At 38.7% G+C, this 144179-nt stretch overlaps 1 protein-coding gene and 1 long non-coding RNA gene across 5 annotated transcripts; one reads left to right on the plus strand and one right to left on the minus strand.

The window, feature by feature from the left end:
- Nucleotides 1-11476: 11476 nt before the first annotated feature.
- PLPPR5 (phospholipid phosphatase related 5) lies at nucleotides 11477-117560 on the minus strand. 4 transcript variants are annotated; one of them, XM_014851522.3, is made up of 6 exons: nucleotides 117186-117560; nucleotides 79133-79265; nucleotides 75714-75964; nucleotides 40521-40697; nucleotides 32166-32285; nucleotides 11477-12226 (listed from the first exon to the last, which is right to left on the minus strand). In XM_014851522.3, exons 1-6 carry the CDS (start codon nucleotides 117420-117422, stop codon nucleotides 12194-12196), a joined length of 951 nt encoding a protein of 316 aa, XP_014707008.1. In that variant the 5' UTR covers nucleotides 117423-117560; the 3' UTR covers nucleotides 11477-12193. The 4 variants fall into 4 exon arrangements, with proteins under 4 accessions (XP_014707008.1, XP_014707007.1, XP_070343001.1 ...); XM_014851521.3 differs by having other exon boundaries at nucleotides 32151-32285; XM_070486900.1 differs by lacking the exon at nucleotides 40521-40697.
- On the plus strand, nucleotides 68460-75690 carry LOC123277689 (uncharacterized). The gene is made up of 3 exons (XR_006514845.2): nucleotides 68460-68634; nucleotides 71006-71178; nucleotides 71574-75690. It is a non-coding gene; the product is annotated as an uncharacterized lncRNA (long non-coding RNA).
- Nucleotides 117561-144179: the final 26619 nt, after the last annotated feature.

The following is a 144179-nucleotide window of genomic DNA, read 5'->3' on the forward strand; positions in this document are numbered from 1 at the left end:
AGTCATCCTTTTACAGGGGAAATAGGACTAAAAGTTGAGTTTCTTTACTGTCAAGTTTCATTCTTCCCACTGCTTACCCCAGGGTTTCTCAGCCTGGGTTCTGATGACATTTTGGGCCAAATAATTGTTGTGGGAGCCGTCTTGTAGCTGTCCTGTACATTGCAGGATGTTTAGCTGCATTCCTGGCCTCCACCCACAGGATGCCAGCAGCACACTCCCATTGCCCAAGTGGTGACAATGTCTAGACATTGCCAAATGTCCCCTGGGGGACAAAAGTGACTCCCTGCTAGAGAACTTCTGGCCTTAGTCTATAGTCTGCTTTTAAGCAATGAAGGTACAGTTTCCCCCCAAATTCTGCAATTAAGATATCAAATGTCAAAGATTTAAAATCTACATTTTATTGTAATGTATTAGAAATAAGTTCTGGCTGATTATGACATTCACTAAATTTCAGGATTTATTTGAGATATAGGACATTATCTGCAATAGTAATTTAATGCAGAAATCACAAAAAAATGCTATTTTGAGGATTATAAATTAGGTTAGGATAAAGTTCAATCAGATTACAGCACGTAGATATTGGGATTTCAGTCAAGATCAAATCCATTGAGTGGGGAGGCATTGTTCTCTGTGGCCCTTTTAATTATAATTTTGAATCCATTATATGAACACAGTGTGGAAGTACTTGTTAAACATTTGATAATGATAACGAAATGACTGAAATATACTTTTTAATTACTACAAATTTACACATTCTGCATCTTACTTTTCCATGTTCTTTTTAATCTTATGCATTTACATATATGATTTTTACATCCCAGTAATTATAGAGTATAATTTACATTCTTTTCAAACAAAGTTATGAACATTTTTCCGGTTGCTACATAATGTGCATAATTATCATTTTAATGACTACATAATATTCTATATAATTGGTAAGCCCTAATCCATTTAACCATCCCCCTATTGCTATATATTCCGGTCGTTTTTTATATCCCAAATAAAGCTGCAACAATCATCTTTGTGATTATTAAATTATATTACTTTTGGAGACAGATTCATAGGAATGAAATTACTGAGTCAGGGTTATGAGCATTTTAGTAGATCATGAAATGTATTGCCAAACTGCTTTCCAGAGGGATTTACACTGCCAGCAGAAATATATGCTTGTATCAGTTATATTACGTCCTTGCCAGAATTGGGCATTTTAATCTTTTTTCTATGTTTTATAATTTAATAGTCACAAAATTCACTTTGAGTCTTCTGTTGTTGATGCTAATGATCTAGGGTGTTGGGGGAAACAAAAGAAATATTTATTGGGTGCCTACACTTGCTATGCACCATGCTAGGAAATTTGTACTCATTGCCTGCATACTGGCCCTACCTCCACCTTCCCACTCTGGTGTCTCTCACTATCCTTGCCCTGCTTCACTTTTCTCATAACACTTATAAGATTTTGAAATTATATTACACATTGTTGTTGTTGTTGTTAATGTCCTAGAGCCAATTCCGACTCCTAGCAACCATGTGTACAGCAGACTGGAAACCTGCCTGGTCTTTTTGTGCCATTCTCTCACCTTCCTGCACTATATCAGCTCGCTGCTATTCATAAGGTTTTCATGGCCAATATTTTCAAGAATGGGTGGCCAGGTCTTTTTTCCTAGTCTGTCTTAGTCTGAAAGACTCTGCTGAAACCTGTCCACCATGGATGTTCTTGCTGGCATTTGAAATACCAGTGGCATAGATTTTAGCATCGTAGCAACACACAGCCACCGCAGGATGACAACTGACAGATAAGCCGTGTGGTTCCCTGACTGGGAAACGAACCCTTGTCGTGGCAGTAAGAGAGCAGAATCTTAACCACTAGACCACCAGGGCTGACACTACACATTTATGTTCTTCTTTATTTTACTAACTTGTCCAATAAAATGAAAACTTGCTAAAGGCAGGGGCTTTGTCTTGTGTGCTGCTCTCTAAGCTAGGACTTAGCACACAGTAGAGCCTGGATAAACATTGTTGAATGAAAATATGAAGGATTTAATTAATTAATCTCAATGTATGAGTATATCAATTCTGATGGATGTCCACTGGGACTGTTCACAGATATTTGATGCTCTCTCTTCCTTTCTGGGTACCTCCCACTCCGTCGCATTCAAGCGTGGTTGATTTGCTTTGGTCAATGAAAACTGAGCAGAAGTGATGTGTGTCTATTTGGGGTAGACTATTTAAGAGCCAGGCACACTCGCCACTGGTCTCTTTCCCCTCTGCCAGAGTTAATGCCTATGTTTCAAATAGCATCTCCTCTGCCAGCCTGCATCTAAATTTAGGATGGCTGTCAAATAGATCAGAGCCTCCAAATGCCCCTTGGTGCATACGTTATGTGAACCAGAAATGAACAATAATTACTGTGGGCTGATTTTGAAGGTTGACTGTTACTGATGTAAAATCTACTGTAACCTGACTGATAACAGGATTAGTTAGTTTGAATAGCGTGGGCTAAATCAAAGAGCTGCCAGTGGAGAAGCCAAGATTCAAACCTGGTTCTGTCTGTGGCTTTTCCACTATTCCAGAGTACCAGAGGCAGTAAATAGGTGTATTAGTTTGTTTGGGCTGTGTACTACAAATGAGGTGGTATAAATAAGACAAGTTTCTTGTTTCACAGTTCTAAGGGACTAGAGATCTGAAATCAAGGTGTCAGCAGTGTTGGTTCCTCCTGAAGGCAGTGAGGGAGAATTTGTTCCATGCCTCTCACCCAGCTTCTGTTAGTTTGCTGGCAATTTTTGGAGTTCCCTGGCATGTAAAAATATCACTCTATCTCTGTCTTCCTTTTCACACAGTGTTCTCCCTGTGTGTGTTTGTGTGTGTCCGAATTTCCCCTTTTTATAAGGACACCAATCATATTGGATTCTCTATTCCAGTATCACCTTATTTTAACTAATTATGTATTCAGCTACTCTATTTCCAAATAAGGTCACATTCTGAGATACTTGGAGTTAGGACTTCAACATGTTAATTTTAGGAGAACACAATACAATCCATAACAATAGGAATAGAAGTGCTTGCTTAGTCTATTACCCCAAATGAAATTTTATGTATATAGACATATATATATATATGTATAAATTTGCATATATACATATACATATATAAATTTGTATATATACATAAATTTAAAAATAAATACCAAGAGTTTATCTCAGGGTATGAATAGTGTATAACAGCTCTGTAACTACATCTACATTAACCCGGGTAGAAGAGAACTCAGGTTACTATTGTTTCTGTTATTATAATGTTCCTGGAAATCTATTGAATTAGAAAGAGCTAATAATAATGAAAAAAATGAGGGTTGAAAAATAGCAATGTTATCTTTTAAAAATATATATTGTTAAAGTGAACAGTGTTAGAGTCTCAATTGATGGTGGCCCAGCTGGTATGTCCATATGTCTTTAGCATTTCAAGATTAGGACCAAGTATTCAGAATAAATATAAAGGCATCTGAAATGGTATGGATATGATCCCAGATGCTGTCACCATATGTCTTAAGAATTTCACATTTAAAAAATTCCAGGTCTCTATCATTTGGCTTATCTGGTATAATATACAAGTTGATGTCCCTTAACACAAAGCACTGAATCACAAAAAAAGCAAGCTAGCTAAGAGAGCCTGAAATTTTCATAGCATTGAATTTCATTGCAATTTAGGATCTCAAAGGTTTAAATTTCATTTATGGTAAAACTGTGTTAACAGTGAACCATATGCTAAAAGCATTCTCTAAGAGAGCAAACATAATTATTTGACATCTATTTGAGTTCTTCCAGATTATGCCTTAAGATAACATCCAGAAATCTCATGTTTTGACTCACTACTAAAAGTGAGAAAAAAAAATACCCTACTTCAAGATATATTTACTCACAACAAATGTACAATCATGGCCCCTTTCGTGATGATTAGATGACTTTAATTTGAGCCATGGAGGGCCGTCTGATATCAGTAGCACAGCCAGTAAGTCAGAGTAACAGCAGTGAAAACTCTACCACAAAGCCCACGTGTTTTGTTTCATTAGAGAGGAGTTGAGTCCACTTCAGGCTAATTGACTTCATTTTACATACAATAACACCATGGTTATCCATGTTCCATTGGCATCCTTTAGTTCTTCTGTAGGACAGAATGATAGGACATGAAATTTTAGGGCAGTATATGGCTGTTATGGACTGAATTGTATTTCCCTAAAATGCAGATGTTGAAGCCCTAACCTGCGATGTGACTGTTTTGGAGAGAAGGCCTTTTGGGAGATAAGGTTAAATGAGATCATAAGAGTGGACCCTACTCCAATAGAACTGGTGTCTTTGTGAGAAGAGGCAGACACCAGAGCTCTCTCTTTCCCTGCGTGTGCCCGAAGAAGCGTTCATGTGAAGACTTGGGTGTGCAACCCAAGGAGAGAGGCTGCACCAGACACTGGTCCTTCTGGCACCTTGATCTTGAACTTCCAGGCTCCAGAACTGTGAGGAAATAAATTTCTATGGTTTAAGCCCCCCAACCTGAGTATTCTGTTATGGTAAACTGAGGTGACAACACAATGCAGACTGGAAGCAGGCGAGAAGATTTCAAGACAGGAAATAGAATTAACAGCAGAGGGCAGAGAAAGCCATACGAAGGTAAATAGTGAAAAACAAATCAGTCATAGCTTCTACAATTCTTTACATCAAGGGAACACACTCCCCTATATAGTTTTTCATAACTCCCAAGACCTTTACTTTATTAGAGCACCAAAAAATGATTCATGTTCAAAAGACTGAGTGGGTTAAATTAGGTATATTTATGTACTAAGCCAGAATGTGTGCAATATAATTTAGAAAGATTACCTAAACTATCAAACACAAGTTGCTTGGGATTATTACTTTTCCCGATCTCCCTTCTACTCCTTCTAACGAGTAGTCTGAATAGCTGAGATAGCCCTCTGATACAATTATGTGTCTATCTGTTGATAAGACCAGTATTTTTTAATTTGGCCATAGAAAAAAATCAAGTGACTGAGGAATCACAATAAAGAGATCTAATAATGAAAAATTATGAGATTCTAAAGTTCTTATGTTATGTATCAATATGAAGTATAGATAACATTTCTTTTTAAAAAACTTTTATATATTCTATATATTAGGAATTTTATATATATGTAAGTATGTCTACTCTTTCTATGTGTTTATATATATGTCTCTAGACAGGTCTCTATACAGCTCTCTCTCTATACATAGACAAACCTATAAATATACATATGCATATACATATAGACAGACAGTCTTTATACAGTAGTCTGGGACCATAAAAATAACCACGCAACTCAATCCATGCAGAGATCTTAACAAGCAATGGGAAAAATTTAGATTAGTCTGTTACCTTTAAATTTTTCTGTCAAAACATTAGAAACTCTCTTACTGCCAATTTTACATGTATAGGGAAATTTAAAAAATAGCAAAACTAATATTTACTCAGTACACTATAATTTAAAACATTAGAAACATTGAGAATTAATATTTTATTTCTTCGTAAAGAATTTATCAACAGCAGCTTGAACGTGCTTGCTGCCTTTTTCCTGTCATATAACTTGTGACATGGAGTTGAGTGATTTTTATTTTTTTAAAGGTTGGCACCTAAGCTAACATCTGTTGCCAATCTTCCCTTTTTTTTTCTTTTTCTTCCCGAAGACCCCCGGTACATAGTCGTATATTCTAGTTGCATGTCTTTCTAATTGTGCTATGTGGGATGCAGCCTCAGCATGGCTTGACGAGCGGTGCTAGGTCCACGCCAAGGATCCAAACCCATGAACCCCTGGGCCACGAGGGTGGAGCACACAAACTTAACCATTCAACCATGGTCCCAAGTGAGTATTTTCTTCTATGCCTTGGCTAATTGTCATCTTCGTTTCTAAGTTTGGATCAGCTTATTTTACTTTTGCACTTTCAAAGTTGTGAAATATCTCCAAGAGTTCCTTTAATGTGAAGTTTTTTGTCTGAATCACTTCTTCTGGGACATCGTCATCTTTTCCATCACAACCTCTTTACTCATTTTCGTCCATCAGCTCACCTTCACTAAATTATTCTGGTTGCGTTTCTCGAGTCTCTCAGATGGTGATGACAGTGTCAACATTCTCCTGGTCAGCTAAGTTTTCTATAACTCCACTTATGTTTGATTTGAATTTCATTTTCAGTATTATCACCTTTTCTTCTTTGCTGCACTTCCATCTTCATTGGTCAGTTTCCTCTTTCAATTATACATTTTTATAAAATGTCACAGGGGTTCATCACTGGGAGATGAGGAGTCAACACAATTGCATGCTTTGCTGTCTGTGCATGAACAGATTAACAAATGTGCGGTGACCACTGGGAGACCCTAAAAAAGTGACACGATTGGTCACTAATTATAATGCACATGTGCGTGTTATTCACATAGTGATTTGTGAACTGAAGAGCCAGCAGCTACATTTGTACTTTATGCAATAACTCACAGTTATTATACCACGGTAACTAAAATTGATCCCTGTTGTTGTGGGAGTGGTGTTATTTAACTAAACCAAGTATCTTAGTCAGTTTGGGCTGCTATAATAGAATACCATAGAGTAGGTGGCTTAGACACCAAATATTTATTTCTCACAGGTCCAGAGGCTGCAAAGTCCAAGATCAAACCGCTGGTAGTATGGTGTCTGATGAGAACTGTCTTCCTGGTTTGCAGACACCCATCTTCTCTTGTATCCTCACATGGTGGAGCGCAGAGAGAGAGGAAGCAAGAGCTCTTGTGTCTCTTCTTATAAGGGCACTAACATCATGAGGACTCCACCCTTGTAATCTAGTTACCTCCAAAGTCCCCACCCCCAAATACCATCACATTGGGGTTCAGGCTTCAACATATGAATTTTTGGGAGACACAAATATTCGGTCCATAGCACCTTGGTAACTGGAATTTGTGAAAATCAGAATTGCACAAACACACACACACACACACACACACACACACACACGATGTATCATAACCTGGTCTTATAACTTAGTTATTCTTTTTTTTTCAGGTTTTATTCTCTTGCTTCAATTTCTTTCCTATTCTTTCTGCTCAGGTGTTTTTTCTATTTCACTCCCTCTCTCTCTCTCTTAACTTATAAATTTATGTCCTCTTCCTTAATTTTTTCCTATAGGAGAAGACCTAGGAAGTCTTTCTGGAAAAGCCTAGAAAACTTCAGCAAGCTCCCCATTGCTCTCAGTTAAGTACTGGATAGATAATTCTGTAGCCAATTTATCACACAGGCATTTTGGGGGCATAGTTGGTGATTGGTGGGGTGGCCATCCTTGCTCAGCTACAATGAGCTTGCTTTCTATTTGTGGGTTTCTCATACTTATCAGAATAAATCCATACTCAACAAGTTGAGGAACTCGATACAGGGGGCACTGCTTGACCATTTTTAAGGTTTATCTGCAGGAAGAGTTTATGATAGATTGAATGCACAAAGGGCCTTTGTTTTCCATGCATCTTTGTGTCCACCCCTTTGCAATGTGACTTTGCAGCTCCCTCCTCACTCCTTGACTCTGGGCTGGCCTTGAAACTTGCCTTGGACAGTTGAATGAGATGAAAGTGACAATGTGCCAGTGCCTTGCATGCTTCTGCTCTGTCTTGGCCCCTATGTGAAGGAACTTGGCTACCCTGATGGAGATTGAGAGACTGTGTAGAGAAAAGTTCAGTTGACCCAAGTGAAGCTATCTTAGATCAACCTACAGTAAGATGACCCCGCATATGTGAGACTGTCCAGCCAAGATCAGCAAATCATCTCACCTGATCATGGATGCATGGATGAGCCTAGCTCAGACTAGAAAAATGGCTCAGCTGATCCACAGACTTGTAAGAGATAGTAAATGCTTATCATTATTGAATTTAGGGCATTTTAAGTTCAGTAATAGTCAAATTATATGATACTGTTTATGGAGGCAATGCTTTTTTATTAACCTTAGCTGTTGCTGTAATCTATAAAAATGTCCTTTGCTTAGTCCTGAGAGTAGGTAGCTGGTAAACTCCAAGCCAATTCTCCCACTTTAAACAGACCTCTTGGGGCACCGTCAGTGTCAGCGCTGCTGAACTATCCAATCTGGAAGGGTAGGGACCATGTCTGTCTCTCTCATCGCTGCTAATCAGCACATTGCAAAGTATCTGCTGTACAGAATCATGCAATAAATGTTTGCTGAATGAATGAAAGCTGAAAGGCCTTCTTGAGCAGGAGCAATACCTTTTGGGAAACCTGACTAATACTCAAAATGTCTTAATATTTTGGAAAAGTTTTCCTTTTTGTTTTTTAATATCAACCTAAAAATACACCCTTTTTCCCTCCTGAAAAGAAAAAAAAATTTCCTTTTCTACAAGTGATAGTGTTTCAGTGCAAAATGAAAATGGAAATTCTTTAATAAATGCAATAATATGAAGATAGGCTAGATGATGGTGTCCATCAGGATCACCCCTGTTAAGAATGGTATCTTTGAGACATGAACTTTGAGTTTCATCTGCTTGCTGGAGGTGGTTGTGTGTCCACTCATCTATATTTTCTCATCTGGAGGTCCTTTTGAGCAAGGCCACAGATTTGAGCATGGGAGTCTGAATTTAGAATTCAGATCTTATAACCCATCCATGGCTCACAAAGCCTGGGGTGGGTGAGGAAAACAGATTTATTTTTTTATTAAATCTTGACAATGTCCTGAGGTCTATCAGATTAAGAACCAGCTATCATCTGAAGTGAAGGGGACAAGAAAGAATAATTTGAATATTTTCTTCTTCTTAGAAGAGAATCATTCACTTGAAATCTGGAAAAATTTCCTTAATTGATATTTTTAAAGAATCATAGCTCACAAATTTCATTAGAAAGCCCATGCCTGGCAAATTGAGAGAACATCAACATTTGCAAGGAGTAAATCGAACCATTTGGTATATGTCCAGGACAGTTTTGTAAAGTATGCAATTAAAATTTGATAACCCGTGCCCTAGAGGTGGGAATGAGATCGTTTACATCTATTTTTCAGTACCTTGCTTGTACATCAGACATAGATTATGTAGTAGATTGTACACCCGCTCAGTATCCCAGATAGTTTCTAGGGGTTGTGATTTGCAAGTAAGGAGGTTGATAAAATCCCAGGATGGCCCATGTAATGCAGAGCATCACTTAATTGCCCAAAGAACTGGTCTAATCTGAGCCATCATGATTCATTTCTAAACAGTCTCCAGTCATTCTGACAATCTGACTTCCATCACCTTAACAGCATTCTTATTCCTTTATCCCCAAGAAAGGACTAATACTGGGAAAAAAATAAAAAATGAAACCTAATTTTTTAAATTAAAGTTTTAAAATTTTATTTGAAAAATACAATACACAGCAGAGAATTATTTCCTCCCCTACTGCTCTTTCACAAAGGAAACTGTATGGTCGATGTAACTGAGATATTTGGCTAGGATACATCCTGAGAAAAGAGAGGCCCAGCTAAAAGCGGAATCGACAAAGTCTGTCAAAGAAGGTTCACCTCTCTTTTAACATAAAAGAGCCTTTTAAATAATCTTAGGAATCAGATAAAACATGTGCAGAATTTCTGCCATGCAAACAGAGACGACTGAAATTTTCAGGCTGACCAATTTATACTGATCTGGGCCCCAAGTAAGTAGAATAAAAAGATGTCTTTATCAGAAAGATGTGTTTGCTTGCTTTTACTAGACTATATATGTAAATATTTACAAATTAACATTTTCTTAAATGTATGTTTTGTTATTCTCAGTAACAGCATCATGGTTAAGGGCTTTTTGCTGGCTTTTTGCCTTATACATGTGTATCTTTTTGTTCTTTTGAAATTCCTTCATGGCATGATCATTCATTGCACAATCTCAGGCCCATGATGTTTAAATATTAGAGATGACCTTACTCTGATCCTGGGTTAAATGTGGATTTTTGAGGAATTGATAACTCCTGCATTCAGACCAGGTTTAGCAAGGTACAAAGAAACATTTACATGACCATATATAGCTAAGGCTTCCAACAGGAAGAATATTCCAACTGGCTCCTTGGAAAATTGATGCTAGAACTGATAGAACTGATCTAACTCTGGAAGTTTTACTGGTAATCTTTCCTCTTAAGACATTAGGATCATCCTTTTCACTTCCATTCCCAGTAAGTGATTGCCCATTACTCTTATTGCCTAAAAAGTCTTTAAGGAGGATCAAAGCATTCCAAGCTTTTTCATGTTCTAAATTTCCACCAGCATTGAATTTGCAATAGTAGTCTGACATTTGTAGAAATATGGATTTTCTGGTTTTGGCCCTCCTAGACGTGTTTTTACTCACCTGTTGGAAAAGAGCAAATGACATCTATTTGGGATTAATGGCCAATTCTTGGTTATATTTATTTGTTGATTTCCATTGAAACTACAGAGAAAATTAAAAGTTCATTTTTTAGTACTGTCAAGGTTAGGAAGATTCATTTCAGTCAAGTAACTTCTACTCATATAAGACAAAGCTACTCAGGGTAGCCTTAAAGATTGCAAAGTTACGGTTGAGGAGTACAAATAATGGTTTTCTTATGGTCCAGTTCATCTTCCTTATATTATTATGAATCTCATTCTTAATTCCACTTGCTCAGTGCAAGGTATGTCCCTTGCGGGCTCTCCTGAGGCGGGATGGTGTAGGGGGCTAGGGCATGGGGGTAAGAGTGGGAGGAGAGTCATCAGATTTAGGTTTTGATTTCACAAAAGACCACACATCTAGACTCTTGACACTATTTTAAAATATGATTATAAATAGGTTACTATACAGTCGTATATTTGAAAAGTGTTCATTCTTAAAAGATAAACATTTAAAATACAGCATAGCTTTTGTAATTCTATTTTGGCATCTCTTCATTTTTTTAAAAGATAGGTAGTTGCCCAGGACTCCACTGACCTCGGAAAGGCCTTGATGCATCCAACATGGTATGGCAGCTGTGGCATATTTCAAAGGAAGTTTGGGGTCAGAAAACCTGAATTTAAGTTTAACTGCCTCTTACTAGTTGTGTGGAATTGGGCACGTTACTGACCCTGACTTGGCTTCATTTTTCTCATCTATAAAACTAAAGTCATACTCTTCATGTTTACTCTGGGTTATTGTGAGGATTAAATGAAACAATAAATCAAAATATACTTTGTAAACTATAAAGTGCTACACAAATGCAAAGTGAAATATGTTAACCATATTTCTAGCATTTATATAATTTAAATTATCTGTCAGGTGTTCTTTCCTATTTAAATTATGTGGAATCCTGACTAGTAAAAAGCCTAAGAATGGAGCCTTTGACCACTCTTAAGACACTGTTATCAATGGAAAATTGCACAATAAATAGGTGTCACTGCTGGATTTAGTCACTTAAACTATCCTAAACACGGCCTGCACCCAAAAATTACAAGTCAACAATTAAACCACAATTGTCAGGAACAAAAGTCCAAATAAATAATTTTTAATTATGATACATTACTTATTACAGTAAAAATTGGCATTTTCCCCTTCAAAAGCAGAAGCACCAGTCTTAGAATGTATAGTATGAATGGTATTTTAAGTGAAATATAGCATAATATTATGTGCAAACATTATTTTAGTATAGAACATACTTTCTAAAAGTAAAGTAATTTCACACACTGAAATCTGTTAGAATGGAAATAATGTCATGCTGAATAATAAAATAAAAACCCCCATGACTTTCAAAGTCCACTTCAAATGAAATATGGTATACTGCTGATTAGATATATGAAAAGTTAAAAAGCTTAACTGGCTCCAAATGGAGGGATATCTTGTACAAATAGGACTCGTGTAGAGGTTTCTTTTCACACGGTCTCAGTGATTCTCTGAGAAACTAAAGCGAATGTTTTATTTAAGAATTAATTTGTTCATTCGGTCATCACATTTTTATTGAACACCTACTTTGTGCGAAGCTTTGTTGTAGGTGCTGGGGATACAGAGAAGAAAGACACAGTCCTGCCCTTGAGGAGCTCACAGTCTAGTGGGGGAAACAGAGAAGTTGACACTGATTTTAAAATTATAAAAATTATTAGACAACTTTATAAACTTCTTCTGTAATCAAACAAACTTTGGGTGTTATGAATGGATGGTGAAAAGGGATGATGTCCAATGCAGAGAAAAACCATCTGCTTCAATATCATGTGACTTCTGCGAAGGCGGTGATGTGGTTCTGCAAGAAGAAAAAGGAATTACAAAGTCAGAGTCTTGGGAAAATTGGCTTCGCAAAATATTTAGTGCTTTTACGAATAATCATCAGCCTAATATACAACTGTAGTCTGTATATGTTTAAGTTGCAAAAACATTGAGTGTTATTAAAATAAGTTCTATGTATTATTAATAAATTCAGCTGCTAATCATATATTTTATTCAACATTCTTAATTAACCAAATAGATGAAAATGTTATAGGTACGTGCCTTATTCAAAATTAACACTGAGATTTGGAGAGATAAAAATCGCAATGTCCGACACGTTAATATTCTGTTCAGTGTTAATGGAATTTTAATGCTGCATGTTAGAGTTTCAGATTAATTGCTCCCCGTGAGACAGATGGCATAGAATGAGGTGGTGAAATACTCAGACTGAAGTGGCATTTGCTAGTTGACAAAGATCTACTTAAACACTTCATTTTTGATGCATGAATCCAGACTACAGACTACAATCTTTGTATTTCCCTCGACCACAGAATTCTTTACAGAGCCTTTTTACTTTATTCTTTGTTAAGTGACAGAATCGTATATAAAGAAACCCTGTGGAATGGCCAATATTTAAATGGATTCAGACATGCAACAGGCATGGCCGTTGAAATACTGCAGTGGAAAATCGATGTGACATAATTAATCATGCCACATATAGGGTTACGTCAAGATCTAACATAAATGACAGCCTCCCAACAATAACAGCAGCATTACAAAGGGTTTTACCATCATATGACCTGTTTTGAATGTTTTTCATGGTAGTTTTTGTATGACTTTTTATAAGTTAAAGAGATAATAAATAGAATTTCATGTAATGAATGCATGCCGTGAGATTTCTTCTACGTACATATAGCTTTTTTCAAATTAAAGTGTTTTAACTAGTTAAAACATTTTTAAAATGTGTGTGAAGAAATTAAAATTCACTTTCACTGAATTTAGGCATATTAACTACAACTAGAAGGATATCATTGACTACTGCTCAGGGCATTATTTTCTAGATTTGACCCACTTAAACCTAGAGAAAAACAATATCCATAAGAATCAGTAGTGAGCAGAGCATACTGACTTTTTCACTAACTCCTGATAAGGCCTTAGAAACTTTAATTTTCCATTAAGAAAATGCTGGAGAGTTCAGCAGCCCGTCTCTGTCTTCTTGAGTTTTCCTTACAAAAGCACAAGCATGACTTTAGGACAAAAAAGACTTGTCAGAGTTATATAATGCACTAGGACTGAATAAAAGCCATAAGTGCTGTGGAAACAGTACATCATAGTTTTATTTCTAGTGGCCCCATGGGGACTTGAAATCTGTGAACTGAGAAAATACAATTTGATATACAGTGTTGCAGTACAAAATTGACAGGAGTGTCACACCTCTGGACAGGACCTAGCACATAGTAATTGCTGGAGAGATGTTGAGATATAAATTGAAGATTAATCGGTGGCAACTGGTGGGTAGGAAAAGTGTGAAGTGACAGTAGAAAGAAAGGAAAGGAAATAAAAAAGAAGAGAAAATGGATGGTGTTCTGAAGGCCATCGGCCTAGGTGTCAGTGTTCCCTTGACCTAGATAATGAAGTGTCCACAAGGCTCATTAAATTTGCTGAAGATGATCCTAGGAGACATCCATTGAAGGGGACAACCATCACCATGGAAGGTAGAATGGAAATATTAAAAGATCTTAATAAAGCAGAGAAAGTGTCAGAAACAAATCACTGATAATCAATGCAAGGCAGAACAGAAACAAAGGAAAAACCATATGACAAGTGCAAGCTGGAGAGAGTGACAAAGAATATGCAATGACCTTAGGGCGACCACATAAATTATCATCTAAACCTGGACATATTGAGGGGGAAAAAGGAATGCTAGTAATACAGGGGCAACAGGCTGAAATTAGGCCTGTCACAAACAGAGATGTAAGGTCACTTTAGAAATAAGGCATTGAATGTGTAACTGTAAGTGTCCTGTTGAGGTCTAGGAAATCCTGGATTCAGTCTTGGCGTTTAAAAATCACATTTTGGTGGCTCCTAGATCTTTCTTTCACTGCCCACAAATTCCAGATGATATTACCATTTTCCTTACGTGAGGTCATTACCAACTTAAACTACAAGGGTAACAGTTTGTTTCCAGACTGATGACAGTTTTAGATCCCATGATTCTGGGGAAACTCCTGCTTTTTTTCTGATTAGCACCCTTTCAGTGTCACATCACACTTCAGTTTTAACCTCTGAGATGACTTTTCCTATCTGACTGGAATTAGAAGGATCCTGCTCGGGGCTTATCATTGAAAGGTGGTGGTTAGCAGAGAGATAAACTGATGAAAATAAAACATTGAAGTGACTGTGTATGGCGAAGAGAAAATTAAGGGGAAATTTAATAATGGGTTCTAAGTACATGAAAGGAGTATATAGACAGGGGAGACGTTCATTAATTTCACTGTCTAAGAGCAAATGAGCCCACACCAGAGAATGAAGGAGACAGATTATTTATCTCAGTAGGATTTAAAAAATAAGATTAGTTCTCTTCTAGCATAGGGACAGTTTTCCCTGAAGGAATCTAGAGAAAGGACAAGCTAATTACTTAAAGTCCTTACCGTCTATAAGCCTCTATGATTCTATATTATAAAAATTACATTAGCATTGAAATATACAAATGACGTAATTCCTACGCAGGAAGTTACAATAGTGTTCACTTCCCCATCAGCATTTTTCTCAGTAATATAAAAAACCAGAATTACATTTAATATTTTCAGATCACCTGTCTGGAGGAATGGACTCCCTATGAAAAACTAGGTGACAAGGTGATTCTCCTTTTAATCTGGCTGAATTCTTAAGCTGCAATACTAAATCATATTAATAGATGACAGTACAAACACACAGGAGGCAAACCAAAAACTCATGCACAAAAGTTTAATTCAGAGTCAGGAGAAGAGAGTGGTCATGTAATTTATCAGCGCAGTTACTGGTGCCTTCCACAATTAGACATACAGAGGCTGATAGTGGAGATGACAGAGCTTAAGGCCAAATAGTTGAAGATGAGAATCTGCTCCATCTGTCGGAAAGTGTCCATCAAGTCCACAGCAAATCAGTGAGCAAAATACTGAATCTAGTCCTTGAGTGCAGAGGTCCCATGGAAAAAGAAACGCTTGTTTCTCAAAAATAGTTTTGGATTCTTAAATCGGGTAAATTCTAAAGTCTATCTAACATGTCAATTTTTGAAACTCTAAGTTCTACATGAAAATCTCTATTTTACTATTTATTCTAGACATCCGTTTATAGAAATAATATTCTGTAATTTAGAAAAAGTTATTTACAACAAAACTGTCATTTATTTATGACATGAAAATTTGGTGATGACTTACCACCTGACAAGATATGCCACTCACCATTTCCCTTCGCAAAAATAGGGGAAAAGTCAGAAAGAGTACTTCAGATGGGAAAACCAAAAAAGCCAATATCATTAAGGGCTATTTGGCTAAGGAATGCTAAATTCCTATGAATGAACAAAAAATTAGTGAAAAAAGTAATATATTTTAAAGATTAAAAAATAATAATAACAACAATCTAGTACCCAGATTTTTTAACGCAATAGAAACCCGCACAGAAGGACACATTTTCTGTATTTGCCTTAGCTTTGCAGCCCAACTCCAACACCAGTGCGCTCTGGCGCACATACGTTTATTGCCTTAATTGAAGGTGTTCACAGTGGCTTATTCCCACCATCCAGCTGAAGAGCCTTGCAAGACAGTCTTTAAAGGACCCTCCCTGTGAATTTTCTTCTTGACCATTCTCAATAGGTTGGATTCGAGACACCTACAAAATATGTTTTATATATTATTTAAATGTTTATTTAAATAATTGACATTTCCTTGGACAAAGTACTAGTTTACTTAAAGTTCTATGTTGTTTTATTGTTAGAGTAAATTTAGAGGTTAAATATTGTTCCAGTTTCTATCTTTCAAGATGATTATAAACAGCTTTTGTGTTTTAATAGGAGGTTGTCAGCTATCAGCTTAGGTTTTAAACCTAAACACAAAATGAAATCCATGCATACAATATTTTTAATTCAATGATTTATGTCTTTGATGTGACGTGATTGATGTGAACTCATTTGGTGGCAAAAACCAAGCCCGAATTGCTGTGAGACAATTTATAGTCTATGTTGTGCTGCAGAAATATCCATCTTTGATTACAAAGTGCTGCCCAAGGTCTTGCTTGTGTAACAGAAGGCACAGTATTTTTCCCTAAAATGTAAAATATTTTGAATCCTGAAAAATACCTAGCACTAAGGATTTAGGATAAGGAATCATGACCCTATAATAATCAACAATTCTCATGCTGTATAGAAGCATATTATATCATATAATATTCCCCATATTATATCAGGGGAAGGTAGATGGATGTCATACTCCCAAATATTGGTCGCCTTTACTTTTCTATTTCCTTCCTTCCTTCCTTCACTGTCCTTTGAGGAGGGCAAAGTGGGCAGGAGAAGGGAGGAGGGGGCAAAGCCGTAATCCACGGAGTGTGTGCTCTCAGATGCTACTTTGTCATGTTAAGTTCTCCTTCTGGTAGGTTGTGAAGTTAGTATTTTCATAACGAGAAATAACGTTAGGTCTGTCTCAGAAGAAATTATTAGAGAACTTCAAACTTGAGGCTGTGAAACTGACTGTAAATTCATGTTGAGCAATTTCTTGTTTTAAGAAGTTGGGTATATGAAGACGTAAAAGCTAAAAGGTAATAGAATCAGAGTTCTCTTGAGAATGAGACTGTTTTGGAACCATTTCTTTCTTTACAGTGGTTCTCTTTCAGTTCAGAGTTTTATATTAGCTCAGAGTTTTGTTTCTATTCAGGAATTTCTTTTTTGTACTATTTGGAGAAAGGGGCTAAAAGCTACTTTCTGAAAGAATGTCTCTCCGTAGAGAAAGGAGAAATCTCTAGGCAGCTTTCCCTGATAAGCTAATTAAGCCAGAGGCAGTCCCAGCTTTTACTGGAGCATTAGCTATAGATCTTATGAGGTATTTCCAAGTCCTCAGGAGCCAAAGAAGCTTAAGGCTTTCCACACTGAATCTTTAGGAGCATGGGTTCTCAGCCTTGGGTGCATGTTGGAATCACCTGAGAGCTTTAAAAAAATACTGACACAACCCTAGAGACTTAGATTTAATTGGTCTGAGGCTTGACCTGCTCAGTGGGATTTTTAAAGGCTCTCCAGATGAGTCTAATGTGCAGCCAATATTGAAAATGACTGTTTCAGAAGCTCTGCAGGCCCAGCTGGATCTAGGTCAACTGGCTCCTTATCCAAGCACCTGAGGGGCCTGAGACAATACAGATCCCCAGGCCGAAGCCCAGGGAGTACTGGATCAGAATCTCTGGGCATGCATCCCCCAAATGTCCCCTTTTTGCGAGTGCTGCAAGCAATAAATTCACTTTTACACCAGTCCGAGAACCACTGTCTAAAGGTGTAGAAAAGTCATTGGCTAGCAATGTAAGCCTTGCCAGGTATATAAAATCAATTCCTTCTTTAAAATGCTATCATTTCTCTGATATTTCTTTCAAAAAGCCACTGCCTTAAAAAAAGCAGTAATCTTAAATAATTCTCAAAATAAATCTTTGTGTTCGAAAACGTCTGGAAACAACTGCACATTGTATTTCTAGCTTAGAGCTTCAAAGTGCACAAAAGTGTTGAGAAGATCTGTAGCAAAGACTCGTGTCTCACTTTAACTCAGTGTTTCCAAGCATTTGACACGAAACTGCATGTAAGTCTATTAATACTAGTGTGTGCACGGTGCTCGGTGGATGTGCATAACCACGTACTCTAGCCGAAGTGTCTTCACCTCCCTAACTCTAATGACCCGTCCACCACACTTTTAGCTCATATTCACAACAATATTCTCAACCGTCAACCGTAGTAGAAGTATAAAATCCCAATTAACCTCCTCCCCTACCTCCTTCATGCAACAAAGTTTCTTTGGCCACTTTGGAAATTTCCCGACCGCTCATTTGTCCATCTGTTCCAGTCCATCTTGCTCCTTCCCACTTCTATTTCTTTTACGCTTGTTCTGGACCCCACCTGAACACCCTTTAACGACATTTTCAAGTCTCTTGCCCCTGTGCTCCTACCTCACCTGCCAATCAAAATCTTTGTGCAAACTGGTTCCTCTGTCTGGAACATCCTTCTGTCTCCTCCTCACTTGGCTAACAGTCCTTCACATCTCCCCTCAGAGGATGTTGAAAGCATTGCTAAGTTTGAATAGATCCCCCTTTACATGGGGAGACCTCATCATCGCCCTGCTCTGTATTTGCTTATAAAATTATCTCCCCGCTAGACTGTACGCTCATGAGTCCCGGGAAACGTACCATAGTGTTTCTTATTTCATATTGTTACAGGTTTCATATATTACAAATCTAATTACAAACAAAATTTTACTATACATAACAAATGACGATAAGAAAGGTAACTCATCCATAAATTATACCCATGCCTTGTTTTATACTAGTATTTTAATCTATCTTGGCTTCTTATTTCATTTCTCTTTAACTTTTTAAAATGTGTTAAATTTGCTAACTCAGCGACCCAATGCTACTTGACAGAGAAGAATCAGAGGATGTGGGTAATAGATCAAGTGCATGATAAATTCTTGTATAACCAGGAACTGACAAAGCTCCTCATTTAAAAACTTGCCTATTTTCACAAAGAGGTACCAGTCAGTAAAAATCTGGAAAAGCCACATCAAGATTAATGTCAGAACTATTCAAAAGCATAAGGGCAGTTAGCCATGACCCAGATACTTTGGAAAATTTTTGTAAAGGTAAATATACATTTATCATAGAACCCAGAAATCCCATTCCTAGGTATTTAGCCAAGAGATAAAAAATATCTATTCACACAAAAACCTGTACATGAATTTTTATATCAGCTCTAGTCATAATTGTGAAAAATTGGAAACAACCCAAATGTCCTTCAGTTGGTGAATGGATTTAAAAAAATAGCATATCCATACAACAGAATACTACTCAGCAATAAAAAAAACCCCTACTGATGTGTATAATGACATGATTGAATCTCAAATGCATTATTCTAAGTGAACGAAGTCAGACTCAAAAGGCTACATACTACATGAATTCATTTATACAGCATCCTGGGAAAGATAAAACTATAGGAATGGAAAACAGATTAGTGGTTGCCAGGGGTTGGGGGTTGAAGGAGGGGTTGACCACAAAGGAGAAGGAGGAAACTTTTTAGGGCCACAGAAATGTTTTATAATTAGATTTTGGTGATGATTACATGATGGTATGCACTTGTCAAAACTCACAGAACAGTTAAAAAAAGAATTTTAAAGAATGTAAATTGTGCCTTTAATAAACCCCAATTAAAAAGAAAATTAGGACCATTAACTGTGACATAAAACTGCTAAAAAAAAATGGAATTTTAAAGGATGTAAATTACACCTTTAATAAACCCCAATTAAAAAACATTAGGACCATTAACCACAAGATAAATTAAGTCTAAAGGCCACATAGTGTATAGATACTGGTTTGTCAATTGTTGAATTATTGTTTCAATATTTGATTGTTTCAGTCACAAAAGAAGACCATAAAATAAATGTATAGGAAGATATTCAGAAGATGCAAATTAAAATAAGGAACTTCATTTATTTTTGACCTACAGGATTGGTACAGATTGTTAGGGACAATATTCTCCATTGTTGGAAAGGACATAAAGATACGAATGAAACCAAAAGCCTCAAGAGTACTCATCCTCTTTTTTCAGCATTTCCACTTCTATGAATATACCTTAAATCAATTATTCATGGAACTTACAAAGATATCTATTTTAGAGATGTTTACCCTAGTATTGTTTATAATTGCGGGAAACTGAAAGTGCAAGCAATCCTCTATGCCTAACAAAAGTAATGGTTAATTTATATAGATTAGAACTTTCTCAATATCATTGTATAATATTGTATAGCACAGTGATTATGAGTTTGAGCTCTGAGGTGATAAGTACGGAACAGATTTGGAAAATGGAAAATATGGTTCTGTATTCTTGTTTCAGAACACAGGCCAGTTGTGGGACTTGGGCAAGTCACTTAACCACTCTCTGTCTCTTTCTCTGTAAAGTAGAAATAGTCAGACACACTCAAATGATTTCTATAAGAACTAAAGTGATATTTTATGTTTGAAATTCTTGCATAATTTGAGATACACATTAAGCTCATTGAAGATTAGCTTTTACTGTTATGCTTGATTTATTGATCTGTAACTCTATCCATAATACACTGGTAAGTGAGCAAAAGCAGGCACAAAAATGACCATCCAGGAAGATCCTGTACTGTACACAAACCCCTACCTACACTCATGGGGCCTTCAACGCTATTTTAAGAAAAGATTTCCAGTGATTATTGTGGGGGGATATGGATCTTCTATTTGTTTTTGCTTTGCTTACTTGAATTTTCAAATTTTAAAAAATATACATGAATTACTTGTTACTTCTTTAATGAACAATAAACAAAAAAAATCTGTCATTGTTTCATAAGATTGTGAATGGGTTCATGTTTATTTTACTAATTTTAATCAAATAAAATTTTACATTTTCTATACAAAAAACATTCATTGTGTGGTGGTACTCCTGATTGATTTTGAAGGCCTCAATAGTGTCTCTAGGATGGTCCACCATGCGAGAACAAATCTGAGAGAAGAGGCGGATGAATGGGTGTGAGCACTTTCTCGTGTATAACTAATTATGTGTGCACTTGGAATGATTTTCTAATCCATCATTGTTTTAGTCTTTCCTAAACTAATGACTGTAGGAATCATATAATTTAAAGATGCAGTCATCAACTCTATATTTATTCACACAAATGAGATGAAAAAGCTTGTTTATATTCAAAAGTAATTTACTGAAAAGATGCTTTTATACAAGGCCTGTTAGATAACTGAAAAAAAAATCTGGCTTTTATTCTTTGTGTAGTATATTATGATTTACAAATAGTGTGGCAAATAAATACTGAATATATGGGAGCACAAATAGGAAAAATGACATATGGCAAAGTAATAACAGAATGTGCTGGTTTTTCTAACCTAAAATGCTGATGCCTGTTGGAATTTTTAAGCTTCCATTTTCAATTGACTTTTTTAAAGTGAAATTAAATTTAACAAATGAGAACAGAGTATAGCATGTAATCAATGACTTCCTTCAAATATTTTTCATAAGTGTTCAAAGCTTAGCTTGAGGACAAATGCCTAAGATATGAATATATTTAGTTCCACTAATTACTCCAATATCTGATCACTAATAAAGTTGTTTTGACAAGGCCCTATATAACATTTATATTACAGTTCAGCAGCTCTGTAAAACAAAGATTTGCATTATAGAAAAGCAACTGAATCTTAAATAGATTGCCATAATTATTCGCACACATCATTCTGAAACCTCAAAGGAATTTATCACAGAGAGCACAGTAACGTATAATCAAATTTGTCTTGGCAAGGAACCACAGGATTGTTTTGCTGTTGCTATGACACTAATGTATGCAACATTTTAGACTATAATATTTTCTGCCACATGTGCTATGTATGACATAGACTATCTGAATAAACTTTCAAATCCGTGAAATACATCTGTAGGGATATGCTAGTTTGAGATAAAAGGAAAATCCTATTAAGGGAATCATTGTTGCAGGAGAGAACTAACTTGTGTTAACCACCTACTGTGTGCCAAGAAGCTTATTTGTGATCTGTTAATTTCAACAATTAACCTACAAGGGAACCATACTGTATCAATTTTTCAGGTATTATATCAATTTTTCCTCAGTAAGGAGGAGTCATTTGTCTAATCCCACTTAGTTATTCTGTAGCCAAACCGGGCTTCAAATCCCGGATTTCCAGCTGCAAAAGCCTCGCTCTCCATCCATCTCCCACCCTAACTCTGCCTCAGTTTCAGTTCAGGTTTCTCCTTGACCCCTGTGATTCTATAATCTTCAAAACAGTCCCTGTAAAGGTCAATGCATATGCTTCTCTGGGTCATTGTGAGTTCCCTTATAATTTTCCTATCCATATAATTTTCCTTTGCAGTTGCCATGGGAATTAAACATAGAAATTTCCACCTGTAATAGTACACACTTATTATGACATTTCTAGGTTTTTGGAACTGTCATCATTGCTTACCACTTTCATTCAAGTGACATTTCTGTCAACCACGGTGTGCTGTTACACCTTGAGCTTCTTGGGTAGTACAGGTTGGTGAAAAGCCCCTTACTGCAAGTACAAAACTGTAATCCTGTAAATTATTCCTATCATCACCTTCCCTTTTTGTTGGCAAGGGAGAATTCCCTTTGCTTCAATTGATTAGATCACATAAAGTTAAGGAAAAATAATGCCTAGGTTTATAAGGAAAAAAATTTTCTCCAAAAGCATTTTTTATACCTGGCTGTATCACTAAGTTTTAGCAATCAAAGTTATCCCAAATTAGCCATAAGTGGCCATAGTGGCCTGTTCTAACTGCCTTAATAAAACTGTGTAGATATTAATTCCTTTTAGATCTACTGGAAATATCCCATTTTCTATTAAATCCCATCCATCTTTGTATTTATTTTTAAATATTTTTGTTTCCTTGCCAGATAAGGTGACCCTTTCCTTTGATTTTCTGTACGATGTCAGTTAAAATTGACAATGCATATGCATGAAATATTTGCATGTATTTACTTATGCAAATCTGAATGTCAGCTTTCTGCCTTAGAGTGAGAATAAGCAGGGGGCAAGAGAGAAGGAAAGGACAAAAGTACTCAGTGCTTTGCTGTTGTGATGAATGCAGCTTGACCCAAGAGAATCCTTGGAAGGAATGTCAACGTACTCCTTATCCATTATTATGCACAAGAGAAATCTCTAAAGAGAGGATAGGAAAATGCCAGACATGAAAGGTCAGCACGTTTCTTGGGCTGGGGGTGATAGTTTTCTTAGCGACACTCTGGCTAGCAGTTAGCCCTTTTCTACTGTAAATCATTGAGACAGTTAGATAACACAAGCTATAGACTGAATGCTTGTCCCCCTAAAATTAGCGTTGAAATCTAATCCCCAATGGGATGGTATTTGGAGGTGAGGCCTCTGGGAGATGATTAGGTCATTAGGATGAAACTCTTATGAATGGAATTAGTGCCCATATAAAAGAGAGCACAGAGAGCTCCCTCACCCCTTCCACCATCTGAAGACACAGAAAGTGGGCCCTCAGCAGACACTCACTGAGCCAGTGCCTCGATCTTGGACTTCATAGCCTCCGGAATTGTGAAAAACAAATTTCTGTTATTTGTGAGACACCCAGTCTGTAGTACTTTGTTATAGCAGACCAAACAGACTAAGACTCCTCTGATCAGAATCAGCACCTGACTAAATACAGACTTTGCCAAATGATGCCTAGTCAGTCAAAATGGCATGAAGTGGCGGTACTGAGATCTTGTCCACATCATCTTTATCATTTATCTGGATTTTTAGAATAGCCTCCCAGATTGGTTTTGTTTTGTTTTGTTCTGCTTCAGTGTTGCTCTCCTTCAATTTATTCTCCATTCTAAACATGCTATTTCCTTCCTTAAACTCCTTAATGGCTCCCCATGGCTTATAGGGTAAGAACCAACTTCCTACGTGTTTCATGAAAGACCCTTCATGAATTTTCATCAAAAGACTTTGAAAAGATAAACAAAATTGAAAAAACCAAGAAAAAAAGGGAAAGGGCTCAAATACATAAAATCAGAGGTGAAAGAGAAGTTACAACGAGTTATACAAAATGCAATGGATCCTAAGAGACTACTATGAGAAATTATATGCCAACAGCAACTTTATGTCGTAAAGAAATAGAAAATATGAACAGATCGATTACCAGCAAGGAGATTGAATCAGAAATCCAAAACCTCCCAACAAACAAAAGTCCAGAACTAGGCGGCTTCCACGGTGAATTCTACCAAACATTCAAAGAAGAATAAATACCAATTCTCCTCAAACTCCTCCAAAAAACAGAAGAGGAGGGAACATTTCCAAACTCATTTTACTAGGCCAGCATTACCCTGATACCAAAACAAGACAAGAACACCACAAGAAAAGAAAATTACAGGCCAATATCTCTCATGAACATAGATGCAAAATCCACAACAAAATATTAGCAAACCGAATTAAACAATACATTAAAAAAATCATACACCATGATCAAGTGGGATTTGATTTAAGGGATGCAAGCATGGTTCAACATATGCAAATTAATCAATGTGATACACCACATTAACACAATGAACACAAGTCATATTATTATCTCAATAGATGCAGAGAAAGCATTTGACAAAATACAACAAAAATTTATGACAAAAACTCTCCAGAAAGTAGAACATACCTCAACATAATAAAGGCCATATATGACAAGCCCACAGCTAACATTATACACAATGATGAAAGATGAAAGCTTTTCCTCTAAGATCAGGAGCAAAACAAGGATGCCCACTCTCCCCACTTTTATTCAACGTAGTATTGGAAGTCCTAGCCAGAGCCATTAAGCAAGAAAACGAAATGAAAGGCTTCCAAATTGGAAAGGAAGAAGTAAAACTGTCACTATTTGCAGATGACATGATATTATATATAAAAAAACCCAAAGACCTCACCAAAAACTGTTAGAACAAATAAGTTCAATAGAGTTGCAGGATACAAAATCAATATACAAAAATCTGTTGCATTTCTACACAGTAATAATGAACTATCAGAAAGAAAAATTAAGAAAACAATCCCATTTACAGTTGTATCAAAAGAATAAAATATTTGGGATGAAATTCAATCAAGGAGGCGAAAGACCTGTACACTGAAAACTATGAGACATTGATGAAAGAAACTGAAAAAGACAGAAATAAATGGAATAATATTCTGTGCTCATGGATTGGAACAATTAATATTGCTAAAATGTCCACAATACTCAAAGCAGTCCAATGCAAATCTTACCAAAATTCCAATGGTATTTTTCACAGAAATAGAACAAACAATCTTAAAATTTGTATGGAACCACAAAAGACCACTATATGTACTATATTATAACCTCAAAAGCTTAGTGTCTTCCAACAACAAATATGTTTGTCTCCCTCATACTACATGTTGGTGTTGGGTTCTATGGATCTGCTCCAGGGTTCAGGCTGGGTGCTTGACTGCTTCCCACGTCTTCCCATTCTGGGGCCCAGGCTGAGGGAGCAGCCCCTATCTGGAACATGGCCTTCTCCTGGAAAAAGCCCAGGAGCAATAAGATTGGCAACAACTCTAAGATTTTCTGATTTATGGGGTATAAATAGTGTTCATTCACACGTTATTGACCAAGTCCAAAATAACTGAATCAGGAAAGCTACTCTGCCTAAGAAAGGGGGTAGTTAATAATTGGGAACAATAATACCATCTACTGCAGTATTTATAGGACTCTTTTTCAGTACTGAAGTTCAAAAATTTCATTGAGAATTATCTAGGTTCAGTATATATTTTAATTTTACTTTGTATCTGCTTAACCCTTCTAGCTTAAAGGTACTTATGTGAAGGAGAAGCCTCCTTGAAGTATAACTCAGTATTCCTATAGTTCCATTTGTCTCCTCTTCAGGATCTACAGTGCTTCGTACGTTAGATTTCTGGTTATGTCCTCCGTATCTATTATCTTTTCTCAGATCAATTTTATTCTCTTGTTCTTTTGCTACATATGCTGAAACGTGTCCATAATATAACTGATTTGACTTTCTCCAGTGTAGGTTTTGTTCTTTACAGTTTCTAGCATTGGTTTTAATCCTACCATGACATTACTTGTTTTCTTACATTAGTTTCCAATTTGTGCCATTGTGCCAGCTATCTTTCATCGCTCATTTCACATATTTTCTTTAATTTCCCTGACAGTGTAAAGGAGATTCTATCTACACTAAATTAATTAAATTTCCTGAAGTTAATCGTTTTTTCCAAAAACATATTCTAACTCTTGAAACATGCTTATCTCTCTCATCTGTGTCATAACATCAATTTAAAAGATTTACGTAATTGTCCTGATCATTTACACTTGAGTCAGAATATATTTAGCTCAGTTTACTCTCCTAAAATGAGTGGGAAAAGATCATCAAAGATTCCTTAATTGTTTCCATGAATCAGGGAATCCTCCACTTAGATCTTGAGATGAAAAGCTGGAGGATGTAGTTGTATAACATCACTCTGATGATTTACCAGCCTGAGTAGAGTAGGAGAAGAAGCTGAGGCCATGGGGACTTCTAGGTAGATCACTTTGCTTCTATACAGTTGCATTCTTCTGGTTGTTGAAAGGCCAGAAGGACTGCTATTCTGTTCAGCCTTATGTCTGCTCCAGGTAGATGGTGCAGTCCTTGGAGGCAGCTTTTTCTTTTGAATGAAGGTAACTCTCCATCCCACTTTATGGTACCCATTTAGCTGAGGGAAGGGTTCTTTCATCTGGCATGAACTCATACTAATAAGAAACCTGATCAGAATAAAGCTTCTTGCCTAAAGGTTTTCTTTTGGTGTGTACTTGCCTATTTGCTAATCCTGTTTCAAAATGGTGTTGGTCCATGGTGCTGAACTTTATTCTAAATAGAATAGACTCCTCATTCTCTTAGAGCTTACTCCTATCTCTTATCCCCACTCTTTGAAATTTCAGAGTATTACTGGGATCCTATAGGATTTTTGTCACTTCTACAACACTGAACTTCTTTATTGGCAAAGAAAAAATTTAACTTTCCTTTGGTGACATCCTTCATACTGGATCTGTTTATACTATATGCAATAGAAATGCCTATAATTTTACCTATCTAGTTTTTACTCTTGGTGACACAGCTATTAAGATATTAATTCCTACTTTTGCTAATAGAGGAAACTAAAGGTAATTAATATGTAAACATTTCATCTCCACTTCCTAGGAGGAGAGTCAGACTTTTGTATCTTGGACTCCCAAAAGTAATAAATAATGTCTTCATGTTTTTGGAGACATCTTGAAGCACCACTGAAGCTTTTGTTTGGGATGCATGGGCCCTTGAAGGCAGGAGCCAGAAAAAGATTAGTTTGAAAGAAAAGCGTGGTATGACCTATGAAGAGAGTTGACTCCCTGGGGTCTTGGGTGGGTGGGAACTTTGTGGATCCTCTAAGTGAGAGGCATCTGCACACAGCTCTTGTGCAGGGTTCCAGGGCTGATAGGACCTGAAACGGGGATGGCTGCAGGTGTGCCAAGGGAAGTAGGACCCTGGGCATGAAGGCATGAAGGTGTGGGAACTATAACCAAGGTCTCCATTGCCAGTTTGGCAGAGAAAAATAAACCACTTTCAAAAAGATCATGTGCATCACAGGGAAGGAGCACAGGGATTTAAATTACTCTGGAGGAATTTTTCTAAGGGACTTTGGTCAGTCTGAACATATTGATAGTTAACATGAGGAAGCATAACCAGGACCTACTTAGAAAGAAGTTGTAGAAAATTGAAAAAGTTTTAAAAATTATAATTATTTTAATTACACAATTATGCATGAATATAGCTTCATTATAGGAAGAGAAAGAGAAAGACAGAAAGGAAGAAAAAAATGGGAGGAAGAGAGGGAAGAAAGAAAGAAAGAAAGGAAGGAAAGAAGGAAGGAAGGGAGGAAGAAAGAAAGAAAGAGAAAGAGAAAAAAAGAAAATCAGGTCCACGATCTTAGTTTAAGTATTACTCTCAGATTGGTGTCTGTAGTTTCTCTCTCTCTCTCTCTCTCTTTCTTTCATCTATGTACTCTTTTCTGTCCTACTAGAGAGAAATATCTTGTGTGGTATTTTGCATAACAGGCTTTATTATAAACAAACACATTTTATATATATCAACTTAAAAAAAACTTTATGTATTGGAAAACTTTCCACATCTTGATTTACCTTGCCCATTTTAACTGTTAAAAAGTAATAATAATTATAATTGGTAATGATTAAAGGCTTCATAGGTCCCAGACACTGTTCTAAGTGCTTTACCAGTAACTTATTGAATTCTCATAATGACCATTTTATGAATGAAAGAACTGAGTCACAGAGCATTTAAGTAAGTTGCCCAAGGTCAAAATTGTGCAAAATTCCCAGCAGGTCTACCTCCAGAACCTGTGAGCAGAAACAACACACTATAATGTACTGGATTCCACTGGAGGGAAGTACCACAATTGATCTAATAATTCAGTACTGACATACATTTAGAGTTTTCATGATCTGATATTACATACAGCTGTAATGAAGCTATTGGTAACTTCAATATTTGGTGGACATTGGGATATGATGGGCCAGTTTTCACACAGATGATTAATTCTTTTCATAAAACCAAATGTAATGAATGTTCCGATTTACTTAACTTTCAGAAAAATCATGGCTTTCCCTCATAAACTATGGTGATTAACTGTATGACAAACTCCCTATAATTAAGGGATAAATTGCTGACATAAAAATAAAGAATGCTTACATGCTATAATTACTCTGTAGCTTATAGTTTATCAAACATGTCCTTTGAACATAAGAGGTTATATAAGTACATAACTTCTAAAAGAAACTTTGCTTTCTCCACACAAAACTGACAAACAGAAAATGATAGGTTGGCAAAATTATGCTAAAACTACTGGTCATGCCTGCAGACCAAGCTTTAACACTGGGCACCCTCTCTCTCCTCAGAGGACCGGCTTCAAGCATCCAATGTCACTTTCCAACTATCAATTATTGAAATCAAACTACCACAAAGAATTTTTCATTCACTTATTTCCCATTGTGAACTATGATGGAAAGCGATATATTTACTCCAAATATCCCTTATCACAAAAGGAAGAGAAAGCTCTTATGGGCTTCCCTTAACTGGTGGCCTTCCTCCCTTCCTGGCTGATGAGCACATGTACACGTCCTCTCAGCAGCATAGCTCCCAAAGGAAGCCTCAGATGGATTCCCAGCCCCTGGACTCGTGATCTTCCTGTGGTCTGTGTGAGTGCAGGGAACAGACCACGCACCGTGCAGACAGTGTTCTGCCTGGAAACAGGAATGAAAAGGTGGGAGAAGAAGGTCGGAGCTCAGGAGAGTGTGTGCCCATGCACGCCAGTTGGTAAAGGAGAGTCGAATCATATTCAAATCATCTTTATTCTCAAACTACCAGGGAGGAAACAAAGCCCATGAATTTGTCATAAACAAAAAAAATGAATGAAAGAAAGAAGTTTAATAAACACCAATCTTTTGCAATCTATGGATTCTAATAGAATATTTTTTGCTTTCATCTAATATTTTAAAACTCACTGTAAATAAAAATGAATTAGCATAAATCAAGAAGAATTTTTTAAATCACTTAATATAGAGAATGATGTAATGGTATATAAGAATATTTGTCAATGCTAGGAGGCTACTAAAGAACTCTTATGTAAATAAATATGTTAAAAAGCAGAAGACTGATTACTGTTCAAGTTAATTTCAGAGGTATATAGAATACAGACGCTGATTGTGACCCTGACCATTTTCTTCAAAATACAATTACTATCGCTTTCTAAATTCTATTGCTTTTTATCTTTATTTTTTGTTAATATCTAATTTTGTACAAACTATTCATTTAAAAAAATATATTTTATCACATAGACATGTATCTTGAAATATTACATTGTATATTTTTTCTTTGCTGTTTACCAATGATGTGGACTTTCAAAAATTGCTTAACCACTTGGAAGTTCAGTTTTCTTAACTGTACAATGAGGAAATTTTAATAGGGCATCAGCTAAGCCACTGTGAAAAACAGATTAAAATAATCCAATGGCTCAGAGAGGAAAGGAATTTATTTCTTTCTCAGAACCATCTGCAATGTGTATATTGACTGTTCCATGAGCTCATCCAGGAACCCAGGCTGTCAAGGTGTATCAGTCATCTTAAAAAATTAAAGATTACTCCAGTCATTACCTTTTCCATTTGGCGAGAAGGGGTAGAGAATGTCCAGGACAAAAGTGTTCAAAGAGATGAACCAGAGGTTGCACTTCCCTCTCCTGCTTACACTGCATTGGTCTAAACTTAGTCGTATGGTCACATCTAACTGCAATGGAAGCTGGGAAATATAGACTATCACTGGGCAGTCATGAATGTAGCTAAAATTGGACTGGGGAATTCAGTTACTAAAAGGAAAAAGGGGAGAAGGGACACTGGTGGACTATTAGTAGTCTGTGCCACTATCATGATACCTAGAATGAAATAACACTTGTGGAGCATAGAAGTGTTTTCTTGGAATTCACATAAGCAATCAGCATAGTACTTGACACATACTGAATGATCATTAAACCATAGTTGTTGCTGCTATTATTATTATTATTATTATCATCTTCTAGAACCTCTATCCTCACCTGAATGCTTGAATTCCCTCTACAGAATTAGGGATAAGTGATTATTTAGCTATTCTTGAATCTCGTTAGTAAAAGGAAATTTCATTGCTCTTAAGGCAGCCATTCCATTTTCAGAAAGTTTTTACCTCTTTCCAGATGTTATTTATCTTCTTACACTTTCTTTTCTTTCATCCTAATTGTGATCTCTGAGGCCCTACAGAAAAAACTGCATCCCTCTGCCATCCAATAGTCCTTCCAATATTTATGGAAAGCTATTGCTTCTCCCATGAGTTTTCTTTTTCTCTAGACTAATCATTTTTGTTCCTTCCACAGTCTCTCATAATCCTTGACTTTGAGTCCACTCACCATCTGAGACACATTCATTCGCTCATTTAACAAATATTTATTGAGTGCTGACTATTCTATTTTATCAACATCTACCTTAATATGTCGCCAAGGGCAGTACACAGTATTCAAGTTTGATAGATATACACTGTATATCAATCCCCTCATTCAGGATATCATTTTCCCTGAGTGGGATCAAATTAACTCTTGGCAGCCATGTCATGCTGTTGATACATCCTGAATGGTAGCCTAATACACTCTGAGCGTTTTTCATTTGTGCGGTTATTCTAGATATACTCAACCCTACATGAACTTTTTTTATCCAAATACGAAACATTTCCTTTATTTATATGTTGTTAATTGTATTGTATTGTAATCTCTCAAGAACTTTTATCCTTTCATCTAATATATTAATTATCCCTCACAAATTCACACCATCTAAACCCCTGATTAGCATGTAACTGAACTCTTCATCTAAGATATTGACCAAAATGTGGATGTGGACAGGGCTGGGGAGGAACCATTAGTAACCCTCTGAGCAACCATTTAACCAGTTACAAATATCCATAACTGCATCATCATTTAAGAAATACTACTCTCCCTAGTTCAGAAAAGTCTCAAGAAAAGTTTTTGTTAAATATCTGGCTTCTGTGTTCACTGCCACGCCCAATGAGGCCTTTTCCTGCCACTCAAAAGTGCTACCTGGTCTGGTTCCATTCAGCCCAACCTGACCCTGAGTGCCTCCCTAACTGGGAGAGCATGACTGGTGTTTTCATGCCACACCTTTATATATTTCAGATTCAGCAAATATTTATTGAGGCCTGAATAGGTGCCAGGCGTTTTACTGAGCAGTTTCTCAAATAAATGGAGCATGGAAGAAATGGAATATATTTTATGGAAAAAATGCACACATTCTCAAGTAAAACTATGTTATTATTTTGCCTACATCGGAGATCATTACACAATGTTCCTTATCTAGAAGGCATGACAAAGTACAGAATGTATTTCATGTACAGGTATGCATCTTTTAGCATGAAGGATTCAAGGAAATATTTTAAATGTGATATACATTTTTCTAAGATGACGTGTTCGGTGACTAAATTCTTGCTAAATATCACATTAGACTATAAGCTTGTTTCAGCAAATCAAAAATGACTGTGTGCTCTCAGGAATAATTATTCACTTGTTCCAGACAACAATCACATTTTAGAATTTAAATTATGAATCACCTGTACAGATGTTACCTTTTCCAAAGGACTTTCTACTCGAGGAATGCTGATCATTGGCATCTGTGCCAGATTATCCACGTGTATATGCTCATTTTCTGGTTGTCTTCCTTTGAAATTATTTACCACACACACAACCTAAAATATCAGAAAAAAATTACAGTTTAAAGCAAAGCCATTCTCCCCATGACTATGACCCTTTGAGTAGCTTAATAAATCTAATCATAGTAATAAAGTATTAAAATTACTTAAATATTACATGCATATAACTTTATATCTAGATTTATCTTACATAAATTTGAATAGTTACTCCAGGGCAAATGTGTTCAAGAAAATTCATCAATTAATATATAGGTCAGTTAATAATGACAATTTTATTATTCTAAAATTTTCATTAATTTAGGTTATAGTCAATGTTCAAATCAATCCAAAAATAGCATCATAACCTTATAAGAATTCAAAGCAAGTTAACCTTTCCTTAATGTCGCGAACCTACGACTTAATTGAAATGCTAATTATTTACCATTGCTTCAAGATTGTTACATTCATAATAAACCTTCCACAATTGGCACTCCCTAATTTAGTAGCATACCTTTAATTAACCTAGTTTATTGTCTATTATTGTATCCCATATATACTGGCCATTTGTTCAACAATAGCTTACTGGGCTACTACTGAAAGAGAAGACCTTTTACAAAAAGGGAATTGACCATTGTTTCAACTGATTATATCTCATAGGTGATAGAATTTGAACTAAAGCAGAGGTTCTCACACTCTAGTGTGAATAAAAATTAAGTTCTGGCACTGTTAAAAATGTACATTCCTAAGTCCTTCCCTAAAGATTCTGATTTTGTAGATGAAGGATGGGGCCTAGGAACTGACACTTTTAAAATGCATTCCAGAAACTTCTGATGCAGGTGGCTCATCTCTAAGAAACAGCGAATTAAATAACACAGGAAAATTACTTGCTATTATTTGCTTATACTAACTAGTGGATAATATATCCTTGAGCCTTCCTTTTCTGGGTTTTATACTCTATTATCAAATCAAAAAACAGAACTCACTTGCAGTTAAAACCTAATATTCACTTTTTAAATAAATGCTTAATATATAATTACACATTTACATTGTATATTTTCACAAACGCTCCATTGGAAAGCCTTTTCTTTAGTAGGGCTCATTACTGAATATTTTCAAAGGACAATTAGATCTTGGTTACTCTCCAGTTTTTAAATAAAATTTACAAATCTACAAAATAATAACACGTACAATAAGACTATCTCAGAAAAGAATATTTCCTTGCTCACTGTTATATGCTTACTATTCTTCCACTTCCTTGAAGAATTACAGATCAGAAGCATAGATCAAAGCCTGATAATGTGATACCTCAACTTTATCACTGCCATCAAGATCTTTAAAGTAAGGGATTGTAATGGCTTGGAGACAGGTACTTGATAAACCAATTATCAAATGATGACCCTACAGAGGACTAATAGTGATTGCCCCAGAGCAAGGAACAGTAACTTTTGTCTGTAAAGGGCAGATAATAAATATTTTTGGCTTTGTAGGCATACAATCTCTGCAGCAACTACTCAACTCTGCCATCTTGGTGTGAAAGCAGCCACAGACAATTCATAAAGGAATGGCATGTCAGTGTCCCAATATAGCTTTTTTCACATGGGCCGTAGTTTTCCACCTGACCACTAACTAGGGTACAAAGGATAAAATCAAGAACTTTAGCTAACATCCACAAAACCAACAAGGAGTTTCACATCATTTCATGAAATAGACACACACATCCCTTTTTATTAATATTATAAATTAATGGAAAATTGGGCAGATGAAAAAAATTACCACCGATTCTTCTGAAGAAAGATTTGTTGAAATGAAATAACTATGCTATTTATATAGCTAAGTTATAGACATGTGTAACTCATGAGATTAAATTAAGTTCATTTAGAGTTAATATGTTCTTCTGAAATTAGTATAATTGTTTTTTATATTATTTAAGTGTGAAGAACTCTTTGAAAGGTTATATCAGTTATCTCTTTGCCCACATTGAGGGTCAGAACAATACCATCGAAACAGCTGAGAATTCATATGTGAAATATTTAAATGCCTGAGACACAGTAGATATTCATTAAATGGTATCTATTAGCATAATGATTATTCATCATTACTGTTATTATTTAAATTATAAGGAAGGAAATTACCAAATCTTCCTTAGAATCATATTCAAATATTTAATGTCTTGTCTGCTAACATTCACAAGTATGGAATTGATTTCCTATTAGTAAAAATGCTCATAGGAAAAAGCAAGAGACCTGGTTTTGGATCCTGAGTCTGTAAGCTCTTGGAAAGTGTTCTGGGTCTCAGTTTTCTCAATTCAAAAGTGAGGAGATCACCAAGTTAGCTCCATTTCTTTGGTAGGCAAACGTATGACAAATACAACAAATGTCCAAAATGAAGCCTAAGATCTGCCTATCTCCTAACCCCACTGCAAACCTGATCTTGTTCTGGGCCTCTCAAGGAAAGGAAACATCTCCACACCCCCATTCCCCTAACATGTTACACAAGGCTGAAAACTTGTATTCATCCTTCACACATCCTATACTCAACCTTCACTCAATTTGCTCAATTTTCCTTCCTAAATATTTTGATTTCTTATATCTTTGTTCTGTCTCCACCATGAGCTCAAAAGATTAAGCAATCGCCACCACTTGCTAGATTCTGCATAGCTTTCTAAAGTCTCCCCAAATCCAATCTTGGCCCTCTCCAATTTGTATTCTGCAATGATGTGAGAATCATCTTTCCAAAATGCAAACTGGATCATGTCATCCTTCTCAAAACCATTCTGTGGCTTGGCTTCCCATTTCTCATACAGGGTAAACTCTGGCCCACCTCCACAGCCTGCTTTCTCTCAGTTTTCCAGACAGTTTCTGCTCTCCTTCACATCCTTCTGTTTGGAATACTCATCTCCACTGTCTCTGGACACTGCATCTTACTCATCTATGGAATCTCAGCTCAGTCTCACCTCCTCAATAGCCTTCCCTGACCCCAGGCTGTTTTGTTTGTTTGCTTACATGGAACTGTGATTTTTTTCATCAAAGTGCCTATCTCGGTATGAAACTATACATTTGTTAAAGTAACACTTTGGTTAATGTAAGTCTCTTCCAAGGTTGTGAGCTCCAGAAAAACAAAGATGCTGTCTCTTTTTGCTCACGATTGTATTGTCAGTGCCACAGTGAATGAATAGATTAATGAGTGAGCAGGCATCCAGCCCAAAACTTCTCAACTTTTCTGATGTTCCCGTATAATTCAAAGTGACTTTCCTTTGAAATATTCTATCTTTACATTAGTCGCTTTCATGTGTATAATTCCACCCTCTCCTACAAAAACGACATCAAGAAGTCATCACTACACATATGTTTTTGCTTTCTTTTTCCAGTAGTGACAATAAATTAATCTGATCTATTTGTGATCATTTTTCCCTTTTCCCTTGTGGAAAGTAAAACATCTTTGTTGCATAGGGTTAAGTGCGTGGGCTTTGGGGTCACACAGGCCTCGGCCTTAATCCTGGGCTGTCTTATTTAGTAACTTTGTGAGCCTGGGTAAGCTACTTAATGTAACTAGACCTGTTTATTTTATCTGTAAAATGAGGACAATAATAAATACATGTCAATGTGTTGTTGTGAGAATTACTTGAGTTAATGTAGTAAAGAGTACTCAAATAATTCATTATTATGAGATATGTTGTTATGTTGATATATGTTCTTACATATAATAATATGACAACCTAACGTTGTGGCTCAGAGCTCAGGAAACTTGAATATTTTGCCTGACATGGTAAAATACATCTTTTTTGGAAGTGTTCTGAGGCATACATTTGTATAAAGGAAGATTAATCAATCTACAAGTAATGGTCAACCAGTATTCGTGTTTTCCTAAGCATGGGGATTCTGTTCTCTAACTTCAAAGAAAATGCACATAGGTAAGAGCAATAAACTTAGTACACAATGTGATTCCTTATTATATTGTAATAGGGCAGACTGCAAGTGTAGTGGAAATTCAGGAAAAATGAGGGAACCAGGTGATCAGGGGACCCTTCCGAGGAAGCTGGGACACGTCTGAGAAAAATCTCAAGCGCCTAAAACAGGAATTGAATATAGTCATTAAGATGAGGACCATGATATCCAGAGCCCACTCTGTACCACACACTTGACTGCCCTTATTACATATGGGATTTCACTTAACCCGCAAAAGAGCTCTGGGAAGTAAAGAAAACAGTCCATTCATTCATTCATCAGCATTTCCTGAGACCCTCCTATGTACCAGACCCTGAACTGCATACTGGGAATATGCAGTGAAGAAAACAAATAAACTTTCTCTATCAGGAGTTTATATTCTAATGGTCTGATAGCAAAAAAAAAAACACCAAAAATATTACATGTGGTGTATTAAAAGTTGAAATGTGCTACAAAGAAAAGTAAATAGGAAATGAGGAAGAAGTCCTTGGAGTGGGACAGCCATTTTAAATATGGTTCGGGGAAGGCCTCACTATTTTAGGAATAATGAGGGGCTGAGTGACTTGTTCAAGGTCACACATGGAGCATGTGCCAAAAGCAGGATTCAACCTAGGTTTGTCTGACTCCCACACCCCTGTTTTGGTCTGTAAAATATACAGAGAAAAGGGCATCCCCCCTGAGGCAAATGCATTGGCTGAGCAGAGCCTGTCTGTGAGAAAGGAAGAAAACTGACTGGATTCAAAGTACGAGATTTCTGCTGTAAAGACGGAAGCATAAACTTGGCTAGGAAGAGTGCAACCAGAGTACTGAGGACCCCGAAGTCCAATGGAAGTGTCTGGAGTTAATGCAGCAGGAAAGAGGTCTTTGCTTTTGTTTTTCGTGTTTTTATTAGCAATGAATTACGTCATCACGTGTACAGAAGCAGAATGGGAGGTATTTGGAGGAGAGTCTGAAGTGAGGAGCTAGCTAGGAACCTAAAGATATAATAGAAGTAAGAAACATTGATTTTTTAATTGAGAGGTTATCGTCAGAATGGCAAAGAAATAAGGCATGGAAGAAATACTGTCGTAGTGGAAATGAGCTGGGGCTAGCTGAATCACTGGGTGAGGGGGATGAACGAGGCGAATGAGTCAGAGGCAAATGCCAGACACTGGGTGACTGGGGAATGTGGGTGACTTTACTCGACACACAGAGGCTTGGAGGAGGTTAGTATTCATTTTATTTTGGAATCATCTGAGAGCTTCGCACACACTGCAAGATAATTGGAAACACCCCAGGATATTGCCAGCTAGAGCTGCAGTGACTACTCAAAATAAATGTTCTACTTAGTTGCCCAGATGAGAAACCCAGGAATCATCATAGATTGCTCCCTTTCCTTCGCCTCCATCATCTCCAGTGTCCCATCAAGCTCCAAACGACTCCACCTCCTAAATCCCTCCCTGATATGGATACCCTCCTTTCTCTCTGCCCACTGAGGCCCACTTTGCGCCATCTTCTTTCCCTGGTTCTGCATAACTTGTCCCCTCTATCCTCACCTGGAGTTTTATTTTCAAAGCACAAATTGCGTCAGAGTAAAAGGGACTGAAAGGAAACAAACTATCATTTATTGAACTTATTTCAGTCATTTATGTGGCTACTCATCGAACACATACTATTTCGTTTAACCTTTATAAATCCTTACAATCTTTAAGGAGGCTGTTATTAGCCTCATTTAAAGAGGAAGAACCCGAGGCTCAGAAAGGTTAGGTAAATTGCCTAATCGCATGAACTGAGTACATAGAGAAGCTGAGATTCACCCAGCTTTAACTCACTTGAACCCTGACAGTGGCTCCCAAATCACCTAAATTTTTTAAAAAGCCCAGATGATTCTAACACAAAAGGCCATTTGGGATATTCCTCCTGTGTGCGTTTCCATCCTCCCCTCTTGTCACTCATGCTGGATGACTGGTACCATTCCAGGGTGCCATGCTCTCTCATGCACATGCTGGGCCCTGGGCCTAGCATACGCTAAGGGCTCCATATGAATTTGTTTCACGAAGCATTTCATAGCCTCTGTGTCCTACGCTCTTGGTCCCTTCTTCCTTACACCCAGCCTAGACCTACCTGCTTTCCAAATTTTTCAAGTTTATGTATCACCTCCCCTTTCTGATTGCCCCTAAATCCCAACATAGCAGTTCTCTTAAGTATATGAACCTCTATCATTACATTTAACCTCTATAAAACACTTTGCATCTATCTGGCCCCACCCAATTGTGATCTGTTTAAGAATATGGACTGTATCTTTTTCAGGTATTCATTCCCAGCACCAAGCACAGTGCCTGGATTATAATAGGAGCTAATGTTCATTTTATGAAGAGAAGGAGGGAATGTTCGAGGGAACAACCTATTACTGTCTGACCCTGAACCAGACTGTGACTCCATAGGAGCATGTTCATCTCAGCCCCCATACATCCCCAGTTCTTGGTACAGAGCCTGGCTCCCATAGGCACTCACACTCAGAAATAGTTGTGCATGAATGTATAAATACTTGTTTAGTTATTACATAGTTAAAGCATTATTTCTATATTTATTGTTTTTGAGGAAGATTAGCCCTGAGCTAACTACTGCCAGTCCTCCTCTTTTTGCTGAGGAAGCCTAGCCATGAGCTAACATCCATGCCCATCTTCCTCTACTTTATATGTGGGATGCCTACCACAGCATGGTGTGCTAAGCGGTGCCATGTCTGCACCCGGGATCCGAACCGCGAACCCCGGGCCGCTGAGAAGGGGAACGTGAGCACTTAACCGCTGCGCCACCGGGCCAGATCCTAAACATTATTTTACATGACCTTTTCATAAGTCATTTTCCTGGGTGTATGGAAACGTTTGAAGGGCCATTATGGAATGTTCTGAATATGTTCAATAGGAGGGTCTTGAGCCCAAGGGGGATCATGGTCCAAGTCATCATTAACCACATGGTTCTCAGGTGAGGGCGTGAATGGGAAGACACTAGGGTTCTAGATTTGGCCTTGAAAGGTGTCAAGATGTTCACTGGAGTAAAGAGAAGATGGCAACAGGCACAGGAAGAGAAGCAGGAAGCCTGATGAGATGCCAGTGAAGATATTTTGGACCCGTGGAACTGAAATGCAGTTACATCTGACACTAGTGCTTTGCAGTTTTGACTTTTGGTATACTCTTTGACTTGCCTATGATTATTTTCTTCGGATTTGCGTAAGGTGGGTTTTCTTGTTTTGTTTTAAATGTTTTAACCTGTTTCACCTGTGGTGAGTGAAAGCAAGGAAAAGGTTCTGATTCAAGCCTGGGCCCCATTTTCCTGAGGCTATAGAACATCTTCGGGAGAGAGAGATGGAGTGATATCAGGAAGAAAAGCAGCATAGGGTGCAGAGCAGGGATGAGGGCATAGTCACCACTTCATCACACAAGGTTCTGGAGGAAATAACCAATTTAAAATGCCTGGTTCACAAATTGTGCTCCAATCTTTGGTAGCTGGAAATGTTCATGTAAGTTTTTGCTTACTGGTTGTGAACTAGTGAAAGGAGGCTGAAGAAGCAAAGTTAAGTGTGAGAAGCAACTTAAATGTAATCAAAATGGAAATAAAGTGTTTCTTATATTAATGTGTCAATGCAAAGCTATGTTTTGAATTATAGTTTACACTTATTCCATCTGGGTAAAATGTTGTATATCCACACTTATAATGGACTGATTAACTCCAAATTCAGACTAAAATGTATTTTCCAATAACCAAAACCCACAGAAATATTCCACGGAGATTTTATAATGGGAGTAGAGATGACACCTTACTTCTTAGAAGTCACTATATATGCTCTGCGCTACCTGGCAAGGTCTAATTTGAGATGGTCTTGTCTTGGAAACTACCCACGAATGCTAAGTGACGGAAATGAACTGGTTCACCGCACAGTGAGATTTACCCGTCAGCAAGTGCTGTGACACAGTGGCTCATGGAGAGCTCTGTGCTGAGTCACTAAGGCACTTTGGGGTGCTCCAGATACTTCAGGATGCAAAGTGCCCTGAGGAAATTTTAAAAATATCCAAGCAACCCCGTCTTAAAAAACTATCTGGGGAGGACTAAGTGTTTTTAGTCTTGCTCCATTTTATTTGTAAATATTTAGTTCACCTTGAAATGTAGAATTTACATTTTTTCCATCCCTAACCCTGACTTGAGGCAGAACAGATGAGGGATGAGGAAAAAAATGAATGACTTAAAGTATATATATTATCATTTGATATATCCCATTTAGATAGACTCAGTGATTCACACTTGTGTTTTCTTACAGCGGTTATACAAGCTAACTTAAAACCCAATGATAGCCAAATAAATTTGTACTTACCAGAAATACTGCTATAGATATTCCAACCAGAAAGCCTGCTATCACGTCTGACCAGTGATTTCGATACTCGGCTACTCTGTTGAGACCAGTAAGGAAGGCCAAACACATCAGGCCCAAGCATAGAACGGGCTTAGCAAGTCTTGTTCCTTTGGCTTTGATTGTGTTGGTAATGTACATCTGAAATAGTAAGTGAAAAACAGGACTTTTCAGGAAGGTATTTCCTTGATATATATCTCATATATGTATATGTACACATATATATTTATAGACATATATATATGCCTATATAGTTCCATAATTAACTGCAATTTATAAATTTTTTGAAGGAAGTTTCTTAAAAGTAGAATTTAAGTGTGGTGATTATTTAATTTTACTTAGCTGATATTTACTAATGGCTAATTCTTATGTAATATTAATCATTTAGGAACACTGAGCACAGATACTCCAAGTGACTGTTTTTAACTTTTAATGTACCTACTCTTATTTTATATGAATTTACATTTTAGATTAATACTGTCAGAAGGAGAAAACTGATAAAGGAGTGTTTTCATGTTTACATCTTTGTATGCCATATTGAGAGGATGCATACTAGATAGAATCAGAACTCGTGAATAGAGCTATAAAAAATAAAACGGAGTAGATTTTCACTAAATAGATACTATTTTGAAGAAGGAATTTAAGGTTCAATGCGGTGCCAAGGTTTGCTTTTATGTTGTTGTCTGAAATTGTGAAATTAACTAAATTTTATCAGCCAAAATTAGGACAACAAAAAAAAATCACTTAATTACAAACGGAGAACTGTCAGCTAAACACAAAATAAAACACTGACTAGATACCTACATTTCCGGTATCTTCACATGTGCTAATGAAGAACATACAGTCTTCAAATCTGATTTTTTCTATAGCTCAGCTGCTTATAACTTAAACCATGTGTTACTATATACGGAAATCTGTTGACTGGAAGGGGAACATGTCAGTTATTATTTCAAGTCATTACTAAAGTAACTATAGAAGAGATGGCTTTGACAGTACAATAAGTTTTTATAGTATTCATATTAGTAAATATCTGATACTAATAATATTACTCAGCAAAGTACTTAGAAATGCATGCAACCACTTGCCTATTGTCCTGAGCTGCATATAAAAGACATTTGCCTAAGAATTAAACCAGAGTCAGCACTTAAGTTTTTAATTCATAGCAGCCATTTTAGAATGCTATGAAATTGAAAGATTATCTTCTCTGGTTGGTTTGTTTGTTTCTGGGCTAAGTTTGCAGTCCTCTTAGCTGCCAGAAGAAGCTGTATGAATATTTAAACAGCCCATGTGATACAAGGCTTCTATCTAGCCAAGTTCTAGCCCTTTGCAACCTATCCCAGATACCAAAACCCAAGGGCAGGGAAAAAAATAAAAGCTGGATTGTCTCCATTTTCGGCCTGTTACCTTCAGAGCTAGGTCTGTGTATTCTAAACCTGTGCTGGGAAGAGCTGAATAATTTCAGCTATGGAGGGTATGTGTACATGAGAGGGAAATAGGAAGAGATGAGAAAGAGAAAATGATGCTTTTGCCATTCTGAGAGAATATGTTAAAGAGCTCTGCCCATATGAGTAACAAAGAAAGGATATCACACCACTCCAGGTTTCCAGAGATGCATCTAATAGAGTAATTCCTTATTTGACTAGCACATATGAATAGCGAGTGAAATTTGGGCTGTTTGTGAGATTTTCTTTGACACACTTAGAGGCTGATTAATGATTCCTTACCTTTGCATTTCTTCCCATCTGTCAGAACTCTAAAGATATCCTATCCTTATTAAGATAAAAAAATGTGGAACGATAACTGAGTAACATTAGTACTGTTAATATTCATTATAGCTGGGATTTAATGAGTGATCGCTGTTCAAAGCAACATTCTAAGCAAATTACCTTATCTTATTAAATCCTCATAATAACCACATAAGTCAGATATCATCATTACCTTCATTTTATACATTTTATAAGTTTTATTGGATCAAGATACAGTTCCTTATGAAGAATACACAACTTGAGTATTGGGGGTGGCTGTTGAGAAGGGAGAGATGTAAATGGGAAGTAGGGGGAAAGCACATAAGTACCTCAAGCTTTTCTTCTTTTTTCATTAATTTCTCGCATGGAGGAAATGGCCAATGGACCTGAGTTGAGTATCAGTGAATGCAAGAGAGTTGAAATTAAAGATGGAGAAAGATGGCGGTATCATAGAGGTGAGGCCACATCTGTACTCTGCTATTAGGCAGGAGTAGGAAGCAGTGCAAGTGTGGTCTGTGCGGCAAATGTCATACCGAATCTACATGGCTTTGGAAAGCATTTGCCTTACCCCTTCATCCCCAGAGGCCATCTCAGATACAGCCCAGCCCCTACCTGTACAAGGTGTGTAGACCTGTAGTAACCAGTGAGCTTGGGCTACGACCCTCTGAAGTTTCTCTTGAATGTCGAGTTCATTCTTAAGTTGCTCTAATGACTAAAGCCTTGTTTATAAGGTCTCCAAAGACACAGTCTGGCCCCTATGTAAACTCATGAAAAAACTTCTATATTATCATAGGATTTCCCTTTTCCTCCACCAGATCCCCACTTAATGTCCAGACTCCGAATGGAAGAAGATTGAATTTTAAGGGTTATGGGAGAATGGTGACATTTGTTCAAATACATGCAAGTTTAAGGTGGATCATAGCAGTGCTTTATAATGCACAGATTTTTCTGGAGCATAATCAGTTGGCATGAATGTCACAAAAGAAAAATTAGAGAGTTTTCATTTACACTCGGCAACTCTTTGGTATGTTATGAAAATAAGTGTGTATTACCCAGTCTAATTGTGTTATCCATACAGAAAGTCTATTATTCCTAATTTGCAGAAGAGGAAATTACAGCATAAGAATCTATTAAGCAAGTTGGATACAGAACGGTAATTGATTATTTATGCTTTCTTGGTTTTTAATTCACTTATGAAACCATCTAGGTTAACCAGATGTCAAAATGTAACTAAAATAAAACAAACAGAAGGTGTATAATTTGAGCAGGATGGTATCCACTCATCCTCAAGGGTCAGTGGATGCTCATTACCTTACAATGCAGAAAGCCAAAGATGATCATTTCCTCTTTGTTAACAGCCTTGTATATATTCTTCTATAATTTTCTCCTTGCTTACACAAATATATACATTAATTGACACACATATAAACAGGTTTTGCTTACTTGTTTACTTTTACTAAAATGTAATCACAATGCCCATATTATTGAGTAATGTGAATTGACTCAATTGTGAGTATAAACATCCATCTGTTGGGTAAGTTGAGAAAGAACTGTACAATTTTAAAACAATAATAATAAGAAAAATCCACAAATATTTGTGGTTTTTAAGCATTTACTAAACACCAGAAACTGTTTCTTCAAAGAGCAGACATCTGACGTTAGCTCCAGAAGGATGAGTACGAGAGTTCCCAGCAAGGGGGAATTGATGGGGAAACGGTGTCCTAGACCCAGGGGACGGCATCAGTAATCCTGCTGTGCGCTCTCCAAGCACCTGGCTCATTCTCTCTCAGAACACTTGCCACAATGTATGGTTTTTGTTAGTTGGTTTCTTCACTAGAATGAGGACAAAGAAGCCAAATCTGAGTTCCTTACTGTAAGCCCTGTGCTTAGTTAGCACTTTGCCTGACACCCACTAAGCACTTAATGAAGACTTACAAGACATACTAGATTAAAAAAATGGATAAGTGAAAAGTGAAAAAGTACAGGAGAGAGAGTATGGAGTATTTTCTTTGTAGCATTTGTCCCTATCTATGTATATATGTTTATCCGTTTCCTCCAATGGAATACTTCATTAGAATGGAACCTCTGTACGCTCAATGTTCTACCTGAAATGGATAGAACACCTTTTACATAGTAGGCATTCAAAAATCATCCAATGGATGAATGCATGAATGGCATGCTTGGGAAAAAGTGAATTTTTGAATTCTTTTATTGTCTGAAAGTACGTATCGTCATCTAAAATTGTCTTGCATATGTATTTATTTACTTTCCATTGTCCTCCTCCTTCTTGGTCATCTCATACTCATGGAGCAATACCAAGTACAGGGTAGGCACCTGTGACAAGAAGAATATTAGCCCCCTAAAGATGCCCATGCACTAATCCCAGGAACTTGGGAATATGTCACCTAATCATAAGTCTTTAAAAGTGGAGAAGCTTTCCTGGCTGTAGTCATATAGAGATTTGAGAATGCTATGCTGCTGTTTTTGAAGATGGAAGAAGGCAGCCACAAGCCAAGGAATTCAGATAGCTTCTAGAATTCTCCCCTGGAGCCTCCTGAAGGCACACAGCTGGGCTGAAACCTTGATTTTTAGCCCAGTGAAACCCACGTTGGACTGCAGACCTGTGGACTCTATGGTAATGAATTTGAGTTGTTTTAGTTTACAAAGTTTGTGGTAATTTGTCATGGTGTCAAAAGAAAACTACTACATTCAAATAATATGTGCTTAATGTGTGAATGAATGAATGCACTGGGATCATAAAAATGATCCATCGGAGGAGATAACTGAAGCACCATGATAAGAGCATCTAATTTGGAACCAATAAGATCTGGGTTTGAGTCCTAGCTCTGCCACTTACTTAGACAAGTTATTCAACCTGTCTAAGCCTTGGTCTCCCTCTATGTAAAATGCAAATGATAATAAAAATATTACCACACAATGTTGAAAGGATTAAATGACAAAATACAGGTAAAGTACTTAGCACGGAGTTTGGCCTCCAGTGAGCCGTCAGTAACTGCAGGGGTTAAATCAGAGCCAACCTGGTAAACACAACAGGACCAGACGCTGATGCTGAGGGCTGTGCTTGGTGAGTGGAGACCATGAGGATTATGGAGGCATCGTGGCCTCGCATATGGAGAACTTGGTTCCTTCTCTTGCTTTCAGGCTTCTTTTACTTTTTCCTTATGCTATTTTGCCACTTTTCCCTCCTTTTTAAGTCCTCTGCCTAAAGACGTCCACTCATTGTTTATTCGCAGGTGATTATCACTTACTCTTTTATCCTTTGCCTCTTCTTTCCTACAGACTAAATGGCCTCCATTCCACCCATCAGTATGGAAATACTTAAGTGGCCAGATTCCTCAGCAATCTGGACACCAGGGCTTTTGACATTCCAGTCCTTCTCTTAAATGTAGAGCCCCCAATTCATCCTACCAGTGCTAGGATCCTCTGATCAGTCCAAAGTGCAGTTATAACTTTTCTGGATCATACCCTATAGTCTTACTCATTGATCCATATTTCCTTAGGTTAGGATTGGATAATCTCTGAACTGATTTTCAAGTTTTGACTATTTTGATTACCATAAACTTAAAAAGCAATAGGTATTTCTTTTAAATAACTACATAGCACTATTGGTCACATTGTTTGTGATCTACTAAATCCTGCATGACTTCCTCACAGGCACTGATGCCCTAATAAGTTCCCCTTATCCTAAATTTCTGGAATGGTTTAAAAAAATCAAATTTCTTAATTGTTTTCAAAATAACATTCCACCTGTCAAGACCATTTTGAACTCTGATGTTGACATCTATCATATTAGTCCTCTTTCTCCCAGTTTCTAGTTAGCTCCATACAGATCACCAATAACAATAAGACAGTATCAAGAATAGGACCTCATGGCACTCCATTAGAGATCTATTTGCAAATTGGTATAGAGACATTGAACAAATTTGGGGGGGTGGATTTAATAAGCCAGGTGTGCAGTGTCCTGGAAGTCATATTATTGTATCCATACTTATCCACATTCATAAATTTGCCAAATAGCAATATAAAGGTGTCTGATAAGGTATGGAACAGAATTGTAGTGGGAGGTAACGCAGTGGTGGAAAGACTATGGACTTTGTACCAGACAGATTTGTGTTCACATAATTCAGACCTTTCAGGGCTGTGATGCGGAGGTACAATAAATGGCGGTATAGTGAAGTCATAAATTTTATATACTACAATCTGGGCTGGAGAAAGCATGCAGCTACTTTATTTTCCATATCTGATCTACACTTCATCATGAACATCCATCCTGCACTGAATAGGAATGGAATGAGGGAGAGAGGAATGTTCAATAAATGCTCAGTTGTTCTCAATTTCCCACTCTCCCCTGTCTGGAAAAATGACACTGGGGTCCAGTTTGAGGCCCACAGGACTGCATAGCTGAGGTGGGGAGGCAACTTCAGAGCAGCCACAGGCCTATCCTACAGAGTGGCCTCTCAGTCTTCGCTGGCCTCCACTGCCATGTGCTTCTCCCTATGAGTCACTGGTGCCCTATTGACAATCACTGTTAATGTCCTTGTAGCCCTATGCTGACCTGGTCCGTCTAGGCTCAGATGCTACAAAGATCCTCTGAAACTCCAGGACATCTTCCTTCTAGCCCTAGGTGGGCTGTCTGCCTTCTCTGACTCTGTTGCTGGGTCCTCTGGCCCCCATCACACCTATTTTCTCTGCTGCCTGACCTACCCACCATAGGGATGCACTGAGGTTGAGTTCTCCCAGTTTCAAGCCAGAAATGAAGTACAACTCCATCTACTTTCTGTTTTCTCTTCTACCTCTCTAGAGTTTCTATTATCTGGTGACTAAGTTCCCTCTCAGGGTTTCTAACCTAAGGGTGCTCACCAAATACTCACATCTGCCATTCTGCCCTTTGCCCTCCTCCAGTCTTCCCACTTCCTAGACCCAGAAATGCTGCCTTCCCCTCCCCTCCCCTAGGTTGATGGTACCATCCCTTAAATTATATCCTGTATTCTCTATTACTGGCTTATAATAAAATGCTTAGATCTTCAAATTTTGCTTTTGGTATGTAAAGGCAGCTTTGGAATTTAGAAATTCTTGTTCTCTCTTGACAAAGAGAGATTTGACTATGGAAGCTAAACACTGTCTTCTTTTTTGATTGGTATCAGCCCATCTCTCTTTCTTTCCAGCTTTACTGAGGTATAATTGACAAATAAAAATTATATATACTTAATGTCTTCAACTCGATATTTTGATATATGTGTACATTGTAAGGTAATCACCATAATCAAGCTAATTAACATATCCATTACTTCATATGGTTACCATTTTGTGTGTTTGTGTGTGGTGAGAACATTTAAGGTCTACCTATTCTTTTAGCAAATTTCAATTATACAATACAGTATTCTTAACTATAGTCACACTGCTATAGATTAGATGTGTGTGGTATATATCTCTCTATATAGATATACAATGGAATATTATTCATCCTTAAAAAAGAAGGACATCCTGCCATTTACAGCAACACTGATGAATGTGAGGAACATTATGCTAAGTGAAGTCAGCCAGGCACAGAAAGACAACTACTGCATGACCTCACTTCTATGTGGAACCTAAAATAGCCAAACTCAGAGAAGCAGAGAGTAGAGTGGCGATTGCCAGGAGCTGAGGGAGAGGGATCTGGGGAGATGTTGGCCCTTGTCTTATGGCCCACCCTTCTCTGCGGCACTGAACAGGAGATGAGACATCCTAGAGCTATGTTGTCCAATGTCCAATACGGTAGCCACTAGCAAGTGCAGCTATTGAGCACTTGAAATGTGGCTAGTGGGGTTGAGGGACTGAATTTTTAATTTTAGTTAATTTTAGTTCATTTAAATTTCAAAATTCGTACTTGATTTGATTAGAAAACTTTCAAACATGGGTAGACAAATTGGGTATGCATCTACTTTTTACACTGTAAATTTTATGAAGTCTAAATACAAATCAAATATTTCAGATGAAAATTTAGTATCTGAATTGAGATGTATTGCAAGTGTCAAATATACACGGGATTTTGGAAACTTTTTAAAAAAAGAAATGCAAAATGTCTCGTTAATACTTTTTACATTGATATATGCTAAAACAGTAATATTTTGGATATACTCAGTTAATAAATTTTTAAAATTACATTTCCTCCCTTTTTTTTTTTTTTGACAAAAATTAGCCCTGAGCTAGTATTTGCCACAATCCTCTTTTTGCTGAGGAAGATTGGCCCTAAGCTTACATCCGTGCCCATCTTCCTCTATTTTATATGTGAGATGCCTGCCACAGCATGGCTTGATAAGCCATGCATAAGTCTGCTCCCAGGATCTGAAGTGGCGAACCCCAGGCCCCCGAAGAGGAACATGCAAACTTAACCGCTGAGCCACCGGGCTGGCCCCTTTTTTTACTTTCTAAAAAAAATGTGACTAATAGAAAATTAAAAATCACATATGTGGTTCATTTTATTGTTCTACTGGACAATGCTGACCTAGACAAGAGCGTCATGATTTAAGGAGAATGGAAAATATACTAATTAATATTCAAAAAAGATTGTATCCATTTCAGCATTTTTTGCTATTTTATTATTTATTTATTATATCAGTTGAAGTTGAGTACTGAGCCTAAAATCATATCTGTATACTTTTATCTATATCTTTTATATCTATTAATATATTACTGTTTGAAGTAGCAGATGAAATGATATGGAATTATTTTGAATTTTCAGAGATTACAAATTTAGTCTATTTTTTTCAGGTTCTGGTTATCATAATAGTTACCTTTTTATATTTCACTTCATCAAAGTTAATCCATTGTTTTTTATTTTATTGATACCCTTTAGATACTTGTGAAATTCCATATTTTGTCAGTGTAAACCAGGAGGAAAGTTCACTTTTAGGAGTTTAGTATCTGGGTTAAAATGTCAATCTACCACTGGTTAGTTCTGTGGCCTTAGATAAGTTACTTAACTTCTCAGTCTTAGTTATATCATTTGTAAAATGAAAATGACAATATTAGTTTCTAGAATTTAGCACAGTAATCACACAAGGAATGTAAGTTTTATTATTGTCACATTGCCCCATGAAGATTTTTGTTTGCTTTGTGACTGGAATAAACCTAAGGGATTAAAAGAACACATTTAGATTAAAGCTATGCGTTTACTGCGGAGAAATAATAAATTTAATTGCCTAACTTATGGGCATGAGGATAAGGGTCCTTAAACATATTGTATTTGAAAAATCAAGAGCAACCATCCATTTTCTTTACAATATACTTAATGGGTATCTAACAAAAGATGACATAATCATGAACACAGAATTTATCATGTAGTTGCTGTCCTTGAATGAGCAACACTAGGAAGTCACAAATGTGATGCCAATAACAACAACCTCAGTGTTCAGGACCAGCTGGTACATGCAGTTAAGATCAGAATACGCTCAGTGACTCAGCTGCCCCCAGCACAATGGCCGATTGATGGTCTGGTTGTGAATAACAGCCCCTTCATCACTGACACATTTACCTTATCCCTCAAGTGCAGCCGTGGCCGATTTTACATGGAGATCATTTCTCTCCAGTATGAGACAGAGAAACATATCGGGCACATGGCACCCCCTGATAAATACATTATGCACATGGCACTTCCTCCATCAGCTAGAAGATCAAAAGTACTTTTATTCGACATTTTTTTCTGTCATCTATTAAATTGAGAGCCACACATACTTACGACTTAAAATTTGTTTTCTGTAAACCAGATAAAAAGACAGATAATATTTAGATAAAGATAGGCTGCTGTCTTTTTTCTGATTGTGATACAAGGCAAAGAAAGCTACGTGACATATGGGGAGTTACATTCAAGTAAAAGATATTTGAATCCTATGATTTTAAGAACTCCACCATCTCTAAGATTTAAAATTCACAGACTAGAAATTCAGGAACTAAAATTAATACTATGTAAAGACCAATCTGGAGATCTTTAAAATGTGCGCTACACTGTTAGATGAACTTAGGAATTAGTATTAGCTTAACTTATAGGCAAATGAAGAAGGTAGAACATGCAAAACTATTAAAATACACAAGTAAAATACTTAAGTTTAGGGGGCCGGCCCAGTGGCACAGCAGTTAGGTTGGCATGTCCTGCTTCCGCGGCCTGAGGTTCGCAGGTTGGGATCCCGGGTGTGGACATGGCACCGCTTGGCAAGACATGCTGTGATAGGTGCCCCAAATATAGGGGGAGAAGATGGGCACAAATGTTAGCTCAGGGCCAGTCTTCCTCAGCAAAATGAGGCAGATTGGTGGCAGATAGTAGCTCAGGGCTAATCTTCCTCAAAAAAAAAAAAAATTAAGTTTAATATCAGGGACAAGAAATAAGTGGTAAAAGGGTAAAAGCACATCTCAAATATTTCTGACTAATCCTCAAAACTATTTGAATTTGCAGTTAAATCTTAGGACTCATAATGTTTCTTAGACTTTCTTCAGTTAAAGAGAAAGCTATAATTAATAAATATGTGATTATCCATAGACCTAATCTCTGTATGATATACTCTATACACAATATACCCGTATATCATACAGCATCATACAAAACAAATATGAAGAACTGAATTCCAGATCTTGAGATATTGTCTTAAATTATATAATAACAGGAAAAGGCTCATATAATACCTTAAAAAGATAAGTGCAATATTGCAACAAGGAAAAGAAATGTGTAACACAAGGCACGTATATACACAAAGAGAGTTTCATAGTTACTGTGCATATACATGAATAGATATTATATGTAGGTTTGCAATTAGCAACCAAGTACTTTATCGATTTCACATTAATTTTAATAAGTATGATAAATATTAACCACAGTGTGCAATCTCAAGGGATATCTCAAAATTCAAGAGTGTGCTCATACCACATGATATTGCTGACCTCCACCCTGACTTTTATCTGTGGCTAAGTCACAGGGGGTGGGGAGTCGCAGGAGGTGCCTGCTTTTCCCCACTTATGGCTTGAGAAACCAGAGTTTCTTAGAGAAATGGCTGAGTCCAGGTCAGGAGCAGTAATATTCAAGATGAGACAGAAACAACTGGTCATACTGATATCAGGAAAGGTCTCAGAGATTTTTATCATCTTATCAAAAGGATTAAGGAGCAACTTGAACTCACGTTCCTTGCTGAAAGGGAGGATAATTGGAGCATCAGTAAGGACCATATTGCAATGGATTGAACTACTTCCATGTGTCTGAATCCTGGAGTTCACATCAACACGGGAAAAGAAAGAGAAAAGAAGCTAAGTGGTGACCACAGAGGATGCCAGGGGACCAGCTCATTTAGCTGCAGTTCTCTTTGCAGACTGTTTTGTTCCATAACTAAATAGTTATTTAGGGGAAGTTGTACTCTTCTATCAGGGGACACATCACGTCCTGTGTGTCTCTTCTAATGGTGTTAGCAGCCCTTTATGCCACTCCCTCAATTTTCATTCAACTAAAAACTGCCTAGATTCATCCCCAGTGTGCCCCTACCCAATTTCCAACTCTCACCTCACACCTCCTCAAGAAGGAGGAAAGTGGAGAAGACGAACCCCTCTGGTCTCTTTCCTCCCACAACCACCAGCTTCTACCCCTCACCCCCAGATGCTTTGGGCATGGGGCACACAAGTTGTCAGATGTCCAGACACCCCTCTCCATGGTGCCTGCCCTGCACCTCAAACCACATTCTCAGCCTCAGTCCCGGCTGTTGGGGGGAGTGAGCTCATTCTCATTTCGTTACCCAGAATTTTGTTCATAGCTATTATGAAAAGACATTATTATGTATTGACACAACGTATATATTTTTCTCCTTTGCTAGTTGATGAGGGATAGAAATTTCCTTCCCTCTTTGTCACCTCGGTGATTAACATGGTGCTTGGCTCACACTCATTAACCAATTAATCATAATAACAGTTAAGATCTACCGAATGCTTACTGTGTGTCAAGGACAGTGCTAAGTGCTGTACAGATATCAGTCATATAATCCAAACAATCCTCTGACATTGGACTTAACAGTGGAGGTAACTAGGACCGGAAAGTTTAAGTTACTGCCCATGGACTTCAGGCTAATAGTGATGAAGCAGGGATCCAAACTCAATCAGTTCAACTGCAAAGTCTGCGCGCTCTGAGGATGATGCTGTATGCAGTAGAGAAGTCTCAACCTGAGCCTCTGAGAGGGGGCAGGGCTCGAGGGGTTCCTCAAGCAGAGGGGAGAGCATGCACGAAGGAGACACTGCAGGAACTAAAAATGACTCAGCCTGTCAGACTGAGGCTCTGTGGGTGGGGTGTGGGTGAGCGCTGGGAGGTACATGCAGAGAGGGGAGTGGCAGGAAATGACACCAGAGAGGTTAACTGGGGCCAGACTACCAAAGGCTTTGTGTGCCAAGTGAAGGAGTTTGGATTTTTACTAAAAGGAAAATGGAAAGCTTTTAAAGGGACGTGAGGAAATGACAGGAGCCGATTTGAGTTATAAAATATGGCTGAAGTGGTTCCAGGTGTTGGATTGTTATGTCCTGAACTGGAGTGATGGCAGCAGTTATGAATAAACTGGATGAATATTTAAGAAGTTGAATTGGTAAGGCTTGCTCATCAATTGGATGTGTGTGTGTGTGTGCACGTGTGTGTGCGTACTTCTGTGGATGAGCTTGAACTGCGTGGAGACAAGTGGGAGTAGAAAGTAAGGTGAGTAGGAGTAAGTCAGGCCTCAGCAGCCAACAGAAGCTTCTAGTGAGGAAAGCTATATTCCCAACTGGAGGGATAATCATGTTCACACATACACCAAGAATCAAAATGTTAACCTGTTTGCTCATGGCAACACTGTACTCCGAGCCAGTTCTATAGCACTATTAGCAATATATTTTAAGTACATAATGGGTTAAGCAGGGTTTTGAAGGCTGAGGTAGGTACCAAAATCCATGTATGATGATATGACAGCCATCAGGTAACAGTTTCAGACAACTGAGTTAAAACACTAGACTGGCATTCCATGAAGACACGGGTGATTTTTTCTTGTGCCCTACTCTACCCGCAGCCCCTAGCACAGGTTAGGAATATAGAAAGCACTCAATGAATGAACGAATGAATAAACATACTATTTTTGAGAACTAAACTTGTGTCTACATTACACCAGGAATATCTAACTAGAACAAAAATATATACCAAATTTTCAGTAAATGCCACAATGAATAATCTAGGTCTGTGAACTTTTGACCTATGTATTACTTCAGCTATTTTTTAAGTGTTGTAGTGGTTTTTATATTTCAGAAATGATCTCCAAGAAGCTGTATATTTTCCTGGTATCTACTGATTTGCTGAAAAATTAATGCTTTTGAGAGGAGGTGGTCAGGAGAAAAAGAATCTCTACCTTCTCCCCGCTCTGAAGAGGAGGTGTGCCCTGTGGGAAGCATCCACATTCGGTGGCCGTGGTGAGTGGGTCATGCCCCAGGTGGATTCAGAGGATGTGAGTTCCAGTCCTAACCCTCCAGTACATTGGGGGTATGACATCTGTGAGTGATTTATCTTCTCTGAGCCTCAGTTTCTTCATTTGCCAAATGTGAAAAGCAGTGATGCCTGCCTTGTTATAGCTCCACAATGCCTTATCTGAATGCTTGAGTTGAGAGGTATTTGAGAATTCAGGACTGTTTTAGATTTTAGAAAAGTAATATGACGCATGTGCTGCTCATTACATGATACACCCAGCGGGATCAGATGCCACATCCCACAATGAAGCACATTCACATTTCTACATCAAAATATATGGATATTCACAGTAAGGAGAATAAATAAGACTATAAGTTGCTTCGCATTAACTCAACAAATTCAGGTCGGATCCAGTTTGGCTACCCAAAAAACAAACAAAATAAAAAATAATCTTGTTTTGAGAGTTTTTTGTTTTTGTTTTGGAAATTTCAGAATCAATGATAAAGGATTGTGGAACTGTGAGCTGTTTTCAAGACCAGAACCAGATGCAATAATGATACTAAAGGACCAAATGTAGAGATGAGGAGCTGAGCTTCACACAGCCAAAGCCAGTGCTGTGACATCTCGGTAATTCCAACTATGGTAATTCCAATACCAGTTCCAACACAACTGGTATTCCACTTGAAGGGCTGTGACTCTAACCAAATAGGGAAAGATTCCATCCAGCTTTGAAAACTGAGAAAGCACTAAAGACACACAGACTATTGAAATAGCAGAAATATGTTGGTTGATTCGGGAAGGCCTTTCCTTGTAAAGGGGCCGCCAGGGTTGGGGGTGCATTTTGCTACATGTAGCAAAGTGAGCAAAGGTGCCAAGGGGTATGGAGCAAGGCACGCTCTCAGAAGAGTGAGTGAACATATCTGGCTAAAGCTGGAGAACTGTGTTAGGAAAATTAGCCTGGCTCTGGAAGCTTTGTGAAGGAATTTGTTATTGAACCTGAGGGAGAGAGAGTAGGTATCAGAGGTGTTTGAGGTGCTTGAGGTACCTGAAGTCCAAGACGCACCTGGAAGGTAGTGCGGAGAAGAAGACAAGAGGCAGGGCCCCTTGGCTCTCACTACTTCACTGAAATAGGAGGCATGGAAGTTGGAATCTGGAGGCATGAAAGTTTGACCATACTCAGGGGATAAACCCCAATGGGAACATGAGGGAGCAGAGAGATTATTTCACAGGCATGTTTCCTGAACTATTTGGCCTCACTGGGACTTGGAACTCAGGTGGCCACATGACATAGTGGAGGAAGCAGAGGCAGGAGCAGGCAGGAGTGTGCTTGTAGATAGATAGGAGCTGGTGTCTGGCAAGCATGCTATCCCCCAGGGCAAAATATGGCTGAGAAGGGAAGGAAGGCTGTGTGTTCCTCAGCAGACAAGGAAAGATTTCCTATACCACCATTAAAAATATACTAAACGGCAGAAAAAGGTATTGATTAAAAGTTTAAAAGTGAGGTGAAGGGGCCGGCCCCGTGGCCGAGTGGTAAGCGCGCGGGCTCCGCTTCAGCGGCCCAGGGTTTTGTGGGTTCGAATCCTGGTCGCAGACATGGCACTGCTCATCAAGCCATGCTGAGGTGGCATCCCATATGCCACAACTAGAAGAACTCACAGCTAAAAATACACAACTATGTACTGGGGGGCTTTGGGTAGAAAAAGGAAAAATAAAATCTTAAAAAAAACGAAAAACGATGAGGTCAAGTTCATGAGAAGAAAAGAGATGTGGATGGAATTCATTCATTCATTCATTCATTCCCTAGCTCATTTTCAATTAACATTTATTGTGCCTTTACTGTGTCCCGGACAATGTGCTTGGGCTAGGCATATAGAGATAGGGATCTCAAGGAACTTTAGTCTAAAAGGAAAAAGAAGTGTAAAAAGATCATTATAATTCAAGTCAATAACAAGAATAAGTGAAGTGTGGGTATAGGAACACAAAACACAAAAAGAGTTCACAAAAAATTGAAGTCATATTGATCAAGTTTTTTCTAGGCCCTGAGAATAAAGTGACATGTAAGACCCTTTCTTTGCCTCAAGGAATATTGAAGCAACAACCCAGACATGGCAGGAGGGTCAGGCAAAATTTCCTGTGGGTTTTTTTTAATAAGATCAAAAGATAAGGAGACAGGAGAAGAAAGAAGGAGGGGAAGAGAATTTAAGGCAGAGGGAAAGAGGGGACACCTGGTGTAAAGAGAGGGTTACAAATTCACTTACCTGAAGAACGAGTCAGGTAACGTAACTGAGCCAATTTGAGTAAGTAGAGAAAAAGCCAACAGCAACAGTGACTGAGGTCAATGGCTTCAGCCCTGTGTTGAGAAGACAATGAAGGGGAGGGACTGAGGCCAACATGTGCCTTTTAGAGGGGAGTGAGCTGTGCTGCAACCAGTTATTGTCATTGGTGAATACAAGTCTGGGGCCACCATATAACCAATCTTTCAAGAATAAGTAGACATATTATGATATGAAATTCTCCAATTTTCAAATCTTGGCAAGTAACTAAAAATTTTAAAATGTGCTAGACAAATACAGACCTATCTGCCAGCAGGATGAGGCATGTGCCATTAGTTCATGTCACTAAAGGGACAAGCGAGATCATGGAGAGCTCACAGGAGGCAAGCAGTTAAATAGCTCCCTACTGCATTCAGAATAAAGTTCCAACTTTTATTGATGTATAAGGCCCGTCGCAAAGTGGCCTTTCCTTGTTTCTCCAGCTTCATCTTCTCATTCCCTTCCCAGAGTCTAGGCTCTAGCCATGTTAAACTGCTTATAATTCCCCCCAGAGAACCATGTTTTCTGTCATCCCATGTCTCTGACTCCTTGTAGTGGGTGAAAAAATTATCCCAAAAAAGATATGTCCAAGTCCCAACCCCTGGAACCTCTGAATGTTAACTTATTTGGGAAAAGGGTGTTTGCAGATTTTATTAAGCTAAGAATCTTGAGATGAGACAAGTGTCTGTGTAAGAAGAGGAGACTTAGACAAGAAAGGAAGACATACAGTAAAGGCCACGCGAAGATGGAGACAGAGATTGCAAGTACGCTGCCACAAGCCAAGGAACGTCTAGAGCCACCAGAAGCTGGGAGATGTAAGGAAGGGTTCTCCTCTAGATCTTCAGAGGGAGCACAGCCCTGCCGACACCTTGATTTCAGATGTCTGACCTCAAGAACTGTGAGAGAATATATTTCTGTTGTTTTAAGCCATCAAGTTTGCAGTAATTTACTATGGCAGCCATGGCAAACTAAAGTCTCCTCAACCACCCGTCATCCTTGTCTGGTTGTCTCTCCTGGAAATATCACTTCTGTTTCCTGGATATCTTCTGGCCACCCCACCACGGTGTTCATCTCTGTGAAAGCACTTAGGACATGTTTTATGGGTATTGTGGGGTACTTCTTCACCAGTTAGGGACAGAATTTTACCTTTTCAAAATTCATATGTTGAAGCCATAACCCCCAGTGTGGCTATATTTAGAGATAAGGCCTTCAGGGAGATAAGTAAGGTTAAATGAAGTCATAGAGTGGGGCCCTAATCCAATAGGATTGGTGTCCTTATAAGAAGAGGAAGAGACACCAGAGAGCTCTCTCTCCATGGGAGCACAGAGGAAAGGCCATATGAGGATACAGTGAGAAAGCCACCAACCTGCGACCCAAGAAAAGAGGCCTCACTAGACACCAACCCTGGTGGCACCTTGATCTTGTACTTCTAGCCTCCAAAACTGAGAAAATAAGTTTCTGTTGTTTAAGCCACTCAGTGTGTGATATTTTGTTATGGCAGCCCTGGCAGATTAACATATCCCACCACCTCGCAGCCACATCTAAGTGTTAAGCATCCTGAGATCAGGGGCTGAGTGCCTTTATCTTTGAATCCTCAGAATATCCTAGGTGCTCAATAACTGTTTTGTTATTGATGAAAAAAATAATTGAATCAATTTATATTTTCAGTGTTTTGAAATTAAACTAACTTTGCTTGATCTTTTTAATCTAAATTTCTTCTTTAAAGCCTGGTACAAGTGCTGTAAATTAATATAAAATATAGCGAATCAAGATTCTTTAATTTTGAGCCCTTTTAGACATTTCTTATCAGACACTAAGATAATTGATGACACTGAAAATTACTGAAAAACCCACTCTGAATCTGTGAATTTGAAGGAAAAGATAAAGGTAACTGCTAAAGAAAAATCTTGGAAATTGTGTGACCACCAGGTCAATACAAATCAAGAATGTGATGTGTCTGATAAAACAACCCAGCAGACAAACCAAAAAAAACCAACCAAGCAAACAAAAACTAGTGCCATTTTAGGATTATTAGCACTGGATTAGTTTTTGAAGTGCTTGTGTAAGTACTGGATCTTTGCCATCCCTTAATCATTACATTTGTAAAGGACTTTATAGTCTCAGAATGACAGAACTGTAAAAGAAGGAAAATCCAGATGCTTCTAAACCACATTTCATGAATTCTTAGGAAATTCACAGAGGGGCTTCTAGAGCATTTATGGGGAGGGAGGTGACGGGCGAGGGAGGATTACATGATTATATGTTACCAGGACTGGTTACCTAATTTGCAAAGTCGAGTACAAAATGAAAATGAGAGGTCCTTTGTTCACAAATCATTAAGAATGTAAAGATGGTGATGGGAGAGCATAAAACTAAGCATGAGATCCTCTTGATCACAGGTTATACACTCCTGAAAGCCGACCCTGCGTGTTATGATTTCCATTTTATAAAGTCACTTGGGAAATTACATGAAGGATGAATGGACTACAGTGGGCAAGAGGAGAGGCTAGCAGGAAAATTTTATTGGTAATCCAGGCAAGCGATGATAAGGGCCTGAACCAAGTTTGTAGAAGTGGCAGTGGAGAGAAGTTTTATCACCCTAAAGTGATACCTCCTATGACTGTTCAACTTTACTATTTAATTTTCTCTATTTTAATTATATTTGTAAATAACTGCAAAGCTATAAACTTAGCACCATAGAGCTTCATGAATTAAAAGTACCCAATAAGAAAACTTTATGGAATAAGGAAAATCAATTACAGAATGAGTTAAAAGACCCTGTGATTCTACGTTAAAAATGGCCCAGCTGAATTAGTGGGTGTCATCGTGAGTAAGTTCAACTTAATAGCAAAAAATATATGAGCATACTGGGGCCATTAAGAACACTTAAATATAAGAAATATGCCTGATTTATGTGTGGTGGCTTCCTTTAGTGTTCCTTCTCTGGTGAGTGCACTGTGATTTCTGGCTCACTCTAAGAAGCCAATAGTGCTAGAACACCGCATTATGCCGTTGCCACGTGAGCAGCAAAGGAGCATGCTGTGAGTCAAAACTCCACCCCTGGGAAATGACAGAGACGTTAGCCACCCAACACGAAGGGCCTGGGCTAACAGACTTGGGATTCTGCACTGTCAGCAGCCCTCTGGGTGTGCACTTAGTTTACGGGGTGCATTGGGGAGGCAGTGGACAGGAGGGGGCGGTTCAGAGAATACACTCAGGGGGCATTGTGGATACAGATCTTGGCTCCAGCAAATACCCACTGTGGGGCTCTGCGAAAGTTATTACATTTTGCTGAGCCTCAATTTTCTCATCTTTAATTTGGGAATTATAATAGTACCTATGGCATACACATGTGAGGACTGAACAGGATAATCTATGTAAAGCACGTAGCACAGTACTGGCTCACAGAGTACACGGATGTTACTTATTATTCAGCTGTTCACACAAATACAGTGTGCCCTTTTCAGGGAAAATAAGAGTCAAAAGGGCCTTAAGTTTTAGTGGTTTTTAGAGTATATAAGGAGTGTTCCGAAGTTGGCTGCTGGAGGGTCCAGAGGGGTGCTGGACAGGATGCTAAGGACATGCTCATGAATAGCTGTGGACTCAGCTCAGGGCAGGGACCCTCCCAGCCAGCATATTTGTGAATCCAACTCAGCTGCCTCCATGTCCACAGGCAGTGAGGGTACTAGGATCATTTATGGGTGTGCACCAGGATCTCCCCACCTTCAAGATGTGCATGGATCCCCTTCAGGCATCATCTCCCGTTATGAGATTGATTAAGGGTTTTCCCAGTTGAGGTCAAAGTGGTGAGGAGTCACAGTGGGAGGGCCTGTGGGGCCTTATATAAATGCCAACCTGTATCCCCTTACCTCTCTTGACTTTAATAAAATTGCCATAGGAAATGCAAGTGATTAATTTATTTAAGAAAGTAGACCTATTTATTCAGAAGAATTGATCCAGTGCTTTGTGTAGGCACAGGCTCTAAGTCTGAGCGTCATTTTCTGCATCACTATACTTTGAGATTATAGATTTATTGGGGGCAATGCATCTATTTAAACCTCCTAGTTAACAAATAATGAGCATTTAAGATATGGTTGTAGTTGTCTGAATCAATCAACATACTTTTCTAAATCTGTATTACATTCAGGCTACTGCTGGCATTGTGGTGGCTATAAAGAAATGATCTCTAACCTTTGTGAATTTATAATCTGCTGGAGGCAGAAATACATAAATAATAAAAAAACAAGGCTAATCTTTGCCCTTTAAGTGCTACATTACCAAGGCCTTCCCAGCCCAGAACAAGGGGAGTGGCACACTAAGGCTGGGGCAGTAGCAGCAAATCTGCCCCAGATGCAGGCAATTAGGGGATGCAATAATAAAATAATAAATACAAGCTGTCTACCTGCTCTTCATGATTGCCAGGCAATTCTAAACAATGTTAGTGATAACATACTCCTGAGCCCCAGAATCTTTTGTTGGTGTGGCCAATTGTATTCCTCAGAGATGGTTGCCACAGTCCCCTAACCCCTTGCTCCTGTGCCACTCCTCCATTAGAAGGTAAAGTCAAATTCTCCTCCCTTTGAATCTGGGCAGGCTTGTGACTCGCTTGTAATCCACAAAATGCAGCAGATGTGAAACTATGAACTCACAAAAACTGATGAACTTCTGCTAGTTCACTGGAACACTCATGCTAGGAGTCTTCTAAGAAACCTGACCACCTGGGGCCACCATCCTATGAGGAAGTCAAGACATATGGAAAGGTCACATGCAGGCAGCCCTGGTCTTCAAGTCCTCCCAGCCCAGATGCAGACATCTGAATGAACAACCTTTCAGATGACTCCACGTCCCAGATATCAAGACACTCTTTGAATCTTCCCAATTAAGGCCAGAAATATCATGGAGCAGAGGTAAGACAGCCATGCTGTGTCTTTTTCAAGTACCTGATCTACAGAATCTACCAGTATAGTAAGTTGTTTTATGCCATCAAGTTTGGGGGGTTTACTATGGAGCAGTAGTAAGTAGAACATTGGTCTAAGTTGAAATAATTGCTGTAGTTACTGTTGAGTGTTAATAATACATAAGTAAGTTTCAAATCAGTACATTTTTATTACATAATCTCTAATAAATATTGTATTGTACACGGAAGCTAATGCAAAGAACTCCCAGCCATACAGTTGACTTCCATCAAGTGGACTCAGCTACACATATTCATCAAGAGTGTGAGTTTGTAAATGTTGGGAGCCACTCAAGCAAGCTTTGGCCACAGAGGCTCTTCAACTCCCACGGTAGTACGTTTAAACAGCAGATTTGAGAGGGAAAAAAATGCAATAGCATAGTAATTTTAAAGATGAAGAAAGAGAACTTGAGTTATTTCAACTCGGCCAATCTCTGTGAATACTTGGAGTTTTTATGTTTAACATGAAGTAATGTAATGAAACAATGAAATATTTCATTACAATGAAATAACGTAAATGTAAAGTATAGTATTTTTGTTGGCTAAGTGCAAATTTTAGTTCATATATGAAATATTGCACCAAAATTTTATGTCTTTAAAATTAAAATATATTCTTATTTAGTTATTTTAAAACTGAAAAATGAATCAATAAAATAATGATTATTACTGTTATCACATAACTACTACTGAAAATAATTTTTCCATAGGGAGGAAGAGATGCTAAAAAATTATTTGCTTGGTGTCAGATATGCTAGGTAGGTGTGCCACCGAAGATGGGTAGATTAATTTCAATTAAAAAGATGAAACAAAACTTTGAAAAGGAAATCTATCTTGGTCTCGGTTACAAAGGTAAAGAGCATTTTTTTTCATTACAGAGCATCTGAATCCCTTTCTTGTAACTGGGAAATTCCCCACAGTATGCCTCCTATACGGGAAGCATAGCCTCTATTCCACCACCGAAGCCAAAAAAAGCTGGACATTGCCTTCCTCAAAGCCCTGGCAAGCAGGCTGCAGGCACATGATCCACACTCAGTCAACCAGATGCACCTACAAGTGAGGTGAAGAAGCAGGTAAAGTGAAACATCCATTTCACTGGCAGCCGAGGTGGCAGCCGTACCGGTGGAGGCATCAAGAGATGGCAGCCGCAGTGGTGTCCAGGGTCCTGTGCTCACAGCACTGTAGCCTCACCACTCCCTTCCTGTGGTGTGATTCTGGCTGTAGTTCTGGCTGCTCAGCTTCCATCAGTTCCTGCTCATTCCTTGAACCTAGTTTTTCAGCCTGTCCTGTCACCTCATTTTATCTAAGTCAGCCAAACTCACTCTCTATTATTTATAGTAGAGAACTCTGACAAAACATAAAGAGCAAATAGAGTTTTGACCAGGCAAATATGCAGGTAGGAGGTACTGGAGATATTGTAGCTGGAAAGAATAGCAAAAGCATAAATAGTGAAGTAGAACAAATATTATGGTTAATAACTGGTAGTGGTCTAGTGTGAACTGAGTTCACATGAACTGAGAACTGAGCTCATGAAAGAGAGCATTAGGAAGGAAGAGAAGTGTCTTAGTGCAAGTGGCCATAACAAAGTATCATAGACTAGGCGGCTTAAACAATAGACATTTGTTTCCTCATAGTTCTGGATGTGGGAAATCAGAGATCAGGGGCCAGCATGGGCAGGTTCCAGTGAGAGCGCTCTTCCTGGTTTGTAGATGGCTGCCTTCTTGCTACATCCTCACATGGCTGAGAGAGAGGACAAGCTCTCTGGTGTCTCTCCTTATAAGGCCACTAATCCCATAATAAGGACCCCACCCCTCATGACCTCATCTAACCCTAATTACATCCCAAAGGCCCCCTCTCTAAATACCATCAACTGGAGATTAGGGCTTCAACACATGATTTTGGGGAGATACAAGTGAGTCCATAACAGAAGGGAAGACAAGTTTTAGCCAGGACCAAGAAAGCCTTGTATGCTACATATAGGATTGTGATCCTTGAAGGGTTTGTGAGAGTAGGCTAAGGAGAGCTTTTGTGCAAAAAGAGACTTACTTAAAACATGCTTTAAGAGTGTTACTCCAGTGGCAGAGTGGAGAATGGATGGGGTGAGGAAAGAATTTTCTTAGGAACTTACTTGGGAGGCTCCTGCAATAGTCAAGGCAAGCGATATAAAGAAGCCAAATTCAAGCAGTGGAAGTATAGGGGGCAGGGTGGAGAAGAAGAGTCTGGATTTGAGAGATATTTCAAATGTGGAGCCAACAGAATTAATCAGACATCTGGATGCAGGGGTGTGGAAGTGGGAGGAGTTGGGGCTGACTCAGATTTCAGGCTTCGGGAACTGGGGTGGGGGTAGGAATGTCAATAATCAAGTCAGAAGATACAAAAGCAGGAGCTAGTTTGGAGCAATGGCAAGATCATGATTTTGGTTTTGGAATCACTGAGTTTAAGGAATTGATGGAGCACTACAGAGATATGTTCAAGTTAGGAATGTAGTCTAGAGTTCAGGAGAGAAGTTAAGTTGAGTGAAGGTGTTTCAGGGTTCACTTGAAAAGATACGGAAGTGGTAATGAATGAGATCACCCTTGGGAGGGATAACAGAGGGAAGAAAATAAGGTCAAGACCAGAAGCTTGGTAAACACTGGTAGATGGTTTTCTGACAGCGTGATAAAGCACTTAATGAGGGGGGAAGCAAATCTGGAGAATGTAATGTTCTCAAAGTCTTAAAAAGAGAAAAGTTCAGCTAGAAGGGGGTGATCAAGAGTCTCAATGTTGAAATGACCAACAAGATAAGGGTCAGAAGAGGCCTTTGATAAGATCGCTGGTGGATGAAGTCTGAGGAGTAGTTTCGGTAGTAGAGTATGTGTCAGGAGAGGGGCAGAACACATTGTAACTAGTTTATAAGTGAGGAAGTATAAACTAGTCTTCCTTGAAGTTTCTTTCAGAGATGGGATGGTAGCTCAAATTAATGTAAGGTTTTTGTGTGATCGTTGGTTTTGTTTAATAGTGGAAATTTTAGCATGTCTAAAGAAACCATATTTCCCTATATTGTGTGTAAGCTAATCGCACACATCCCTATATATATAGAAAGATGCCTGATTAATATGTTTGACAAAGGAAAGAAAGCAGTAAATATATTGTATGTAAAGTGCTTAGCACAGTAAGCATGCAATAATAATAGTTATTATTTTTATACTCTAAATTTCTGTATTATTATAGAGGGATTTCTACTTGTTATTTGAAGTCCTTTGTTCCTCTTCCAAGATTTTCTTTAAGTGGCATAAACAAATGGCTCAAAACAGACTGTGTTCATAGGAGAAGGTAACTTCTTTTGCAATACAGTGGAAGAGATGCCAAGAAATCTCCTTGATTTGAACTATATCCTCAATTAAGGAGGAGTTTGATGACTGAAATTACAGTGCTATAATTTCTTCCTATATGTTAAGTCACTTAAAATGCGAATATATTTGACACAGGGAGGATCACAGAAGATAATAAATCGCACTGGCAGCCCCTTGCTGTGCATTAACTTATTACACTCTCTCAGCGTTAGAACAAGATGAAAGCAGCATGGCAGCCTCAGAGGTAAGTTGCTGTGATCTCCCTTCGGGAAAGACGGAGCCAGTCTGCTGCAAGGACAGCTGCAAGCAGAGAGTCGCCACCTGCAGTGCATTCAAGTTCTCTGTAGTGTTTGAGCAGGGGCCACAATCTCCCTGGTCAGCCCCAACCAGTGACTGAGGATAGCAGGAGCACTAAGGCTTGGACATTTACGCCCAATGTGGGGCTCTTCTAATGGGCAATCTCTGCGTAAGGTTAGCTGAGACTGAAGGATCGGCACAGCAGTCCGAGACTCCCTAACCAATTTTGCTTCTTTCCTGTATCTTTTGCAAGTATTAGCCCCCTCCAAACCTCCCACAAATCTCTTACTCTCCTAAACTCTATCTCACCTTCCACCTCTCAGAGGATCCTAACAGAGGTGATACTAGGAGTGGTCTAAGAGAACAGGTGGTAAGATGGAGTTGGGGACATGTTCTGGCCAGAAATGAGGATCCCACCCTATGTTGTTTGTGAGGCACAATCCACCAGGTAGCAATCCAATTGCTAAAACACACCAATAGTGACTTGGGAGAATGTTCTGGTGGCAATAGGGTAACCAACTCATCCTTGTTTATACAAAACTTTCCTGATTTTAGCACTGAAAGTCTGAAGTCTGATGGTTGGTCGCCCTAGGTAGGAGGAAAACCCTGACCAGGTCAACGATACAGGTAGTTGAGAAGTCCCAGGAAACAATGCCTAGAAGGATAATAAAATTGGCTGACTCTTATTAAGTTGTGTTGGTGCCCTACAGAAGCAAAATAAAAAGCTGAGATTAGCTAACAAACAAATGAATACTGAGCATGAAGGCCAGAGGGCCTCTCTGATAAGTTACAAAAAGGTCCATTATTCTGCAGTGTGAGAGCAGAAAAATCCAAAGACCAAACTGATGACTTACTAGCTAACAGTCAGGGGACCTTCAACGATGACTGAAGGCTCAGCTAAAGCAGGTCTATTATGCCAAGGTCAGGACCCAGGCTAGGAAAATCTAAGACCTGACACAAGGGATGAGGAAATCTGGGTGGATGTGCCTGAAGATTTTGGTCCACGAGACTCCTCTAAACCCTCAGAGCCTTCAGACGTGGCCCACCACTACCTATTAAGTGCTAGCCCCCCACCCCACCCCAGCCATGCCAGGAGACATTCTTGTGGGGGAATGAGAAGTCTCTTTTCCCCAATGCAACAGGGGCCCCCTCATGATCTGCCCCCACCTCTTCTCCTGGCTGCCCAAGATCTGATTAACCTGGTGAGAGAGGAAAGAGACTCTACCGCAAAAGAGCTGCGAGAATTAGCACATAGCAGCCGGAGCCAGAGGAGCCCTATGCAGCTGGATTTTGAGGGCGCTTTATCAAGTAGGCTGAACCATAAGAAGGATAAGGGGGTGTTTGTTGACATGAGGATACTGTCCCTGGGGATGTAGGATTTCATACTCTTGCAAGGCCCCCGGGACAGTAAAAACTTCCTCTTGGGCTGGCTCCTAAAAGCCTAGAAAAAGTGATTGCTTTCTCTTAATGAAGCTGACATGTGTGAAATGCCTTGGCAGATGGTGGAGGAAGGAATTAAAAGACTCAGAGAAGTGGGCATTGCTGGAATGAACATATAATATGAGCCTCAAAAACCCCCAGAGGATTATGTACCCTGGGAGGACCTAGTGGACGTGTGTTCATTGAGGCATAGGAATGTGCTAGTGAAAGGAACACCAGGATGATGCAGAAGTTCAGTGGTGTTTCTCCTCTACGGAGCAAGATTGATGGTGGCAGAGGCCATTACAGAGCTAAGTTCCTTAATATCCATGTGGGTTACGGGGGTCTGAAGAAAAGGAAGCCAGATTCCAGTGCTTAACCATCAGATGCAGGGGTCAGGTGGGGGGAGGGGGTGTCTCAATTATCATAATAATGCAGAAAGCCTGAGTGACAGCCAAGGGGGCTTGACCAGCAGAAAGTTTTGGAGATGATTTATAGAAGAGGAGCCAACAGATGGGGCAACAAGATGGGGAGCCAATGAGACTACTTAACTTATAATCACAAGCAAACAAGAAGGCAGAGCTGAGAGTGAATGCCCCAATAAAAAGTTTTAATCCTTTGTGCAATTATCAAGCCTGAATGAAACTCATTGACTGAAGAGCCAGCAGGTCCCTAGAGGGAAGAACCTTGTAACACCACAGAAAACATATATTATAAAGATTTTCCAGTCCTTCCCCAAAAGGACCTATGACCATTTATTCAGGTAACTTTACATTGGAGAAAAGAGAATATCCTACAGTTTGAGGACTATTGGACATAGGATCTAAGTGGACACTGAGACCTGGAGATCTGAACTGACCTCATTCTGGTCCCCTGTTAGAGAAGGGTCATATAGGACTAGGCAATAAATGAGTCCAGGCCAAAGGCTGGCTCACAGTGGATCTACTAGGTCTGTGAACACATCCAGTGGTCATTTTCCCCTTGATAGATGGAATATTGGGACAATTCAGTTGCAAGCTAATGAAACTATACACTTCCACTCCTGCCAAGATAGTAAATCAAAAACAAAATTGCATTAGGGGAAGGAGAATGTTGAAGATTTAATGCTGCCCCTTAGTATCTCAAACGCAGCGATGGTGGTTCTTATATCTCCATTTAATTCACCAAACTGGACAGATCCTGGAGAGTGAGTGTAGACTACTGAATCTCCAACCAAGTAGTGGCCATTGATTTGTCAAATGCATTCTTTTCTATCTCATTGAAGAAAGATGAGAAACAGTTCCCATTCACAGGGAACAGACCACTCCTTCCATCACAGTTTGTCAGTGCTATATTAACTCTCCTGCTCTTTGCCATATCATAGTTTGAAGGGATGTGGACATTTGGACATCTCACAGACCATCATACTGATCCTTTACATCAAAGACACCACGCTGATCAGGCAAGATAAACAAGAGGTGGTTAGCTCATTGGAGGCCTTGGTAAGACACATGCATTCCATCTTGGAAGATAAACCCTACAAGATTCAGGGGTCTGGGACATCAGCACAGTTTTTAGGGATCCATTGGTCAGGGGCATGCTAGACATCCCCTCCCAAAGCAAAAGACAGAATCACTGCGTCCTGCACCCCTACCACAAAGAAGGAAGCACGGCACCTTTAGATCACTTCGTGTTCTTGGGGAAACACATTCCACACCTGAGAATACTGCTCTGGCCCATATACCAGGTGACATGAAAAGCTGTCAGCTTTGCATGGAGCCTGGAGCAGGAGAAGGCTCTCCAACAAGTATAGGCTGTGGGACAAGCAGCCTTGCTACCTCGGCCACATGATCCAGCAGACCACCTAGTGCCTGAGGTGTCAGCGGTGGAAGACACATGGTCTGGAGCCTATGGTAAGTCCTAGTATGAGAATCACAACGTTGGCTCCTAGAATTGAGGAGCAAGATCCTGCCACCTGCAGCAGAGAATAACGTGTCTTTGAAAAATGGAATTGAGTGTGTTATTGGGCCTGGCAGAGATGGACTGTTTGACCCCAAGATAGCAAATGAACACACATTGAGAGCTGCCCATTATAACCTGGGGTTTGTCAGACCCCGTCAAGTGATTTTGCCTACCATGGGGTCTCATTGGCATTAAGCACTGCCAATACTAGTTAGGTAATTATGTAGCCAATTATCATACATGGTAAACCAATTAAAGATAACTGAGAAGTTGCCATTTTAAAAGTAATTCAAATTCTTTAACATCCCAAAGATGAGCAGAACATAAGCTATTAAAAATTAAGGGTCATAAGAATAAAAGATGCATTAACTTAAAATCAAAGTACAGTTAAAACCCAATAATCACAATTATTTATATTACTTTTAGTGTTTGAGCTACTTGGCCACGTGGAAAAGAGGACACGAGACAAGAACTTATGTAGTGCACACTTTTTCCACAGCCTTCTTAATTCATATTGTGCAACATTCAAATAAAATCAACTGACAAGTTTTCTTCACCTACTGTGTGTCCACTGCACTCCGAAGATAACTCAAAATGTGGCAGCCTTGTCTTCACTGGACGTATCTCAGGAGGTAATGTATGTAAGAGACCAAATACTGGCATTGGAGTCACACTGAGCTCGGTCACATTCCTGGCTCTACCAAATACTAGCTGAATAACCTTGGTCTAGTTAATTAGCCTCTTGTATCTTCAGCTTTGTTAGCTGTAAAGTGAAGACAGCCATACTTTCATTCCAGCCACTGTGAAGTTTGAGGCATATAAAGTACTTAGTACGATGCTAGACAAGTAGTGATTTTTCAATGAATGGAAGGTGGGGGCCAGGGGCTGAAATACAGCAGCAGAATGGAATACTAAAACTGGGTCCAGGGATGTGGCTATGTTTGGCCACGGCATCTAAGTAAGCTGGGGATGGTGTGAAAACCCTGAGGTGTACACCCAGAGCACTGGCTCTGACTTTCCTATTTCTGTGCTCTAAGAGAAAATGCTTAGGGGTTCCTCCACTGCTCAAATCTATACTCACCTTGCCATGGCTCAGGTACTTGGCAGCTCGTTCCACCCTTCAGAAACTATGAATTTCATTTCGCTTCATTTCATCTAACTCTGGTCTCATCAGCATAGGGCTCCCAATCTTACGGAAACCAGCTGAATTCAAATCCTTATCATTTCAAGTCTGAGATTCTTTGACAATCTCCTCAAAATGTTCTCTTTACTTTTAATTCTTTTCCTTTTTAATTCCCACTTTATTCTCTATCAGACCATTTTTAAACTTGACAAGGAGTTTATATCAGTATGTACAGGCCTGGTGCATTCAAGGTATTCAATATGTATTTATGGAATTGAATTAAATAAAACCATTCTGAAGCACTGCTTCTCTAATATCATTTTTCAGCCCCATATTGCTTATTAACTCAAGCATGAAGCCTCAGGTTGGTTTACAAGGTCTTCCTGATTTATTTATTCTTGCTAATCCTTAAGTCCCTAAATTCTCCTCCTACACTCCCCATCTGAGGTCCCTGCTTCACTTGTTTCTAATTGTATCTGTTGTTTGTTGCTCCCTGCCTTTGCTCTAGCTGTCCCCCTACCTGGAATGCCTCTTCTTCACCTATTCAATTCATACTCATCTCCAAGACCCACCCCAAGTACCGCTTACTTCTGAAGCCCTCACCCCTGGTGCTTGCAGCAATGATCTCTTCCTTCTTGGACAGAGTGGATCTCACCGGATACACTAACAATCATATTCCACCTAGAACTTTATTACAGACAATCCTCAGGGTAAATTTCAGTAGGCATTGTACCCAGGGCCCATGATACTTCTAGGGACCCATGAAACTGTCTTCATTTCTTTTAAAATCAGAAGGAAAAAGTAAACATTTAGGTTGAAGAAAATATTTACTATATGATATTTATAAATTTGTTTTTATAGCAATGAAGTTGTAAAATATTCATTTTTTTAATGGCAGAAAGAGCCCATGAAGGCACAAGTAGGAGCCTAGGGACTGCAAGTCATAATGCAGCCCTGACTATCTTATATTGCCCAATAATAGTAAATTCTGTTTTCCTAATTAGAATGTGCAAATGCTGCCAGCAATCCCCAAGCTGAAGTTTGCTAATATGTAAGAAGCCCCAGACTTATTAATGGAATTCTGTGACATATTTTGCAATATTTCAAAGAGCCTAATAGAATAGTAGATTTACCCATAATAAGCTGCCATGCACTAACTAAAACATCAGTGCGCTTCACTTTTGGCTAGAACTATGTTAAGTCAGTTGGTCACACTGGTGATCTCATGCTGCTCAGCGGTTCTGATAAACTGTGGGAGACACAGGAATTTCCGTGACATGACTGGAGAACTAGATACCATTCCAGAGCCACATGTCAAATACAGAATATCCAAATAAAAGTGTCACTGACAGAAGCCAGATAAAATTGAGGTAAAGATGCAGAGTGTCCCTGTGTCTTTAATCATTTACTTGACTGCTTCTCATCATCCCAACCATTGTAATAATTGTATGCGTGCAATTTCAAAACAGCATTATTATATTTTTATTATTACAGATCATTGTTTAAAATCTGGGCCTAAGTTGGGATGGGAAAGTATTAATATGTTAAATAGAAGATTTAAAAGCATAGAGTTCAGGGAGGGGTGTGGGAGAAGAGGAGGTGAGTAAATTATAAGAGGTCGACGGTAATGAAAATATTGGAACCCAATGGGTACTTCACAGATGTCTTTTGTACCTTCCCCAACCTCCTACCAATAACACGTAGCTGAAGGCTGACAGGGGACATGTCCATCGACTAGTAACAGTGGTTGCAGCACCAGTAGTCACAGAATAGGAGTCACATTACAAGTGGGTACTCAATAAATACTTTTTGATACATTATCTAGTAGACGCAAATTTGCTCACTTGAAATCTTGAGCACAGGGACCTTATATCTTTCAGCATTAAATTACTCCTGGGAGGGAAGATTTATGGAATGGCTTTCTGATGGCAGCCAGATCTCATCAGCCAGTGAAGACAAATACGCAGAGGCAGTCCAGAGCTCTTCTCTTTACCACCCAATCCTTCTCCTCCAAACACAGCCCTGACCAGGCTCATGAAATCAACGGCTGCAAGTAAGCTGGCATGCATTCCCCAAATTCCTGTACGCCAGAAGGAGGGCCTGTTCACATCCCTATGTAGAATTAGGTAAACAGTCACTAAAGGAGGGGTGCACAGACCTCAGTGGGCTGTTTATTTAACCCTTGTCTTGGCAGCCAGTAGCAGTAACTGCTGCACCTGGGACCTTGTGAGCTTATTATAAAAGATGGCTGCATGGGAAGGGAGACTAGAATGATATGAATGACTGGCTACCAATGAGGAGGGAGGGGGAGGGAAATGATATTTTAGAGCTTTTCACTAATATTCTGGGAAAAGACTGCAATACTTTGTTTCGTGTCCACAAATTCCTTCTATGCCAGTACACGCACCTCTCTACAATCCGACTTCAATGGATCTTCCCCAACTACAGGTGGCGTCTATTTCTCCACCCTGGATGTTGAACAAGTTTTGGAGCCTAAGCCTGAAGATGCCTTGCAGCACGGGCCTCTGCCCTCTGGAAGGCTGCTCTAAGACACTGACAGGGGAGGACAACCTGCGAGAAAAGCCACTTGAGGATGAGAGGTCCAGCCCCCGCCGACTGGTCAGCTGAACGTGACAGAGGGGAGAAGCAAGGACTGACTGACCACCAAGAAAACCACAGGTCAACTCACAGAATCCTACGGATAATAAATTCTTGTTATTTTGGGGTTAGGGTGGTTTGCTATGCATCAACAGATAATGGAAACAAGCCAACCAATGTGGCTGACCTTTCCTTTTTTTTTTTTTTTAACATTTTCAGAACATCTAAGGTCAGAATTGAAAGTGACCTAAAGAGATCATTTTATGTCTTTCTGATTCAATGGTTTATGAGGTTACCCAAAAAGTCACCAAACATTATTTCTCATTCTCAATTTTGAAGTTCATTTGACTTTAATTGGAAAAACCTTTACCCATTTTATATGAAAAGAAATACCACAAAGCTAAATTTAAATATTATTCCAATGCAACTTAACAGTGAATTATAAATTTAATGATGGAGGGTTAAAGAAACTTCAGAATGCTTTCCTGGGGAACCAACAGCACTTGCAAAAACAGGCATAGGGATTTTTCTCTCTGAAAGTTCTCAGTAAAGCCAAGAGACTAACTCTGTGATCCAATTATCCCCAAAGCCTCAATTAAAGTCAGATGCTAAGGGAGAGTTCAAGTTCCTTAATTTTATTTACTAATCCACAAGGAGAAGAATCAGAAAAATATTCCTCAGTTCTTCTTTGCATACTTCATAATAGGGCTCATTTATTTTTATTTATGTGTTTACATTTATTTATAACACCTACACCACATTAAACAAATATATCTCTACCTAAACACAGCAATAAGCCTATTTCCACAGCGAATATTGAATATATGGCTGTTTTTCCCTATTTACCTACTCATCAAAATTCTGCAAGCATTTCACAAGACAGTATTAGTTTGAAATACCCCAACATTTCTATTATAAAGTCCTTCCAAGGTGTCTCCAGTGAAGCTGGGAAGAAATACATTTGTATGTAAGTTCAAATATAACAGCAAAACCTGACTGTAATGCCTACATTTGCAGCAGGAGTTATATTCAGAGTTGCCATAGCAGCCACCCACATGCACAGGCACACACAAAGGGGTGGTAGAGAAAAGAGAAAAGCAGTTAGCAGAGAACAGAATCTATTGTTTAAAAGACAGAGGTACCCTTCAATGTAATTACAAGCAGGAATCCTGTCTTTGAGTCTGAACCACTGTTTAATGATAGAAGATTTCCAAATGCTGAAGTGTTACTAAACGTTTTTTTTTCTCTAAATGTATCTACCTACCATCTGAACCCTTGGCTTTAACCTTGACAGGTGCTGAGGTCATGTGGGAATAGGAGGAAATTCAGCTGACCATGCACACATTAGGGCTAATATGATTCAATGATTCCCTCTCTGGAATATTCGGAATCATTGTAGCCAGGAAAATTTGTGGTTCTATGGGTCTGGGCGAGTTACTTCACTTTCTGATTGTCCTCATCCATGAAATGGGCATGATAATACTACTTACTTAAGGAGTTCTTATGAGGATTCAATAAATTAGTACAAATAAACAATTATTACATAAATAATGATAAATAAAAATAAATTTTAATAATACATAACTATTAGTAATATATTAAATAAATTAGTAAAAGTGAAGCACTTAGTTCCTGACACAGAGTAAATGCTCAATAAACATTTGCTATAATAGTAATTATTATTACAAACATTTCCAAGTCTTTATTATAGACCAGAACGGTCTGGTTTATAATTCAGAAGTCCCTTAAATAAATGTGTGAAAGTAAGTTGCTAAAACAAATCAAGTAAGAAGTTGCTAAAAGAAATGTCAGCAGCCCAGGGGCAAGACAAGATAATTAAGATTTTTCCAGTACATAAAAGGATAATGCCTTCTCCCACAGCAATGCCTTTGAAACACCATTTTGGCAGAATAAAAAGACCAAGTATTTTAATATACTAGCACATCCACCACCATTGGCAAACCCTGGTTACACAGTAAAATCTAACATCTGTTAGTGCTAAGATAACCATGTAAAACAGTATGTGGGGTCAGAGAGTACTCTGGAATTTGTCCCAAGTCATTGGCTTGATCATATATGTATGTGAAGATATATTTGCAATTCATACCCAGGTACAAATATAAACATCAGATTCAGATATGATAACAGTGAATGAAAAATATTTTATGATTTCCGATTCACTCAAGTTTTAAATCTTCATTTTAAGGCTGAATGCTACATCTTCTGGGAGAGGTGGAACATGTATTCAAGTAATTTAGTGAGTAGAAAAGAATATGCAGGGATTAGCAGACTTCACCTCAAGTCTAGAAGTAACTTAGAATGTGAAGCAGAAAGCAAAGCTGGTGGGCTAGAGAAATCAGGGGGAATTAGAGGAACAGAGTTGTAGCACAGTAAGAGGGCAAGAAGGGAGCTGTAACTGACAAACTGCAAAATCAGAAGACAGCGGAAGAGAAAATGGATATGACGGGATTTGATTCTTAACTCTACAAATTTTCTTTTCTTTTTTTTTTTGAGGAAAATTAGCCCTGAGCTAACTGCTCCCAATCCTCCTCTTTTTTTCACTCAGGAAGACTGACCCTGAGCTAACATCCATGCCCATCTTCCTCTACTTTATACGTGGGATGCCTACCACAGCATGGCTTGCCAAGTGGTGCCATGTCCGTACCCAGGATCCAAACCAGCGAACCCCGTGCCCCGGAGAAGTGGAATGTGCGAACCTAACCGCAGCGCCACTGGGCTGGCCCCCAAATTTTCTTGATGGGATTTTTTTTTCAAGTCCAGGCTGTGAGGGACAGAATTAGCTTGGCTCAAAAACTTTAAAAATGTTAAAATGCATAGACTTGGGACCTCCAAAATTATCCTGCTGTTGTGAATGTTATGTACAATGCTATATTGCCCTTCCTAAATTGTTCTTTATTTAGTAACCTTTATTTCCAATCTCAAGTAGAGGTGTCATAGGGTATTACTGTCTATTCTCTCGGCTCTTAGAGTTAATCTGACATGAGTGCATTAGGAACATTAGAAACATTTCCACAGTTGAATAGCTCTTTGAGGGTAAAAATAACTCCAAGTTTTTTTAAGTCGTTAGAAACGATTCAATTTGGTTTCATATCGGTCCTGAGATCTCTTGTCAATGAGCTGAAATCAGAAAGAAGTCGCTATTGGTACCAGTGGAAAGGAGAATCCAAAAAGATATTTAAATTCTCAGCTTTTTCTTGGAGCTATGGAAAAGCCTACAGAGCACACTTTTGGAGTCCAACGCCACAGCAGCACAGTAGATCCTGGTGAGACACGGAGAGGCCCACGACACGAACGCGGGGATCAAGAGCTGCCTGCCGAGGCTGCCCTTCTTTCTACTCCTGCACATCAGTAATGCACTCAGCTGTGACCACTTACTTCCATCTAAGGGTCCCATCCCGAGGCCTTGGCTTACACTTGAGGCCTGACTCTTAGCCCTAAAATAATGGCAAATACTCAAGAATAAAGGAAAAAACATAATTTATAAGGACATTTTGGTCATTTCTACGAGAAAATATAAAACGCTGGTTGAGATATTATGATGATATAGTTACCAAAAACAAAAGAACTTTCTAGAAAAAGAGTGCCCCTTTGCTCCCACCAGAGCATATTAGAGCTTGAGCGGGCAGCTGAGAGGCTTGGGTAGGTCTCTTAATTGCGCTATTACAAGTTTATGGGCCTGTTACAGGACAAATTTGCTTCCATTAAGCCCTATTTAATATAAAGACAAACATATTCTCAAATAGAAATGCTAATGGTGTATTTTTTAATGCAACCAACTACCCACACATAGTCTCATGAGAGTCGACTGACTTAATTTTATTCACAGTACAAACAGCTATTATTAAAAGCAAATTAAATGGCCTACAGAAAGCTGTTAATGCGAGTTCCATTATGGCAGGGAGAAATAATTTCTGCATTGGAAGAATTCACAGGAAGACAGACGAAGACTGGTTTATAAGCCTTACTTACTGTCAGATACATAGCTGCATAGACACTGAGGGCCGCCTCTTTGGATGGAAATGTTTTCCTTGCCCTCATGATGAGATCTGGGTTGCCCGTGCAGGCCTCTTCCCCACTGATGAACTGTGTGTACTGCTGACATCCAAGCGCCGTATAGTTGGGCTTACACAGGGCAAGAAAATGTGGAGCCAGGTTCCCCGTGACTACTTGTCCAGCATTGACAAAGATATCTGTAGCAAATAGTCCAAACGTATAAATCCCTGGGGAAGAGAACAAATCATTTTAACTCTTCAGGTTTTTGTGTTTTAGTTTACAATAAACCAACATGGAAATATTTTAGAAATTATAAAATAGTTCCTACATACATACATATGGTTCCTTCCACTTCACTCCTCTCCAGTTCCTCCCTTCGCTTTCTGGAGTGGTGGGAGTGTTAAATTATTTAACATATTGAGCTGTCTACCACTGGCTACATTTTTATGCATGGCAGGTTTATAAGACATAAGATAGAAGAAAATATATTCTAAGGCTGTGGTTGAGTAATGAGATTTTTTAAATGGAGACACATTCATTTCCCTTGAGAGAGTTCAGTCTATCACTTTCTACTAATGCTAGCCATCTTTATTTTTTCTCCATATTTGAAAATATTTTTTCTCTGACTACATAAAACAAAGCCATTTTCTCCCTTTGATTATGCTTCTTAAGCTCATTCAGAATGATATTAACTCTGTGGGAGGTGCCAATTAGCAGTAAAATCCAACGCCATCAGTTTTCATTTAAATATCATGGAGAATCTTAAGTAAAGCAGAATGTTTTCAGATTCATCTCTACATTGCCTTCAGAAACACATTTTTAAAAGTCACATAACAGCTAGTAACTTAGTTTCACCTTATCTTTTATGGATCGAGTTTTAGTTTATCAAATTTGGGGCAAGTTCATAAACAATAAAACCATCAAAATTATTATTTTTCAATTATCTTCACAGTATTAAAATTTATTTGCTTGGGTTACCTGAAGGTATAAAATTAAGTACATAGATTTTCCCCCCCTTCTGTAAGAAACATGCCAATTAACTCAAATACACATTTTCTAATTTCAATGTTATTGATCATTATTGCCAAAAATTATCTTTGTACTTAAGTAGGGTAGGCAAAATAAATTCTTTGGCATCATTTTCAATTAAACTTACAAATACAACTTTCAAGGATGTGGCACTGAAAAGAACCCCATTCTTTCATAATTTGGGGAAATTAAATCCATCAGGACATTTTAAAACTACACCAAAAAAATACTTCCCCAATACTTGGTGCATTAAAAAGTCATATAATTCTATTATAATAATTAGCTGCTTTTTTTCTCAGTGTATTTCTGGATCGTTTGTTTCCTAAGAGTTACATAATTATTGGCTATTGTGCAGGAAAGCACCAGGAAAGCTGTGCAGTATCAAATAATTTTCCAGCATTAGATGCATGGCCGTCCTTTTCATTTTCAAAATATTACATAAGATTATAAAAGGTTTATGCACACAAGTCTGCACACAGCAAAACTCTGTGTATAGACAAATGAAGCAAAGACCTTAGCTCTCTCTTTATCCAAAATTTTAAAAGGAAACAACACAAAGCTCTTTTTTACATCTTACCCCTTTTCCATGAGTCAAGTAAATGTTATCAAAAGTAGAAATTTGGAGAGGTAGAGAAATAAAAGCGAGTGGAACTCAATAAAATGTTACGGTACTCAACTTCTCCTTCCAAATCTCATGGCCTAGCCTGGGAACCTAAATGACAAGCCTTCATCTCCACCCTCTTGAAATCTAGGCTAAGATGGACTCATTTTATTTAACCAAACCATTCCTTTTATCTGGTGTAATAATTTTTCCTGTTTAAAATAGAGAGAACTATTTGATAAGGATATGGAAATATCTCTTGATACTTGTAAAGTTCCCAAATGTGCTTAGGAATTAAAATGTCAGTGCATCAGGCCCAAGGTCAATGCTGTAGTTAACTACAAAGATACTTATTAAAGTGAGATCCCATGAGTGCATCCCTCTGCTGACTTGAAGAATAAAATTACCATAAATAATGATGTCCTATTATGCAGTAATGCTTTGCTTAGAGGCTTCCCATTTTATTATAACAAATCAGAAACATCCAAATCATGATAAACAAGGGAACAAGAAACAAATCAAGCACGCCTAAATATTTTATAAAATGATATAAGAAGAATAATGTGAAGACTTAAAAGCACACTTTGTGCCATATATTCTTTAGAAATATGTGTGCAAATGCATAAAAATATTTTACTTAAGTATAATATAATTTGCTTAACAGTGTTGAGATAGTGTCAATTTCAACAAATATTTGCAGTTCTGAATATATTATTGATTGTTTTGTTATTAAATGACTCATATAAAGAGAAATGAGTCAAGAACACAATATTGATGGATGTGAAAAAATAATTTTTTAATGTTTTATATAAAAGCTATTCCTGCTACAGTATAAATGAGGGCTTTGGACATGTATAACTTGATGGCAATAGAAAGAACAGTCTTAGATACGAAGACCTTTCATCCTCAGAGAGATTTAAAGGCATGATGACATTTGGTTAGTCTTTAAATGGGTTTATATATAGATTAGGTGATCTAGACATAATATGTCCAAAGTCATCATCTTGATCCCATCGATATGAGAAATATATAGAAGAGTTGTGGTATCCTTAATCTTAATACCAATCAGAACTTATCTTAAATGTTATTCAGTATAAACAGACATACTTTTTTTTAATCTGATAAATCCAGGAAATAATCATTTATATTAAATTTTATCGTGTCAGTTAAAAAATTTGTCTTGACCAAGTTTCCACTGAATCGGGATGATTTTCAGTAATTCATCAATATTCATATGTATTAATGCTAGAATTTGAGATTGAAAGTTAAATTACCAGTAAAGCTTGTCCTCTAATAAAATCACCAGTACATTCTTGCTGACATTAAAAAACAGCTCAGAAATAGCGCATGGAGCGCTACACGTGGTAATTAACAAATGCAACATTTCTTTTGTATGTCAAGCTATTTTTCTTGCCCTTCATGATTTTCAACAACCTACCTACTATCATTTCTCCCTAAGCACTGTTTCTGAAATTTCATAAACACAGTAAATAATTCTTTTAATTATGTAATTTTTAGTTTCTTAAAGAATTTTAAATATCCAAAGGTGGTGTTCTTTGTTAAAATAATATGGAAATGACACCTGGAGTCTTGCAATATAAAAGAGAAAGTAGTATGCAATGTTTATTTTTAAAACCAAATTAAAACATTTCAAAGAAGATATAATCTAATATTTGCATACAGTTAAAATGCTGGCCATTTTAAAGGTGAGCCTATACATAAACATTGTTTCAGCAACAATAAAAACAATTCCATGAACACGTACCAAGAAATCGTACAGTTCGCCGCACCAGTGGGTTTATATAGCAACAGTCTCCAGTTAAAATAGTTTTCTCCTGGTTTTCAAAATCTCTTGTGGCTAGTTGTAGGCAAAACACAGCAGTTTCTCCAACTATTATCTTGCAAGGAAATAAAAGGTTAAAGAACATTAGATTTTAACCAGTATAAATGTAGAATATTTCTGTTTTTAAAAAACATAAGAAGGAGCTCCTTTGAATGGTAACAATTTCAGTATAAAACTGAACCATAATTGTTTAACCAAATCCTTTTCTTATTAATTTATCCCTACGCATATAACCCATATTTCTCTCAATTCAAGAGAATACTAAACTGATAAATGACAAATAAAAATAGACCATAACATTTTTGTTCTCTAAAAAATTTCATTAAAAAAATAAAATATAGAAAGGATTTTTGCTTTAAGGAAGCACTCATTCATTTTTGGTGTGTAACTGAATTCTATATTTTATTTTCAAGTGATTGCGTCTTGCTTAAATTTGACTCTCATGAAAATCAGAATAACTCTTTACACAAATATTTTTGAAAAGATCTGATATAGACATACTAATTTAAAATTATGCTAATACTTTGATAACAAGAAAAAAATAATCAATTCACATGTTTGGCCTTCAGGTTATCCTTTGCCAAAATGTCATTATTCTATTCTGAAACATTATTAAGAATTATAATCATTAATATATTCTTAATACTTTATACATACATCATTTTCATCTTCATAAAAACCCATATGACACAGAGAATATTATCATATCTCTTTTATAAGTGAAAAAAACCAAGACTTAAATTCAAATCAATTACCCAAGGCCACAGAGCTAGTGAGGAGAAAAATTAGGTTCTGGTACAGATTCTTTACTCAGCTATGCTGATTTACTAAAGGACCCAGCTATCTTCATTGGTATTTGTACCATCTGCGGTGTTTTCATACATGGTCCTTAAAATCACCCAGCAAGGAATTAGAGCAAGTGCTATTATTCCATTTTACAGATGAGGAAATGGAGGCTTGGGGAAGCTAAATAATTTGCTCCTGGTCAGGCTGGGCAGAAGCCACAAAGAAGTTTCTGATTCAGCCCCAGACCTTTTGACTCTATTTAATGCCATGAACAACAGTACTAGAAACAAGGTTAAGAGAAAAGAAAGTGGAGCCAAGAGTATTTTCCTAATCTGTCATTATTAATGTTTGTTTTTAGCACATCTTGTCAAGGTTAAATAACGTACTCTATAGGGAGTCCCTGACATCCCCGGGGGAAATGCTTTTGGAATCTTTATGAAAAGCAATATCTATGATTATAAGATATTCAAAGTTATAAGCAGGATTAGAAAGGAGGTCACAGGAGGTTAGGTGTTTGACCTAATTTCACCTCAAGATGAGCAACAGATTATGAGGCATCTCTTAATTTTTATCCTTCTTTCTATTTCTTTTTCCTCTTTTCTCACTATATCTCTTCTTTCAAGTAGGGCAGAGTTCAAGGTTAAACCAGAAGATGTTGAGCTGAATTATGATAAAGGAGTCTACTCTTGCCTATCTGGTAAGACTGGGTTGAATTGGGAAAGACTAGAGTTTATAGTCTTCCAAATCCTCCTGAAATTTTAACTTTGGTAAAGTAGACCAAGTATGTGATGACACAGTTCATTCAGCCTAAAGAGACACAAGAGGTGTTTTTTATAGGTTTGTCAGCTGCCACCAGGCCCTAGGAGAAACTGACAAACAGACAAGCTGTGTGTTGACACCTTCTTGTCTCCCTCTCTGAGTCACTCTTTCATGCCCTACCACTTCTCTGTCACTCCTTAAAAGAAATTACTTCCCGAGTTTTCAGTTTCAACTTTCAGTTTTCAGTCTCAGGGATGTTTTGTCCCAGAATTTTCCAAATTCTAACAATCTGTCATCTACTCCACATCATGAGCTGACTGGCTCCCTGCCTGATTCTGCCCTCTCAGATTTCTCTCCTCCACAGGAGGTACCATGGAGTCTCCACTCTCAGGTTGGCTCCACCCCAGGGTACTCTGAACCCCCAACTCAGTCTGTTAATACACTAAATTCCCTAGAATGTAGTAACCACCCAAAAACTCTTACTGAATGCATGAATGAATTGCATCTCAATAGATCTCATCTTCAACAGATCAGAAGGTCTTAGTCTGTCTCTGACCTTTGCCTGACTCCTAACAACCAACTTCTTCTGCCTTGTTCATGTGATGAAGGCTCCACCCTCCACCCTACTCCCTACAACCAGATCCTGTATGCTTAGGCCCTGACTTGATAACTCATTTAGTTATCAGGTTCCTACCAGACTAAGAGCTGTCTTGTCTGGGCCACTCTTTCCAGGGCTACTCTTCGCAGTTTTCCTAATGCTAATCTCTTGCTTACCTACATCTCAGCATATTACACATTCCTGAATTTCCTGTTTGTGTCTTGTTATTTTTGTGTGTGTCAAAAAAACACTATCTCAGTCAATTTTGTTTGGCTGTACTAAAAGAAACTCACTAAAACTAGAGTAAGCAAAATAGGAAATTTATTCTAGAGTTGATGAGTTATCGCAGAATCTAAGGGGACGGGGCTCAGGATTAGGGCCAAGAATGGAAATTCCTCAAGAGTCCAGACAACTACTTTCTCAGTCTCATTCCCTGGAGTCACACTATCTCTCATCTCGGCTCTCCTCTGAATGCCTGACTCACTCTTGTCTTTCTGCAAGCCAGCTCTCCTGTTTCCTAGCATACCTGGTTATCCCAACAGTCTCCAAGACCCTTGGCTTGAACATGTTAGCTCAGTTCAAGGAAAGCTCAATTAATTAGGTTCATCGGACCCCAATTCAAAATTCCTAGGCAGGTCAGCTTGGGATATGTGTCTCCCTGATCCAATTCTCCGAGGTTAAGAGGGAGAGTCATGGTGTATGAAAACTGCTTCTGTGGGTAGAGAGAGTAATTCTCAAAAAAAGGGAGCTTCAGAGTGACCATCAGATATCATGTGCCTCTCGATGGAAACACACATTACCACCTATAAAGTATTCTTGCCAAAAGACTCTAACGTGAATCTGATCGAGCCTGTAGAGACAGTTACCAATTTACAAAAACATAGAGGTCAGAAGTACATGTTAGCCTGCACCCTGGGACGCTACTAACAGAATCCAGACTGTGGTAAATTCTACAGTACAAACAAATAAAGTGCAAGAAAAGAAAAAAGGAAAAGAAAAGAGATGGAGGAGGGAAGGAGAGATTAAAAGACTTAAAAGATGCATCAACCATTGCAATGCTAAAAAAGAAGACAAAAACAACTGGAATTTGTATACTCAATGTCTATAACTAACGACATTAAGAAATTATGATTAATTTTTGAGGTATTATAATGTGAAAAAAAAAACAGAGAGAGAGAGAGCTGCAGTGACGTGACGTCTACTTGAAACTCTTCTCCACTCTACCTTGCTGGACCTCCCCCATGCTAGTTCTTGCCCTAAACTAGCCCTTTCCACCGTGTTCTCTGGATATGGTGTTCTGCGTGCCTACTTGGACTTCCTCTCATCCAATGTATGGGCCAAGGCCCTAGTGTCTGCTTTCCTCCAGTGAGCATATCTACTTCATGCTCTACTTCTCCCTCCCTCATGGCAATATCTATGGAACGCCTTACCCGAATCATATTCTCTCTTAACTTTCCTTACCCCAACTTCCTGAGTCAGAATCCCCATTGTTAACTTCCCTCAGATAAGTTCAAGTAATGAAAATAAAACAACTCTCATTATGATGAACACTTAGATGCCTTCTGAGTTAAGGATGCAACTCCAGCCACTGATGTTTAAAGAAGAGTTTATAACTAGCTGGGTGGACACAAAGAGAAATAATTAATAATGGTACAAGACTACACATGCTGAGTCTTATTTGACTGATTTGGACAATAAATGCTATTAGAACATTTAGGAAGAAGTGTCACTGAGTCACTGAGGGCGTCTGTGTTGGCCATGAAGGTGCCACGAGGATCTCCTACTGCAGGAAGGCTTTAGGACTGATGGCCCCAGCTGCTCCTGCTCCTCTGGATCCAGCACGGAGTCCCTGTTCATGCCATACTTGCTGCAGGCTCCTGCTAGCCAAGGATTAAGCACGGTGGGCGTACTCACGTGAAACCACTCCTCTGAGATGTGGGGTACCTCTAACTGGTAATTTTGGTTTGAAGACTCCCCATGGGCCTGACCAAATCGTTCTTGGAACTGTGATGTACTCTGAGGTGCTTCCTACCCAAACCTCCTTCCTTCCCCTTCTCCTTCAGAGGGGTCAGACCTCCATCATATCTGAAGGCCCTCCCTGCCTTCTCTGGCTTATCACCCCCAACCTTTATCTTTTACAAGTGTTTCCCCTGAAAAATCCCTTGTATATCTAATCACCTTTGGTAGCTGGTTCTAGAAGAACTCAATTTAACACAGCATCAAAGAAAGACCGGTTATGATCCTGACTGCTTTTAAAGGTGGGATGGTTACGAGACAGATGTAGAGAATTTGGACACAGCCCTAGCAGGAAGACAGTGTTAGGAGAGGAAAGGAGGTAGGCTTTCTCCTGATAGCTCTCAACTTGACCTAAACATAGGCCAAAGTAGATTGAGTTTGCCTTGGAGGCAGAGGCTCTCATCAGTGAAGTACAGACTTAAATTCTAAGTTCCCTGATTTTTATTTTGGTTCTTTTCTGCCTGTCCTGTCAGAAGCCCTTCCTGGAGCACTTCATTCCTCCTAAGGCTTTACCAACCCATGCTACTCTAAGGAATCCCAAATATTTCTCTTCTCCTGAACTCCAGATGTGGGTCTCCAACCACCCATTAAACAGCAGCATCTCAACATGCTCAGATCTGCAGACTGAAGTCCTCCAAGCCTTCCCACCCGAAATGCAATTCCCGTCCCCGAGCCTAAACCTCCTGCTTCTCCACGTCACCACCTCAGTTAACCCACTATCCTCACTTGGACACACAGGCTACCTCACACCCTTACACACCACGCTGACACCCCTGTTTCCCTCATTTGCCTCTCTCCATCAATTGCTAAATCACGTTGCTTTTATACCTTAATTATATGTCAGATATGTTCCTTTTTATCACTATTGCCATTTTAAAATTCAGTCTCTCATCACTTCTTTCCGCATAGCAGCATCTTCCGAACTCGCCTCTGTGCTTCCACTTTCTCTGCTCTTCAAACTGTCTACTGCCAGATTGATCTATCGAAAACAGACTTTGTGCAACCCAAATTTCCTGTTTACAGTTTTCAGTCTGTCCTCATAGCCAATGGAGTAACAGGAATTGTCACAAGAGATTGTTTACAGCTGAGCCTAAATCTATCTTTTTCAGCGTCTGCAACTGTTACACAGCCTCCAGACAGGCTGTGTTCTAGTCACAGCTAAACATTTTCATTCCCCAACGTACCAGGCTTTTCCACACAGCCAGGCTTTTATACTTGGTCCATGGCTTGGTATAGGTTGGTAGGCAGGGCACAGATCTGTGCTTGAGACATGATTTAAATGTTGCTTACTCTATTGCCACTTTATGCCTATTCCCGGTACATCCCATTGCTCCCTCTGGGTGTTTCAATAGCACTTTGTACATTTAGTATGGTTCTTTTCACATGGTTTTATAAGTGTCAGTAACATCTGTCTCCTCCACTCCGTTGAGAGCTTCTCTGAGGCAGGGACTGTGTGTTTCTCTTTATGCTTCCATGTTAAAGCACAGTGACTGCAATAAACATGAATGGCTGTATGAATGAATGAAATACGGTTCCATCTGCCCACTTCATAGATACGAACACCTATCTGGAGAGAAATAAAAGAGTAAAACATGCTTGAGTCACACAGTTGCTGGCACAGCCAGAATCTGAATCCAAGTTCAGAGGTATTTTGACCACAGCCTCTGCCTGGGAACTTGCAAGTCTTTCTTCCAAGTTTTCCAGGCTAAGCCAAGTCAGCCCCCTGCTCCCACTCCCACTCCTAAAGGCTCAGGTCACACCCTGGAGTTCAGCCACGTTCCTAGCACTTCTACAGTTTGAAGGGGAAGGTATTGGGATAGAGAGCACCTCATAAGGACCCTTCCAACTTCTGGGGTCTCCAGGAATAAGAGGACTGAGCACAGAAAAAAATTTTCCTGATCTTTTCAACACACATGCCAGTCTTCCAACAACGACCAAAAGAGCTTCACAGGACCCTTCCAATTCTGCCCTTGTTTTTTTGAGATTCTGTTTTCAGTGACATTTCTTCCTGTTTCCTCTGCATATCCTTGGTTCTTATATGGAATTGACGACCTGGTGGTTTGGTCATCTTCTCACTACTATCAAGAAGGGAGACTTAATCTGGTGTCACTGGCTGCCATTTTCATTTGATTCCCAAAGCGGCCCTTGGGTAAAGAGCATAATTGGTGTGCTTTCTCTCCTGAGAGTGGGAGAGGGGAAAACATGACAGTACAAGGGCAGAGAAGCCAGAGATGGGGATGCTAAGAGCTCTGTCACTTCGTAGTGTTCCTTGACAAAATTTCCTTTCTTCTGTGAACTAATAAATGAAAGCTGTTTCCAGAGAGAACTGAGGTGATGAACAGTGTTAGCTGAGATTGACCAGGATGATTACAGCCCCTCCTCCTGCCTGCCACAGGCTCCAGCTGTCTCCGGAGGGTGAGAAAGGAGCGGAACTTCGAGAAGGACACCTGTGGCACCAGTGGGGAGAAGCAATGGGCTTCCCATGGTCAGGTGTTAACAGCAGGGCCTCTGTCCCCCCTCAGCAAAACTCATTCATTGGGACATAAAAGAAAAAGGGAGAAAAAAGTGCACTGCTAGCAGAGAGTGTAGGTTGGCACAGTAAATACATAGCTGTCAACCCTCACTTTCTTTCTTTCCTCTGCCTTCTAGCTCCCCTCACCTGGTCTCACTAACCTCATTCCACCCCCACTCCTCCTCTGCCAGGAAAGGCAAAGCTTCTGCCAGTTCCCCAGTTCAATAGGAAGCCCTAACGCAACCCCTGTGGCAGGTTGGTTTCAATCTGATCTGGAATATAAGAGGCCCACCAAAGGCTCAGGAGCTGACAGTGAAGGGCCCTCACCACTGCACCTACCCAACCAGAGCTGTGTCTGAGCAACCTTGTTTCTTGAGTCACAGTCTCCTCTCCACTGCAAACTGACAGTCTGCCTCCTTGGAGGCAAGAGTTGTGTTCCTGAACTTCACCCAACTTGATAAACAAGCTCTACATTCCATAGATCTTCCAAAACTGGAGTACTACGTACTCTATTATATGCCACCCTCTCACTGAGTCACTCCATTATCTCCACTGAACTCAGGGTTGACATTATGAAGCCCCTTGAAGCCTGCCTTGCTTATCAAGCCAGAGCTACACATTTCCATTCCTAAATGACCCATCCATGTCTCCATCCTGTCTTTAAGGGCAGATTTGGTATCTGGCCCTGTTTCTTATCCATTACATTGTTCGGCAGTGAGTAAAAAGGCCCATCTTGCTGATGAATAGCAACCTAGAAAAATGCAGGTGTAAATCATAAATCCCCAGGTATAAATGTATAATTGTCTCTGTTATGAGCACATAACATCACTCTCATACCTCAACTCCCAGAGGCTGACCCTGTTATCTATATTCTCTAATGAAAAAGTACCAAAGCAAGTTTTTCCAGGAAGATTAAATCATTGTAGATTTCCATCAAATGTCAAACTCCAAATAGCTTTATGGATTCATTTACATCAACCCAATTAGAAATTCCTCTCCCCTTCAACTAGTGATGACTCAAAGATATCCATGCATCACTGATTTGAAATTGGTACAAGAAAATCATTTCAGACGTAATGTAGCAGCACAGTTCATGCAATCAGGGTGACAGTGCTTCACCCTGTCTCACACTCTTCAGACATACGTCAACGAATAGCTACAAAGATACTTTAATCTGTCAAAGTATAGTCATGGGATACACAGATTTTAAAATGTAGGGAGGTATTGGGTTTATATTTAGGTTCCTATCAAACATATTGTGCATTCTTGGTTATTACACAGACACATATATGGAGAGAGCTTATTTCCCATCATCGATTTCAGGCGAGCCAAGGAAAGCTCTGAGGTTTACTACAGGGTGAATAGTTGCACTGGGTACTATCTCACGAACTTTGTGTCATGTGGGGAGAAACTAAGGTTTCTTCTGTGTACGTATGGATTTCAGCACCCTTGCTAAGTAAGGAAGATGCTAACTTCTCAGAACACAGTTTCTGAGTGGAATCAAGGTTAGGAGACAGGAGAGCTAATTGGAGTGAAGAAGTAATATAGTTGGTAGTGCAACGTTTGCAGTTGAACTATGGTTATGTCTTACTGTAACTGCATATATTTCAAAATTTGACCACCAAAAACTTGTGTTCTCACTTTCATACTATAAAGCTGCTGTGGGAAGTGGCCACCCAGCCTGAACCCACACTCCCTGCACACCTGCCTCTGGGAGATTTACACCAAAGGAAGGTCAGGATGAATGACGTGTCAGTTTCAGACCAAAGAGATAAAGCGCCTTCCCCATGTTCTCCTTCTCCATCTACTGGCTGGAAGCAGGGAGATCTCTGGGCCCAGAAGTTTTTGGTGCCACAAGATGGAAAGAGTCCAGGTTGCTCAGTCAGCGGCCCTGCATCAGACTGTTACATAGCGAAAGATAAACTATAATGTGTGAAGCCAGTGAAATGTGAAAGTTTATTTGTTATAGTAGCTAAAACTTACTAATTTCCCTGTTTTTAATAAAAAGAGGGCAAGTCTCAGGCGCAAAGCCTTCAGCAGAAAACAACAATAACTGGCTAGAATCCAAAAACTCCAGTTTTCATTGTATTTGTTTTATGGTAACCTTCTAATTATCAAGTGTTGTTGGTATGCCTTTGATGATAATGATATAAGTTTTCTTTTACAATAATTTGTTAGTAAAATGGATTAATTTAAAGAAAAAAATGATAGTTGAGGTAGTATGCAGCCATGATAGAAATAATGAATGTGATACCCTGAGAGGCAAATTCGGGAAACATTTAACACACAATTAAAGCTATCTTAAAGCTTCTGCAAAGCAAAAAAAACCTCCAAAAAACAAACAAAATCAACAAAAGGAAAAGGCAACATATGGAATGGGAGAAAATATTTGCAAATCATATATCTGGATAAAGGGTTAATATCCAAAATAAAGAACTCATACAACTCAATAGCAAAAAAACAAACAACCCGATTTAAAAAATGGGCAGAAGAACTGAATAAACAATTTTCCAAAGAAGACATACAAATAGCCAAGAGGTACATGAAAAGATGCTCAGCATCACTTATCAGCAGGTAAATGCAAATTAAAACCACAATGAGATATCATCTCATACTTGTTGGAATAGCTCTTATCAAAAAGACAAGGGATAAGTGTTGCTGAGGATGTGGAGAGATGGGAATCTTTGTACACTGTTGGTGGGAATGCAAATTGGTGCAGCCACTGTGGAAAATGGTATGGAGTTTCCTCAAAAAGCTGAAAGCAGAACTACTGTATGATTCACAATTCCACTTCTGGAATATATATCTAAAGGAATTGAAATCAGAATCTTGTAAAGACATCTACACCCCCATGTTCATTGCAGTATTATTCACAATCGCCAAGACATGGAAACAACCTAAGTGCCCGTCTAAGGATGAATAGATAAAGAAGATACATATAACAGAATACTATTCAGCCACGAGAAAGAAAGAAATCCTGCTGTTTACAACAACTTGGATGAACTTGAGGTAAATAAGTCAGACAGAAAAAGAAAAATACTGTATGATCTCACTAACATGTGGCATCTAAAAGAGTCAAACTCATAGAAACAATTTAATCTTCAAAACAACCATATGAGAGGGATGGCCCAGTGGCCTAGTGGTTAAGTTCAGCACATTCCGCTGTGGTGGCCTGGGTTTAGTTTCTGAGCATGGACCTACACCACTCATTGGTGGGCATGCTGTATCAGTGACCCACATACAAAACAGAGGAAGATTTGCACAGATGTTAGCTCAGAGTGAATCTTCCTCAGCAAAAAAGAAACCCCAAAAAACAAAATAAAACCCCACAAACTTATGAGGTAAGTATTGCTATTAAAATTCAATTACAGATAAAGAAAATAAAGCATAAACGAAACCACCATGGCCGGATATAGAGTGGGGAACCAGCATCTGAACCCAAGGTTGGTCTATCACCTGAGCCCATGCTCTTCACCTTCACATGTTACTAGCTGCGGTTAATACTGTGGGCATGTGGCGACCAGGAGGCCCTAGTACGCAAGCGAGAGGACAATTTCAGTGAAGCAGTGGGTCAAAAGGCAGCTTAGACAGAGGGACACGAAGCCAAGAACTGGATTTGTTCCTTCAAGTTGAGGTTTGCAGTCTTTCAGAGCCCCCTGTTAAAATACAGACAGCACAGGATAAGAAACACGTGAAGCTGTCATCCCACCCACTGGGTGGGATAAGCTCTTTAATTGTTTTTTAACTGGGAAACCAGTGGAAAGGTGTTTGCCTGTTTTGAAAGTGCTCTATGGGTAGTGGTTCTAAAATGTGGTCCCCAGACCAGAAGCACCTGGGAAGTTGATAGAAAAGCAAATTCTCAGGCCTTACCCCAGACCTAGTGACTCAGAAAGTCTGGGCGTGGGGTCCAGCCATCTGTGTTTTAACAAGCCCTTCAAGCTCTATAAAGGATATTTCAAGGGGTCTAAAACTCCTGACCACCACAGGTTTTAAATTTGTCAGGGATATTTTAAAAGGGATTTCTAGAGCGCTGGCCCCGTGCCCGAGTTGTTTAGTCCGCGCGCTCCGCTGCCGGCGGCCCAGTGTTTCGTTGGTTCGAATCCTGGGCACGGACATGGCACTGCTCATCAAACCACGCTGAGGCAGCGTCCCACATGCCACAACTAGAAGGACCCACAACGAAGACTATACAACTATGTACCGGGGGGCTTTGGGGAGAAAAAGGAAAAAATAAAATCTTTTAAAAAAAAGGGATTTCTAGATATTTATTTGAACCAATAATTACTAGGTACTTGTACTGTGTAAAGAGCTATTCTAGGCATTGTAGTGAAGGGGGGCATTATAGAAGGAAAGGTTAAATGAAACCTAAAATAAAAAGACACTCGATGCTCTCACTTTCGAGATATTTTAAGTGAGACCTGGAAAGACGAAGTGTCCTGATAAGCGACTTGATGCTGAGCACCCTACAGGTCACCCTTGTCCTCTGGCTCATAGTCCACTGCACTTCTCACTACGGCTGAAACGCAGGAGTTCATTCGAGACACTTAAAACTTACCTGCAATACAGATGCATATACAAATAACACTAGTGAATGAATAAAGGAGAGATGAGATAGGATTAAGCGCTGACTGAGGCCTGAGTTTGCAAGTGACCAAATGTGGCATTATGTCTTGGAACACTCTCGCAGAAAGAGTGCTTGCAGAAGACCCTTTGCAGAAAGGGATCCAGTCTTCTTCAACACCATCCATGCAGTGTGGTCAATACTAACCCTCCGGGGCTTGAGGACCAGAGAGCATGGGATAGAGAAGTGCTGCCTGCAATGTTTGCTCCTCGAAGCACTGGAAGGATATACTTGCCTCTCCAAGGCAGTAGCACAGTGAGTAAGAACTCTAGAACCTGACGGTGTGGGGCTGAGTCTCGGCTTTACCTCTTATCAGCTGAATGGCCTTCAGTAAGTCCTATAACTCCTCTCTGCCTCAGTGTCCTCAACTGTAAAATGGAGATGATAGGAAGAATGCCATCATAGGCTGTTGGAAGGATTCAATGACTTCATTGTTGTAAAATTCTTAGAAGAGAAGCTAGCTAGCACAGAGTAAGCACAATGCAAATTTTAGCCATTATTAGATGACCTTGGTTTTGTCCAGCTCAGATCTGTGATGGGTTATGCTTGTAGTAAGGGGATCTGGCATGTCTGGAATATGATCATAGAGTAAGTTTGATAAGCCGGGATGGTGTGAAAATTCTGACACTAATCTTTTAAAACATGTGTGTGTGTGGAGGGGGTGGAGAGGGGACAGCATGAGGATACAGAAAAAGGGAGCGTGGTCTGCCTAACAACGAGACATAGATTTACAAGCTATGCATATTCTTTTCCTTAATGACGAGAAGCTTGTGAAAACCATTAAAAAAATTCTTTCCTAGTTAAAATAAACACTGCTAATTAAACTTTACATGATCTTCATACTTTGCCCAACCATTCATATAAGTGTAGTGAACATAAGCTATTAAAAAAATGCATTATAAGAACATTGCAACACAAACTCATTTTGCATACTTGTCGTTTTTTTCAAATTTTAATATCTAAGGTCAAATTTTCCATGTTCCCAAATCTACTCTAGGCCAGTAATGTTATAATGCACCCGTTATTCCTCAAAAGAGCTAACTGATAAGTAAGAAAAACTAGTATACAGGTCATTAGCATGCTTTCTAGCTCTTCTAAAATACACGTTTGAATTAATTCCCCCTGTTCTTTGTCAACAATAAAAAAGCAACATGATAAAATTTAAATACTCTTCGGGACTTTGAGATGATGGAGTTTTTAGAAATGAGCCTTTGAAGCACAAGCAATAATTAGAGATTCCTATGTTAGTGCTACCAAAGGTATGCTCAGCACGATGTGAATTGGTTGTTTTTTTGGGGTGGGGGTAGATTCTTGGTCAGAATATCAGCTAAAAGCTACAAACTCTTGCCCCTCCTGGAGATCTTAGCACATCAAAATTTATAATTTCTGGCTGTCCTATGATAGCATTATTTTATTGTCTCCATTTTATAGATGAGGACACTGAGGCATAGAGAGATTACGTGATTTCCCTAAGTTCATTCAGCTAATAAGTTGTAAAGCCAGGACTCAACTCCATGCAGTATAATTCTGGAGTTCAACTTGATATTATGCTTTATTATTTTGCTTTGTTTTAGGAAGGAAAGTCTGACAGTTAAAGCTTTCTTGTCTGAACTTCAACATTTGTGAGTGTAATTTCCTCCCAGTTAGCTTTCCTGCATGAACCCAAAGTCTGATAATCTGTTAAAGAAAACTGTTAACTTCACTGCCCAGTGTTTCTCACACTTATTTGATCCTGGAAATCCATGTTCTAGAGACAATCCTAAATATCCGGGTGAGCTTGTGTCCCAGAAACACTGGGGAAAGTAAGTAAAAGCAAAAGTTTTCTTCCTTTTTAGAGGAGAGAAATTCACATTTAGTTGGGAAGGAGTAGCTAGTGTAGCTACTATACGATAACTGGATAAAAAGAATTAGAGCTTTCCAGAAAGACAAAGTCAAGCTGAGAAAGGCTAACTTTACAAAGTGAAGATGAACTCATTCACTACTTCGCTGGTTATTAGGAAGAAGAGAGAAGAAAGTTTAACACAAAGGGAACAAATATTAACTCACACAATGAGCGAGAAACGTATTACTCTAAAAGGCGACACAGGTGAGAATAAAAAGGCATGTAAGTAGCGTTTTGAGATGTATGTGCAGCAGAAAGTGGCCAGCGAAGCACACTGGGATTTACTTGACCATTCAGATCTATGGCTCAGAAAGAATAACATTTCTGTCCTGTAGTACAGAAGAGCCATACTTTCCCCTTGGGACTTCCTTGGGGTGTCTGTTGGTCACTGAATCTGGGGAGAACTAGCAAGGTACATGAGTCAGTGTGATGGCTTCATTACTGTATTAAAGCAGACAGTAATTCTCTCTCTTTTTTTTCCTTTTTTTTTTTTTTTGCTAGCTCAGAAAATTTACATTGCTGTATGGTTGAAATTCCTTCTGTACTAAAATATAGGCATCTGCTGGACAACAGGACTGAATTATCAGTGGTCACCTTCAGGTGCCCGGCCCACATTAAGGGACAATGTATTCAACAGACTGAACTGTGACACTCTGGGTAACGATCTCCTTTTCAGGAAAAAAGGCTTTGGAGGTGACAGCCCTGCCTGGGAAAACAGAAATAGTATTCCTTAGAATTTCAAATCCATCATAAGGATCTTTCCCTGGAGGCCATCTTCTTCCAGTTTCCTGGGCCTTCATTTCTCTCATCTTTAAACAGACTGTCAGAACAAATGTTTTTTAAGGCCATTCATTTTTACTGAAAAAAATGACTAGACATCTGAAGGACTTTATTTTTAAAACACTTTCACAAGAGGAGTAAATGTTGATTACATAGGAAATCCTTGTACTTGACCAAGCCATTAAAAATGTTTGATGAGAACGCACAAAGAAAAGCATGATTGAAACCCCAAAATAAATGAATGAGATGAATCTTGGAACATAAACTCATTTTGCAGTCTGGTCTCATTTGTATTTGGTATAAGTGCAACTTTCCAGCTGACTGCTCACAGTGTATTAGGAAAAGGTATAATTATAATTTAAATGTGAAACCCTAACAGCTCTGATTCAGATGAATTTATTAAGAAGGCCAATTTAAGGGTTTCCAAGATAAAATGGGAAATACATTTTAAAAAACTGATTATTTATGCCTTTAAGCTTATGATGCATACATATTTATTATACAAATTCATATATATATTTTTCCCTGTGTTGTCATTTTAAAAAGTGGCATATACCGCTTACTATGGACCAGGTACTGTTCTAAACACTTTACATATATTAATATGATGTGATCCTCACCACCACTCTATGAGGTAGGTATTATTATCCCTTTTTACAGATAAGGAACCTGAGGCATGAAGAAGTTAAGTAATCTTCCCAAGGTCTCATAGCTGGCAAATGACAGACCTGGGATTCAAACCTAGGCAGGCTGACTCCAACGTTAATATTATTTTCATCATTAAAGATTTTTGCAGGAATGGAGGCAAAGCACTTTAGAAAATACATGGTAACCTACTTTTTCACACAATGTCAAACTTGACATTATAATATTTTATCATTTTGCTTTATTTTAGAAAGAAAAGTCTAACAGTTAAAGCTTTTTCATCTGAACTTCTGTACTTATGAGTATAATTTCCCCCCAATTAGCTTTTATGCATAAAGCACAAATATGGGAATCTGTTCTTTTTAAAAATAAAAGATCTAGATAAGTTAGGCTTATAGATAAGATGCCCTTACAAACAGTTACATTTATTCCAATAAAGAGTCAAGGACAGAGCCCGTATGGGTGGGCAGCATGCAGTGGGGCTGGGAGTACTAATTTCTGCAGTGTACCTCCAGCCTACTGCATCTTAGTTTTAGAGTCAGTCTGCTACTCTCAAATGTGATTTTGAAGTATTGGTGATGGGGTAGTTTGGTGGGAGATTCAGATACTATTAACAGGAAGCTCATTTCTCAAAAAATAAATACATAAAACTTTGAAGAAAACATAGATTTATATTATTTCTCAAAAGAATAATGATTATATATTTGCAGAAGCTGGATAGCATAGTAGAAACCTACAGAACTGATGTGAAAGGCTTTCTATTGATTTGAATTATTAAGTGAAAAAAAAAAGTGCAACTTTGAAGTCCATTATTTCTTCCGTATATAACTTAGCTACTATGCTATTTCCCCACCAACTCTCCCTACAAGATTCAGAGTGGCTTTCGAATGTATTTGAACATGCACATAAAAATTGCCCTCAGATAAGAATCCTTGACTTTTATACTTGGACGGAATTCAATCTTATCTGGCCCCTTCATCCTTCAGAAAACTTGTTCATATGTCCAAACCACACATAATCTAAGATTCAGCTTCTCTATTGGGTCCTATTGTAGGCTGTCAAAATATTTAGAGTCATCACATCTCAGCAGTTAGCAAGAGAGTTGCTGAGAACATAAAACGCCAGCTCCAAGCCGCTTAGCACCAAGGCCCATAACTGAGCAGCAATACCCACTGCAGGTTTTAGAAGCAGTTTTCCTCTGTTCTGTCCTTTCTATTTCATTCAGAAATAAAATGAGTCTTTCTGATTCTTTTATTGCATGAAATATTTTCATGTTAATAGTGCTGGCTCCTTCTCGTGCTGCCCCAGGGGGTGCTGGGCCCCCTGTGGTCTCCCCACTGGGATCATTCATGTTGCAGACTGGTGAGAACACTTCAGAAGGTTCAACAAGCCTCCATTTGCAGAGGACAGTACTAACTCTGCAAAGAACACAGCACTGCTCCGAATTCTCGGGCTTCTGCCACTGACTTACCCACCGAGGAACTTGGGATGTGCTGGCCCTGAACAGACACTGGGTGGGAAGAGCGAGACGCCTCTCATGGGTATGAGAGAAAAGGATCCTCATTTGGTAGTCTCTCTTTCCAAGCTCCCCTTGGTGCACTAGGACATCTCAAAAATCACAATTTTGGGACGTATTGTTTATTACATTTCACAGTTGGCAGATATTCTGAGAATTCTGCAATTCAGTACCAAAAGGTAAATTTGTAACAGATCATTGAAATTCTATGAACATTTGAGTCCTATGGATATATGACTCAATGAATATAGGACTCAAATACTCCAAAAAACATTCCCTCAAAAAGCAACAGGAAACAATTCTCCTTAATGAGCAATTCTGAGCACAGTTTGCTGGCCAGCAGTTTTAGATGGCTATTAAAATCTCAATCAAGTTTTCTTTCAAAACCTTAATTACAGTCTCTCCATATGAACTTAAGCAAAATAGTTTGGGAATGAACCTGTTATGTGCAGTACTGATAATTTCAAAGGTTTATTTGATATCAGTATTTATAATTCACGACAGCACGAGAATATTCAAGTGAATTATAACTCTTCATATCCTGAAATAAAACTAAAACCCTATTTAATAAACATTGACTAAACCCAAACTTACACGTAGCAGACACTGTTGTTTGCCTAATCAACGTTAACTAGCTCTCTTCCTCACAAAGCCTTGATTTTCTTCATTTATCCACCTTCTCTTATGGCCACGATCCTCAGGGGAGCCAGGGTCATCCTCGGCCTCAAAGGATGAATGATTTGTCAAGTTTTGATGACCCCATCTGGGATGAATTTAGCCCTGGGCATATGATGAAATTCTGCCCTAGGAAGGGTGAGAAGACTTCTGCTAGGGATGGGTGCTTCGACATAGGGGTCTTGCTTTTAAAAGCGACTCACAGAAGAAATGTTCTTCTGTTAGACTTCACGATTGCATGCAATTTCTAGAATAAGAGTGGCCATTGTGCAGTTCTGAGAGGAGCCAGCCAAGAGCAGAGCAGACACATATTACGGCAAAGTGGAAAAAGAAGAGAAACCTGGATCTTTAATCTGTTGTTCAGATAGTGAAGTAGTCATTTTTGAGCCATCCTAACTTGGCACTCCCTGTTATGTGACATAATAAATTCTCTTTATTGTTTAAATGCTTAAGTCAGAGCTTTCTGTTATTTAGAGATGAATGCAATCCAATTGGTACAAAGAATACGGCCTTGAATTTGTGAAGTACTATGGAGGATAAAATAAAAAATACATAAATACCTACATGTAAATACAAATAACTACAATACCATGTTGGTAAATGTAGGGATTGAAAGTAGGAAGAGAATACATGATATTGGTGATGGCAAGGTGAGAAGAGAGAAAGAAAATCTCATAAAAGTTGATGTTTTTTATATGGTACATGGCTTGAAAGGAAAGGACTCTGTTTACCACAAGCAAATTTAAATAGAGTGCAGACTGGGGAATAAGACTGACAGAAGGAACAGGAAAAAGAGCTTTATAGGTAGGGTGACCATATAATTTATCATCCAAACTACTACACTTTTGAGTGTGAAATAGGAGCTTAGTAATATTGATATCAAGACAACAGGATTAAACTAGGACTGATGCAGGCAAACCAGGACGTATGGTTACCACAATTATAGGGCAAAAGGAGAATATAAATAAAGTGTCAGAAGAGGGAAAGCATAGGATGTCCTTGAGAAACAGTAAGTGGCCCAAATTGGCTGGAACATAGACTGGATGTGGGGGCCTTATGGGAGATTATCTTGGGACCATGATGCAAATGCCTTGAGATCCAGGTGAGAAGTTGGTACTCAATTTTGTTCACAGTGGGAGGCTATGAAGTTTCTGGGCAGGGTGGTGGTGTGGTCAGATCCATGCTTTAGGAAAATCAATCTGGAAGCAGGGGAGACTAGCCAGAGGGGTGAAAGGCCTGGTAAGCAGCTGTTGCAGGCATCCTTCCAGGTAACAAGCCAGGCTTACAGCAGTGGGAAAGCAGAGGGGCCCAGGCAAATCATGAGGAGAGGTGAGCAAAGGGAAAGACTTACAGGTCAATTCTGAGGTCACCTACAGTTGGGGAGTGGGAAGCAAAAAGAGGGACAAACAGAAGACACACAGCAGGAGGGTCAGTGAGATGGAAGAAAATGATCAGGTCATTTCGCTCTAGGAGAGGAGCAAATTTCAAGGCAAGGGTGGTCCTTGATCAGCCACATTCAGAGCTGCAAAGAAGTGGAGGAAGTTAACATCCAACCAAGAAGGTAGTTGATGGTGACCTCCAAGAAATGGTTTGACAGTGATGAAAGCAGAACTTTTCATGATGTCTTTGACTTTCAGAGAACCTTGTTAGTTGAATCGATGGAGCAATTCTCCCCACAGTCTAACTTAAATGACCTGATAGTGAGTTCAAGTTAAATAATGAAATCAATTTGTTGAGGAGGAGAAGGGGGGACTGCAATGGATTACAGGTGTTTCACCCTACTTCATTCTTAGCTCGGCACCACCCATCTCCCACCGTCTTCACAAAGCCAGGGTCACTTGAATATGCTTCTTTCCCCTTTGTCCTCAAACTTGAAGCTCAGCTCTCCCTGATCTGAAAACGATGACCTCAGGAAGGAGAGGTTTACACAGCTCTGGCCCCAGCTCTGCAATTCAGTATCAAGTCTCTGCTGCTGATTCAGGGTGAACATTCTGGCCTAGATTCGATAATGAGATTTATGCATGGTTCCTGAAGTGCAGTTTCTACTTTGTGCCTGATTTCTTCTAGCTGCTCCCTGTTACTGAGTCTCTGCTTTGGTCACTTATTTGGCATCACAGTCCCTCTATGGATGAGACTGTCAGCCTCAGTCTGTATTCCAAGCTCTGGTGTTCTCCTGCTTAACCCCATATAGTGGCTAAGGCCCTATTCTCTTACTCAGCAACAGGCTTTCCTAACACCCACCGGCTCCTAGATTCCTGGGAGCTGTGTTCTGCCCAATCCCAGAACATGCCACTACTGCCCTCTGGGCCTCCTTGATGGAGACTTTCCTAGAATACCTGTCTTCTGTAACTTTTCCTTCCAGAGCCCATGTTCTCTTGCAGGACCAGATGCCCAAGAGCATCTTTGGGGGCTTCTACCCTTCTGTGCCTTTATTGTGTCTATTCCTCAATTGTTTCCATGTCCCAGTTCTTCCTGACATGATACATTCCATTGGGTTATAGAGTGGGTCTCTGCCTTCCCTGTCCTGATGCATGGTAATAGGTTGGGTATTCAGTATCATCTTTGCAAAGAGAGTCTAGGCAAGTGGAACACTTGTAAATTGGAACCAGAGGAAAATAGATTCTGCATTGTCCCCCTCCATTAACAAAAATCATGGCATGTGATTCACGTACTTGGAAATGTACAGAAAGCGGGGAGAAGCACACAGATGTATACACGTGAACTGAAGGCACAGCAGTGCATTCATTGGTGATAATACTCATTTTAAAAGTATGAATATAGCCCCCATGTAATTCAACATAGCAATGTAATAACTTCTATCCAATATCTATCCAACCCGACCTGATGCCTCTGATAATTGAGCACAAAAAGGACATAAGCTTCTTCTGAAAGGGGTATTCACTTGGAAAAAGGATTGGCTGGAACCCAGGGACATTCACATAATTAGCACCTTTAGTAAAAGTGAAGAAAGAGAGGAACACTTCCACATTTTCAAGACATCTGGGCCCAAGCTCTACACATCAACAAAGAATAAATGATATGTCCTCTTGAGGGTGGTGATGGATATCATACATTAATATTTGCAATTTTCTTACACAATTTCCCCACTACATTGTGAGATCTTTGAGGGCTCCTTTTCATCATTTAATCTCTATGCTCAGTAAGTTGCCTGACATGTAATAGATATTCACTAGGAGCCGTATGAATAAATGAATATATATATATCATATAGTATATACTATAAACATACATAGTAGCTGGACCTTTTGGAAAGTACCTGTAAATCAGTCTTATAAATCAGTAACCAAAGATAACAAATGATAATGAGATGGTGGCACAGTAAGAATGCTAACTCTTTCAAAATGCCCCTGCATAATTCAGTCAAAACTTTTGTCTGTTGAAAGCAAAAGGAGAAAAGCAGAAATGAGTTTTAATTCCTCTAAGGTCTACAATGGCTAAGTCTCAACTATAAATTCCTGATTCTTTTATTTATCTTTGTATTACCAGAACTTCGCCCAGTTCATGGCACAGAGAAGACAATCAAGAATGTTTGCTAAAGAGGGGCCAGGCTGGTGGCATAGCAGTTAAGTTCGTGTGCCTCGCTGACGTAGCCCAGCATTCGCAGGTTGGGATCCTGGGTGTGGACCTAGCACCGCTTGTCAGGCCATGCTGTGTAGGTGTCCCACATAAAGTGGTGGAAGATTGGCACAGATGTTAGCTCAGCAACAGTCTTCCTCAAGCAAAAAAGAGGAAGATTGGCAACAGATGTTAGCTCAGGGCCAATCTTCCTCACCAAAAAAAAAAAAACGACAAACAAAAGAATGTTTGTTAAAGAAAGAAAGGAAGGAAGAGAGGATAGGAGGAAAGAAGGAAGGGAGAAAAGGAGAGAGGGGGGAAGGAAGGAACAAAAGAATGAAGGAACAAAAGAAGGAAGGAAGAAAGGAAAGGAAAGAGATACAGTAAAAGTCAAAAGAGACTTGGCTTGGTTGATTCACAAACTGAATAGCTGCCATGTGAACGAACGGTGCCAGCAATGACAAATGTAGGATCTGACTGGGACACTTGTGTACCTGACACCATAGCTATGCCTTGGTGGCAGTGTTTCATCACCTTTCCATACACTCATCTACAGACGTAATTCATGCCTTTGCCAACACTTCAATATATTAAAAGTATTTATTCATATCACATATTCAGTTGCAGGACAGCTTCCTCTTCTATGATACCGAGAATCCACAAACCCTCACATTTACATTTTTATCACATCTACTTATCTGGGATCCCACATCAATTGAAAATAATTTAGGAAAAGGAGAAATGACCAAAGGAGATATGAAAAGATAGTTAAACACAAATAGATCCCAGATAATGCTCTGGAAGGGACTAACACTCGAGTTTTCTTTCATCTCCATCTCCATTTAAAGTTCTTTTTGGTTTAGCTGTTTTCTCCTAATTCAAAACATTTGTAAGACATAAATTCTTCTGGTTGCTAATTTCAACTCAATATTGTCTTGATTCTCTAGTTGAATAAGTTTATGTCTTTGTACCTACTTCACCTTAATTATTAAGTACTACGTTTTCCATCAGCACCTCCGCTATTTGATGTTCACATGGAATTTTTATCCCATCTTCTAAACTTCCCTTTCTCCATCAATGATGGTTCATTGCTATATTTGGACTTGTTTCAATTACACATAAATTATTGCTCTCTTCACTTGTTCCTAACTCTCTTTCTCTTTCTACAAACTCCCTATTACAATCAAATGGACCAAATGAAAGAAGTGTGCTCCTTCTTTTCAAAAATACCCCTGGATTATCTCAATACATCCCTTGCATGTCATTGGAAGGCACTGGAAAAAGTATGGGTTTTGGAGCCAGGAAGACCTTCTGGATTCAAATTACTTAACTTTAAGCAAGTTATTTAACATTTTTTGAGTCTTAGTTTTCTTCTCCTGCAAAAGAGTAATGATAACACAAAATGACAGAACTGTTGTGAAATTTAACTCCCCTCCTCCCCCCCAAAATTAACATTTTCAAAAGCACTAGCTTCTGTACAATGAGCACCTACTATAAGAAAACTGAGAATCAATGAGGTCAAGTAACTGGCCCCATATTACACTAATTAGTAGTGGAACCAGGATCCAAACCCAGGTATGTCTGATTCTAAATCAACCTCAATAAATATTAGTGCTCTTTCTGCTCCGACCAAATCCAAACACACCTATCCATCATGGAAGCACCTTGTCATTGAGTGGCAGAAATGCCATGTTCTCAGAGAAGCCTTTTCTCTAGCCTGAGTTCAGACTGGTTATTTTCTTCGCTGGGCTACCACAGCATTTCACTCGACATTCACTAATACATCCAACAGTGACTGAGTCCCTCCCAAGTCCCAGGCCCTCTTCCAGGACTGGGAGGAGTTTTCAAAATGGTAAGGTTATTTCTGCATGAGCCTGGATCCTTGACTGCACTGTAAACTTCCTGAGGTCAGGAGGACCCTTCTCACTGATCTTCATGCCAACTGCCCTTTTCTTTACTCACTGCAAAGTACCTCACAAACAGAGGTTTAAAACACGAGAAACAGGTTCTAATCTAAGCTCTGCCACTGTTCTGACTGCAAGACTAAGAGCAAATCTAATTTTTCTGAGCCTGGGTTTTATCCTCTCTAAATGATTATAATACCCAGGTCATGCGATTATTGTGAGCCATTCTAGGAGTGACAGAGCTCTATACAAATGTAAGGGGTCATGTTGCTACTGCTGATGTCACATTATCATTATTTAATACATGAGTGCCAGAAGGAATGTTCCGCAGATCACTTCTGCACTAGAAGCTGTAAGGTCAGAAGTTTGGTTCCATATCTAGGCTTTCTTAATTCTATTACCTCACATCTGTTGTTTAGACTTTGCTCAGAATCAATTTCTCAGCCCCTGATTGTTGCCTGCTGGAAAGGGTTTCTGGTTTCGGCTGCTGGTTATCTTGATGTGGGTGCCAAGCCCCAGGGCCCCAGACTGTGTGCCTGGGGCCTCATCTCACCTTCTTGTTCTGTCCCTTGGCCCCTCTAGACTTGCCTATTCTGATCAGCCGGCCTTGTCTTACTCATGTGTGCCTTCCTCCATTTCACCACCTTTGCTTCCTCCATACTGCCCTGGCTCTGCCCTACTTTCTCAGCGTCCTAGTTCCAGGCTGCTATCTTTTGAGTATCCCTGGATCAGCTCTGGTCTCTGATGACCAAGTGACCCTCTATTAGAGCTGCTTGCCAAAAGCCTGCATGCCCACAATCCAAGCTGCCATCCTTGCCTTGGCCTTCTCCATCCTTAATGTAGCACCAGCTCTTCCAGTCTCTGTAATCAAATCCACCTCAGGCACCAGAGCTGCTCTAGATCCCTTTTCTTTTGAAAAAACAAACACACACTAAGATCTGTGGTCTATCTGAAGCATCCATCTCTTTTTTCCTATGCCCAGCTTTTCCAGGCTTCGTCAGCTCACACATTGCCAAAGCTTTGACTGCTTTAGCTCCTTATGGTTTGTTCTTACCATGTCATTAACCTGACTGCTTTTGCACGCTTCCTTTGCAACCATTAACGTGTTTCTCTTTCAAATTTCTTTAACTTCTCCATTCTAAGTGAATGAAACCAAGACCCTAGCACATTCACATCATAAAATTTACAAAAATCCAATTAATCCAATCAAAGCTTGTTTGTGTAAAAGCCTGTTTTATGTACCCTTTAAAGTCATCTCCCATGAATGGAAATCTTAATTAGATGACTAAATTTAGAAGGATAGAGCATCTTGCAAGAAAAACAAGCACATTTAATCCTTAATACCATAAAGTGGAAAATCTTGGCTTCACCTGCCAAGAATAGTACTGTTCAATTTCACATAAATTTCAACCCGTGCTTTCTGAAAAAACTGCAATATTATGTCCTCCAATTTCTAGAAAAACATATAGATGCATATATTTCACTTCAATTTCCAACTTATAATAAGGATATTAAGGACATTTATTACACAGGTGAGCACACCTGTTATGCAATTTAGGAAATGCAAGTCAAGATGACCTAATTATAGAAGCAAAACATAGCAATAGTAACAAAAATATCCTTGCCAATTTAAATTTTCATTGTGCATACCAACATGAACTTTTAAAATTGTACAAATACTGATCTTTTAGCATTGTTCATCTTGCAAATAATAATCTAAAGTCATGTAGTATGTGTGTCCCGGGACCTAACTTAGTAACTATCTAATTAAAAGTTTATTTCACAATGGTGTCTTTATTTTAAAGTAGGAAAACATAAGTACTCTGGAACACACTTGGCAGCCGAGATCCAAGTGATGAATACTACTCTAGATTCCTTCAAACTCTTATCAATATTCTAATGTTTTTCCTTTGGTTTACTAAATTAAAGTCAGTCACTAAAATAGAATTACTTTTGTAAGACAGTTAGATTTAGATGTCCCATTTTGTAGATAGAGAAAGTGAGGCTCAGAGGGTAGAATGTGTATCGCAGGTTTAACTCGTCAGGTTGGTAAGGGAATTTTGACTTCAATCTCTGAGTATTATTGTAACGTATTTTATACTAAACAGCCTTAAATTCTGAACCTAATGACTTCTGTGACATATACCTTTCCATTCCAGATATCCTCGGCACTCTTTCAACCTATGAAACTTTCTCCAGCCTAAATGACTTCGCATGCTCTTGGCTGACATTGGACTTGGAGGTCCTTGAGAACAGGGATATTTTCTCCCATCTTTGAATATGCAGAATCTATTACACACACAAAGCCTTGTCCTTGCCCAAAGAGGAGTCGGTAAACGCTTTTCAGTGAATACGTGAAGGAGTGAATTACTGAATACCAGATCATTGTGCTTTAATGTGATTGCTAGTAGGCTATTTCATTTCCACCCATTTGATAAGGTGAGGAGCTAATTTTCACTTGTTTGATATTTCACTCTAATTGGGAAATCCTGAGTTTCAATGAAAAGTATCCATAAACAATAAAATCCTAATTTCATTTTCCCAGTTCCTCCTGAAGTTAATTGAAGTTGTAAGTGACTTGCCTACCCAAGCAGCACTGAATCTTTCTTTACTCATTAATGTCATTCTCTAAAGTACCACTAATTTTTATCACTCTCTGAGGAAAGAAACTCTTCTTAAAAATAGTTCCATGTATTGAGTCAAATGTTTCAACTCTTAATTTATGATTACTAATGAAAATGTAGAGTATGATTCAGAGACCCTGAGTGACAATAAAATCATGACTCATCTCATTTAGAAACACTGCCAGCTATCTGAATCCTACATTAGAACATCGAAAGAAGTTTTCTAATTTACCAGATATACAAATTTCAGATGTAAAATGTATTAGTGGTCTGATTTACAAAATAGAAAGGAAGACGATGCGTTCTTTAAATCAACCAATTAGTTTGAGGAAAAAATTGGAAAAAAGTACTGAAATATAGAAAATGTCACACTTGATGAAGAAAAAGCCTATGCTACACAAATGCTTAAGTGGTGACCATTTAAATTTATAAAAGTATGTGCTACAGACAAAGACATGGGGAAATGAAATAAGGGTTACAGAGGTAAACTATGAGTGATATTAAAGATTTTTAAGACAAAATGATAGGTTTGAAATATTCTTGATGTGAAGTAAATAAGATTTATTTTTAATACAGTCTATATGACTTTGAGTAAATGAAAAAATTAAGTGAGTGTAACTGGAAAAAATATTTGAAATTAAGGATGACTGTGAAAAAAGCAAAACATTAAAGACTCTGGTTTTTGAAAAATAATTTGGACTTTACAACCTAAGTATCTAAGAAAGGGTAGTACACGCAACTATATTTTATCATAAAAAATAACATTGATTTAAATACCTAGGAAATTAATAGTAGTCTTAAAGAAATAAGAGTGCCCAAGTAATTTTAATTCCTGCTTCTCTAATTCTGTTAAAATACATAAATAATTATTTATATCTACCAGTTGAAAGGCATTATATTAGACACTATGTGGTGAGCAAGAGTTAGAGACATACGAGACATATTTGCTGGTCTATGGGACTTTATAATCTTTTGACAGCCAAAATATTGGTATGTAATTAACTACAAAGCATAACTGTGTAATATACTAGACTATATATGCTACATACAATTGGAAGCATTTTAATAACCTGATTCTAAGATGGCAAATCCAATTAGAAGTTGCCTGGAGTTTTGCCTTAAAAGCCCACATCAGTCTCATTTGGAGAGAAAATGCCACAATCTCTTATCAATGTGGGCTATGGTCATAGGAGGGGGACAGTGTATATCACTGTGCAGTGCTTTTTTGCCTACTTGAAAAAGAGTTTAAGCTACTCCCTTTACAAATGAGATAACTGACCGCAACATGGCTTCATACCAAGCCCAAGGCTAAAGCACTAAGGAAAAGGAAAAACCAGTATGTGGAATTCCTGCTCTATTTGCCATGGGTGGAAATACACCTGAAATACATCATTCAGTGCCGGTGCCACATCTTAAAAACATAGGCCACGTCAAGTGAAGTCAGATGTGAGCAGCCAGAATAGAATGGACTCAAATCCATACCATGTGAAGATGAAGGACTCTAAGTCTCAAGAGAGAAAGAGTCAGAGAAGTAAAAAATAGCTTCATATCCTGGGAAACCATCTAGGTTGTTCCACATGGCTTCCAAAGGTGAGAGAGGACAGTGAGAGGAAGATTCAGAGAGAGAGATTTTATTTTATCCTAAGGTAGAGTGTCCTAAGAAACTTGTTTTATATGCAGAAAGGGCTGCCTGGGGAGCCATGAGTCAGTCTGCCCCAGATGGAGTTCAAATCCCTTCCAAACCAGATATCTAATGATACAGAGGTCGGAAAGCTACTTGACTTTCTCAAGGTGTCAAAGGCAGTAGGCAGCAGAGCAAGGAGGAAAGGTCACCTGCTTGTCAGGCCAGTGAGTCACTGTCCCTTTTATTTACTTATTTATTTTAATTTCAGATCATCACGAAACTTGCATATGCAAAACTTATTACCAATCTTCTGCATTCAGCATGTACATGTAATAGCACATGTTATTGCTACCGTTTCCTTTAATTTGTCTTGCTTTCTCTCCAGCTCCCTATCCCACACTTGCAACTACCCGTCTCTTGTATGGAGAGTATAGAAGATAAGGGGAAAGACTATTATTCAGAAAGGCGTTTGTAGGAAAGATAGATCGTTGTTGACTAGAAGCTTCAAGGAAAGAATTACGAAAGATGTAGGATGGGAGTTGCCTAAATGAAAGGATGGGAAGTATTTGAACAGCTGGAAAGGAAGACCAGGGAGCATAACATAAAGCGCAGCATAGCAGACAACTGCTTTCTCAAGCCACTGCTGTTTCACAGGAAATGGATCGAGAGTTTCTGCCATCGCTTTGAGAGTTTCCCTAAGTCCCTTCAAAACAAAAAGACTTGAAAATATATAAATATATAAATGTCTATTCTTTTCCCTTAAATATATTTATATCACTGAATAGTTTTTCCATATCTTTAACTAGTTACCAAACTTAACATAATGACTATGCCTTGGGTGCAGCAGATATGCTGTATGCTAATTATATATAGTGTTATCATTATATTATATTATGTTAAAATCATCCTATAAGAATTTAAAATCTGTGCATCAAAAATGGGTAAGGTTTTGTTATATCCATTTGTACAGAGTTTCAAATAGAGTTTTACTTTTTGTCTGAAAAGATTTGATGTTAGAAACATACAAGAAGGCATCCTAGAACCAAATGATGAGAGAATTAAATGCTCTTTTCCCTTATCTGCTACTCCTTCTTCACTAGCACAGATAAAGAGTTAACTGTAAATACAATATTTGGTAAAATGTTTTCGGTCAACAATATAAAGTCACAAGAAAAAAGCTATCATAATACTCACGTACTCCTCATCTCTCTCTCCCAACTAATACTTCCAGGCAGAGTGATTCATTGTAGGTGGCCTTAACCTCTCCAGGAAATGACAAAAAATTCACTACTGGGGACAAGGACCATCCTCGTGTTAAAATCACATATGGAGCCATTCTGCCATTAAGTCACTTCCTTGCCGCTGGGTCATGGGTCTAGCTGCCTAATCCTTCTGTGCCCCAGTGTCCTCATTTATGAACTGAGATAACAGTAGAGCCTATCTCCAATGTTGTGAGGATTAAATTAGTTAATACGTGTAAAGTACTTACAACAAAGCCTAATATATACCAAGTGCCCATTTATGTTAGCTATTTGTGTAATTTCTCATTAGTTGCATGGCCTTGGGCAAGTCGCTTAATCTCTCTGGTCATTCATTTGAAAATTAAGAGATGAAACTAAATGATCTCTAAGGGCTCTTTCAGGACTAAAAAGTTCCAGCGACAAAGAAGCATGTTCTCTCTCCAATGGATTCACAAATCTTTTCCAAAAATGGAATGGCAGAAAGAGCCTGATAGTGTGGCTTGAATAAAGTGTCTACTGGATTCCTATATCTGTATTCTAGACTTAGCCCCAGAAAAAATGAAAAGGGGACCCCAAGTAATCATGTGATGAGGAGCCAGAGAGAAGAGGGAACAGAGGTCTCTTTGTGAAAGACCGAAAGGGTTGTCACGTAGTTTTGACTAAGTCTCTTCATTCATTTTAGTAACTGAGCAAACCCAACACTGCAAAGGCACATGTGAAGGGAGGGGTCATTGTCATCAACCCAAAGATATTGGCTTTTTTTAACTGGAAATGTCAGGAGTTCATTTTAAATTACAAGTGCACCCCAGGTGCACTATCTCTATCCAAGACTGCTCAATTTTGGTGTCTGTGAGAACATGGCATTCTGCTTTGATGAGATCTCTGGAAATACAAGATGCTTCTCAGCGTGAAAAGTGCTTCTGTGCACCCCAGTGTGAGAAAAGGCTAAATCTGAAATCTCGATAAAAAATAGAAAAGTACGGTTTCTGCTGGCATTACTGAAAGCACTCTTAAAAAAGGGGATCATCGACCTAGAAACACAATACACAATTTACTCAGCATAGAGGTTCTGGTTATATCAACACAAATCCTGCTTCCCACAGAGAGGAAATGCCACAAGTTATTTCGGTAATATGTAGATATGTCAGGACTACATTTGTACTTAACTACCTTGTGATTTCATGTCTTTTATTTCCTGATACTGCTTTGAAAGATTTAGAGAAAGGGGAGATTGGCTTTAATCCTGATTTTTGGATTTGGAGCAAGTGAAGTAACCTCTTTAAGCCTTACTTTCAAGGTATGCTACACATGGAAGGCGCTCAACAAATATTTGTGCAGGAAAAGAAGGAATGAGGAAGGGAGGGCGGGAGTCCATTTCACCAGAAAGGCCCCACTGCTGTTACAAGTCTTTTTGCTATTTGTACGTTAATTAATAACTGATTTAATTAACATTGTGGATATAAAAAAATGATTTTTTTATTGATGAAAGTAGTGACTTTTGGTTAGTATGATGAATGCTAAAAATGGACTCTTTATTGGTGAAATGAAAGATTTGCAAGCAACATGGATTGACTAAAATAGTTTGGAAGTACTTCTCGCCCTTGAAATAAGACAGTCACTAAGACTCCAGTGAGGCCTGTAACCTATATGCCAGTGGCTTGTTCTCAATGGATCTGGAGTCTAGTTATTGGTTTGGGAGGATTTTTGCTTGAAACATGTCAATCTGAGAAAGCAGAATCCCACGTTGGCTATGCTGAACCTTTCATACAGGGTTTCAAACACTTAAAACACCTCAAGGACAGAGAGCTGCAAATTCATTGAACTTATAGAACAGGGCATATGGATAATTTTACCTGTTTTAATGAACGGTTATAAGTAGCTGTGTGCTCAGCAGACTTTGGTCATTATAGCCTAATCATTGCAAACGTCAGTCAGTGCCTGGATAACTTATATACCACAAATAACAAAATTGACTTGAGTCAGAGTACAACACCCTGACTTTGAGATGCTCAAGTTTAGTGATGGAACTATGGATAAAGATAAATACCACATACAGCACAATATAAAGCTATTTTAATGGCACGATTTGTTAAAGATATGAAAGGATCATAAAGGAGAATGCAACTATTTCAGCTGGGGGAGTCCAAAAGATCTGCTCAGAGGAGCTGGTGCTAGGGCTGGAAGGATACAGCAGAATATTCCAGAAAGTTGGGCTTTGGGGGTGCGGGGAGAGCTTCATAAAGGTTAGAAGCAAGGGAGGTAAAAACAAATTCATATAAGAAATCACAAATTTATTACACGCCAAAATAATACACACACACAAATACATTTGCTTTCATTCACACAGGTTCTCTCAGTGAGAAATGTCCACCAAAAGACTGTCTTTAGAGTTTTAAATGCACCTGATCTGAAAAAAAACTCTAGGATTCTGTTTTTGCAAAAAAAAGAGATGATTTTACTGACAGTGATTCTCAAACTATATCTGTCATAATAAGACTAAAAAAGTAACCAGCCTGCTGAGTGAAAGCTGGGATCCTGAAAAATAGTTTAAATAGTACTGAATATAGAACTCCATTCCACATATTTTAAAATATTTTCCATCAAAATGATATTCCTCATGATTTTCCAAAGTCTGTTAAAAGGATCCTCCTAAACACAGGTTAAGATCATAACTCTGACATCAGAACTGGCCTTCCCCATCCATAACGATGGGAATGTTGAGCTGGGAAAATCGAGTTCTACTGGCTATTCCACTGGTCTTAGGAACCAATGAAGTTTTGCCTTTGAACTCAGATTTTAAATTTCCGTTTTCGTGTCTGGTTGTAACTAAGCCTACACATTAACAAGCATATGGATACTGTAAAGAGCGCATTGATATACCATCAATGTGATTTAACCCTCCTCTGTCGTCTAGGACAGAGGCTGCCACCATTTATGCTGTGAACCAAATTAGTGGGCGACTGTGCTGGACTGGAAGTAACAGGTTCAGATCCTAGATGTGTCATTTACCAAATGCAGTGAATTGCTTAAGCTCCCTAGATGTGTTAGCACATACGCCTTCCAAAAAGGTTAATGTAAAGAGAGAATGGTTTGCCTCATTCATTCAACAGAAGTGATTAAGTACACCTGATGTCATTTTGCTATGTACTATCAATACACATTACTGGTATTTATTTTAAAAGAGTAGTTATGACTTACTGAGTACTTAATGCATGATTATATTTAATTCTTATACGGTATCATGTTTCGTGTCATTATCTCAATCTTACAGACAAGAGAACCAAAGCTTGGGAGTATCATTTCCTGCAGATAGTCAGAACTCTTAAAGGGCACGGGACACACCTTCCTCATTTTACAGGTCCAAGCAACAGCACTGTATCTAGTACATTCAAGATGCCTTATCATGAGTCAAAACTTTTACAAATAATGTCTTTTTGGCACAGTGCAAATTTAAAAATTAATATGATACAATGCATACCTAACAGATGGTATCAACAGTGCTCTCTGGAACATTATTTCTTCCAAATTACACAAATGAATGGAATGATTCTTTATAATAATCTTGACAATGCTCAGAGATCATTGAAATATTTTGGAAAACAGCATTGGGTATTAGAGTAGTACAGTCTGTCATAATTAGTCAGGAGCCATTTCATACTGTTGGTTTTTTATTTTATTTATTTTTGCTATCCTTTCTATAGGGAAATTAGAAAAGAAGCATAAAAATCGTACCCATTTTTCCATGCCAGAGAGTAAGTGCATTAGACCTCTAGCAAAGCCATGCTGCCAACAGTCATAACCACTGCTAATGACCAGGTGCTACCTAACCCAGGTAACCCGCTCACATTATGTTTTCCTCATATGAATGAAGCGACTTATTGCCTCCAAAGTGCATTCGCATCCATTTCATCTCACATAGCTCTGAAAGGTAGGAAGGATTAAGGCAACATTTTTCAGATAAGGCAACTAACTGGCTCAGAGAAGCCACATGGATGATGAGTGATGGAGGATGGAAGGGGAGAATCGAGGGGGAGGGGAGAGACAAGGAGAGAAAAGGGAGAAAGGGAAGAGGAGGAGAAGAGGCAGAGGGAGAGTGGGAGAGGGAGGAAGGGGAGAGAGAGGAAAAGCAAGCTGTGTTTTAGATTCCTGGGCCTTTACTTTCCCCTCAGCATCACCACCTCGTCATCAGTATGCAAAGGAAAGGGGATAAATGGGAAAAGAGAGACAAAGAGGAATGCAGGGAAGAAGGGAGGGAGGAAAAGATCAAGGCAGAATATGAATGAACGAATATGAATGAGAATATGTAAGTAAAGCCAGGTCCTAAGAGGCAGAAGGAGGAGTTTAAACAGATCTACAAGTCCTCAAAGAGTAATTCTTAACTTTTAGGGAATCTTGGATATCTCCGACAATCTGATAAAGCTATGGAGGCTCTTACTAGAAAAATGCATACACACATACATACAGTATTTTATATACAATTTTGGTGTGCTCTTTCTGTCCCCAAACCTAGTGCTAGGCCCCATTTTAACAAACAGCCCTTAGAAATAGAGGCCCCCTCAGCTGTCCATCCACCGTATTTGCAGATCCAGAACCAGAGGGTGATTCCACAGAAATGCAGGTGCCTGCAGCACTGTATCAGTGTGTGCTACGGAGAGAAGAAACAGGCTTCAAATCAGAACAACAGAAATATCTTTGAATCCCTTCTGCTGCCACCCACCTTTCCACAACCTCCAAGCTTAATAGGAAACAAGACAATTTCCTACACCGCACACTGAAATCATTATCTACACTGGAACACAAAGCTTTCCATCAAACCAGAAAAACGGAAACTGAGGATAAAAGATTTGAGAAAATTTTGATGCTTCTACTATTGAATCACTATGACTAAAAATCTTTAAAGGTTCATTTAATGTGTTAGGATAAAGGTATATAACAAAAGAATTAAATGCACAGGCTTTGACAACTCTAGCACTGTCATTGTTGGACTCTGAATTGGTTACCTAATCTATTCACATCCAAGTTTCTTTCATAAGTTTATTGTGAAAATTAATTATATAAATGGATTTAAATAATTTAATAAAGGTCTGACATATAATCTCACTAAACATCATGTTTCTGATTTATAAAGTGGTTTTAATGATAGTATCTATGTTTAAAGAAAGTACTACCATGGTGAGCATTAAATGAAGTAATGCATTAAATGTACCTAACACAGAGTCTGGTACATAGAGATACTAGCTGGCGTTAGCCTACTTGAAGAAATGGAGGTGTTGTCAAAGGTAGGAATCATTGACTTAATTCCAAGAACAGAGTTCTGATTGAGTTTTACCATTCTTGCTATTCAGACTCCCCAATTTTTGTGGGTGAGCGGATTGAACTAGGTGGCCTATGGCCTTCTCTAATATTTTATCAGCCCTGAAATCTACTAACAAACAAACATATTTTGCTAGATGATTTAAATAGGTTATTTTAATTAATCATCACAACCTTGAGAGGAGCAATGGTAGCTAACGCATATATAGCTGGGCACTACTCTGCTACTTACATACGTTCAGCCATTTCATACTCATTATAATCCTATGAGGCTAATACTCATATGATCTCCATTTTACAGTCAAAGAAACTGAGACACAAAGAGACTGGGTCAAGTTCACACAGCTGGAAAGTGGCAGATCTGAGTTTCAAACCCAAGTAGTCTGACTCTCGGGAATCTGTGATCTTGACCTCTGCATGCGCTACCTCTCAAGAGGTAGGCATTTTTATCTCCAGTTTATGAATAAGGAAATTTTGCCTAAGGTCACAAGGCTAGTAAGTGAGAGACACCAGGATAAGAATCCAGACTTGCCTGACATCCATGTCTGGGCTTTCTCTCTTGCACCACAGGCACAGGAGTGTGTTTCAGGAGTGGGGGATAGAAGGGAGCCACCAAAGCAAGGTTGGAGGGAGAAGAGGTCTATAGGAAAGCTGTAGGCACTTTGATTCAATATGATGAGGCTCAGGATATGAAATGCCCTTCTGTCATCACGTACCTCTGCCACATTTAGTGATGCAACACCCTTGGGATAGCAGCAGTAGCTACACCCCTCTGAGTCTCAGAGTCCAGAGGGAGTTTCCTGGGGATGCAGACATTAAGAATCAGAGACGTTCCCTAACCCTCAAACTGCCCTGCTTGGTGCCGGTTTTCTGTCTTGGCTCTGGCTCTCTGACGATGCATGGTCTAGCTTCATCTCCCTCTAATCATCTGTGTTGCACAGAGATCTAAGGAACAATAGCTTCTAGTGGCCCCTGTATCCCAATGTGGGGAGCAGAAACCATTGTCAGCACCAGTTCTTTTAATCAATGAAAACCAAAGATCACTAATTAAATTTATATCTGTAAAAGCTGCACACAGTACTTTGGCAAATGCTATACATACAGGTCAAACCAAACAATACTTGTTTTCAAAGAGTCTATAAATCATGTCATCTTTGTAAATGAGCCCAAATTACAGGTGTATTTCGAAAACACATTTAGAATAATAGTTCACAAAACAAAACAGACTTGGGAATGAAGACTTTAAAATTATGTTATATAGATATTTTAATAATAGAAGAGACCTACACTGCTGTCCCCAAAATGTCCTAAAATACCACCCATCAGACATTGTCCCTACTCAATTCCCAAGAAAGTGAGAAAAACTCAGCCTGGCATTCCAAGTCACATTAATGAGACCTTTGTCTTCCTCTTCAGCCATATACCCACCGTGTTCCCCACACACCACTCTTCGGAACAAGTTTAACCAATGGCTATTTCAAGAGTACAGCCTGCATTTCCTGCTACCAACGGGTTGTTCACCTAGCTGCTTCTGTGATGCCCTGAGTCAAACTCCATTTCAGCCTCTCCTTCAAGTCACATCTCAAATGCCATCTTTTCTTCATGAAGCCTTTCCCGACCCCTCCCAATAATCTTCTCCTCTTCTGGACCACCACAGGTCTTTGTGGTACACACATACATATGTATGTATATATGCTACTTTTATTATGACAATTTATATTATAACCTTTTGTGTGTTTACCTCACTTCCCAAATTAGACAGTAGACTCCTTAGGATCAGTGACTATGGTTTACTTCTGAAGTTGCCCTTATAACCTCTACTCAGCCTGATCTGCTGCTTGCAACACAGGAACTCACTAAACATTTACTGAATTATTATTTTATTAACAATGATAATGATAATGGAGTATCAACCATGGGCCAAGGATGACATTTACATATTATATCTCATTTACCATTCAAAATCTTATGACTTAGGAAATTGAGGCTTAACAAGCTTAAATAAGTTGTTCAAGGTTACACAGCAAGCAGAATTCCCAACTGGTAACAGAGCAGCAGGATGTACTTTGGCTCTGAATCCAAATTTGTTAGACTCCAAACCTGGGCCCAAGTCAACACTAGATAAAAGTGATAGAAATGAAAAGATGTATTGCTTTTAATTTTTAGATAAATAAATTTAGGAAGTATGAAACAAAACCACAGATTGTGAAGTGAAGAGAGCTGCTTTTCAAAATTAATTTCAAGGATTAAAAATGAGTTTTGAATGTTAAAAATACATATTCTGAAGAATTTTTATCACTACCGTCCAAGAAATGTAAAAGATGGGGAAAGAAACTGTTTGAGGTATTTATTTAGAAGAATGATTTACGAGTAGACTGAATTTGCATATTTAATAGAAAAGACACAGGCGTGGGAGTTTGACACGGTGGGGTTAAAATTCTAGGTGTAACATTTTTAGCCATTGTCCTTGGGCAAGTTACCTAATCTTTCTAAGCCTCAATTTTCCCAAATGTTAGGTGACAATAATAATAACTGTTTTCATAGATAATGCAAATATGAGATGGGTATAAAGAATATAACTATACAGATGAGGAGTACTACTAACATTATTATTAATAGTATTATTTTCATGCAAAGTGACTGTGCTAAGCCAGGGTCCTGGAGAGGGATGGAAAGGAAGAGCAGCCCTCACTGCCTCCAAATTTTCACACGGTGAGAGTGTACTATTTGGAAGAGCAGAAGGGGGAACAAAGGCCAGCAGCACGCCTATCCTCTAAAACCCAGCACTTCCTTCTCTTAACACTGACTCCCAAATTCTTTCTCTTGTAACTAAAGAACTGAAAGTCAAAACATGGAAATCGAGTTGGATCCTCCTTTTAAAATCTATCAATTTATATTGTAGATACCTGCCCATCAGTCACCTCTCATCTCCTTTCAGAGAACATGCTCTTTGCAAGTAGTAGAAGTAGCATGCCATTTGGCATCAGTCCCATGGGCATGCAAACACCACACCCACCATTTTTGTTTTTAGGTGTTTCTAGTTTATTACCGGATCCCCAAATGTTAATTGGAGAGAATATCTGCTGGAAGGGATGCTGTGAGAAGTATATGCAGCTATGACCAGTCAGTGCCCAGCACAGAGCAGGCCCTCAGTAATGACTAATTAATTCCCCTTCTCCTCCTAGGTTCCCCCTGAGTGGAGAATAATCAAAATCTTTGGGCGAATAGGTTCTTATCTCTAACCGGCACCTGCCACCATGGATGGATGGTTAGGATCTGAAAAGTGCTATCTCATCTAAATAAGACAGAACAGAACAGTAATTACCAAGGGATGAGTTACAGACAGTATTGATTATGGTTGTAATCAACCAGTGACCTGAAAGCGACAGGCTTTTTTTCTCTCAAAAACAAAAAAACAGTCTTTGAAAAATCCTTGAGCTATTCAGTCTCCTCGAAAATGTGTGCCTGGAAACCCAACATCTGCAGAAGGCAAAAAGAGCCCCAAGAAAGACCAATTTTTTTTCTCTTCCTGCTTTTCAAACAGAAGAGAGAGAACACAAACCTGAAACTGGATTTGGAGTTTCTGACACATTGTAGCAAATTACTGTAAAACAAAACAAAACAAAACATTTTCCGGTGCAAAGTCTAACACTTTTCAAACCAGTATTTTGGAGCTGAATTTGAGTCAACTACCATGGTACCCGCGATAAACAGAGTTACTTTGAAGTTAGCAAGAAGTTCCTCAGTTTGTTCCCGGAATTCCACTGTTTGTTAGGAACTCTTCATTATTTTGTAAATTGTTAAATCATTTCCCCCAAAATCAAAGAAAACAAGAATACCCAAACCTAACAGATACAACAGATGTTCTTAACATTCACTATTGCAATTTACACATTCGACCACTGAAAATGAAACTTCCTCTTCCCTTCCCTCTTCATTTTTTAATTGAATTTAATTAATTGAGAGAGAGGAGCCGTACCACAGAGAGGGAACCTCCAATACTCTGACAATATTAAAGGCACCATAATGTTTTCTGAGGAAACACCACCCATTCTCCTACCAATAACTTTGCGCCATATTCACATATGTAAATCACTATGTGATTATTATCCTAATAATTACATATGTATATGTGTATATATATGTGTGTGCGTGTGTCCGCATAGACACACACACACACAACCAGTCCGTAAATCCAAAATGTATTCTCAGCGATACTGTAAAAGGACTTAAGCTGCCCAGAGAGCGGAGCGACCTTTAAACAAATCTTGTAATTCAGGCACAGCTCCTGCTTTTCAGCAAGCAGTGGTGCTGGAGCCTCTTCATTTAGGAATTGCCACATATTTTTTTTAGCTATTTGTTCCCTGGTCAGCTTAGTTCCATCGGCACATTCATCTGAAAGGGAAGGAGGTGGGAAAATAGGAAAACGCGCCCGGACTCGGGAAGCAGGAGTCCCTTCCACACCCCAAGAACGGACCCCCCTCTCCCCGTCGCTGGCCCCGCTGCTGCTCATCTTCCAGTCTCAATCTGAGAGGAGGTGGCCAACGGAGGAAGGCCACGGAGTGGAGGAAGTAAAAATTCATCCCAATGGCTTACCTCCTCCCCAGTCCAGACCCCCACCCATCACCTCCTACAGCCCCTTTCTTCCTACCCTCTCCCCGTCACCCTACACTGCAGCCACCGCAGGGAGTGCGGGGGTGGCACGTGGGGAGAGACGGGGGCTTCCTTTGCAGCCACCCCTGACGCCCCCTAGAAGAATGTCCTCCGGGGAAGGGGCTGCCCACAACTTGCAGGAACTTAGAAGGCAAAGGCTGCCGCGCCCCGACCCTCCGCGGGGCTCAACCCCGAAGGCGAGGGGCGAAAGAAGGGAGTCAGCGGTGAGGGCGAGCACCCCCGGGCTTACCACGAGCACGGGGACCCCGGCGGCCAGCGAGTAGAGGAGCACCGGGGGCACGGCGCTGCTGTCCTCCGGGCCGGGGTAGGGCTTGCGGTAGGCGCTGTCGTGGCAGAAGAAGCCCTGCACGTTCACGGTGAACGTGTCCGTGTACTCGAAGTAGTACGCCAGCATCACCGTCCCTGCCATGATCACCATCTGGAAATAGAGCATGCTGCTGGTGAGCGCCGCGGGCAGCAGCGGCATGCACGCCTCCCCGGCCGGGCCCAGCCGAGCCGAGCGGGCGGCGGGCCCCCTCCCGGGTCCGCCGAGGCAGCCACCGGGGGCGCGGCGGCGGGGGCGGCGGGAGGACGAGGCGCGGGAGGCGGGATGGAGCCGCTGGAGGAAGACGCGGAGGCAGGTCCGGGTTTCGAAGCGCCGGCAGGCTGCGGAGGAGGCGGCTACCCCCGGACGAGCCCCCGCTCCCCTCCCCGCCCCCTGCCCGCCGCAAGCGCCGCCCGCCCGGGCGCGGGGTCGCGCGGGAGGGCGGGGAGTCCCGGGCGACGGGCAGCGGCCGCAGCGCCCAGGCAGAAGACCATTCGAAATGCAGCAGCCCCGGGTCAAGCCCCCTGGTCCGCCCGGAGGAGGCGGCGTCGGCGGACGGGGCGGCGGCAGCCGGGACAGCGGCACCTGTACCCCTCGGAGGGCGGACGCAGTGGAGCTGAAGAAGCTCCTCGCGGGGGTAAAAACCAAAAAAAAAAAAGGGGAGGGGAGGCAGTAGAATAGGAGCTTCTAGAAAGTCCCTCTGAGGCAGCAGCTTGGCGGTTTAAGAAACCCGCACAATGCCTGGAAAAATGCTGCGTGGACGCGTCTTCGGAGCGCAAACCCCACCAAAGTGCAAAGTGCCGGATGCCGCGCCGCGAGTTTCAGCCGGCGCTCCCTTGGATTCCTGGACCCGCGCAGGACACACGCCAGGCGGTGGTTTCCAGGCGCAATTAGAAAAATGATCTCAGAGCATTTTAGGTTCGGAGTTTCCTTGCCTCCCCTCCAGTTTCCTAGGGCTTTGTATGTAAAAGCACAATCATAGCTCGGTAGCTCCCGAAGCGTCATCTCTTGTACCACGGCCCCTTCCTCGTCCCTGTATTCTCTCGCTCATCTTCTCAGTCTCCCTTTATTAGCTGCTTGTGAGACGAAGCACTGCAGATTCATGGGACCCAGCGGTGCCAGCCGCCAGGGAAGGGAAAAGGGCTATTTGCCTCATCTCGAGATTCCCTGAGTTCCCGGGAACTGCCGGGATTCCCCCGGGGTCAAGCGAAAGGAGAGGGAAACCAACGCGGGCTCACGCCATATGCATACAAAACGCACGCATACATGGGCATGCACGCGTGTGCGTGGGCATGTAAGTAGCTATGGAACTGCATATATATAAAGAGCCCGTTTAGTGATGCCATGTGAGCCCCTGCGTGCAAGACTAGGCAGCAGACTGGGCGGGGGTGGGGGGGGGGAAGGGGGGCGCGGGGGTAGTGGAAGCTGACACTGCTCACCCTCCTCCAAAGAGCAGGTAAGAAATCGCCTATAGGAGGCAATGAAAATATTCTTAGAGCCCTGCCTTCCTCATTAAGACGTGGAATTACCTTAGCAGGTTTCTAGAATGTTCATTCATTTTAATGGGTTGTAGCTTGATGATTTTTAGAGGTGGGCCTTTATTATCAGGAAAAGAAAACATTGTTAGAAGAAAAAGACGGTTTAAATTTGGGAAGGGGTTGGAGGCTTGGGGATGGAGTAGTAATGGCAGTGTGAATTTCTTTAATGTAGAATGCCTTACCCTCCATGTTACTGCAAACATCATTTAATAACTAATTACTTAGTGCTTACCAGATAGAGGGCACTGAACAAGGAAGAATGTCTATAATAAGCAGTTTTGTGCAGTGGGAGTTAACTGTTTCTAAATAGACAAGAGTACCTTACCATATTATGAAAATGTAACCACCACAAAGGTACATGGTTTCATGCTCCATTCAAAAAATCATTCTAAGACTATAAGGGTGTTTAAACTGCAACTCTGGTTCTAACTGGCAATCCCCCAAACCTTCCTACTTGGAATTTTTGGAAGAATGGTATTAATTCTTAAGGGTGATTTTTAAGGGTAACAGATTGTGGGGAGTCTAATGTAGGTAATTTATTCAAGCGGATAAAAACGTGCATTATATTCAAAATTAAAATAGATTGTAATGCATTGTCAAAGTGTAATGAGTGCCTAGTACTGTGCGTGTAACAAAGCAGGGTCCTTATCTGTCCTGTTCGCTGCTCTAGCCCTAGCGTGAGCAGTGTATGGTACATTGTAGGTATTCAGTCAATAAATATCTGTTGAATAAATTGATGAGCTTACTCCTCTAAGAACAACAGAGAAGTGTTTTCACAAATAAAATTTATGTCAAGGGTTAGGGAATCACAATCTTTACGTCCCCAGGTAAACGTAGCCCACATACTGGCACACTGACATTGAAGGTCAACATAAGAGCCTTGACTCTGGTATTGCCTCAGTTCAATCCCAGCTCTGCCATTTACCAGCCATGGAAACCCGGGCAAGATGCTTGACCTCCTTCTGCCTTAGTTCTATCACGAGTAAAATTGGGGTTTTACTAGTACCTACTTCACAAGGTTGAGATGAGGATTATTTATGCTCCGATCATTATATCCGGCACATAATGAACACCTGCATCGTGTTTAAATTCTATAAAATTGCCTGTGAGTCTTAAAAGTATCTAGCCTACTTAACCCAGGTCATTGTAACATTGTAACCTCCATCACTTCCTTCTCATTTTATTGCTTACAAAATGATTGTAACCTCCATCACTTTCTTCTCATTTTATTGCTTACAAAATGATTCTGGGTGTATCCATATTTCTGTAGTTATATGTCTTTTTCTGTAGATTTGTGCACATTCTATCTTTTCTTTCAGATGCTACCCATCTCAGTAATGAGATATTATTTTCTTTCAGAATTCCCAATATCCCCATCATTTGTCCATATTAGATGCTCGAATAATGTTGTTGCCTGATTCGTGGTTGACTAACGATCCAATGCTGAAATTCAAAGTTAATACTGAATCTTAACTCACATTATAAAGATACCAACATTAAACTCAACTTGCATGAATATTTGAGCAGATCGGTTATTCATAGAAATGTTGCCAGTTGGATGAAAGAGCATCAGCAATGTGCCCTTGGGCTGGTTATTTTACCTTCCTGAGTCTGAGTTTCTTTGGGTACAAAATGAGCTAATTTTTCTTACCTCTGGGCTTATTTTGACAATTAAATGAGAATATGTGAAGTATCTGGCCCAAAGAAGGTACTTATTTAGGATTTTTCTTCATTTTATTTTTTAAATCATTTAAGCTAATTCTTTTCCAAAACACATATTTTCAACTTCAAAGAATTCTTTGGAATCCTGCCTAAATTCTTAATTTAATTTCATTCTTAGGCATATCATTGTGCTTTCAAATGTATTATAGCAGTCAGTCTTTCTTAACAGAACACTTTCCTGCCCTTCAAACTCTCCCCATCTCCTACCAATGTGGATAATCTAGGTCAAAAATGTGCCATTTATAACTCTTATTTTCCAACTTCCAGTGATTCATATTATAGTTATATGTGTGTGATTTAACAACCACTCCATCCCGCCATGTTTCTCCATCCATTAAACATGACCCATGATAAATACAGAGGCAAATCTCGGGGGAATCATTTCTCAATTCTAATACCTTCCATCTCCCCAGCACAGTACTCATGTTCTAGTGAGAACTAGTAGGGTGCTAGGCCAACATGGGAAGATAGCTCTTGTCTATATGGTTTATACCTTTTCTTCCACAGATGGAAGACAAACATACAAAAGGTCAGGGTGGAGGGGACCTTTATTTTGGTAGTAAGTATAAAGACCAATGAATAGTCCTTTGGAAGCCAAGCATTGAATATGTGTAGATAGCTAGATAAGTGAATATATTCTTCTCCTTTAACTTTGACTACCTAAGATGCCTGCTAGAAGGGAAGAGGCTCCTCAAGATGATTATCAGTTGGGTTCTATACAACAAATCAGTGAATATCGAGAGAGCCAGATTGACATTTTCTGCTAAGGCCCAAGGATTTGGTCCTCATTAGTTTATAGACTGAGTGTTTTTACAAAGATGCCTGAGCTTTTCCAAGGACCAAAGGATACAAAATTGTAAACATTGGTTTTCATGTGTTTCATGTAACTCAGAGGTAAACCCAGGCATTTTCCTGAAATATTCTCATTCCATGTGCAAAAACAGAGGAAAATAACATTACTTTCAATGCATAGCTGAGACAGTGAGATATGAAAAATTCAGAAGGCTTTACATAAGAAAAACTAGGGAAGCCTCTCCAAAAGAAGAATAGAGTCCTCCTTTAAAAAAAAAAAAAGCAACAAAAATCTGTATTTGTGATGCTAAACCTGAGCTAGAGATGTTTAAGGGATTTGTGAGTGTGAAAACTTGCCTAACTTTATACTAATGAGGAACTTTAAATATTATCAAATAGACTGGTAGAAGATCTCATGGAAGTAGATTTGGAAAGAGATTTTTTTTAGGCCGGGAACTGCTTTCAGGATACATAAAGGCAGCTGGTAATTTATTCTAATAATTATTGGACTACAAAAGGGAGTATCTTAACAGGTCTTTATTGAGCTGGATCTAGAGAATCAATAAATACAATAGTTTACTATCTCCCAGACAATTTGATATAAAGAACACCCCTGAAGCTTGAATAAGAAATAAGATGTAGGACTAGTTAACTCAAGAAGTGTTGTGCTTAAATGTGTTCAGATAAATTCAAAGATACAACTTCTTCAAAGGCAAACTAGGGGGCTCACAACATTTGGAATTACACTTTTGACCTCTTATTATTGACATCAGAGTGTACTGCATCCTCACAGAATGATCTTTATTGCTTGATTTAGGAGGTATCTACTTCCTCAAGAAAACCAGTTAGTATAGTAATCTGTATGTCTGTCTCTGAGATTCCAGCTGTAATGGGATATTTATCTCAAAGGCCAGATGCTTCTGACCTGGCAAGTGGTGCTTATCTTCAGCTGGAACCACTAACGTATCTTTAAAGGGCCTTTCTCTGGGACTGTATTTCAGCTTATTCTGTTTTTCTACATTTCCAATATTTTAAGTTTTTACTTTCAAAATCATTATCACAAAGGACAGATTTTATTAGAGAATCTAGTTATATTTTACTGAAGGTACATTTATGAAATTGATGGACCAAGTGAAAGAGCCAAATAATTTATAAAATATTAAGGCTAGGAAAGAATAGAAAAATTTAACTAATGTGTTATCAATGGAACAACCCCCTATTAAAGTAAAATTTTTTAATTATTAAGTTAGCAAAAGTTAATTGGGACATACCAATAAAACTTACTACGTGGCCATGGCAGTACCTTAGCCTCTCTGACTCTCAGTTTTCTCATCTGCAAAATTGGGTTAGTGAATCTTTACAAAGACATTGATAGGCTTATATTTATAAAATGCTTCATAAATATTAAATCATTGGGCAAATCTGCATTAGAAAATATATCATACTTAGGAGGAGAGAATACCGAATTTAAATGGTTTCTGGATTTTCTCCCCAATGCTGAGTTCCAACTCATAAAAACTCAGATTAATCATCACCTGGTCTGTTTCTGCATCTGTGAATACTGGATTGTTTATCATATGTTTCAATCATTGAAAAATAAACCACGTTGTTTTGTTAAATATAAATCTATGGATCCATAACATCAGGGATGTTTCAAAATATGCAAATTCCCTGATAATAACTTTTAACAGTTATTAAGGAAAGGGACATAGAAGTGTGTCAGTGAAGTACGATGGTTGAGCCCAAGAACTGCGGACTCAAGAGAACTGAGTTCGTATTTTTGCTCTGTACCTTCATAATTATGAGATCTTGGCCAAGTCATTTTAATTTCTCAGCACCAAATGTAGTACAGAGCCTAGGCCATTCACAAGAATAAATGATCATTACAGTTATTGTTAGTCTTCTGTATAATTAATCCTGTCACTGCTGGATCAGCAAAACTTTCAACTTTCATTGATCCATTTGGAAATGTGCCTGCATAGAATTCTGCTGAACTGTCTTTGTAACTTCATGTTACTTGAAGACACCTGAAAGTCATTATTTGTGCTATGATAAATGAGGAGCATCCTAAACAAAAACACAAATCCTGAGAAACAAAGTTTCTTTAGCAGTGGTGTGGAATACATGGGACAAACTATGCTGATGACAGCTGCAGGCTCTTTGTCAAAGATACAGATTGTGAATGCTAATCAGCATTTGTTTGGTTGTCCTTCAGTGCACTAGGAAATGATTGAAACAAAGACACAGCAGAAACTAGACACTCAAAATTGTTCCTTATGTTCATCTATGGGCCATAATCAACTATTAGTTTAGAATCAGATGATTTTCAGAATGCTATTTTAGTGAGGGCACAAAGTTTTCTGACTTGATGAGTTTCTGCCCTAAATTTCATGTTACTTGAATGAATTATTAAATTACTGGCCTATTTTTCCCACGAGGGTTTACAACTATAAGCAAGGAAAATGATTTTTTGGTCAAGGAAAGAAAATAATGTCTTAATTGCTGAATTGGAAGATAGCGAGTAGTAGAAAACAATACTCTTAAAATGTAAGTATACATCGTTCCACTGTGAAAGAAAGCTGAGGGAAGTATTTGGAAGAGAAACATATCACTGCGCATATTATTTTGTTTACTCGTCTGATTATCACTCTGTTATTAAATCAGGTCTGATTAATCATTTTTCATTATACCAATCATGTTATTATAATCAATGCTTCAGCATGCAATGATGTCTTCAATTTAAAGTCATGGATAAGAATAAAATATTTTAGTCTGTTTTCCACTCACTGATGACTTCTTTAATACTTTTTTTTTTGGCTAATATATATTGCCAACAAAAATAGAAGAACATAATCTTAATTAACTTCATAAAATTCTCATAAAATAGGATATCCTTGGGAGTTATTGCCTTTATTATAAATAGAAACCCTCCACATTTTTTGTCAGAACTCTTAAATTAGTAATCAAAGTGTGCTGAATATACTGCATTTTTCTTTGCTGGTCTGATGTAGGGGTCATTATTTTGAAGCTCAGTTCTTACTGTTCATTACTGTAGTGGTACTAGATGAAGGAGACTGAATTTGTAAGTACTGATGGTAGGATAAACTCTGGATATTTTGTGAAAAAAAAGTCTGAAAAATGGTTTTGTTTTCTTGAAAATAGTACTATTTATTGAGTGACTACTATATGGTAGAAACAGGGGGAGATGTTTTACTCACATATCTCTGATCCTTGCAACTCCCCCCAGTTTACTGAAAAGATGTGACAGCATCAGTTGTAATTTGCCTGTCTTCCAAAAAAACGTAGTGTACAGAATACTGCCACTAAAACTACTCCACTTAATTGAGGATTCCAGTGTGTCTGGAGTCCAGTTTGAATAAATTAGGTTTTTGCTAATCAAGATACCTATTTATATTGCTACAGCAGCATGAAACTGAAGCTGCTCTGGAGCGACACAGAATTTTCATTTTGGTGTTTAAGTGGACCTGGAAATGAGACCACCGGCTTGAGAAGTAGATGCCTCTATGTCTCTTTAACACTTAGCTACTGAAGCAGAAGTGGAGGATTCTGGGAAGATTGGGGACTGGCTCCTGTGTTGGTCTGCTTGGGCTGCCATAACAAAATACCACAGACAGGGTGGCTTAATAGAAATTTGTGTTTTTACAGTTCTGGAGCCTGGAAATCCAACATCAAGATGCCGTCAAGGTTGGTTTCTGGTGAGGCCTCTCTTTCTGGCTTGTAGACAGCACCTTCTCACTGTATCCTCACATAGTCTTTCCTCTGTGCTCACATGGAGAGACAGAACTCTGGTGTCTGTTCCTCTTCTTACAAGAACTGCAATCCTATCAGGTGAGGGCCCTACCCTTATGACCTCATTTAACCTTAGTTATCTTCCTAAAGGTCCCGTCTCCAAAGACAGTCACCTCAGAGGTTAGAGTTTGAACATATGAATTCTTGGGGGAACATAATTCAGTCTATAAGAGCATCCCATTGCACTCCCAATTCAAATTATTAGGATGCTTTATTAGGTTCCATCGTATGAAATTGCCAGTTCTACAGGTGAAAAATGGTTGATTATTGGTCAAGTGAATCAACTTATACAAGGTCAATACAAATATGCTTGATTGCTAAGATATTCACATAATTGTCTCATAAATTGTATTTAGGAATTAATTAGGAAAATTAGGAATAAATTAGGAAATAATGTTATATTTAGTCATTTTTTAAATGATATCTATGCCCCCAATCCGATAGGTTACCAGTCGAACTCTTTAAAGTTAAGTTTGAGACCAAGTGAATTTTTATTACCTCATTGTAAAAGTCAGAAAGCATGAGTTAAAACTGAATCAATGGCACTTAAATTTAATGATTTGCTTGGCAGTACAAGTGCACTAAAATCCTCCCCAACTTGATTTTCAGACTATAAATGTTGGTATCGGAAGGACAGTCTTACTCAGTTGTGCAGCCAGAAGTATAAAATGAATAAAATATAGGGAGTTTGGGCTAAGCACACACTTTTTTTAATCTTTGGGTCAGAAATGTAATTGCTTCTTCTTGCTCATACTGATAAGAAAGCCAGATGCTACGCTCCAGGAATTGCAACAAATCAATTACTGACGAGTAACAGAGTCCAGTATCAAGTAAGATAAGGATGCTTAGAAATCACCTTCATCAGAGCACTTCCCAATGCTGTCTGAATCCCCCAAGCGCCCTTTGTATTTAAGCATTACCTCCTTCTCTCCAGCTGACTGTGACTGCATGATGAGGAGCAGACAAAATATGCATCTATCATATGTCATCATCAGATTACATGGACCCCAGGTTCTGCTGGTGCTGCTCAAAACAAGTCCAAATCCCTGGTCTCTAGAAACTCACTCCATAAGATAATCTGGTACTAGAAAAGCATGCAAACTACTACTTTGCACTTGTTTAGAAACACATTTATTGAGAATCACACTCTGCAAAGATCTGTATTAGGCATAGTACAATAGCTTATCTCCCATGTGCTCACAACACAGATTATAATAAAGTCAATATTATGAGTTTACACATCTGAAAATCAGGAGGATAAAAATTTCTAAAAATAAATACTATGCTACCTTAACTTGGTGGCAGAGGGGAGGGAAGACAGACGTGTTTGACTATTTACTATGCACCAGACACTTTACATGCTTTAATCTTATTTAATTATTTCTAGAACCCAATGAAATAAGTACCATTACTCCCCACTTTGCCAAACCTGAATGTCAGGGAGACTTCCCACTTGCCCATGATAAGTAAGTAGCAGAACTGATGTTTGAATCTGGATCTGACTGGTTCCCAAGAAATTTCTATTGCATCATATATATTGACAATTTTTAATATGTTGTACCAATTCTATAAATACCATTTATATTTAATATAAATATATTAAAAGATATATTTGAATCAATAAACAAGCTGTGGTATATCCATATTAGAGAATACTATTCAACGATAAAAAGGAATAAAACTCCATAACTTGGATGAATCTCAAAGGCATTATGCTAATTGAAAGAAGCCAGTCTCAAAAGGCTACATACTGTATGATTTACCATGATCAAGTGGTTTTTATACCAGGGATGCAGCGATGGTTCAACATGCACAAATCGATCAATATGACACACCACATTACCAAAATGAGGAATAAAAGTCACATGAGCATCTCAATAGATGCAGAGAAATCATTTGACAAGGTCCAACATCCATTTATGATACAAACTCTCAATAAAATGGTTATAGAAGGAAACTATCTCAACATAACAAAGGCCATATATGACCAACCCACAGCGAACATCATACTTAACAGTGAAAAACTAAAAGCTATCCCTATGAGAACAGGAACAAGATAAGGATGCCCACTCTCACCACTCCTATTCAACATCGTACTGGAAGTTTTGGCCAGAGCAATTAGGTAAGAAAAAGAACTAAGAGGAATCCAAATTAGAAAGGAAGAAATGAAACTCTCACTGTTTTGCAGAGGACATGATTCTACGTATAGAAAACCCAAAGAATCTATCAGAAAACTATTAGAAATAATCAACAACTACAACAAAGTTGCAGGGTACAAAATCAACTTACAAAAATCAGTTGCATTTCTATACACTAATAACGAACTGACAAAAAGAGAACTCGAGAATACAATTTCATTTACAATCACAACAAAAAGAATAAAATATCTAGGAATAAATTTAACCAAGAGGTGTAAGACCTATACACTAAAAACTACAAGACATTATTGAAAGAAATTGAAGAAGATATAAAGAAATGGAAAGATAGTCTAGGCTCATGAATTGGAAGACTAAACATAGTTAAAATGTCACATTACCTAAAGCAGTCTACAGATTCAATGCAATCCCAATCAGAATCCCAATAACATTCTTCATGGAAATAGAACAAAGAATCCTAAAATTTATATGGAACGACAAAAGACTTCGAATAGCCAAAGCAATCCTGATAAAAAAGAACAAAGCTGGAGGCATCACAACTTCAAAATATACTACAAAGCTATAGTAATCAAAACAGCATGATATTGCCACAAACACACAGATCAATGGAACAGAATTGAAAGCCCAGAAATAAAACCACACATCTATGGACAGTTAATTTTTGACAAAGGAGACAAGAACATACAATGGAGAAAGGAAAGTTCTCTTCAGTAAAAGATGTCAGGAAAACTGAACAACCACATGCAAAAGAGCAAAAGTAGGACATTATCTTACACCATACTCAAAAATGAACTCAAAATGGGCTAAAGACTTGAATGTAAGACCCGAAACTGTAAAACTCCTGGAAGAAAATATAGGCAGCACGCTCTTTGACATGGGTCTTAGCAGCATCATTTCAAATACGATGTCTACTCAGGCAAGGGAAACAAGAGAAAAAATTAACAAATGGGACTTCATCAGACTAAAAAACTTCTGTAAGGCAAACGCAACCATGAAGTAAACAAAAAGACAACCCACCAACTGGGAGAAAATATTTGCAAGTCATACATCCGACAAGGGTTTAATTCCCAAAATATATAAAGAAATACAACTCAACAACAAAAAACAAACAACCTGATCAAAAAATGAGCAAAGGATATGAACAGACATTTTTCCAGAGAAGTTATACAGATGAACAACAGACACATGAAAAGATGTTCAACATCACTAATCATTAGGGAAAAGCAAATCAGAACTGCAATGAGATATCACCTTACATCCATCACAATGGCTATAATTACCAAGACAAAAAATAACAAATGTTGGAGAGGACGTGGAGAAAAGGGAACCCTCATACACTGCTGGTGGGAATGCAAACTGGTGCAGCTGCTATGGAAAACAGTATGGAGGTTTCTCAAAAATTAAAAATAGAAATACCATATGATCCAGCTGTCCCACTATTGGGTATTTATTCCAAAGATCTTAAAATCAACAATCCAAAGAGATTTATGCACCCCTATGTTCACTGCAGCATTATTCACAGTAACCAAGATGTGGAAGCAACCCAAGTCCTTCTACAGATGAATGGATAAAGCAGATGTGGTATATATATGCAGTGGAATATTATTCAGCCATAAAAAACATGAAATCATCCCGTTTGCAACAGCATGGATGGACCTAGAGAGTCCATGTTAAGCTAAATAAGCCAGACAGAGAAACACAAATACTGCATGATTTCACTCATATATGGAAGATAAACAAACACATGGATAAAGAGAACAGATTAGTGGTTACCAGAGTGGCAGGGGGTTGGAGGGTGGGCAAAAGGAGTAAAGGGGCACATATGTATGATGATGGATAAAAGTTAGACTACTGGTGGTGAGTATGATGCAATCTATACAGAAATTGGTAAATAATATACACTTGAAATTACACAGTGTTATAAACCATTATGATCTCGATAAGATAACTGAAAGAAAGTTACATACTGTATGATTCCGTTTATGTGTCATCTTTGAAAAGACACATCTACAGTGATGAGAACAGGTCACTCGTTGTCAGGGGCTAGGAGTGGGTGTGGTGGTATGACTATAAAGGAAAAGCACAAGGGAATTCTTTGGGTGATGAAGCTGTTCTGCCTCCCAATTGTTGTGGCAATTATCTGAACTATACATGTATTATAATTCATAGAAAGGTACACCAAAACATCAATACAAAATAAAAAAAAGAAATATTTGAAGAGTGGAAAAATTGTAGAAAAAATCACTATACTAATAGGACTTTTGATAATTTTGTAGTGTTCTTACACATAAAGGTGACATATTTTGTGAGAGTTTGTAACCCCTTACAGAAAAGTGTAAATTCTGACTCATTTGAAAGATGATAAATTATGATGCTTAGGAATAATGGAGCCTGACACGTGCCCACAGCCATCCTTTGGAGTTGGTATATTTATTTTTTATCCTAAGGAATACTGTGAACATTTCAGACAAGAATTCAATGTATTAAGAGGAACAACCCATCAAATACCTGGGGAGAATGTAGATAAAGTCCTTCTGCCACAGTGCCTTCCCATGATAGCCGGTGGCAGGAATAGACACCCTGTCCCAACGGTGAGGGCAAAACCTACCAATTCCTGTGGAGAACTAGAGAACTAGGAAAGAGACATTGGAAGAAACACCTTGTGCCAATTGAGCCTAGAAAATGAAGTCTGGAAGGAAGCTGGGGCTGGTGGAAGGAGAGAGCTCCAGAATTTAATCTGGTCACGTCAGATAGTAGGTCACCCTCTGGCCACATCTGCTGACCACTTCCACTTGCCATTCCTGAATCTAACAGCTTAGTCAGGCTTGGCTTAGGAACTTGCATCATTGAAGGTTAGGGACACAGGCTGAGGAGAGAGGAACTGGCCCTTTAAGTGGTTCTTCTGTAGCTTCTAAAAGTTATCGAGCTTTCCCAAGACTTAGGACATGTTATTAAATGAGTTAATGTACGTGAAAAGAGTACTATAAATTGTAGGGTACCACAGAAGCATTAGTTGTTATCAACCTTGAGACTGGGAGGCTGACTCAATGGAATATATTAAACTAGCAGATCCACATCTGTAAGGTAACCAAAAGACCAAATGCTCAGGCTTTCACATTTTTAAACTTGCGTTTCAGGTAGACATAATCCATATGTGCCTGCACATGGCACACATATTCATACTGCACGTTAATAAACACAAATAAATGAGCTGAAAATTGTGAATTACTCAGTAAAACCACAGCAGCCCATCTTGATGAGATTACCCTTTCAGAAAAATCCATTAAAATGCAAATATGCTAAATAAATCAAATTTGGGGGGTCAAATTTTCTGGGGAAGTACAATCTGTTAGCAATATTGCATCTCCACAGAATTTCCATCTGAATTGCACTGATGATGTGCAGACTGGAGTGCAATGGAAGGAAAATTCCTAAGACTATGGGCTTCAGCAGATGTTGTATATTCTGATAACTAAATCAAAAGGAGACAGAGAAAAACCTCTGCACGCACTTTACACGTATTTGCTAGGAGAGAGATACTCTATAATGAGCAATTCAGAAGGGAATTAAGGAAATATACACTATTTTAAAATAATGTAATTCACATATATCAAAATATTAAATAGATTTACGACATTACACTAATGTCTTCTGGGTGAAGGCTTGAGTTCTGTTTTAACAATGACTTTCATAAGCAGAGTTCCTCTCCACCCAGCTGATTCACAAGTGATAGTGAGCATGTCACATCTGATGCATCCGTGGCTACCGGGCCTCTCAAATGAAAACTAAGATCCAGCCTGAGATAGTAAATAGCTATTTGGTTTACCTTCAGTGCCTCATTCCGCCCAATGTTTAGTTTTATCTTTTTGAAGTCATCCAAGCAGGACTGTTCAAAGCCACTGGCTGAGGTAACCTCATGCAGAGGAAGTCTTCCAGAATCAAAACACTGTGGTTTTGTGTGTGTGTGTGTGTGTGTGTGAGCGTGTCTTTTTTCTACTCCTCAGAGCACTTGCATCCTTGACTGTATTCCATAACTCCACCCTTTACTCCGACAGGGTTCCCAAACTTTGCTGCACATTGGAATCCCTAGAAAGCTTTTAAAACTCTTGCTGCCCAGGTCACACCCATACCAATTAAATCAGAACGTCTGGGCAACCAGAGCCAGGCAGCAGTGGTTTTTTAATAACCTCCAGGTGATTCCAATATGCAGCAAAATTTGGAACTACTACTTCATGGCCAATCTGACATAGAACATAGTGCCTGCTACATGGCTGACATTCCTTGTATATTTGTAGAATAAATGAAAGGATCTAGCCTCAGATCAAAAAGTCTCCTGGCTACTGGAGTTCAATTGTAGTAATTTTTTGCAGTAATTTCTCCAATACTCACTCCCTCAGATAACATAGAGACAAGTGTTAAACCACATTAGTTACAGATAAATCAAAACAACAACACCATGCTGTTTTTTTAAAAAAAATATTGAATTACAGATAAAATATGCAATGATAAAAACCCATGCTAGTGAGAATGTGCTAAGATGAATATGCTCATACACTGCCTGTGGTATAGGCTTGTTGAAAGGCTCTTAGCTCATATGTAACAAAAACAGGCTCCTTGACCCAGTAAGTATATATTTTTAAATCAATCCCCCCAAAATAATTGAAACTTAAGAAAAGAAATTATTGTTTAACCACCTTATTTCTAACATGATGAAATGGAAAGGTTCAAAAGTCCAGCAACAGGGTATGTTTGAGTAAACTATGAAATAGCAGCCCAATAGTATATTAAGCAGCAAATAAAAATTACCAAAGTATGAAATGTTTGAAATAAATATGAATATTTATAAAATATGAATATTGCATAAAATATGAACATATTTTATTAGAATTAAAGTTAGACTCCAATTCTTTTATTATACTCTTCTCTTTTTCTATTTCTAAATCATTCTTTGGAAAAATATCACATTCATAATGAAAAAACAAAATAAAAATTATATCACTGAGAGGGCCGTAATCTAGGTCTAAATTTACACATTAAGACAAGTTGATGGCACCTAAAATGGGAAACAAACTGTGTTTCACAAAGGAAATTCATCTATGCAAGGCCCATTTTTGTTTAGCTCTGTCACAACTACACAAATACTCTCAGAATTTAGCACGAGTGAACTCACATTGAGGTCCAGAGAAGTAGCAACCATTTTGGATTTGAATCAAATAGGATTTGGATGGAAGCTTGAATATATTTGGATTTGAATAAGAGGAAAAATTTTGGCAGGAGTTTTGAAATCTCAACGTTTTGAACAAAGAAATGGAGGGCAAGAGTGAGGCTGGCGTGTTACGGAAGCAAGTGAAAGATTAGCTTAGCCAGAGGGGAGGGCCAGTGCTGGGGAGAAATGGCAAATTATTTTGGACAGGGAGACTGAACCTAGATGGCAGCTAGCCTTAGCAAAACTGTCTGAGCTTTATCCTAAAATAATGGGGAATCATCTAAACTACTTGATTAGGAAACAGATAAGGGTCAAAGAACACCTTGTGAGGATAGTTTGGATGTTGGTTTGTATAATACTTCACAAGGTGGAGGGATGAAAGACACACAAATGATCAATTGGGAAGCAAAGGCAGTGATCCAAAAATGCAAGAGTGACTTACAAAATTCAATGCTAATCATGTTGCCCCATTGTTTAAATGCTTCTGTGAATTTCTTTGATCTCACAATAAACAAAATACTCCTTAACATGATGTACAAGGCCTTACATGGAGTAACCCCTACCTACATTTTCAGCACCCCTACTCTGTACCCTATTCTTGCTTCTTACAACCTCCTCTCACTATTCTACCTCCAATCATAAGGCATTTGCACAGAGAGAATGCTGCCTGGAATGCTCCTTTCTGGTCTCTTTGCCTAATTAACTCCTGCTTATACTTTATATTTCAATTCGAGTGTCACTTCCCAGAGACACTATCTTCCTCTTCCCTAATCCTCTTACTATAGGCTTACATAGCATCAAGTGCCTTTCAGGGCATTGCAATTGTTTGTGTTGACATTATATATTTCTTTGGATTACTATTTGATAACCTTTTGTCATTTTTCTCAGACCCATGACAGCTGAATTTATGTTTTACCTTTCTTTCATATCTCTACTGCCTAAAAAGTTTCCTGGCACCCAGTATGTACTAAATCAATAGTTTTTGAATGTATGCATGATAAATAAGGAGTAGAATAGGGTGGTAGGGGTACAAATTAAAGAGAAAGGATGAAACGGCGAGACATTTTAAAAGAAGAACCAATAGGAACAAGGAGAGTGATGAGTAAAAGATGATGCCAAAGATTTTTGTCGGGATATTTGGGAGTGGTAGTGCCATTGCCCATAATAAGGGGGAGCATGGGTGAAGGGGAGCAGGTAGATTTAATGTTGTAAAGTTTAGAAATACATCAGACTCAGAGACACAGATTTGAGAATTATCTACATAAAGATAATGATTAAAATAAGAATCAAGAATATCCCACGCTGTGTGTATATATTCATATTTCCCTCATATTTCCTTATAGAGAAACCTGCACTTAAAATAACATTCGTGATGTGTCTTACTCATTTCTCACCCACGCAGGAGCAGGGGTTTTTTTTGACTGGGAGTGACAGTGACATTCGCTGGTTCACGTTTTTCCACTGGGTGACTCTTATATGTTTAAAGGCTGAAAGATATGGAGATTCACCTCCCTCTTTTTTGGGAGACAGTAATTCTGGGTGTGTTGGTCCTACAGATCCAATTTGTTACCTTGAATAGGTTCTGTCAGTCTCTGAGCTTGGGATAAGTGGAGAGTCAGAGAATACTGGCATCTTTTTGACTGTGGATCTATAGTAACAGTTAATATCCATTTGCTGATCTTCTATGTCTAGTTTTTCAGTTAGTTCAATATTATGCAGTAGAATCAAATGATGTTATATATTAGCCCCCAGGACCCCAATATTCTAGAAATGTTTAGAAGGAAAAGTGTAAAGGTGAAGGATAATAGAGCAGCCAGTGAAACAGAGAAGTAATCCTTGAAAATGTTTGAAGATATCAAGAATTTTCCAGTGTCAAGGAGAGCAAGGAGAAAGAGTTCACAAAGTACATGGGAGAGAAGCCCAGGTCATAATCTACCAAGCAGGCAAGGAGTCTGAACCACTGGGTGTGGTGATTAGGTGCCTGGTTACCTGTAAAATTTTATTCTACGTGAAATGGTCAAAGAGGAAGCCAGATTTCAGGAGGCAGTAAGGAAACAGAGGCAGTGGGTCCAGATTATTTGTTGTAGTAGTTTGAGAATCAATAATGTGAGGGGGCTAGAATACTGGCTGGAGGAGGTTGCAAGGTAAAGCCTGTTTTGTTCTATTTCATTTTCCCAAGAAAAGGAAGATCAGCGCACACATTTCATGATAAAGAACCCATAGAAGTATGAATGAATGAAGAGGCCAGAGTGAGGAGAACTTGTTTATGGGGGTAGATTTTGAAAGATGGAAGAGAGTGAGAAGGTGAAATGGGCAGTAGCGTCAGCCTTGGAGGAGCCATCTTCCTTCAGTGGAGAGAGGAGGGCGAAGGTAGATACAGCAACCTATGAAAGCAGAGAAGAGAAGCTGGCGCGGTCCCCTACCAAGGGGAAGTTGAGAGAAAGAGCCAGTGAGAGAGATCAATCAAAATATAATGTTCTTGAGAAGGCTGATGACTCTCACTTTATCTGAAAATAAGTGCTGTTTCCTCTTTAATTTAGCTTCAGTATCAAAGTCTATCTTTTAGATTATGGAGTAAGTGAGAAGTGTACTAAAATAGAACACACTAACCCAACTGAAAAGCAGAGTTTTAGGATATATATATATGAAAGGACCTGGGCATTTCAATTTGGAAGTCCAAACTCCCATGAGAACAAAGCTTAATCTTGAAGTTGAAAGGCGACCTTAAGTTTCCTGCCTCCAGGAAAGGTGACTTGCATTCCCCTCACTCTCTCTATCCTCCCCACCACCCCTTCTTCCCTTTCCCTTTGGGAAAAAATAGGAAGGACACAAAACACTTTTATTTTTCTCTTTTAGCAGCCAAAATATCTTATGAATATGGCTCCTTTTTAACGAATCCTATACCAGAGCAAGGAAAGTGGTGCCAAACCCACTGATTGATCCGGTGCCATGTTTTGAAGCTGAACTAAGTCAGGGGGCACATCTAAGCAGCATAGCCTGAGAAAAAGGCAAAATAGAAAATTAATCCCAGGAGGTTTTTCACATGGCCTAGCACTTGTTCAGTGAAAATCAGCAATGTGTTATGTCCCCCCTTTTTTATGGGAAAGATGAAAACATTTTAAAATATAAAGTACAATAGTTTTGTATTGAAAACAAAAGGCAAAGTAAGTAGATGGCAAGATTGGTTACATATAAAATCATTCATTTTAATAATCATTTTCTTAAACTAACTTGAAGCACAGAAGAATAAAGTTTATTAATTATTAATTTTCATTTGTTCCTATTTTAAAAATAGGAAAATGGGGGACCAAGAGGAATAAGATAATTCAATTGTTTTCCTTGAATCAGCAAGTTAGTATCAATTGAAAAGGAACTTCTTACCATGAAAACAGGAATAAAATGAGTTACAGAGGGGTGGCAGCTACTTACAGGATGTGATAATAAAAATGAGTTCCAATTTATGTCTTTTACTTGCTAGACATTGCACTAATTATTCTATTTTTTTGTGTTTTTTAATGAAACATTTCAAACATTCAGAAAAGTTTACGTAGTTTATGTATGTATTTAAATATATGAGCTTATATATATCATTATAAACTTATGGATTTAAATGTATTTGATGTGTTTCAATCTATTAGGTTGTTATTCTTATTTATACTCCAGTTATCCTACTTTTTGGCCAGTAGGAGCGTCTTCACATTGGTTCCTGGATCTTTTTAATGTAAGTTAAATTATCATGGTTGGTTTCCTTGGTTCTGGTGTGATAAGATGTTCCAGGATCATCTCATACAAGTTTTGACCCAGAGCTAGAACTAGCTATTTTTTCCAAAGTGCTTTGGTTCCTTTCAGGGGGAAATGGTATTTAGAGACCAAAATTTGATCAATAGGAGTTGCTTTATTGCCACCAGGTTGGTCATTGTTTTTAGGCCTTTTCAATGGATAGAGCTAATTTTTCTTTTCTTTTAGAGAAAACCCATCATAAATTCATACTGACATTCCAATTCAAAGTGAGGAATCCAAAGTTTATACTTAATCTCTTTGGTCTTACATCTATACCTCCTTTCTCTAGTGCTGAAAAATCTTTCACTTACATAACCTACAGTACCTCACACTCAACATATTCAAAATTAAAGCCCTGATTGCCTCTCACATACCCCACACCTGGTTTTCCTTCTTGTTCCCTCTTCCAGTGAAAAGGATCACCTTGCATCCATCCAGGCATTGGACTGGAAGCTTGGAAGTTATTTCATTATTTACCCTCTCTTTCATATGCACATTAAATCAGGTCCAAGTGCAATGTATTAATACTGGCTCTCGCTGAAATCCTCTCCGTCCTCCCTTTCCTTAGCTGTTGTCTTAGTTCAAGCCTCATTGTTACTTATTTATTTCATGCAATTGGCATGCCCTACCTCTGGATTCATATCTCTCTAATTGCCTCTCCGCATTGCTGTCAGAGTGTATCTCCCAATCTCTGAACAGATGTCATTTCCTTGCTTAAATAAGGATCTTTATTGCCATCTTCTTTTGATATCCTCTCCATTCTGTATCATCTTTAAGATTTCAGACTCCTCTACGCAATATAAGCCCTTCCTGATCCTTCTTCTTTTACCTGCCTCTGCTTATGACACACAATTTTACACGTGCTCGATGAATTATAATTGTCTGGGAGCCTTCCCTGATAACCTCCATGGGGATGGGACCCTTCCTGGCTGTGCACATAGTTTTCTATGTTTAACTCTTACTCCACTCATTTTACTTTCTATAGTTACTGCTTTCATGGTCATGGTTTTATTCCTCTACTACACTGTACACCTTTAGAGCAGAGATTGTATAGTTAGGAACCAATCTTTGATGTTAAACACACTTAGGTTTACATTCTAGCTTTGTCTTGTCCTAGTTGTGAGATTTGGGGCTACTTAACCTCTCTCAACCTCAGTTTCCTCATCTGTATACTGGCCAACCTACCACATAGGGCTGTTGATAGGAAATTAAATGAGGCAGTACCTATAGAGTGTTTGGTAGAACTCCTAGCTCATAAGAGCTTTTGATAAATATAAACTGTTAGCACTATCATCTATGTCAATACAGGATTAATGGAGGGAAAATGAGGGCAAAGTCAGCCTTCAGGGGAGGCAATCTTATCACCAAAGGCAGGTACTGAAACAGGAAAAGCAGAACTTGGGGCCCACTGGGAAAAGAAGCTGCAGGTCAGCAAGTGGCTCCCCTAATTAGACCAGGAGTAACAGCTAAACCAGACCCAAGGGGCATCTCTCAATTGAGGCTGTCAGGAGGTGGCTGAGAAGCTAGGTAAAGAAAAGTAGGACACACAAGGGACAGTTTTTCAGAAATGTACTTTTTACACAGCTCTTCTGTTTTGAGGGGGCTTGAAGTCACATGACTCCTTTAAGAAGCAATATTAAAAGTAGATGCCTAGTGTTATAGGTAGAATTATGTCCCCCCAAAAGATACAGTGAAGTCCTAACCTTCAGTACCTCAGAACGTGACATTATTTGGAAATAGGGTCTTTACAGAGGTAATCTATTTAAGATGAAGGCATTAGAGTGGGCTCTAATCCATATGACTGGTGTCCTAATAAAAGGGGGAAATTTGGACACAGAGACAGACATGCACAGAGGGAAGACGATGTGAAGATGCACAGGGAGAAGACGGCCATGTGCTGGAGTGATACATCTATGGGCCTAAGAATGCCAAAGATTGCCATCAAACACCAGAAGCTAGAAAAGGTGGGGAAGGATTCTCCCCTAGAACTATCAGAGACAGCATGGCCTTGCTACTACCTTGATTTCAGAGATGAAGCCTTCAAAACTGTAAAATACATTTCTACTGTTTTAAGCCACATGATTTTTGGTGCTTTGTTACAGCAGTCCTAGGAAACTAATATATCTGGTGATATAAAATAATAGCCAGTTCTTTCCAACTATGTAATAACCTTTAGACACTGGGCTAATCACTTTTCATGGATTTTCACATTGAATCCTCACACTTCTTTGGTTCGGGCACTTTTATGTCCATTTTATAAATGATACTATTGAGGCTTAGTGAGGTGAAGCTACTTGCCTGAGAACACACAGCTGGTAAAGGGCAGAGCCTAAATTTGAACCCACTCCAGCTGCCGGAGAACACATGCCCTCAATCACTGGCTACTGTCCCCTGATGCATCCATAGCACACTGGAACTTTACAGCAAATGTGGATCAAAACCCAAATTCAAGGGTATTATCATCTTAGTAAAGGACAGGTGTCATCTCTGTGTCTATGTGCCACCTTCCTGATACAGTGCTGAAGGCAGGCAGCTGTGGTACCATGGAAATGAATAAAGTTAGAATGAGATGTTCTGGGTTCAAGCCCAGATATTTTGATTCCAATAGATGTTTGGCTTTGGGCAGACATTTAACCTCTCAATTTCCTCTTATGCAAAAAAGTCTCCTGATGCTCCAGTTCCTTCTTGTATCTCTTTGTAGTTATTCATTCATCTGTTCATTCAACAAATGTATCCTAAGCAATCACTAAACACCAACAAACAAGATGAGGCATTGGGATTTCAAAGGGGAAAAGACAGCCTCTTAGAACTTCCAGTCCCAATTTCGACACTTGTGTTATATTATTGTGTTTCTGTATATGTTGGTTATTTTTTTTTCACTCTTTCCTCATTAGCATGTACTGCAATTAAGAGCACTGATTTGGAAAAGACAGATCTGGGTTTGAGTGTTGGATCCTCATGTACTGTTTATGTGACATTGGGCAGGTTATCTCATTTCTCTACGTTTAAATTTGTAAAACCGGTATAATAATATTGTCATTTTGAGGGTTAAATAAGATAAGATGTGCAAAGCAAACAGTTCAGTGCTTGGCACATCAAAAGGCTTAATAAATCTGATATTATTATTAATCATTTGGTACATTTTCTGGAAGATAATAAATACTCAAATAGTTAATCAATTAATGAAATAAGATAATATAATGAAAGCATTTAACCAACTATTGGGTGATAAAATGTAGCATAATTTCTGCAAGATCTGCATATCACTCTCTGTTATCACTTTTTTTTCTAGAGGATAAAATCTGAAAACTGGAATGCTGCTAAATTTCAATTTTCTGGGAATACTGGTGATAAAAAGAGAGACTATCAATATGTGTTCCACAAGTCAGAAAAGGTAACTAAATGTGAATAGCTGGCACACTGAGAGCTTATTTGTACGCGAAATACATTCAGGGTTATCTCACTGACTGTTTTGCTTGAATCAGCTGCTTAGCTAAAAATTAGTCTGACATCATTTTGACAGATTAAAGCAAACAATAACAATAAAAAACAAAATTGAACAGATTGTTTAGAATAGGTATTGCTGCTTACCTTATTTACTTCTACCTTGACTATCTCTGAAAGTCTAAAATAAATCTATCTGCCATGAGGCCAGCCTGTATGGTACCTATTCCAGAAACCTTTTATAAGCACTGGCCTAGAGTAGCCCCAATCTGCTTTTTCTGTATTCCTTTCACCACACACCACATTGCAACAGTTATTTGAATACAGGTCTTATTTCTTTTGTTGGACTCCAGAGTTCTTGCAGGTAAAAAAAATCTATATGATAGGTATTGCTTTTCATGGAACTTAATATAATGCTTTGCATAGAAAAAATATTTGTTATATGAATGAATTGAAGAAAAACTCAGTGGGTGAATACATGAATGAATGAAAAATGAGTAGTTGCCTTTCTGAATCATTATTTAGAAACACTTGCCACAAACGTTACCAATGTCTTGAATGTATGATACTTCCAAATTTTAGAAAAAGTGGTTAATGTTTTGTAGTAAGACAATCTTATCTTGCCCTATATGCCACCATTCACTCACTCACTCATTCAACACTGTTTATTGAGTGCCGATTATATACCAGGTATTATAGGAGGCAATGAAGATCCGTTCTTCACCTGCCAACAGAATGTTCTCTCTAGAGCAGAAAATCTGTGTCTCACCATTATCTTTCTGATAAATTCAAAATATTTTAGCATAGAACACATGCATCTGCCCACCTATCTCCCCTTGTGTTTTGCTCTGTGGATCGCTTGCCCTCATAAACCTATTCTCTAGCCTTAGAACTCCCTGCAATTTCTCACCATCCGATGAACTCTCATGTGTCTTGTCTAGGTTAAGGCATTCCCTTTGTCCTTTTCCCTAATAATTTCTATTCAGTATTTAAAACTCATCTCAAAGTCACCTGCTCTTGGCAATCTGTCTGGGCAAGCAGTCATCCTGACCTCACTTTTGAGTATGCTCTTTGCATCCTGTATTTGTTTCTATCATCACATTTAATGTAATCTATCATAGTTGTTGACTTACCAGTGACTCTTTTCTGTTGGATTGTAAGTTCTTTGATAGGAGGCTCTATGTCTCATTTATCCCAAAGACCTATTACCAGGAAAATCAGAGGTACTTGATAAATTCTTTATGAATGAGGAAAAAAAATCAAGGGACATCTTAAAACTAGTCATTTATTATAATTACCAAATTCTTCATTCTAATGGTCATATGCTGTCTAAAATATATTAATAATAATAATACCTGTATTAGTATAATGCTTTATTCTTTCAAAAATACATTTGAACTAGTTAAATGGAAAATTCCTACATAAAAATAAATTATATACATGTAACTCTTAATCATTTCAGGGTGCAGTAGTTACAAGAGCATTTGTGATTTGTAATTTTCCTCCTTCCAGGCACCTGATGGAACTGCACTCTACGTCACCTTGAGGTTGGGCATGGATGTGTGACATGCTTTGGCCAATGAATTGTGAAGGGAAGCAGAGTGGGCCAGTTCCAGATGGAAGCCTTTAGAAGAGAGTGCTGAATTCCCCTTGACATGACACAATATCGTGCACCCAAGTGAAGTCAGCAAGGAACAGAGCTCACTATTGACCTGAGACGGATATGTCGCAGGAGCAAGGAACATAAAACGAGAAAAAGAACAAAACCCAAACTTTTTGTTGCTGAAAGCTACCGAGATTTTTAAGGATTTTTGTTACTGCAACATATTTTAGTCCATCTTGACTAATACCTAAAGTATGTTCACATGTGAGAATTACATAATGGTATTTCTGTATATAATTTATTCTCATCCCTAGTTATTATTTAATTTATGGAAATATCAAAGTTGTGAACAGTAATACATTGTGATGATCATACTGGTTCTGCCTATATCTTTAGCAGGAATGCCTAGGGAAGGAAATTTAGACCATCAATATCAAAATCATGAATTTTGGTGAAAGAAGGGGAATAGCTGAGAGAGCATGAGGAACAAGATGAGAAGTGCATTTGGTTTGGAAGAGATATACATCTGAAAAGGGTCTGTGTCTAGGGCCCCACTGACTCACGTTGCTCACACTTTTAGCTACCTTTTTCAGAAGATAGGAAGAAGGAATAACTATATCAATATGTAATCCAATAAATCGCACTATTTTCAGAGCAGAAGACACTTTATTTATTGAGTGCCAACTGCACAGCTTTAATTAGTGCTGTGTGGATCTAAAAAGGAGGACTGGACAAGGATGTCTGCCCTCTGGATTCTTCTTTCTCCGTTTGGTCTTTGGATCACTAATTTCAGAACTCACTGTCAGGTTCAAAATTTACTCAAATTTGTCTGCCCAGCATTTTCATGTAAAAATATTTTTTTGAAGATATTAATTGGCTCAAGTGGACTAAAACAATGCACTACAGGTATTCTAAGGAGAAAAAAAGGTAAGATTAGTTAATTATTTATGTATTTGTATATGTGCATTTACCCACACAGACACACATAGTGAAAATATCCCTGTAGTAAAATGTTAAGCTTATCTTAAGACCAAAAGAATGAAATAGAAGAAAATCAATGGACGTTTTCATATCAGTCCCCAGTCTTGGAAAATTTGAATTCAGACATCTTAATAGCTCATCAAACTCCCACACTAATTAAAAACATCGGATACCTTACTTTCACACTTTAATGAACTAGCTCGCATCAACATTTGTTGTGCTTTAAACAACCATTATCTCATATTCTATGCTTTATCTATACTTATGATACTAAAACTCTTCTGAGACTTCATGATACGTAGTCCTGGCTCTCTATAAAACTCAATATATCCAGATATGATTTTCTCATATAACTAAAACATTCATTACAGACATCCTTTAAATAGCTAACTCCTGATGAATTTAAATGCTGACAGTTCATCAACTAATTGACAGAGAACCTTGAAGGGCAGAGAAATGGTGAAGGTGTTATGAAAGGCTGCCAATTGCAAATCAATCAGAAACACAGATAAAATAGCTCTTCTAATGTAAGTCAATGTAATTAGATTTGCCCTTATTAGATTTGCACATAACTTTTCAGAAATTTACCTAAAGAATAAAAGGCACATATGCATAAAATTAATTCAAAGGTTTAGCATTTGTATGCTCTGCCTCCAGGTTGCAAATTTCTCAAACTAATTCCTAATTTGCTAAAATGTGTTTTTAGTCAAATGAGAGTAACCTTTCTTACACAAAATTAGTTGCATGAACATGTTAAAACATTTATGCATTTCCACCCTCTGAAAACTCCTCTGCCACACCAGATCACCCAGCTTCCATATTGGAGTTTCTCAAATCTAGCTTTCTTATTTTGTCCTGTTCTTTGATCTGATCTTTCCAACTCCAAACAGAACATATTTACTAATCCTCAAACCCAATACATCATGTATTCTCTCAAAATCAATTTATGAAACACCAACCTTGTAGGTACTGTGCTAAGTGTGGGAAAGACAGTGCTAACCAAACAAAAATGTCTAATATTATATAGGTTCCAATCTAAAACCAACTCCAAGTCCCTCTATTGTATTAAAACTCTCCAATTATTTGTCACTTAAAAAAATACTGTAGGCTATGTTCCCTGGAATCATTATTTTAGTTTGTTCTTTCCCCTCATTCGTTATATTCAATCTGCTACTATGTATTACTTCCTTCAGAATTTTTGTAGTATTTATTCATTAATTTAAATCTGTCAAGGACTGTTTAGGCTGTGGAAATATAACAATGAAAAAACAAAAAATGTTTCGCTAATAGGGGAAAGAGAGACAATAAATTAAAATAAAGTGGTTAGGAAAACTATGAAAAAGCATTGCGTGAAGAGGATTGGGAGTGTCATTGTGGCAGGTCAATTTTAGTAGTCAAAGAAGGCCATCCTTTGCTCTTTATGGAACATAGAGTATTTCTTGTCCCTTATCATCTTATCTTGCGTTAGTACAATCTGTGGTCTCCCTGACTTCACATTCATCTTCCTGTTCGTCTTTTTTAATCTTTCCAGACTATTCTTCAGAAGACATTGAGCATAGTACACATCACACTTTTTATAAAATGACTTCCAATGGATTCTATGCTAAACATCCAGTTCCAAAATTTTTGTCATTGTCTGATCCTCCTTAAGTTACCGCAAACATTCGCACTCCTCCCTGATGCGGACTCCCGAGTTGATCATCTTCTCTCCACGTCTTTGTTCATTCTGCTCCTCTGGCTTGGAATTCTCTACCCTTTCTTTTCAGTATCTTTTCTTCCCTTCACTTAAGCTTCAACCAAGGCTCACTTTTCTCCCGAAGTTTTTCTGTCTAACCTAGTATTTGCAATCTTTTTTCCAAAATTCTGTAATATGAAGATTGAAAACCA

The sequence above is a fragment of the Equus asinus genome, chromosome 16, assembly GCF_041296235.1.
Source record: "Equus asinus isolate D_3611 breed Donkey chromosome 16, EquAss-T2T_v2, whole genome shotgun sequence".
In the NCBI taxonomy this organism is placed as follows: domain Eukaryota; kingdom Metazoa; phylum Chordata; class Mammalia; order Perissodactyla; family Equidae; genus Equus; species Equus asinus.

Excerpts from the sequence above, each read along its gene's own strand:
- PLPPR5 (XM_014851521.3), bottom strand. The coding sequence starts at position 117,422 with ATGCCGCTGCTGCCCGCGGCGCTCACCAGCAGCATGCTCTATTTCCAG. Across the intron at positions 79,266-117,185 it reads CCGGGGTCCCCGTGCTCGTG|ATAATAGTTGGAGAAACTGC; the intron begins GTAAGCCCGGGG and ends TTTCCTTGCAAG. Across the intron at positions 32,286-40,520 it reads TATCTATAGCAGTATTTCTG|GTTGTGTGTGTGGTAAATAA; the intron begins GTAAGTACAAAT and ends CTGATATTTTAG.